This window comes from Siphateles boraxobius, unplaced genomic scaffold (assembly GCF_051911475.1).
Source record: "Siphateles boraxobius isolate OS27281-9 unplaced genomic scaffold, OSU_SipBor_1 1, whole genome shotgun sequence".
NCBI lineage: Eukaryota > Metazoa > Chordata > Actinopteri > Cypriniformes > Leuciscidae > Siphateles > Siphateles boraxobius.
In genome coordinates, this window is record NW_027508699.1 from 12,676,626 (window position 1) to 12,778,394 (window position 101,769).

A 101,769-nucleotide genomic window follows, 5' to 3' on the forward strand; every position below is an offset into this window, starting at 1 on the left:
TCGCCCTCATGTCGTTTCAAAACCTGCAGGACTTTCATTCATCTTCGGAAAACAAATAAAGATATTTTTAATGCAATTTTAGACCTTTTTGTACCTTGCTTCGACACTTCACATATAAACATTCATCAACTGGCACATCAATTATGATAAACGGAAGCTCAAGCATGTTCGCTTGACGGGCAACCAGTGAGGTTCATTCTGGTGTTACGCAGCACGTTTGAGTTTCTGCAAGAGCCAATGAGGTTCATTCTCACATCAAGCAGGTTCAGTTAAGCTTCTGTTTGTTTGCTGATCAATGTTTACATATGAATAAAAGTTTAAATTCAATCTGTTGTTCATGCGATCGAGTCTCTTCTGATAATTTGGACTAAAGCAGTCAATTCATATAGATAGGTTTTACGATCTCTTTATGAACTTTTTGAGGCGTCAAAGTGGTAGTTGCGTAGCTGTCAATGGAGGGACAGAAAGCTCTCAGATTTCCTCAAATATATTAATTTGTGTTCTGAAGATGAACAAAACTCTTACGGGTTTGGAACGACGTGGGCGAGTTTTCATTTTTAGGTAAACTATCCTTTAATCTACTTTTACATAGATAGTACTTTATATTAACAATATTATTTTTAAAAAATGTTGTTCATTAATTATAAAAACTATGTTTAATATTATTTATGCTCCAGAATTTTTAAATGCTTAGAGGATAAACGAGCGAGGTATTATTTGCACTTCACACACGCACATGAGATTGAATGAGTGACGTCGCACAGGAAACACCTCTCCTATAAAGGGGGCAGAGTCGAGTCTGACTGCAAATGGAGCGACTGCGCACAGCAGACTCCTCCAAACGCTCAACTTATACAGAGAGACACAACTGTTACCCGTTTACCTTTCGCGTAAAGACTCAATTCGACAGCAGACACCAGTGAGAAAGTCTTTCTTAACACTAGCCGCTCCGCGAAAGAAGAAACTCACAAGTGCGCGTGAACACTCGGCGACCAGCCTCTTCCGTCTCCCGCAGCTCTGGACTCTTTTACACGAATAAACCATGACTTACTGCACGCAATTCCCACTCAAAACACCAGAGACTTTCTCCCCCGTGCTTACACGGCATGTTTGTGCTATCTGATATGAAGGAAGATGATTAAATCCTCTCATACATGCCTGGAATTATCTGCTGGGAACAGAAAGTGGGCGTTTTTCTACACCGAAGCACTGGAGGAGGATTTGCGCGAGTGCTGCAACTTGCAGTCTCAAGTGAGGCAACATGCAGTAAGTTCACCGTTTGAAGGATTTGCAGTTATCTAAAAATCAGTTACTGCATTGCATTGCTGTTATGAAGATGAGGATCATGATGAAGATGCGCCTGGATTAATAAACTCACATTGATTCTGAGGTTTAGCTATATATACAGGTCGATATGGCACAGGAGGTCGTTTATGATAACCGCTGTATAGTGGTGAAGTACATCCACCATAAGCTCTGGAAGAAGGGATTCGTGTGGGAAGTGAATGGACACGATGACAGTGTCTCGAATGGACTGATGATGGAGAGGCAGGAGGAGAACAGCGGCGTCTCTCCCAGCCCGCGTCACGACCCGTTCAGCGCTCTTAACAAGGTGCTACGGGAGGCTGGGGATGAACTGGAACGGCTATATCAGTCGGACTTTGCGGAGATGTCCAAACAGCTGCATCTCACGTCCATCACGGCGCATCAGCGCTTCACCGCGGTCATAGACGAGCTGTTCAGGGACGGCGTGAACTGGGGCAGAATCATCGCTTTTTTCGAGTTTGGAGGGACTGTTTGTGTCGAATGCGTGAACAAGGAGATGACGGCGCAGGTGGATAATATTGCGGGCTGGATGACGGAATATCTGAACGGGCCGCTGCATGGCTGGATCCAGGAGAACGGTGGCTGGGTATGTAATTAACTCGATATATACCTCACGTCCGAAGACGCATCGTCTCATGCTCCGCCTCTGCGCATGGCGTCATGCGTTCGAAGCGTTGCGCTTGATCTCTGATTAGCCGGTAGCGCTGTTCGTTAAAATGCTCCAGCCAATCAGCTGAGGCGATTTGTCACACCCCTCTCACGCCTCCGTGGCGAGTCTGTTACGTGAAGCCATCAATGACAGCTGCGGTCTGTTGAGCTGAAGGTGTGGTTCCCTGTGCGGAACTTTCAGGAACTGCTGTTGATTCATGCAAACAGGAGGATGTTTGGCCTTACCAGTTATATGGGATATGCTATATCCGATATTTACTCACCAAATCATGTGTTTAAATTACCCTGGGCTATCCTTGTGCTAAGTGCAATGGTTCAGCTTGTGATGATATTGTTTAAACATCACTGAAATTCAAATTGATTCATTTTCTTCCCAGGTGAACCTGGAGTAACAGGTTAGCACAACAGGGTGACCGTAGTCTTCAGAAAAGAGGGGGGAGGGGGGTTCAAACTATAAAGAAGCCTAATACATAATTTCCATTCGATTTTTGGTCCGCAACAATAGAATAATGACAACAACAACAACAACAAAAATGTGCACACCGCCTCCCACTTTTCCCGACCGGGACGGTACGTGGTAATTATTTTGCAGTTCAACTGAGAAGCTGCACCTACGCTTCGGCATTTTGTGTGCAATGCTGCTCCGCTGTCTGCTCTGCTCTCTGTGTATGTGCGCGTCGCAGAGCCGCCCATAAGGCAGCCTCTCCGGAATTACGTCACGCAACAAAGTACCGTATTGTGTGCAAAGGCAAGCGCCAGGCAATTTAGGCAAAGTAGGTACACGGTTAATGGTCCAATGAAAAACATGAAAACCGGACATTTTCATGAATTTATAAACCCCCACCCCGGACGCCCCGGACAGTACGTGAAAAGTGGACATGTCCGGGCAAAAGAGGACTTTTGGTCACCCTAGCACAACAAGAATTCTAAAATGAGAATTCGAGTTTAGCACTTAACGTTATACAGTTAATGTTTTTTGAGACTTGAAGGGACTGGATGTGACACTTTTCATTTTCTGTAAATCTCTGGTTGAACAGACAATAACGTAAACGCAAATGAATGATTTAGTTGTTCAGTAAAAAAACAGAACAAATTAAATCTTACAAAATATTTCCTACATTTTGTCATGACTTGTGTAATCATTCCAACCAACTTCAGCACAGTTATGGTTGACACAGAGGGTTTGGATAGGCAACAAAATAGAAGATTATTAATATGATCATTTTTTAAAATATTTTTATTAACTCATAAATAATTTTTGTATGGATGTAAATAACCAGTAGAATGCCACTTAAAGTTGGCATTAAATCAAAACTCAACTTTTTTCTAAATGCATGTTGCTTAAACAATTAATCCGTGCATGTTTTAGTTTTTATCTATTTTGTCATAAATCTTATTCAAACTGTCATAACTGATCTTCCAGTGAAGTAAAAGGCTTCTCTCTGGTGACATATATGCTGGACTTTTCCAATAACCATAATAGTCCTACTATTTCTGTATCATATAGTAGGTATACTGTGTACTATAAGCAAATTTTCCGCATGCATAGAATACCCAGATGACTTACTGTATGCATTATACCACCAAGATCTCACTGCACTGGATACTGCATCCCACAATGCAATGCGCATGACCTTTTATTTCCAGAGTGATGAAAAAACCAATAGCAGAGTGTGGGAGTCTTCAGTAATTGTTTTAGAAAACAATTCCATTTATTGGAAATTACACACTTTTTGTTGTTGATATTTCTGAATATAATTACACAAAATACGCAAAAACATGATGTAAAAGACAAAGCTACTCAGCAAATTAAACATGCAACTAATGAGATGACAATCGATTGTAGTTTTGAGTTTTCTTCCGCAAACGTATACGTCATAAAATTCCTCGTTCACATAATTCCCGCTCAAGGCATATGCAAGTAAAGAGGGCGAGACCTGGTTGAGTAGTGTTGCAGTTATTGTAAGGGGCGTGTCATTTCCCAATTACGTTCAAATCGGTTGACCAATCATGATCCAGCCAACCAATCAGAGCACATTGTGCTTTTCAGAAGGAGGGGCTTCACAGAGAAAGGAACTAAACAGGGCTACCTTTCCATTGTAAGCCTAAGTTGATCTTAGACACCATCGGTGGCAATTGTTCTACGATCAACTTAGGCTTACGATGCTTTTGGGAAACACAGCCCAGAGTGTTACTGACAGACCGGGAAGAGAGGTGCTGCAACAATGGCAAATATGTAAAAAAAAATATACTGATGATTTTGTCAGTAAGCTGTAAACTAATAATGCCATTCAGGAGGAACTCAAGAGACATGCTGCTTTTTTGGATGGCCATTCAGGTTATGACCTTTCAATAATGAACTCGCTTTGAACTGTAAGCTGACAATCATAAATGAGCGGGAACTTGTGGTCTGGTGCAGGACTTAAACATCAGATCAGTAAGGTCATCCAGGACTTCCTCATCCATTCACTCTGGTTGCACATTCTCCACATTATTATTTTATTTAATACTAGTTAGGGTGTTAGAACAAAGACTTAATGTGGATGTGCATAATTCAAAGCACCGTGTCCACAGGGGATTCATCAATAATTCAAAGGCTGCATTTTAACTTTAAGGAAGGAAAGTTTAACATTCCCCTCGAGTCCTGACCTTTTGAAAGTGGTAACTTTCGACACATATCAAAGGATTACACGTTCGCTGACCTGAACATCAGGAAAGAGTTCCTCTATTTACTAATTTCTTTCCAATTATGGTTTTGAAATAGACCAGAACACCTGAGTCACAGTGACAACTTTGTGGCTGCAGTATCCAACAGTAAAAATACTTCAGATTTAAGAAACCTTTCTAACTATTGAGATTTTTTTAAATTTTATTTGTATTACTATTATCAGTTGTTTTATTTATAATTATTACTAAACCAATGTATCCCTAGGATGATTCATCAGCCAATATTTGGCCATTATAAGATCATTAGAATCAGTTGATAAATTTGCCCACTTGGCTGATCAACAGAAGTGTTAGTTCCCCATATATATAGATCCTTCTTAGTTCATAAAATTTTCAATTTAAATTTCATAGGCTATATATGAGATTATTAGTATGCCATCTAATGTGTTATCATTAAATAATTGTATATCAGAATTATGTCAGTCATCTACTACCCGACTCTCCAGATTTCAATTTAGAAACCCAAAATGAACTCTAAATTCATAATTTATTATTTATAATAACAGAAGCTGTGTGACATCATTTCCTGGCTGTTGCCCATATTAATGCAGTTGACAAAAACAAACAAAAGTGTTACAGCTAAATTGACTAGCAAATGCATTTACTAAAGTGGCACAGTGAAAAAACACAAAATTAGCACTGTATGACAAGGCAGCTGCCTGTGGTGAATTAAAGGTTATCATACACTGTAAACATGTTGTTCTGTAATTATTTGTAGGAATAGAGGTATTGAGATCACAGTGTCTGAGACCGCTATTGTGGTTTTCAATAAAAGAATCAAGTTTACTAGATTGCTGTGACGTGGGCAACTTGATACTATAAATCCAGCCATGCTGGGCTTATATTTTCCGCCCTGCTCTAAAAGCAGTGACCGAGGTGTCAGGCTCATTAACCTTAATGGTGACATTTGGACAGGCGAGAGCAACGCATGTGCTCTCAAATCAGCCTACCTTCTGTTTCCTGTTTAACTCCAGGCATAAAAATAGGTGTCATTTGTGGGTTTATGTTGTTGAGTCTACTGTCCTGCCCCAAACACTACATTTTTCATCAAGCTGCATCATAAGACTGTGTTTGTCTGCCTCGCTGTCTGGATCTCAACAACACTCTACTGTCTTACCTTGTCCTCTAATTCACTGTGTAACCATAGACAGCATAAGCTTGCATTCAGAAAATAACTCCTTGAGTCATATTCTATATATTTTTCAGTCTGTTTCAATTATACATTGGCCAGTGGGCTTCAATCGTCCAACGCAGAGCGATTGTTCTCATGTAGGCCCAGAAGGAATCCGTGGACTATTTTTTGCGCTGATTCTGAGGATCTTTAAGATTCAATGAAATGGAACTGAATACTAGAGTTTAATCTGAAAGTACAACTCTGATCGATGGCTGAAAGTAGGGTTTTTCCCAAACTTTTTGATGCCAAGGACCACCAAATATAATAATCACCTTGTGATTAATCAAAAAATATTGACTTTGTAGTGTATTTTTTCATCTACCCAGTATTCGTGTGATGTTATATGTACAAACCTAAAGAGAATTTTTTTTGTAAAATTCTTTTTTTTTTGAGAGAGCTTTTCATAAGAAATATTTTTCAAGAACACGTATGCTTTTAATTTTGACAGCTGTATAAAATATTTCAAACAATATACCAAAATGGCACTTTTTATATTTCTTTATTTCAAAAGAAGTCAAAAGCTCGCATGCGGCCACATATTTATAGTGGACATAGGCCATAAGTATTTATTTATTTTGTGTTTTTTGGCTAACCTGATCTAAGTGGGTGTTTCAAACAGGGATCCACAGAATGTTGTTCAGATGTTTGGGGTGAGTGCGAATGTTTTTTTTTTTTGTTTTTTTTTTTAAAGACACTGATCCTTTTATAAAGCAAAAACGGATTAAAATGATAAAAAGTGACAGAAAAGGCATTTATAATTTTACAAAAGATTTGGATTCAAAATAACCGATGTTCTTTTGAACTTTCTTTTGAAATTTTTCTAAATGTTTGGTCAAACATTGAGGTTAGATGGCTTAAACCTCTGAAAATGAATGCTTAGCCCATTTGATCCAGGGTTTAACTAGCCTATTCTCCTCTAATTTCATGTTGGACACCATTGCACTTCTGTGAACTCTGTGCCGAATGGGCTAGACATGCCTCCTGCAGACTGACAAGGTAATGCGCCTGAATCCCACGTGGGCAGCACCTGTGTTTATTTGTGCGACGTGACAGTAAATGCTGCATGACGTACTGTGTTGGCAGCTGCTGGGCTCTTAAATTATACACTTCAGCCTGTTGATCCAGGTTCAGCCCAGGGCTGTAGTGGGAGTATGCATGCCAGCGGGCCATGCACACGCCACAGATCTGCAGTCTGCTAATAACATGACTTAGCAAAAGAGCCCTGACATTTAGTTGAGGACAGGTGATTGGAATTTGCTTGTGTGTCTTTAAAAGGGGGATTTTGGGACTGCTCTTACAAGTTATTACATTTACTAATAGTTTCAATGAAGACTTTGGGTGAGCACACATGGAGAGGTGATGAGGGCAATGGAGGATTTACAGAGAGGTGTTTTGATACTTAACACACAAACGGCCCTTTGTATGCTCTTTCCAGTTTCAAGCCTGAAATATTTTAGGATCGGTTTTATTTTTTGCCATTAGCAAACCATTTGATGTGTCAGCATGCCAATGCCTAAGACTTTCCTTTTTAAGAAGGAGATGGCAACCTCTGCGTATTTGTCACTTGAATAAGTAAGCCAATCATATGATGGCCCTGATGTCACTGAAACAGGTTTAACAAAAGCACCATTGGCCAAATTATTATTATTTTCTTTGGACAATATGAAGTTGTTGCTATGAAGGGCTTGGGACTGTGTTCTTGTGGTGCCATCAGCTTGTCAGCATTGTCATTTGTATCATTCGAATCCTCCTAGGAAGTTATTTATGAGTTGGGAAGTTGGGACATCAGGTGCATCACTTAAGATGCCGATGTACTTTTTCTTTTTTTTACAAAGAATTCAGCAATATTTAACTTTACTTCTACAAAAGGATGAATAAGGAATGCACATCAGTTGTGCTTTTGTTTTTTATGCTTTTAATTCAATTCAATTCATAATTTTATAGCACTTTTCACAGTACACATTGTTTCAAAGCAGCTTTAAAGAAAATTATTGTTTCAATGTTACAATTTAGGAAGTATTCTGTTATCAGTAAGACAGGCTGCTGCTGTACAATATAGCATACATGAATTGCATGTAGCAGCTCTATACAGGTGGAGCTGGGGAAGGTGGAGGGTTTCTGAAAGCTCGCTGCAACTGCTACAGCAAACGCTGCCCAAGTATTTGAAGGATGAGCAGTGAACTCATTGGCTACTGATACGGCAGAAACCAGTCAGCTGTGCCCTATAGAGATAATTTTATCACCAACACGCTCCCCAATTCGGAAACTTAAAGAAAGTTCTTAATTTCACACTTGTAATTATGACTTTGTGGGATCGTTTATGCGCCAGTTGTCCTGAGACTCCAGAGTATTCAGGATCACATGGAATATATGACATACTATGCTAAAGTTGTCAGTATGCAGGTGCCATCCGTCAGCAACTGAGATGAATGGGAATGCTGACGGATACCTCTATCCAGGTATTCGTGACTCCTATTGTTTCCGTTGTGTGGTTGTATGTTTCACTCTTTGTTATCAGTCAGAACAATCAGAATTATTACACGAGAACTTCCTGCAGTTTTCATTTCAGATGCTTCTGTGAAAGATTATCATTCTGATTTATTGGCTAAGGGGGATACGAGAGTGGAACAAAAGCCACGTTCAGGAAGTGGAGAAGCCACTAATGAAAGAGTGGAAGAAGTCCTTGGGCTGCCTTTCACATCACATGTTTCACGTCATGTCCTTCCAAACACTGGAAGCGAACCGTATATGGACTGTTCTTAGAAAAACTGGAAGTTTTGTGGAAAATAAGAAATTGGCATCGTGTGTTTAACTTTTGGTTAACTTTTTTTTTTTTGCTCAGATGGTTCTCTTTTGTAACTCAGGATAATTATATTTGATTTATAGGGATAGTTCCCCCAAAAATGAAAATTGTAACCATTCACTCACCCTCATGTTGTTTTAAACCTGTATGTTCTTTTTTTCTACTGGGGAACACAAGAGAAGATATTTTGAAGAATGTCCCTGCAATGAAAGTCAATGGGGTCCAGTGTCATTCAAAATATCTTCTTTTCCAAGTTGGTCTTGTAACAATTTGATGTGAAATGTTGGAATTTAATCTGATAATCAGAAGAAATCTGAGAAGCAAGAGATTTAAGCATTACACCTCATAAGTTTAAAGTAAGCATGAAATGAAAAATCACTTTATCTATTTTGTAAATGCATGTTATTTATATTATTGTGAACAATTCATCCATGTATATGATTCCTTTTTTTTATGATTCCACGTAATTTTTAATCAAAAGTCATAACTTCAGATGAAAACAACAGACTTTCCTATGGTTAGCAAATCAAAAATGGTCCATAAATCGTGTTTAAAGAAACCTTTTCTGTATAGTATAGAGTAAATAAATGGTAGCGTACATTCTTTCCTCATGAGTAAATGTATACTTTACTCCTGTGTGAATGTTTTCACACTCTCAGACTAGCCAGAGCTCAGTTCATTAAAGTTAAAAATCCGCCCAAGTTTCCCCCTCACAGGGTCCTCTTACCGGAGCTGCAGTCACTTACCATCTGCCCCTGTGTTTACACTCATCAGCAGAGTGCTGGTAATCTCAGAAACATTTCCTACTAGCTTAGCCAAAGGGAATAAGGCAGGCGTTCAGTGTAATGTCTGTCGCAAGACAAACAAGAATATGCGTCTCTCTTACAGAGAGATGCGTCTCTCTATGTCGCTCGCACAGATAATACCGGCACGAAATGAACAGCACTTCAGATGCTTCAGATTCACAACTGACAATTTGGGGCAGAACTGTTGTTGTCCTTCATGAGTAAATACTCCGGCTAACTCTACAAGGACAGATATTTCTCCACAAATATTTCAAACATTCCACCTTAATCGTAAACATGTTTTCCCCTGTTGCTCTTCATGTCCCTTTTAGCAAGCCTTGTCCTAATATTGACCTATGTCTCTAATTATCCACTGTTTCTATTGAACAGTCTTATGATGGAATATGCTATACATGCTCTAATGCCCAAAACATGCTCTTGTGCAAGTACACAAATGCAGATATGAATGTGTTGCAAGCATGCAGCACCAATGTTTAGCCTATATTTAGTTGTTGTTGTTTTTCTCCGTTCTTTCAACTGATGGAGTTTGGGTTTCTCGCCACTGTCGCCTCTGTCTTGCCTTGTTGGGGACACTTAATATTCAACAATATTGTTGATTTGAGCACTGACACAATTGGATGAGAACTGAAATGAGCTTGCTGATGACATCACTGTTGTCTGCAGGTCTGCTTTATAGATGAAATGAACTTATTTAATAATTGATGATCTGTACATCAGAACTGAATCAACACTTCAGCTAAACAATGACAATTTTTACAGCTGCTTTACAGCCCAAATTAACTCTGTTTGCATCATTGAATCATTTACCTGTTATCACTGTAAAGCTGCTTTGAAACCATCTGTATCATATAAAGCTATATAAATAAAGGTGACTTGACCCTCATGTTGTTCCAAGCCTGTATGACTTTATTTTTTCTGCAGAACATAAAAATAGATATTTTGAAGAATGTTTTTGTTCATGCAATAAAAGTCAATGGGGTCCAAAACAGCCCTTCTTTCATTGAATGAGCAAAACCTTTCTCTAAAATGTCTGTTAAGATGTCAACAACTTTCTCTGCAAAATTCTCTTCACACTGTTACTCTGCCGTGCCATTAGTTAACCATAAAACTGACCATAGAAAAAAGGCAGATTATGTGATGCTGTTCTTGCTAGTGCAGCTTGTGTGGCTACACTGATAAGGCAATTAATATCTGTAATATGTTAAATTGCATTCCGTGTGATATGTATTGTCAACAAAAATATGACAGTTGTAGTTTAAATGACGTGAGTGTAGTTTTTCTCCTTTATGTTAAGCGTTATCACACATGCATTTTCCCTGAATAGTGCTGTTTTTCCCGAACATCAGCACGGTTACAGACGCGATATTAAAATTATTCAACAGTACAATAAGCAAGAAGTTAATATTGTGAGTTACATTTCAGACAATATTTTGTTTGTTTTTGCTCTTTTTTGCTGATACTGATTTAATTTGATTCGTAACAGCCATAATCTCTTATCATTCTACTTAAATGTATTGTTTATGTAAGAAATTGTCCAAAAATATGCATACATCTAATAAGGTTAGAAAAAATGCTCTTGGAAATCAATTTAGGTGGGCAAATACGAAGAGTATGAAGCTTCGGGAGTCAGCTGTCCACGACAAGCCTAAACCAGCACAAAAACACACTCAGCAAAATACTGTCATATTATCATTACCGACAGAATCCCAGAAAATATTGAAATACGATTTTTGTCAATATCACTCACCTCTAGTTATGACACATCTACTTTCATATGCAGGGCATATGGACAGAGAACAGAGTCTATTAATAAGGTTTAGTAGTAACCTCTCACACAGTAATCTTGTGAACGTGGCTACTGTAATGTATTGTTCTCATATACAGTGTGCTTCTCTGAAAGCACAATGGTGTGAGTGTGTGGTAATAACCTTATGTTTGGTGGAGGTGCTGTCCTGTGTTGTCCCAGAGGTGCTCCACACCCATCCACAGCACATTTTTGTGCCCTGTCTCCGGGGGATCCTCCCGATCTGAGGAATGTAAATAAATAGAGCGGATGACCTGGGTGTTGCTTTCCTGAGAGGCCTTCCACGGGTGGGGATGTGCGTGGACAATCACTCCAGCCAAGTCAACGGGCTGGACATTTAGTTTTAGCTCTGTGTGAAACTGGGTGTGCGCCATTCAAATGAATTAGAGCATGTGAATACGTGCAGTTAACACCCTTAAAATAAAGGTTTCAGAAAGGTGTTATGGCTTAAAAACATCTATATATTAGCTCTTTAAATAACCCAGGATGATCCCATAATGGATGATTCCTAGAACTAACACGCTGATCTGACACATCTGGAACAAGTACTTTTCTAATGTCCAATAAATCATATAGCACAGGGGGTTTTCAGATTTTTGATGCCAACGACTCCCAAAACGGATCCCGTTCTGAGGGACTCCCTTCCTAAAATATAAAGTCAGACGTATATTCTAATGCCCCAATGCCCACGTATATCCATCTTATTTTTCACATAACAGTGCGTGCTTCCAATTGTTTGTAGCTGTAAAAAACAGCTTTTTATGCTGCTTGATATTGCAAACTGGAAATTCTTACCGTATTATTTTAATTAATTGTTGTAATTATAAACACACTGGTTTGTAGCACAAATACTTTTACCATTGACTGCACTTTATTATTGTTCTAGTTATTTTCCTATAGCGGCTAATGAATCGCACATTCACGAAAAAAATTAATTTTACTGAATTTACGATTTAATATAAATTTGTTATCAGAAACGGTTGTATCAAAATGAAGACATAAAACATTAACAATTTAACCTATTCTTTAAAATGTAATCAAATGAAAATATAGTAATTCCTTCTTTTAAAAAAATAAAAACACAGAGGTTTACTATTACAATTTAAACATGAAATAAATAAATTGTGATATTCCTAAAATAAATAATAATGTTTTAATTATTGAATTATTATTATCACTATTAATACTTTGAAAAGAATATTCTATTGTACAAAAGTAATATATATATCTGTCAAAATTTTTGAGTATGTGTAGTAATAAAAACTGAGCCGCATTTACGTCTGTTTTCTGTATCATGAAAATAATAGAATCCTACCATGTATAGTGTGTGAGAAAAATATTAAAAGTGATGTTATAAAGAACATGTTAAAATGAAATATTGTCACTGTACTGTAACCAAAACAAAATAATGGATTATTTTGGATAATTAAAATTATTGTGTTAAAGATATTTAATAAATAAAACTACATTATGTAAAACATTGTATATTTTTTTGTGGATCCCCCAGCACACCCTTGCACTTGGGGCGTCATGGACCCCAGTTTAAAAACCAGACTTCAAAAAATATTGTAATAATCCTGCAAGATTTTTGTATGAGCAAAAAGTCCTACAACAGATGGCCCACACAGAGATCAGTTTGGAACTCTAAAATTGAAAATTCCTACTGGCACACTTAAGCAAAATATATAAATAACCATCTTAAAACAAACATTTCTTGCACAGTACTCTATATTTTAAACCACTCTCCATAACCTCATACTCTTTGCAACATAGAGAGCAGTTGGACTGGACTGGCTCCTCAAATGCATAACACTCAATAATCGATATTTAAGCATTCCCAAAATTGTGAAATCCATTTAGGCCACCTCTGTGCGTCAATAAAAAGTCTATGTTGAAGTCTGTGCAAACAGACTATTTGTAATTGATGCTTTGATTCAACTTCTATGCTGAGTACAATCACTCTAGAAAGGCTGATTTAACCAGAAAACAGTTGGCTCATAGCTAGAGATACACTGAAATTTCGAGACCAAGATAGCTGCAGGTCGGAGTAAGGGGGGTGCCGGAAGGAGGTTTGCCGAAAGATGAATTGCTACTACAGAAACTAACCCTTAACCCTACCCCACACCCTGACAGACAGCTTTCACGACCAATGATAAAGACCTTTCTCCACGCCCCAACCTTTCCTCACACCCATTACTCCAACCTGAGGAGACCAACAATTGGAAATTTCAGGAACCAAAAATATTGCGCATTTTGCCTGAGTCAGCGTTTATTACATGCACACAACATGGGATAAGCTACATCACGAAAACATGTCAGCAGTGTGGACGCACTTCAACATGAGCTAAAAGTATGAGTATATAGTAGCAATTTGTAAAATTTGTTCGGCTGAAATATCGCAAGGCATACAGCTCTTTGCCGAAGAACTGTACTCTGACTGGTTTAACGACCAGGAGTGCGTTTCCCGTACAACGATGTAACTTGCTGCTTAACTACCACAATGCAATGCATCATAGAAGAAATCGACTAGCGACTGTTTCCCGCAAATTATTGTCGCAAATTTGTTGTTCAACCACGACGGTTAATAATGTCATGCAGGTGCTGGATAATAACTTATTTTAATTAATTAGTTTGAGATCAAATTAATGTTAGATGTTTGTGCTATAAATTACGGACATGGCATCTGAGGACTAATTCTCTTTTTTCTCTTTTTTTCACAAAATTTTGCTGTTTGGGAATGTTCGTTGGAACGATGGTTTCGAAACACAGACTTGTTGAACTACTCTGATAACAACGGAACTTGCGACCATTATTGTCTAACGATGATTTTGTGAAAACGCACTCAAGTTTGATTTCAATTGCTTCAATAACCCAATGACTCAAATTTATTTCCTGAAACTTTACTTTTGGTTTCAGGTTTTGACTAAATTCTGGTTCTGGAATTATTATTATTTTTTTATTATTAATTTATTTCAGTGCATCACTATAGCCTACTGTGAGAGGCAAGGCACTATATGCAAGAGTCTAAAGGTGCAGTCCCATTTACTGTTGCTCAGCAAAATTTGGCCGGCAAAATCCAGTCATTTCATTAGGAATTCGTACGATCAGGTTCGAGTCAGGGCAAAAAGTTGGTCAAGGAAATTTGCCGTGTTCACCAAAAGAAAGCTGCTCGGTTTGAAAGTGACTTCTGAAATCTTGCTGAAATTGCGTGAATGTGTCCACATGAGCATGAAGATGATGACATCCTTGTATCATCTGTCTAAAAGTAGCTGCATGGTGAGGCATTTGGTCATTATGTGTCACATTTTCACTTGTTCAAATCCATCTGTTCTACCCCACACTTACATGCACGTGTTCTTGCATCCAATGACGCCAATCTGACAAATAAAACTCCTTTCCCTGTGGCCGCAACCAGGCCTGAACACATGTTGCTGAAAGATGCATGAGCTGGCTAATCTCTGACACTAAATGACCATCCCTCAAACAAGATGCATCATGCTGTCTGTTTCTGTCTCCTCATCGCACACTACCTTACCCACTGGCTCCGCGTATCAGGTGACTATACAGGCCTTGAAATATTCAGAGCTATGTGAGAGCATCTAAATATAGATGTGTTGCTGCTCCCAGGACGCTGTCTAAATGTCATAGTGAGAAAAACGGGGATTAGTGCACATTTTCAATCCCGTATCCTGCATGGTGAATAAGTGGAACCGTCGAAAACCCTGAGCGTTGAGATTAGTATCTGTTCCTCACTACCTTATCATGTTGTGAACTGTTTGGTCTGACACAGTAACGCCCAGCATGACCCAGAATATGTAGAGAACAATTCAGTAAGGCAAAGGTCATTTTGAGTCCAGCTACTGTTGTTGCAACTTTGTGTGGTTGATAAGGCTCACTGAACGGTTACTTGATGTGAAGATAAGCTACAAAAATATCTATGATTTAGAAATATAAGAGAATAATCAAGAGCAACGCTGATGATTATTGAACTGAGAATAACCAGAGAAAGCAAGAGAGTAGAAAACATAGACTTAGGGCTGCATGAATAATTGAAATTGAAATTAAATTTAAAATGTGTATATATATCATGTATGTACATGTTTCAGAGTGAAGTGTGACAGTGTTTATTTACACTATTACAGCTCATGATCTTCAGTTCAAAGGAAATGCTGCTTCACACTAACATCTCTGCATCTGCTCTGAGTTTGGATCGTGTTTAATGTGCATTTGGGATTGCAACATGATGTCCCAACCATCTTCCCATACTTGTAATGAGAAGCGTTGTCAAAACTTCATCTTAAGAGAAGTTTTAACGGCTCCCTGTGGTTTTTCCGACCAAAATAAAAGCTTGATGATCAAACATTTGAAAATGAAGAAATTAAGACAGCCATAAATATTTCATAAATATTACTCATTTTATTAATTTGGCAGTGAAAGATTACAATAGCAGTATTTCTTATTTTGTTTAGTATTTTTATAGGCTATTATCACATAATACATATAATCACAAAATTTTACTTAAAAAAAATTAGGAAAAAATTATTTTATTTCCCTCCCAAATGTACAGACTTTACCAGTAATTTTTTGTCTGACTTGCGAAGCAACTCTTTTGATTTTTTTTTAAATAAAGTCTGATCCGTTTTTTAGGGCAATACCAGAGCTCAACAATAACAATTGAGAAAGACCACAGTTTGATTTCTTTTAAGTGGAACTGATGGCAAGATTGACAGGCTGTGTGAAATCAATGATGCTCTGTTGTCGCTAGATGACATGCAAGCTGTGGGAGCAAATGACCTGCAGGACATTAGTCTCCTGTCAGACATCTGATGGCCTGGCAAGCATCACCCTAGGGATCACCTCAACACATCCACAGACTGATAGCCGCATGATAGAAAGACAATTGCTGGGGTTTTTTTCTGTCTGTTTGGAAAATGCCCAACTGTTCTTAGGCTCCGATAATTAGAACGATGAGTCTAATCAGGTGACTTATAGATTAATATTTGGCTTTATCATCAAAACATGGCATTACATTGGAAGAGTTTGGCCTTCAGCATTAATATATATTGTTATAGTCAAAAATAATCTCAATTTAAAATAACTGATTTCTAATGTAATGTATCCCACAAGACTGACTCCAGCTCCTTTTTTGCCAGCTTCTTATTCGTCGAACTGTTTGTTCCGCCTTAAAAATGTTGGATGGTTGTTAACCCCTCCCCCTCTGTGCTTTTGGCCTTATTCCTTAATGGATTTCATGCTTTGTCGGCACATAAAGTTTCAATGGTGGGGCATTTTCTGGGTACCATATTTCAACAATTACACATCAGAAAATGTTGTAATGCAAGATTTCGTTTAAGAATGAATTTACCTATACCTCTATGTGCTTATTTCTTTGAGAACTTGTGAAATACTAAAGTAATGGCACCTCCAGTATGCTTTGTCGGCACATAAAGTTTCAATGGTGGGGCATTTTCTGGGTACCATATTTCAACAATAACATATCAGAAAATGTTATAATGCAAGAATTCGTTTAAGAATGAATTTACCTATACCTCTATGTGCTCATTTCTTTGAGAACTTGTGAAATACTAAAGTAGTGATACCTCCAGTATGCTTCGTCAGCACATACAGTTGGAATGGCGGGCATGTTCTGGGTACCATATTTTAACAATAACACATCAGAAAATGTTGTAATGCAAGATTTCGTTTAAGAATGAATTTATCTATACCTCTACGCTCCCCTTTTTTGAGAACTTGTGAAATAATAAAGAAATGACTAATCCAGTATGCTCTGTCGGCACATAAAGTTGCATGGAGTTGCATATTCTGGGTACGATATTTCAACAATAACACATCAGAAAATGTTGTAATGCAAGATTTCGTTTAAGAATGAATTTATCTATACCTCTACTTTCCCCTTTTTTTGAGAACTTGTGAAATAATAAAGAAATGACTAATCCAGTGTGCTATGTCGGCACATAAAGTTGCATGTAATGGTATATTCTGGGTACCATATTTCAACAATAACACATCAGAAAATGTTGTAATGCAAAAATTTGTTTAAGAATGAATTTATCTATACCTCTACGTACACGTTTTTTTTGAGAACTTGTGAAATACTAAATTAATGACACCTCCAGTGTGCTTTGTCGGGGCATAAAGTTGCAATGGTGGGGCATGTTCTGGGTACCATATTTCAACAAGAACACATCAGAAAATGTTGTAATGCAAGAATTCATTTAAAAATGAATTTATCTATACGTCAACGTTCCCGTTTTTTTGAGAACTTGTGAAATACTAAAGTAATGACACCTCCAGTATGCTTTGTCGGCACATAAAGTTGCAATGGTGCGGCATGTTCTGGGTACCATATTTCAACAATAACACATCAGAAAATATTGTAATGCAAGATTTCGTTTAAGAATGAAATATCTATACGTCTACGTGCTCGTTTTATTGAGAACTTGTGAAATAATAAAGTAATGACACCTCAAGTATTGTTTGTCGTCACATAAAGTTGCATGGTGGGGCATGATCTGGGTACCATATTTCAACAATAACACATCAGAAAATGTTGTAATGCAGGATTTCGTTTAAGAATGAATATATCTATACGTGCTCGTTTTATTGAGAACTTGTGAAATAATAAAGTAATGACACCTCCAGTATGCTTTGTCGTCACATAAAGTTGCAATGGTGGGGCATGTTCTGGGTACCATATTTCAGCAATAACACATCTGAAAATGTTGTAATGCAGGATTTTGTTTAAGAATTAATTTATTTATGCCTCTACGTGCTCATTTTTCTGAGAACTTCTGAAATAATAAAGTAATGACACCTCAAGTATGCTTTGTCGTCACATAAAGTTGCATGGTGGGGCATGATCTGGGTACCATAATTTAACAATAACACATCAGAAAATGTTGTAATGCAGGATTTCGTTTAAGAATGAATATATCTATACGTGCTCGTTTTATTGAGAACTTGTGAAATAATAAAGTAATGACACCTCCATTATGCTTTGTCGTCACATAAAGTTGCAATGGTGCGGCATGATCTGGGTACCATAATTTAACAATAACACATCAGAAAATGTGGTAATGCAGGATTTCGTTTAAGAACGAATTTATCTATACCTCTACATTCCCGTTTTTTAAATTATGTTTGCAACTGAGATTTAATGTTATGTAATTTCTAGTCTTTATCAGAAGTTATCCATTACTCCAGTCTAACATACATACACACATATATATATATATATATATATATATATATATATATATATATATATATGTTAGACTGGAGTAATGGATGACTTCTAATAAAGAACAGAAATGACATAACATTAAATCTCAGTTGCAAACATAATATCACTTTTCTCCATACCTTTAAAAAGACATTTAATAAGAAATGAAACTTAAATACAAAATAAGTACTCTGGTTGAATTCACCAGGTAGCTTACACCATTTATAGAGGCAGACAAGATAATTTTAACAGGAGTATATATTTACACTGTTAAGTGAAAAATGCTGCCCGATTCACGGGCTCATAATTCCCGTACAACTGTTCCTTTAAGGAATACGGCCAAAGGCACAGAGGGGGGGGGGGTTAACAACCATCCAACATTTTTAAGGTGGTACGAATAGTTTGAGGAATAAGGAGCTGGAGTCAGCCTCGTATTTATCCCTGTGATGGTAAAGCTGAATTTTCAGCGTCATTAGTCGTCAGTGTCACACAATCCTTTAGAAATCAATATGCTGATTTGGGACTCAAGAAAAGCTGAATAGCATTATCTAGATTTTGTTTGTATGACTTTGTGATGGTTCTGGAAGCTTGTAGACTCAGCTTGGCTTGTTTCAGTGCCACCAAACTTTCTGCAGCTTTTCTTCTTTCCTTCAGTCATTACTTGAAACTGTCAGATCGGTTTTGAAGTGGTGACGATGAGGTGATAAAAACTTCAAGTTAGCATTTCCATATCATGCTGGCGGCTCTCAATTCGTCTTTGCCTCAAACTCCAAAAGCAGCCCTTCTCCAACTCGAATGTCTCTCGTCAGCTACAGCATGAGATCGCTCTCCTGTAAAGAGTATCTGCAGTTACAAGCTCCCTTTACAACATTGTCGAAGCTTGTTTGTAAGCAACTTGGAATTAACTTAATAAAGGAGCAGTTCAGATCATAGTGCGGCATAGAGATTGAAGTTGAAGTTCATCTTCGAGGCCTGAGATTCAGTTTTTAATGGTTTTAATGTAAGGTTAGGCTACACATGTTGAATTATTTATAATCTCAGCACAGGGAAGTGTTATTACAATGGACAGTTTCAGGCTGCAATAATTTGGGTGGTTCAGCTTGTGGTTTGCACTAGTGGAATATGTTCTTCCGTTTGAGCCTCCGCATTTTGGATTCGCTCAATGCAACGTCTAGACATGGTTTTTCTGTAAATATCAGCAATGTATGCTGATTGTCAATAAAATTTATTTTAATATAACAAAACACTTTTTTAATTTGACTTTGTCCTTTTTAACCTTAATTTAATGGTCGCAAAATACTTTGAAAAAAAGTTTGTTGGAAGGCAGCAGCTAATAAGGTGAACCGCAGCCATAGTGGCGATTAGCCCCTTTTGATCTTTAGGTGATGTTAACAGGCGAAGGGTGGGGTGGTTTTGGAGGGGAACCTTCATCAAACTACAAACGCCCCATTTAATAAAATTCAGAGCGAGAAGTGTGCACAATACGCTTGCCAGACCACATTAAACGGACAGAAACCCAGGGAGCGGCTGCCTGTGCTGAGAGACATCTAAAGCATCATGGTTTCGCTGTAACTTTAGAGTTGGAGTCTAAGCTTCTGTTAGTCCTGTGATGTTCAGTGTTTGATGCAGCAGCTAAATTAGCTGTCAAGCCATCAACTGTTGAGTTCACTTCAATTCCCAGTGCATGCTAAGCAAGCCAGTCCAGTTGGCATGCTAAATGCTTCTTTGGAAACACTTCAGCCTCAAGTTTTTGAGCTGTCTGAAATTTCAAATAACCTTGACTACACAAGTATTAACCAGACCTTCTTACGTATAGCAGAATTTTTTTCTAATAATTTATTTGTTTTTCTAATAATTAAGATTTTTCTTTATTTATATTTTCTACATAGCTCTTGGGAATACTTGATTCTGAAAACAGTGTCCATGATAAAAAGAAAATATAATAAAAGAAAAAATTATTTTAAAGCTGATGTGCCATTTTGGTTAAAAAAACAAAACACGTTTGATTTCAAGTAAAGTAAAAATTTTACTACTTTAAAACGTCATGTGGTGTAACCATCAATTAAAGGAAATAAAAATAAAAATTGTACACCTTGAATACATGTATGTACATACCTAAATGATTATCTTTAAGATAAAATATATATTTTTAATAATATAATGGATTAATAATACTTAAAATTCATTTTTTTCCAACATGATATTCTGCATCCTGATTTGCCCTCCTTTGTCTGCAGTGGTCCTCTCCATGTCATTTTCTGTTTTATTCAGTAAAAATTTGAAATGCGTTTTTGCCTTCAAAACATATCAAAATAACTTTTAATTTAGAAACTTGTTCATCAAAGAGGTGTATTTAAGTCATATGTATGCATTGCATTTCATGTATTTTTTAAATAAATTAATAGATCCCAGCACATATACATCGTTTAATAATGCCATGCAATGCACATTAGCTCACTAGGCAGTGAGCTTCCTTTGATAGTGGCTAGAGGAATCTTTCTCTGTTGGCCGAATGGAAGCCTCTTGTACCAGGGAACAAAGTGCAATTGTTTGTTTCTACACTCCAATGCATTCCTCTCATTCTTTCTGCAGAGCTCTGGATGGGAATCGACTGGGTGCTGGTGAGGTCATTGAACTCGTTCTTGCTTTCTTTTTTTTATCTGCCCATAAAGAATGCAATGGGCAGACTATAAAATGTGCAGTTGGATTGTGTGGACAATCTTATGTCCCAGAGTTGTCTACACATTGAGGGAGCACAGAGAGGCATCGTTATGTTTTAAATGGGGAAATGTTCTATTTGGCAAGATAGAGTTTACTTGCTTGTGTCATGTGACAATGACAAAGTGATCACTAACTGATCTCTCAAGATACACTATTAAAGGATTGTGCAAAAAATTTACCTTTAGCTTGTCATTGGACCAGTACCCTCAAACATACCCCTTTTTTCCCCCAAATGACGAATATTACTACCTTAAAGGATAGTTTGTTCATAAACGAGTGTCATTCCAAATCTTTAACTTTCTTATTCCACAAAAGAAGATAAAAAATTTTAAAAAAATTGGGGTCCAATGTTGTTTCAAATGATCTACTTGTGTTTTATCATTAAGGTTTTTACAGTGGCGGAGAGAGCTCAACGTGCAGCAACTGAAGAAAACACAGCAAATTAATAAAACATCTTCATCAGTTTGACAACACATGTGCTGCAAATACTCACAATTTGTATTTGCAGCGTGTTTCTGTATTTGGTTGCGTTGAGTATTTTAGGTGTTATTCTGTATTTGGTTGCATTGTCAGTATTTGGTTGCGTTGTGAGTATTTGCAGCCTGTTTCTGTATTTGGTTGCGCTGTCAGCATTTGAAGCGTGTTTCTGTATTTGGATGCGTTGTGAGTATTTTAGGTGTGATTCTGTATTTGGTTGCTTTGTCAGTATTTGTTTGCGTTGTGTGTATTTGCAACGTGTTTCTGTAGCCTATTTGGTTGCGTTGTGAGTATTTGTAACGCATTTCTGTATTTGGTAGCATTGTGAGTACTTGTAGCGCATTTCTGTATTTGGTAGCATTGTGAGTATTTGCAGTGCATTTTTGTATTTGGTAGCATTGTGAGTATTTGCAGCGAGTTTCTCTATTTGGTAGCATTGTGAGTATTTGCAGCAAGTTTCTCTATTTGGTTGTGTTGTGAGTATTTGTAGCGCATTTCTGTATTTGGTAGCATTGTGAGTATTTGTAGCGCTTTTCTGTATTTGGTAGCATTGTGAGTATTTGTAGCGCATTTCTGTATTTGGTAGCATTGTGAGTATTTGCAGTCCATTTCTGTATTTGGTAGCATTGTGAGTATTTGTAGCGCATTTCTGTATTTGGTAGCATTGTGAGTATTTGCAGTCCATTTCTGTATTTGGTTGCATTGTGAGTATTTGCAGCGAGTTTCTCTATTTGGTTGTGTTGTGAGTATTTGCAGCGCGTTTCTGTATTTGGTTGCATTGTGAGTTGCATTTTGTGAGTACATATGATAGTGCTATAAAAAATGCCTCATTCATTCATTCATTCATTCATTCATTCATTCATCCAAATGGAATAACAAAAATAATCACTTTTACCAACACATTTACTGTCGCTTCAGCCAACAAGTAGTAATGCCCCAAATGGCATTGGTTGAGCCTGACGTTGACAAGCTTGACCACAACAACATTGCTAGAACTAACTCAGCAATGTTAAAAATGTCAATGATTATACTTTTCAGGAAGTTGGCCTACTACTAGATGAATGGTTTACTTATACTGTAGTTTTCTCTGCACATTAAACTGGCCTTGGACAAAGTATTTTAACATGGGAAAAAATAACACTTTCCCTTTTAACGTTAATATTCTGTTTACTATGAATTTATGAAACTGTCAGTATGTAAAAAAAACTCTCTCAAACTCATACCTGATACTTGATGAAACAGAACCATATTGTAAGTGCTAGAAAACTGCAAAGATGTCAAGGCAGGTCAAGTTCCTTCAAGTAGATTACTGTTTGCAACTGTTTAACTGGTGATCTAATATCTTTAGTCACCGCTTTACCCAGCAAAATCTTTGGTTCATTCCATGTTGTTCAAGGTTTAAAAGTGGAGTTTGAGATTTTTTTCATTAGCAATTAACTTTTGAACATCTGTTGCCAAAACTATCAAGACTTTATTAGTGGGTTGAGCTCCAGAAGAGACTAGATTATGGGGTGTGCTCTGTGGAGCATGGGGGAGTTTCATTATTTTTTTAATTTGATGGATTCAATATGGCTTCATACTCTGTATTGTTTGGCTTCTTTTACATTAAAAACTCAAACCACAAAGATGATGGATGAGAACACTGAGTCTTTAAATAAGACTCATTTGAGTGCTGTGAAACAAAGGAATCCACAAAATGATTAGATCACACCTTTGCTTTAAAAGTTGGCATGAAACTAAAGTTATGATAGTCTTTTCTTCCCTACTTTGAAGTATATCTGTGTAAAACGGCTTTTTGAGCAAGAAACAATTAAGGACGCCGGTACTTTATTTTTTCACTGGGAATTGATTGGATCATTAGATGGTTGTGGTTTGCATTTTTTTTAATTACAAAAATTATGTGCACAGATAAATTATTTGTAATAAATACTACAATAATCCATAAAAAAACAAGGACTGTCCACTTTGTTTAAAAAATTTTCATAGAACTTCAGATTGTTATGTTGCACGTCAGTATAACAACAACATTAGTACTCCAGCTCTGCCTACTCCAGCATCACCTTTTCCACCGACATGGTTCCTGGCCTGTGTCCATTCTCTAACCATTCCATATGCATTTTCACTGCAGAAAAGGGGGTTTCCGGCCTGGAAAGATTGGTTCAAGTCCGGCCCTAAAAACTTGCTGGTCCCGAACGGAGTCGGGGACAGGACAAATGCTGATGCTATCTTGTTGAGCAATGTAATAATGTTGCACTATATTTCTTTCTATTATATGGAAATATATAAAACTTGTGGGTTAGTAAAGGGCCTAAACATCTAGCAATACCCTAGCAACCATAGAAACCATCGCTATACGTTTTGTTTGCACAAGTTCCTCTCAAATATTTTCCAGGAAATGTAAAAATCTTAGTTACTTAGTGCACCTTCAAAATCTAACATATTATGTGTGCCGATTATTTATTATTACCAAGTGTGCTACACAAGACCTGAAAAGTGAAGCCAAAGCATTTTGATCGCCCCCTGGTGGCTGGCTGCAGTATATGTCTTTAGCCCTATCCTCTTCATGTAATCAAATGGGACGCAATCAAACTTTACGTAATCAAACAAAAAAATCCAATTACATTTCAAATATTTTTTTCCAAAGATGGTTTCTGTCATTTTAGGTAGTTCTCATCATGCAGACGTATGTTCAAGTGTTTGTTTTCTCAATAAGTTTGGTTTGAGTTCTTATTTGATGCTATAAAAATGGGGTGTAACATCATGACTGACAGCTGTGCTAGTGATTGAGTCTGCGGGAGCCGTATTGTGTGCGGGGCCTTGATGCCGCAGCTCTAACTCAGGATCATTACAGCGCAGACTCTGGGCTCCAAATGACGGAATCGGCAACAATTCATTTTTCTACAGTGGAATGAAGCAGAGACGCGCTATCCATATGTTTATAACAAAAAGTAGCTTCCTCTCCAAAACCAATAAATCCTAAAGCTTTTATGTCTGTGTATTTCGATTTCCCCGACTAACCACGCCTCACTAAACCGACTTTGAACCTCAAGATGTTTCAACAAGCTGGCATCTAGCCATCATAGTGCAACCAGGCGTTTGGCTTTGCAGTAGACATCTCCCTGGTTACTGGCTTGGCATCTGTATAATGCTAGCATCACCATGGAAAAGTTAGCAGCAACACAGTGTGGTCACACAACTTGTTTACGGGAACATACTGGATCTCTGTATGTGAAAGCGTTGTCCCTATCAATATCCTGAAAGTGATACTGTCCATGCTAAGTTTCAATGCCCAACATTTTTCTAAGTTTACCCATAAAGAATAATCCGAAATCCCAGACATTATTGTTTCGATCTGTTTGCAGTCTGTTTATAATTTCAAAGAAATAGACAGAGATCGTAATAGGAGATCGTAATAACCTTGAAAACAATAGGACACTCTTTTCTTCTTTGTCATACTGTTAGAATAGGATTAACATGTATAATTAATGTGTATAAATGTATTAATTTTTTAGGAGCACTTGTGCTTCTAATTAAAACATTTTAGAAGCACAGTCAAAAAATTAGGAGCACCTTCTGGTCATTATTTAAAGTTAAGAAATTAACTTTCCCATTACTGAGCAATGTTTGCCTCCTTAAAATTATTTCCAGGGGCACTTTTATCTTATTGAGTGCATATTTTTTTCTAACCTTATAAAAATTATGTAAACTTTCGTGTTAAGTTCTTACATTTAAATTAAATTAATAAATTCAGTTAATAAGACACACTCAAACTATTGCCAATTAAATTAAATCAGCATCAACAAAATCAATCTTTGCACTGCAGATGTGGCACAGAAGCTGCATATTAAGTGCCATTTATTATATTTACAGACAGTTTAGTGCGTCTCAGAAGAGACATGAATGCATTTACATTCATATTAACAATGTAATGATATTAATGTTTTAAATATAACATTTTGAATACAGAAATATTAAATGATTAAAATTATAAAAAATAATTGTCACTGAATCATACATTCAATAGATTCATTCAAAACAGCTGATTCATTCAGGAACAAAGCAAGGGACTAGGTGTGTTCGCAGACCGACCGGTGTGTGACATCAAAGCACCACGAGAGCAGATTAGAGGAGCAGGCGGCTGCGATTGCTTCCGAATCGGCCTCACTGTACTTTAATGTCAGACACTGATCGGTCTGCACAGCACCACTTCAAGTCGAACACACCAACTTCTTTATGAATTGTTCATTGAATCTTTGAATCACCAGATTTATTCAAAATGCAGATTCATTCATCACAGAGGAAAAAAAAACACTGCTATGTTTGCGCAGTGGCTCAGGTGTGGCTTTGTTTGGAACTAGTTTCGTTGGTGAAATAGAGCAAGAACAGAAAATATTGTGTCTAAAATGTCACTTACAGGAAATCAACCATCTTACTCATGTGATTATTGCTTAATTATATCATTTTGTACGCATCAAAAACTCATACAAGGCATATCTTGAATTTTTGGAACAATTTTTATTAATTTTGGTGGAATTTTTGCCCCAAACCCAGTTAATTTCCGACCCTGCTTCTGATAATCCAAATTTAATTTCACAGGCTGCTAAGAAACAGCAGCTCATATTAACTGAGGTTTCGCCTTGTAAACATAAATACACAGAAACACAATGTTTAATCTCTGAAGTATATTCCGTAGCTTTGTTGATTGAAGGCATGAAGTCACAATGTGAAACATAACTGTTGCTCAGTGAACAACTATTCAAGAGCGTTGGTAATTTTAAATTGCAAATGTGTCTGAAATGGTCAATCTGTAGACTTCTAGTTCTTTGGTTTCAGTAAATAAACTCCTCCACTGAACCTGTTTGTCCTTCAGGACCCAGCAGACCACAGGAGTATGTTATATTTCTCATGGTTAATGTGTCGTTATCTCAGTGTCAATTCTGGAAGCATTTGAGCGTGTAAGTGAAGAATTCTTCCTCTCCCTCACTTAATGTTGCTGTTCAAAAGTAAAGGCACACTGTGAAGAGGTACATATTAGGTTCATATTAGTAAAGCCATGTCTATATTTATGAAGTGAACTGGTTACTGTTCGGATCTCTTTGTGAAGTGTAGTTCATAGATTGATGGGTGTAGACCTAAAGACTTTCAGGTAGATGTACATCATTATATGCACATTTCTCCATTAGCATCTGAACCTGCTTAAATCTCATGCCTGCTGAACTGATGCTCTTGATATATGAAACAAAAGATCCTCACATTAAAGGTCTTTGATGTTTTGGTTTGATCTTTGGTGTAACGGTTATGGTCACTGGATATGAAGCATCCACAGTCATGTCATTTTCACACATGGAAGGTTTGAACTGAATTTGAACCAATTGCGTCCACATCAATCACAACGCTTGATTCAGTTTGCTTGAACCAAACCCCAGAGGATTTGAAGGGGTTCTTTGATGCACAACTCTTTTTAGAAGGAGGCTTTTATGCTAATCAAATAAACCAAACGTTTAAGGTTAGTTTGACTAAAAGTTTAACAGTTTTAAGCAAAACTCAGTGACACAAAACTCAATGTTTTGACCAGTAATTCATTCTGTGGCCAGATTCACAAAACATTATTTATAATGAAATTCATCTTAACTGCTAATTTCTTCTTATTTTCTAACTTAAGAATAAAGTTAAGAATATTCTGTTTTCCAAAAAACATTTCTTAAAAATGTTCTAATCTTTTAGTCTTTTTTTTGGTAATCCGCAGGCAGTGCAAAAAGACAGCCTTTAAAGGTGTTTTTCATTGAGTCTTCTGCTATAACTGCCATACAATCAGATAACATTACTAATGCCTGTCACATTCTTCTTAAAAAAATGTGTTCTCAAGAAAATATTTGAAAACTTCTTGAGAATTTTTCAATGTTTGCACTTATGGGCATTCTTACAAACGTGTAATTTATCTTAAAATCTCCCTGTAGTCAATAATTTTATCCCTCAAAACTGATGATGACATATGACAAACCAAAATGACATATTTAAAGTTTTTTCCATGAAAAAATGTCTTCATGCTTAGATGATATAGAGTAGATGAAAATAGATGAATGTAACTCTACACCCTTGATTTATTTAGTATGCTCTGTTCTATGCATATGCAAATTAGCCCCGCCTCCATTCACCAGCTCAAAGATCCACTCGTGGACGATCACACCTTGACGTGATTGGTTACAAGGTAATTTGTGACGTCAGAAACACCAGCGATTTCAAACCGCGTTTTTGAGATTGTGTCTTTGGTTCACTGCAGTTTTAAAGAGAAAATACTGTTGACTGTTGAATTTGCACATGGTTTGTATTAAAGCATATTAAAAACACCACATAGACATAAAACAACATTAAACGCTTTATAATCACCACAGGGGGACTTTAAGAAACATGAATCTGGCTCCTCTCTAATTTGAATTGATCCAGTATTCGGCTGATAAGAAACTTACTTCATGCTTCCTCTCACTAGTTAGTGAGCGCTTGGATGCAGACACTTATTTTTTACCACAGTTCAAATATTCAGTTGAGCTGGTGGAGATACTCAAAAAGTTTTTGGGGCAGGACTACCTGTTGGTCTGACTAATGATAGGTGGGTGACTGTTAGGGAAAAAGATTTATTATTTTTGCATTTCTGTTTGGTGGCACAGTAATTTCACTTCACTTTAAGTCTGCAGCCTTCGATCAGTTGAATGAAAATGGATGCCTTTGTCATTAGGAATTGTGGCTCAATACTGATTAGCTTGATTATTGCTGAGTGCCTGTAGAAAGAGGATAGATCGGCATCCAACTCCATACGCCCTTCCACCAGGTGATGACTCAGCGATCTTTTGCCAATATCTGCGACCTCCACATGCACCACGCCTGCCCTTTCGGACTGCCGGCTCTTGGCAGATACAATAAGGACATTTTTATTAGATTAGTTGCCAGGCCTGACCTGTTTATTTATAGCAGGGCTGGCTGCTTTCTTCCCTTCTCCTCAGGGAAAGCGCAGCACACCCACACACAGACCACCGCTAACAATGCATTAACCTCCGTCATCACTGTTCAAGGTGGAGCGGTTGAAAGTTTTTTCGACACAACAATGTCTGCCTTTGTAATTGTGCATTTCCTAAGTTCTTATTAAAAGTATTCAAAATGGTCATGAAGCACATGTGAGTTGTGTAAATATAAATATCAGTTACTTTTCACACAATGAACATGGTGTGGGATTGACATGGCTTGGTGTGCAGCTCTATTGTTATCTGATTTTCTGCTGTTCATGTCAGGAATTCTGTGGAGGACCACCCAGATGCAGAATAAACAAGGGATGTAATTTATTGACAACAAGTAACTGTACAGGATAGGTGAAGTAGGAATACAGTCCAAACAATAGGGCAGGCCACACAACTGGAGAACCGGTAGGTCGAGGGCACAACTGGAGAACAGGTAGGTCGAAGATGAGACAGCAAAGACGTGATGACCAAAGATGGAGACAAGGCTTGACAGTTGGTGATGAGACTGTATGTAGCACCAGGCTAGCTGCCAGACTAGGAGAGTCAACGACCAGGGTGCAACAGGATGCGGGGCAGGAACCAACACGAGACAAGACTGTACACAGTGTTGTGCCTGAACGCGTTCATTGAACGACAGTTCATGAACTCGTTCATATTTTGGGCGAACGTGAACTGAACGTACTGTATTATTGCCTGATGAACATTACTGTCAACTCGCTTATTCTGGTGTCTGTGAATGGCACACTCTCTTTAACTTCATTCAATAGAGTGCCAGATTTCTATAGAGCTTTCCAAGCAAAAACCCAGCTAAAACACACCGTAAACAGGCCTTAATATGTAGCGGAAAAACACCCAATCTGGCAACCCCAGCCACCAGTGTCCCACCACCGCATGCGTCATAAAAACAAAAAGCAACAAGGAGGTGTCGTATGATCATTTAAACGAGTTTTATGACAAGGTTGATGAGGATGGGAAAAATCTTACATTTCTGTGCAAACTTTGCCCGCCGATCAAATAATTACTATCTGTGGTTCTATATGGGCTGTGGCAATAATTTTGAATAATAATAGCTCGCAGAAACATATGGGAAAAAAGAACTATGAACTAGTTCAGAATTTTGAAGTATGAACTATGAACTGAACTAGTTCATTTAAAAATTTGTGAACTGAACTTTGAACTAGTTCATGTAGAAAGGGAACTTTCCCAACACTGACTGGACAGGCCAAGACAACAAGTAATACAAGCAAAATAAAACTGCTAATGAGACTAGAGAAAAATAAAGAAATAAAACAGGATCTTAAAAAAAACATCAATATATAAATAACTGAAACTTACAAAAAGAAATAAAACAAGACAGCTACCTTGTAGGGAACTAAAAAGAAAAGATTAGATAATAATCAAATAAAAAACAAGTGAGAAACCAAAAATAAAACTTGGAAGAACTAGATCAAGATAAAGACTAGACTTAAAATCAGGAACAAAGGGAAAAAACTGGATAAAAAAAATCAAAACAAACACAAAACTAGAACTGACAGAGAAACTAAAACTAGCACTGCCACTGACTGACAAGAAGCAAGAATGCATGCACACAATGAATGCAGACAACACATAAAACAAACCAGCAAAGACATGAGGGAAAGAGGCACAATATAAAGAGACCAGAGCACATGAGGATCAGGTGAGCACAATTAGTGAAAGGAGGACTAGCTGTGGACTAAACAAGGGGGCGTGGTAGTGGGAAACAAGGAGGTGGGATAAGAGGAGCAAATGGCCAACACAAACAAAGACAAAGCCATGTGCTCAGGCACAAAACAAACAAAGAAACATTGAACAGAGACAAGATTGACAAGACTGTCAGGACAGAACCCTGACAGTTCAGAGATGGCCCAATGATTTTTGGCTCCAGGCTGTCACCAGAAATTCTTCTCAGTTTTAGTCCCAGGTGGACACTGTTTTAAAACAGTTAAGATCGTTTAGCCAGACTTTTGACCTGCGGCACAAAGTCTGGTCCTCATCGCAGACTATTATGGCCAAGAACCGCCACATGACAGGTAGAAAAACGTCCAAACAACTACTTATTTTTTCTGTACCATTTGGGGTGGGTTTATTTCAAATAGATTATACCTCAATAATACATCTGTATGGAAGAAATTGGGTGCAGGAATCTCAGTGAATGCTTGAAATCAAAGCAGAATATAGATTTTAGTTCTGGTTAAATTATGAAATACCTACACGTCTTGATTCCTTAAAGTTGTATTGCTGTCAGGGATGAGCTACTGAGGCTGAGACTAGCTTGTGTCTGGTTCATGCAATTTGTGTAGTTCAATTTCATTTTGAAACGTATTAGAAGGCAATTGATTATTTGTTGCAATTTCATTTATATGGTACATAGTAGATTTCATGGCGGAGCAACAGTTTGAAGAGAATCTTGCTATGGTGGTCTAAAAAACAGTGGCACAGACATTTGCCCATTAAGTGCTAAGAGCATGCTTTCTGTTCATAGCATGACTTGTTATCTTCGTGGATGAAAAGATACCTTAGCACCAATGGCTATATTCCCTTAAAAACTCCTCTACTCGCTTCAAGAGGTCCATCAAGTTTGATCTAAATTAATATTTTTCAGACAATAGCCTCCTCATGAATTAAATCATTGTTTCAGCGAAGGTCATATTGGATTGATGTTCTGAGGAAAATAAGCTGGGTATGATATTCAATTATAACGTCATTCGGCTTTCCATTGTTCATTGTCCTTTGTCTTCCTTGCTGGCTTCCCATCCAAAAATTAAAAAGACCGTCACTCAATGCTCAGTCCCCAAACTTTGATTTACATGCAGCTAGTTTGGATGAGAAATGTCTATTGTGAAAATTTCTGGCAAAATGCTTCCCCACAATCTATTAGAAATCACTTTTTTTTTTTTCTCAGTGAAGCATGAATGCCCCAATGAGATATTCTGTGTATGTGCACACACTAGCACTGACACTTATTTGAATATTTATGTGGAGGAACAGGTCAGATTGCAGATAATTTAGGAGACTGCATGCGGCTCGATCTCTTATGCCAAGTCAGCTCGGCTCTCAGGTGCCTCAGGTGTTTTCCCATGAATACTAACAGCGTTCTTCTGGAAACCTGCCAGCCACAGGAAAACACAATGAAATTACAATGTGTGCAGGATGCACAGAGCGTCATACAGATGAAATTTGATAACACAGGACAATATTGTGTGCTATCCTACAGTACCTAGACTAAAACTTCATGTCTTCATGTCAACTCACTTATTTTCTGAATGTCATAACTCCTAAGTTGCAGGTTTTTATTTAAAAAAAATTTGTACCACTGTTGTTTTGTCTGCTGTCTTTGTCCACTGACTTTACTGTTGCTTGTCTATTGTAAAGCGTCCTTGAGCTCTGGAAAGGCGCTATATAAATAAAACTTATTATTATTATTATTATGTCCAATGCTTTGGGATGATTTAAAATGGGACATGCAATCTCGTTTATTCTTTGAGACCTCCTCGTTCTGCTGAAGAATACGCAGGTGCATGTGATATGGCAGCTGCGATTACTGTGGTATGCTTGTCATCTTTAATTAACTGTAAGGCAGGAGCACTGTTGCTCATTTTTTTTTCTCTGTAGCCATGTCGAATCAATAGACACAGCACCCCAACCCCCCCCACACCTTTTGAGTTTATCCAATGTCCTTCACTACCAGTTTGCTGACATGTGGCTATCTTGGTAGCGAAGGCAGAATTAAGTCCTCTGTCATCAGTTTGCCACTCAGCCAGGTCAGTGGACAAACACCCCTGAGACTGAGGCTTGCTGACCTTATTGTGTGAAGCGAGTTGGCTGTTTCTCTTTCTCTGTGGAAACTAGTCCACAAATTGCCCAACACTGTGTCCTAACACTGTGTCTTAACCAGGCGCGATGAGACAAGCTTCAAATTAGTAAAGTAATTTTTCTATCCTGACTGAAAGAGAAATACTGCCCAAAGCAATAGACGTGGCCAATTAGGGCATGTTTGACAATTAAAAGTAGCAATTAAAATTTGCCATGTAGACCAACTTGACAAAAATAGGCTTCACGGTGGGAGGTTTTGCAGGGTACTTTCATGAAATCAGAAGTGCATTTTTGTGTTTTAGTCCATGTGTGTTTGCTTTGAGATTATCCAAATGCTAGTGTATTACTACAAGGTGACACAATTAACTTATCATATAAGTTAGCGTTTACACATTTAAGTTTTGGAATTCTCTTTCAGGAAAATAGGATAATTGCACAGACTTCTGTCAAGCTAAATATTCTCTAGATCAGTGGTTTCAATCAGAGGGCAAACAAACTTCCAAGGGGGCCTCAAGATAACTTAAAATTATTTAAAACAAGACAAAACAAGCATTAAAATAAGTGAAAACAACTTAAAATCAAGATATTTCTATTTAAATATTTCTAAGATATTTAAATATAAATCTTTCTAGTTGTGGGCAATTTGTGGGCCTTGAAGTCCAAAAGGTTGAGATCCACTGCTTTAGATGACTTAATATGATACTGAAATAGAAACAGATCTTTTCTTCTGTTTTGTGACATACAGCAGAGTGAAATTTGTCGATTGTCGAAAAAATAATTGTGGCGCGTATTCTTAGTTCAATCAATTAGTTGTTGATTGGATGGTGACAAATATGAAAAAATAGATGGGTGAATTTCCATTTCATGATGACTTGAACATCTTTCCAATCCGAAGGAGCCACTGTTGCTGTCATACAATGAATGATGCTGAGATACAGAGTAAAGAATATTGCGATATTACCTGTCCATTGGAGCCTACTATTTGTTTGATGGGAACCTCTGAAGCAATCATTTCTTCTTGGATTTCAACATGGCTGCCATGTTGTTTGGTCCGGACACTTCCCTTTCAAGCTTATTTCTTTCTTGTTCCATGATGCAGGACAAAACTCGAAAAAACAAAATATGTGATATGCCGTGTGATGTGCCGTGCCTGTGTAAGCTGAAAAGTACATTGCCTTATCATGTAAAGATAATTTAGGATTAGGGCACACCTTATCACCACCTGCTTTGTCAACTGTGTTATGTCTAGAGGCGTGCACTGTTGAGTCTATTTACATTATTTATTTTAAAACCATTGGTTGAGTTCAAAGATTGCTGTGTAGTCCTGCTTTAGATCTCCACCGCATCATGGCCATTTATCTGCAGGATTTGACAGATTATTTGGCTGTTGGTTCTTTATATGTACCATCTCAAACTCTCGCTAATATCTCCGAACTCTGCCCCATTCTCAGAGGGGCAAACAGAGTTCAGGAGTTAATAATAATTCTGCACATTATTTCATATTGCTCTCTATAAGGATAAAGAAATGGTGTAGACACAATGAAATTATGAAAAAGCTAGATTGTGTCAACTTTTTTGCTCTCTGATTTACAGTATAGTATCTGAAATATACCATATACTGTGTTTTTTTGCTTAGCTAATTTGGCCAGATGATGTAAATGCCAAATCATTTCAGCATGTTATCAAGGAAAGGCTGCACTCTGTCAGTTTTAATGTGTTTTAAATCAGGATGACCTCTTACTGTTGTTAGAATAGTGACACATTGCTGTAATTTGATAAATACCAGAATTGTATTGTTTTTTGGAAAACATTTTGACGCGATGACAGGGAAGGTTTTCTTTCTGTAACTTGCCTCACATCCATTAGTTCTCTGTTTAAAAAAAAATAATTAAACACAAGTCTAGCAAATAACGTGAGTTTGTAGCCGCAGAACTGCGACATGAGGACATGGAGTTTTCATTAGTCTGAGTTTTCCATGGCAGAAGGAGGCTGAAGAAGATTTCCACCAAAATGTTCCCGATTTCATATGACATGCACTGAAAGAAGAGTGTGGAGAGGGAGTCTTAAGCCTCTGTGCAGTCCTATTGACCTTAAGAACCACTTCTGCTGATGAAAGCATTACTCCTTCACTCCAGTGAATACCAGCCATCACATCACAAGATGGGGAAGATCAGCTTCCAAATGGGATAACGAAGAATAATTCATTTAGCCCATTACTTCCTTGACCTATAAAACATGTAGAGGACATCCCAAAATCTATTATAAAGAAAAGATGAAATTGACCCAAATTTTTTACTGCACTTTTTTTTTTAACGTAAAACGAGCAATTGCATTTTATGTTCATAACAATTAAGATCATAAGGATTATAATCATCATCTTGAATAACAGCCTTTCAGTATAAAAAAAGGACATTGATGATATCAGTTGGTAATTTGATACACTATATGATTTATATGATATGACCTTCTAATTAACAAGTTGAGCCATTGCAGTCATTTCTGTGAGGAAGAAACTTTAAGGTAATCTTAATGGTTCACCCAAAAATCTGATATTTTTAATGAAACCAGAAGGATTTATGTACCTCTATACATTACAATACATTACACCAAAACTTATTACACTTCAAAAAGTTCATAAGAAGATGGTAAATGTAATCCATGAATCAAGTCGTTTAATCCATGTCTTAGACGATCATGAATGGATTTAAATAAGGCTTTTATTCACATACTGTATTTAAACATTGATCAACCTGCATACAGAGTGCTCATTGTTTGACCAGCTCCATTCACATGGATTAATTTTATGATGACTTTAAGTTTATGTTCCGCCTTCTTGATGATATCACACGTCGGTAAAGACGCAAACAATCCTTTGTGGTGAAGCAATGTGTAGTCTGGCATTTTTTTTTGTCCACGACACTATAAGAATTTAGGAGTCAAAATCGCATAATCTGACACAGTGACTATCACAACAGACAAAAATATTGGAATGACATGAGGGTGAGTATGACACCCTAAATTATGACAATTTTCATTTTGGACTATGTTACGACATACAGTGCAATTGAAGAGAATTTAGTCCATTGGGCTTTTCTGTTCCATCATGTCCAATGTCGAAGAACTTGACTTTCCTGCATGAAATGTGAAATCTAAAATGTAAATGTAGCATAAACAATATAATAACTTTTAAAACCACTTTCTGTAACGTTTATTAATGCTTACCAGGTATGCTTGACCATTTTGTCCTCTTTAGGGTCGCATCTTGTGACATCATGTCCTCTCTTTGGTTCATTTAGATGTCTTTGGTCCATGTTATGTTCATATTTCAGTTAAACCGCACCAGAGTTCGTTTGAAAGTGGACAGAGACCCGTCTTTTTAGGGGTCTTGGTCCACTTTTTAGGTGCGCACCAGAGTTCAGATGGCAGCATTCACATTTATTTAAATTACTTTCTGAATAAAAATTTGCAATACTGTACACTGCCTAAAAATAGTAAACAAAATAGAACGTCATGTGCTGTCACATGACCTCCCTTCGTTTGTACATGACCTGATCATGTTTAATTTTTCAAGAGTGTCCAGAATATCATCTGCATGGGCGGCGCTAGGGAGGGGCTAGCAGATGCTTCAGCAAGAAAGACCAAAGCATCCCAATAGCACCCCCAAAAATAATTTCTGGATGCAATTATATTCAGGCTGTATTCTATGGAAGCCCTTGAACCGCATGGTGAAGAAGAAAAAAAGAAAACATATCTTGTTATTTTGAGATATTAAGTTGTTATTTCAACATAATATCTCGTAATTTTGACATATTAAGTCTTTATTTCGACATAAGTTGTTATTTCGACATAATATATATTATTTCGACATAAGTCGTTATTTCGACATATCTCGTTATTTCGACATATCTCGTTATTTCGACATAATATCTGTTATTTCGACATAATATCTGTTATTTCGACATAATAAGGGGACATTCTTCTAATCTAATTCATATTCTGGGCTCATCTGATTTTTTGTACATAGTATAGCCTACTTTATTATGATTTTATTATCATAATGATTAATAAATGCACACAATTATCCGTGAACTTGATAAATGTTGCAGATATGTTTTATTATGCACAAACAAATGCCTGTCAACTTATATGTGCAAAATTCAGAATTAAATGAATGTGCAGCAATTTATACAAATAGAGTCTGTAGGCCTACTATGCGTGTTGTAGCCATTAAATAAGCGCATTTAGTTTCATATTTGTTAAAATATTATAATGCTATTTTTATTTCCATCTATGTTGATTATGAAAAGTGAACAGCATGAGTAAGATAGAATGCGCAATATACATGGAGTGGGTCAGACCACTTCATTAAGTTTTGTTTTGTAGAAAGACTTTCTTTAAAGTGAATTTCTTTTTGTAAAAAAATTGTTTCTTAATTTTAATCAATTTTTCATCAACCAATTAACTGGATTTAATAAATAAGAAGCTAATATAGCAGACAATATAATCATGACATGTAGGCGCCGGTGCGGTCACTTGCATTTTCACGTGAACTGGAGCGGGTCTCATCATAAATTAACCGAAACTCAGCTTATGCCTCACAGATATAAGAAATATATCTATAGAAAGCTTGAAATCTCTTTAAGTGAAAGAATTCGAAACGAAAAGAAATAGGCTACTCTCTGATTATGTAATCCATTATGTGCAGTTCTCTCTATAGGCGCGTTCACTACGTAGATGGCGATCGTCAACTTCATCTTTGCAGCCGAGACTGACACAGAAAACACTAGTTTATTAATAAAAATCAATGCACACGTGTCACCGGATTTATAAATGCTTGCTTGTTGCATGCACACATATTATGTCGAAATAATGAGTTATGTTGAAATAACATTATTAATAATAATACATCTTTAAGAATATTTGATTGAATGCTGAATGTTGTGCTTGATCAATTTAATAAAATTAAAACTTTAATTGTGATAATTAAAATAATTGAATATTAAACGGTGAGTGGCGAAGTTTTGCTCATTTATTAATAGTATTTATATATAATATACTGTATATATATTATTGCGCAGCTCCCCCTGTCAATGATCTAGCACCCCTCAGCACCTGCGGTAAAAATTATCTGGCGCCGCCCCTGATCATCTGTATGTAAATTCATGTAAATTACCGGGATATTACTTAGGAATATATACGGGATATATTCCTATATACTGTAACAACCTTGAATTAATAACACTCATGAATAAAAGTATAAAGCAAGAAACATACAGGGAAGAAATTTTTGTTAAGTAGTTCACTGCACCTTTTTTAAATGACTGGGTGAAAGTGTTGCAAAAAATTCCAAAGTGTCGTTGGAATATCTTGTGACAGCCATCAGTTTCTGGAAGTGTATTTATCTATCAACATGAGGGTAATGGAAAATATACGCTACTCTCCAGAAGAGAAGTCACATGTGATGTGTGTGTGTGAGTGTATTAAGGCCTGACGGAGTGAATGATGAGAGTGTGACGCTTGATCCTGCGCTCTTGTCCCATGATGCACACCTGACTCTCTCCCATCACAGAGATCTTGTGATTTCCAACACACTCATGGAGTCAAGAAAGCTCTCAAAATCATTTAGAAATGCTCTATTCTGCAGTGACGCATAGATTGTTAGATGTATATGTATACTAGCATATTACTTTCTGAAAATAAAATGCGCATAACTGTATACTGTATGTATATAGCAAGAGTGTCCAGTTATCATCTGTATTTTGCAGTTATGATACAATTTTAAGTTGATCTCTTTTTTTTGCCGTTCTGATCATATCATGAGTCAAGAAAGATATGTTAAAAATTATGTCAGATATTGCTTTCATGCGTTTAATACATTGATTAGTCTCACTGGAAATTTTCAGTTAAATAATATATATATAATTTAAATGAAAATTTCCAGTATATATAAATTAGTGCTGGCAAGTCGATTAATCACGTTCCAACATATAAGTTTGCATTTACATAATATATATGTGTGTATATATATTATTACATTTATACAAATTTATTGTACTTATATAAAACTATATATATAGTGAAATATGGTAAAGTTTTTCATCTAGTATTTGTTATATTTCTGCTTTATTTGAATTGCTGAAAATAATTTTTTATAGTTTTTATTTAACAATAATAAATACTGATATGTAGTCATACATTTCATCCAGGTCAAGCTCTTTCTTTAGATTAGTGATGCCTTTAGGTTTCTATGGATCAATGAAGTATCTTCCATATCTCCTGCTTGTATTCTCACTCATGTGACCCCAAGCCCTTGCCCGAGCACTTCTAGAACTCTTTAGATCTGTAATCATATGAAAACAAGCCTCCAGGATTTTGTGGCCTCTTAACATTGAACTGTCTCCACCATTTGGGCAACCTTTGGAAAATATCTTCACTTTCTCTTTTAAGTTTTACTTCTCCAAAGTAACGTTTCCTGCTGTTCTCTCAGAGGGACTTTCCATCGATTGTGGGCATATCGTACAATAGTAGGGACTGGAATGTATGTGTGGGCGAACATATAAAAAGTTTTTTACGCAAAAGCACACTCAACGAGCTGTCACTGCAGTGACTCCCTTCACATTGTTTTCAGTGTGAAGTTTAACAAGGGCGGCTTGAAAAAAACCCTCATAAAACACTGTTTGCGCGGAGTGTGGCATGCGGTGTTTACTCATTTATACCTGAAATGTGCCTAGGTCTCATCAGGGGAGTACACAAAGGGACGAGGGAGTACAACACAAAAACGGCCTGGCTTGCATGCCTGTTAAATAAGAACTTGATGAGATGATGATTTTCCCTTGTGGTTTTGGCTCACATAGAAAACAACCAGAGGTTAATAGAGATACACAAATGTTATCCTTCCGAAAGGCTTGAGCAGTTTAAATGTAAGGAAGTCAGAGTTTTATTCTCAGCTGTGCTGTGTCTCTCACAGACTACATGGAAGGGAGGATGAGAGGAAATAGTTTTCTGGTGTTTTGGACTGAATAAAAGGAAATACTTCCTGTATATCAATTTAAAGTGATAGTTTACCCCGAAATGAACCTCCAACCTGGACGATTTTATTCCATGGAATACAAAAGGAGCTTAACAGAATGACCTGTCTCTGATTTTCATACTATGACAGTTAATAACAGCAAGGACTCTCCAGCTCCAAAAATTACAACAACAAAAAACACTAATGAAGTATCATAGGAACTGTCCAGAACTATTATGGTACGTTTACACGACAAACAGTGTACTAAAAGCGGAAAAGTTTTTCCTTTGCGTTTTTTACGTACAGACGACAATGTTGTCAAAACGGTCCCTGTTCACACGGGTCCACAAAAACAACTACAACCGCTGTATTCTGCTGCCAGGCCAGTAGTTGGCGTTGTCACTTTGTAAAGAAACACTACGCACCTATAAACTGAACACCTAATATGCATGTACATGATGTTACAGTTTTCACAAATATGCATTTTTGTAGTTTGCATGGAGACAATAATGGTTTCATATTCAAAAATGTGAACTTGTTACCTGTTTTCAAGGTTTAGATTTTCAGACTCCCAAAACACCATTTTGGTGTAAATGAACAACCAAAACGCATAAAAAGTTTTCAGTTTCTAATTGAAAACTGTTGTGTAAACGGCCCCTTTGTCTTAAGAAGCTGTCTGACCAAAATTGAACTCATCATTCACAAATAATCTCTTAAATCGCATTTGCATATATTTGTGACCAAATGTGTTATGTCAGACTCAGTTTTCATGTAAATTTTGAGACATACTAGAAAAGAAACTTTGATTCCACTGACAAAATCTAGTTTGAAGCATCTTGACATAAATGAGATTTCAGTTATATACTGTTCCTCACATGGCTTTGTCTTTTGGAAATCATGCTCTTTTTTCCTTTATGGAGCTTTTTGTAACAAGTAATAAGTAGCATGAACATTCTTTTTTTAACTTTTGTTCCACATAAGTAAAAGTCATATGGCACACCTGTATGAATCACTTTTTTTATTGAACATTTTCTAATATTCCTTTTTGCCAAAACCTGATAAATGTCTATTAAGCCCATCATAATGTTACTTTTCTACTTCTTTCTACTTCTAGAATACTTACGCTAGATATGAGGTATCTATGTAGTAATAGTCTCCAACACGCTGAGTTTTGTCCTCTGGAGAGGAACTACAGGAGGAACTCTCCCCCAGTTCAGCTGTATTGACTTCCTGTTAAACACAAAGATTCTGGTTCGGGATGTCTCTTCCCCTGTCCGCCCTGGTTGCCCACAGTCGTCATATTAGCGGACATCCTCTCTGCTCTGTGTTTAAAGACACTACACAGTCTGAGACTACAGACTAACATATGTGAGGAAATCACTAATGTGTCCTAAATGTTGGACAGATTCATGAGGTGAAGTGACCGTATGAGATTATATTTGACATATTTTGTTGGTGTGTGGCAGTATGGGTTAAAAATATGTATATGTAGACTCTGGAAGGCTCTGGAGCTCTTGAATTAAGTATGTTTATCTCTCCATCCCTATGGACTGCAGAGACCGCATTCTTACCACTAGGGGGCGGAAAGTGCAACACTTTAAACGGGCTTCCCTAAGACTTTACATACAGCATAAACTCTTATCAAGCCAGAGAACGTTGCTAACATTTCAAGAGAATACTTGCACTTCATACAGATCTCACTTTAAGATCATATACAAAAGATTTGACTACTTATTATTATTTGCAGCCTTGTAAGTGTGTGGAAATGTTGTAGACTTAGACATCGTAGAACTAAATGTTGGCGGTTTTCGTTTGATATTTAAAGTATTAATTTTGTATTCATGCAATTACTGTGGCTATAGTTGCATAAACTTTGCCTCTATGTTAAATGAATAGTTCACATAAAAAAGTTGTTTCAAACCTGTATGAATATCTTCTGCTGAACACAAAGGAAGATATTTTTAAGAATATCAGTAACCAAACAGTTGGCTTCCATAGTATTTTGTTTTCCTACTATGGAGGAAAAATGGAGTCCATCAACTGTTTGGTTACTGATATTCTTAAAAATATCTTTCTTTGTGTTCAGCAGAGGAAAGAAATTCATACAGGTTTGAAACAACTTGAGCGTGAGTAAATAATGACAGAATTTTCATTTTGAAGGGAACTTCCTTTAAGACTTTGGGCCCTATCTTGCACCCGGCGCAAATGACTTTGTACGCTGACGCATGTATCATTCCTATTTTGCACCCGCGCAAAGCGGACTTTTCCCTCCACAGACACACGTCGGTTAACTAAGAAATACACTTGCGCTCCCCGGGGCGGTTCAGCGCAAAGAGGAGGCGTGTTCCGGCGCAAACTTTCCCTCATGCTATTTTGCTGTTCTATAAAACAATTGCGCCACTGACCAGAAAAAAACTAGTCTAAAGTCTGTGGCGCGTTGCGCGTACATTCAGATGCTATTTTAAGCGCGCATGCTTGGCCATAATACAGAGTGTGAACAACGCATAAACTGTAGATGATTCTCTCATCTACACAAATGCATTTAACTTTTTGCAAATGATACATTATTATAAGGAAAAATATTAAAACACGAGGGAAATCATTGTTGTGTCCATGACGATGGGGAAAATAGGCATAAAGCTTACACATTTACCCAAATTATTATATGCATGTTTAACCGAAGCTAATTTGGGTGGGTTTGTCCCATCCCCAATGTCACTTCTCTTTCTTTTACTTCTGAAGCGCGCCTGGTAAATGCGCCGTTATAATAGTATTGCGCCATGGAACAAGCGCACCTCGTCCATCATGCTCTTAAAGGGAATGTGATATAAAGCTCTTATTGGTTTGTTTCCCGTTACTCCCAAACCACACCTATGAACAATGAAGCTACTTCAGACCAACCCCTTTTAGATTTGCGCCAGGCGCAAGAGGTATTTATCCCGCCGGGAAAATAGCAACAGCGCCGGGATCCGCCCACAAAGTTACTTGCGCTGTGCGCTTTGACACTTGCGTTTCAGATCGTTAAAATAGGGCCCTATGTCTTAAGAACTAGTCTGAGCAATAGCAGTTAGACAAGAGGTAATCAGGCCTACTTTTCTGATTCAAATTAGACCAAATCTACCTTTTATGTAACTGACTTGAAGATTTTTTTTTTGATGACTAACTTTTCAGACTAGTCTTCGCTGTCAATGCAACCGGCTAATGGTTTCATTTGATTGGTATCAGCCCTACCCATAGTGTCATATGTAAGGCTTTCTTTCAAATGTAAGGACCTGGCATAAAAAAATTGACACATACAATAATAGTAGTTTTACTACATTTGAGTAAAAAGGATTGAATAATAACCCCAAGAATTGAATCGAATTGTGAGATTCTAAATAATCCCACCCTTAATTACATTAACAGCTATGTTTTCTGCATGTGATTAGGCTATTTTGTTTAGGCTAAGTGTATCAGACGTTTTTGTAGAAACTATAATTACTTTTGATCTATTCACGAGGAGCCATTTAAGAAAGGTAAATTGATATCAAATGTGATTTTAAAAGTCTAGAGTCGACATTTTCTGCAGTAAAAGAAATGGTAATAGTGATGGATTAGCAAGCACCATGAATTATATGTTGTTCTAATTAAATTTCTCTCTCTCTCTCTCTCTCTCTCTCTCTCTCTCTCTCTCTCTCTCTCTCTCTCTCTCTCTCTCTCTCTCTCTCTCTCTCTCTCTCTCTCTCTCTCTCTCTCTCTCACCAGGAGGCATTTGTGGAGCTCTACAGCAGGCAGAGGGAATCAGTGTTTCGCAGCTCTTGGTCGTCAATAGTAACGGTCTTTGGTCTAGCCGCTCTCGGGGCCGTTGGCTTGACCATAGGAGCCTACCTTGCCCAGAAATGAGGAACCTTCCCCTCCTTCACTCGCTTGCCCTTTATCCCTTCAGTCAACCCCCTCCTCTTCTTTCCCCAGAAGACATCCATGTCCCAGGACTGCTCCTCTTCAAAGCTTTTCTCCCACTCTCTACAAGTCTTTCTTCTCTGCCTTCAAACACAAAGACAGAAAAGACAGGAAATGAATGCGCTGCCGACACATCATGAGAGGATGGCAGAGAAGATGAATAATGAGGTGAAACAGACATTGGCAGATGTGTCATTGGCAGAATTAGTTCAGATCTCAAAGTGAGTTTTAAGTGTAGCACATTAGATATTAGTGTATTTATACATAAAAATGATGGGAAAATGCAAAGGACAAGAAACGTCTGGAGGTTTTGAAGATCTGTGGTGATTGAAAGTATCTTTTGATGACACCAGCACTCTCCAAATGTCCTTTAACAGTCAGGTTGATCATAAGAGACAATCTGCACTAAACTACCATTGTTTGTCTTAGTTGTTTTTGTAGGATTAATTGTAGCTTCTCTTTTACTAATTTCAAGCTGACGTCTCTTGTGATATTGCCGCCACCCTAGTATCATAGAGTGTAAGAAAGAACCAGAAGAACTGTGAGGTGGAAAAGAGAGTAATGGCATGAGCGTTAAGACAGTGTCCCTCTAGACACTGGATTTTGATGAAATCTCCTGCTCACTGATTTCAAGAGGGAACAGCTGAAAAATGGATAGTGGGATGCCATCTTCTCTTTGTAGCAATAGCAACTTAAAGAGCTTTATTGAGGACTTAAAGGGGTCATCGGAAGGCCATATTCCACAATTTGGTATGACTCTTTATGGTCTTCATGTAAAGTTTGTAACATACTTTGGTTAAAATTCCTCAATGATTGTGTAAAACAACACCCTTTTTACCTCCTCAAAAACAGCTCTGTTCACAGCGACTTGTTTCGGTGCATGTCTCTTTAAATGATAATGAGAAACTGCTCACCCCACCCCTCTCTTCCATGGGGAGTGTCGAATGGCTGAGGGCAGAAATATGCTAATACAGGACAGTCGGTCAGTGTACGGATTCAGAGAATCCAAACGGCTTGATTATTAAGAGTGTTTAGACTCTTTGAGGGTAAAAAAAATCCAAAATTCAATTTTTTTCATTGTATGATGCTTGTGTCCACACACTGCAAAGACACATTTATATGCAAACACCATATAAAAGTGAAGTGCATCCGATGACCCCTTTAAGAAGGGTGTCCTTGAAGTGCTTGGGGGTCAGAAAGTAGTTTTCAGACTTTGAGAGAGCCTAGGTAAGATGCATTATTGACATGTTCGACAGATGCTTATGAGCTGGTCAAAAGACCTCTAGCTGTACAGTATGTGCATTGATGCTTTATTCTTCTTTAACACTCGTAACACTTTGTTAACACTCTAACTCCACTGTTGTCCACCAGTGTTCATTCATACACTGCAAGAAGCAGTTGGGTGGATCTGAAAACTATCAAGAGCAAGGCCAGGTCATATTTCACCCCCAAATCAAAAGAAAACATTTTTCAAATGTTTGGGGTCAGTGCAATTTTCTTTTTTCTAAAGAAATTAATACATTTATTCAGCAAGGATGCTTTAAATTGATCAAGTGACAGTAAAGACATTTATAACATGACAAAAGCTTTTTTTATTTCAAATAAATGCTGTTCTTTTGAACTTTCTATTCATCAGAAAATACTGAATAAATACACACACATATATGTATGTACAGGGCCTAAAATGAACTCTCGGCAAGCGCCGAATGAGAGTAAAAATCTGCGTTGGAGAGTATATGAAATGTCAATCGTCAATTGGCCGAAAACGTTTTTATGAATTCTAACAATGCAATGTTGTACGAACATGAACGTTAACAAACGTGAATGATGCTCGGGACAGTTGACAACCACTGCTGCATCATCACGAAAGTATAAGCCTTGCCTAGTTAAATATTCAAGCGTAAGAAGATGCGAAAGGGAACTCAATTCGATACTTGCATGGGACATTTAAATATTTAGAAATCCACATCTCAGACAGTGCACGAATACTAAATTGAGCTTTCTTTCACATCATCTTGCACTTGAATGGACAAACTCACACCAAATTATGTCAAAAATGCCTGTCTCCTTAAGTATCCTAGTAAACATAGTCGTTTATGGCTTAAGTGAACTTAAACAGTTGAGAAATAAAACTTATGTATAACAGTATATTGGATCCATGCATTCAGTCTTAAAGTGACAGCAGCCTAATATTCCTGCTGCTGTCTGCATTTTTTATGTTCATCCAACAACAAAGGACAAGAGTAGAAGTAAAAACACACACTGCTTTTGACTAAATAACTTTTGTTATTGTTAATAAGGATTAATCTAGGTTTAATTTATGAAGACTTTAAAGTGAAGACAGCCAAGACTATGCAGACTATATTTACATTTATAGCCTATTATAGCCTATTAGTTAGGCTAGTTGTTTTAGCTGTGGTATCAAAATTGGAAAAGATAATTGTGAGTATTCACTAGCATCTAAAATTTGGTGTCATTACTGTTTCTTGGCCAGTAAAAAAAAAGTTCTTATTACTGTAATGTAATTGTTTCAGTAAAGTTCATTTGTTATATTGCACACAAACATGAATTATTTGGGGTGAAATGTGACTGGGACATGTTTTCATGAAATTCTCCCAGTGGTCCAGACTTTTCATCACTATTATTATTATTTAATTTCATAAGCATCAGTCCAGGGATCAGTTGGGTCCAGTATAAACAAATGGAAATCTGCAGTTGAATTGCATTCTTTGTTCCTTGGATTTGGTGTTTACAGTTATATGTGCAATCATCCTGATGTTTGTTCCCAAAAACAGCATGCTCAAACACAATCCTGCTGCATGTTTAAAGGATTGCCATGCAGGAAATTAAAAGTTTAAGTGCAAAAACTGTGGACAAGATCAACTGTATACAGTGTGCGCAATGGAGCCAGCTTTGGTGCTTTTGCTTTGGGTTCACATGGAACCAAAATGAAACTTTGGAACAACAAAGGGACAAAACATACCAGGAAGGCGACGGTTATTCAATGTTTGCTTGCATTGATGTAGTATCGGAGGTCATGTGCTGCATCATTAACTATGATCTCCTCTACAGACAGTGGCACTGTATGGGGTGCTAATGTACTTTTGAGAAATGGGTGCCCTCTCCAGTAGATCTTACATCCTGAACCAGTCAATGTTACTTGTTATCTGCCTTTATGGATGTATGTTCATTTTACAATGTGATACTGTCTAAAATATACAGTATTTAATAGGTGGTTTATAGATAAATTTGGAAATCAACCATGTCCAGCAAAGCAGATGAACAGGCTACGTGTGTAAGAGGAACTTCTACTGACATGTCTAATGTATGGTCAACAACAACAAAACGTGTCTGAAAGGATAGAAGGTTTATATGTAAATCAAGTTAGCTTTCAAAAGGAACAGTTTATCTTAGTGTCATAAATTGATGCTGTTTGTCTCTAGTTTACAGCTGTGATTTTCCCTGACACTAACATTTGTTCCAATGTTTCTAACAGATAGATTTCATTCTTATTTCACCTTTATTTATTTTTAGGTACCTTAAAACAATCGTCCAACTGTAACTTCAAAAGATTATTTAGAGTTTATTTCATTTTTAGGCTTTAGATTCTCTGAGATATGGAGAGCATAAGTTTGATCCTAATTTGCTGAATTAATGCTGCTTAATGTAAAGATGATAAATTCTATAAATTATAATGTAATTTCCTGTTCTGTGTGACGATGTCATGAATATTAATACTTAATTTAATGTAGTCACTGTTTCTGTAGCGATATGGAAACTCATATTGAAGCTTTATTTTCCGTCTTACATCCTACCTAGAGGACATTAAAATGTATTCTGCTATTGTATCTTTATCAGCGAGAAGTCAATTTTAACATGTCAACATAACATCTTTGGAGAAAATTCATGAAACTTGGGTTGGAAATGTTACTAGAGAAGCAAATGTAAGATATTAAAATGATTTTTTCTTACAGTCGCACATAGGTTTTCTTGTAAACTTTTAACAATTTAATGAGCGTTGTTTAAAACAAGAAACAATTATGTGCTTCAGTATGCAAAGAGGTTTCAAATGTCTAATTTCAGATCATGGTTAAATTTTTTCATTATTTCATTAACTAAATCTGTTTATGCCTCATAAAGTAAATTCAGCTTTGTTTATCTTCACTAAAGATTTTATTAAAAGCGTCATGTTAAAATTGAGCTTTTGCTTGAGAAAATACTTCATGTCTTTGGAACATGCCTTTTAGTTGGATGTTTGGAAAGCTATGTAATTTATATAAATATAAATATATATAATATGTATAGTGTAAACTGACTTTTCTTTGCACTATTATATTTGAGTGCGCTGAAGAAATTTATATTAATCTATTAACGAAAGCATCATTCACTTGACCAAGGGTTCTCAAGCCTGGCCCTCGAGGTCCACTTTCCTGCAGAGTTTTGCTCCAACCCTAATCAAGCATACCTGAAGAAGCTAATCAATGTCTTCAGGATGAAGTGAATTTAAACCAGGGTGGATATAAAATCTGCAGGAAAGTGAATCTCGAGGATCAGACTTGAGAACCTATAGCACTAGACTGTACTGAACGTTAGGTGACATCTTTCATGAGCTCTCTCTGAGCAACACATACTTATAAACATTCATAAATAAAGGTGAAAAAGATCACAATGTGCAGTAGACACAAACTATATGTCTGTTTCTGATTGATCCTGTGTTGTGTTGTTGTTAACTTACACCTGGAGCAATTTCACTTTGAAGAAAAGCTGCTAAAGGCTACTTTATGTGATAGTGATGCACACACAAAGTCACCGTGTTGTTATGTATGATCATGTGTCACTGCTTGAATAAGCTACTAGAGTCTAGAGTCCTTCTGTTCCTGCCAAACAAATTAAGATTAAAATAAAACAAATTTAAGACGCCATTGCCTCCGTGAAATGACTGATTAATGTTGATATTTCTGTGAGGTGATTCAAACAAACATCAGAAGGCAGTGTGTTGCAGTCGGTTATTTACACGCAAATACCATTGGTACGATGTCCACGAGCACAGGGGGTGTTATTTGTTCACCGTGTCCCCTAAACTTCAAAGACACATCTCCAATCCCTCATCCCACTAAATGCCATGCGTGTAAAAATGACTCCCGCAGGCCAGTTTTCACTTCGCACTCAATCTCTCTCCTCACACGCTCTTTCTTTTTCGTCAGCTCATGGCGTTCTTCAAAAAGACACCACTGAACCTGTGAAAAGCATGAACGAATGGTGACTGAGAGTGTGCGCGAGAGAGAGTTCCCTGAGGACTGAATGAGTTCATCCCGCTTGAACCGCCCTCCGTCCCCATCTCTCTCTTTCTCTCCGTCTTCATGCATATGGAATTCACAACATGATTGGACTGGAAAAAGAATTGAAAATCAACGGCAGATGAGGGTGTGAGCGACATGCTATAGTTGTGTGCTAGTTTTTGGACTAGACTGTTCTGAAAAAATGTCAGAGAGCAGGGAATATGCTAAATGTAAAGAACAGAATGCGAATAAATGCTGACTATGCAATATTACGTTTAAAGGTAAAACATTATCTAATATTAATTTATTAATGTTAATTATTATTTGATGTTAATATTACAGTTTTTATTGATTGCTTATATACTATAACCAGCCAAAAATTTAAAAACCATAACAACATTTATCAAAAAGCACAATCATGTCCATAAACACTATTCCCCTTTTTTGACACATAAGGAGGTGGAGAAGGAGGAGGAGGAGGCAGAGGTGGTTGAGGAGATGGAGGAGGTGGTTGAGGTGGTGGAGGAGGAGGTGGAGGCGGAGGAGGTGGGATGGAGGATGTGGTTGAGGAGGCGGAGGAGGTGGTGGTTAAGGAGGCGGAGGAGGTGGTTGAGGAGGTGGAGGAGTAGGTGGAGGCGGAGGAGGTGGTGGTTGAGGAGGAGGAGAAGGTGGAGGTTGAGGAGGCGGAGGTGGTTGAGGAGGTGGAGGCGTAGGTGGTTGAGGAGGTGGAGGCGGAGGAGGTGGAGGAGGAGGTGGTGGTTGAGGAGGTGGAGGAGGAGGAGGAGGTGGTTTAGGAGGTGGAGGCGGAGGTGGTTGAGGAGGTGGAGGCGGAGGAGGTGTTTGAGGAGGAGGTGGTTGAGGAGTTGGAGGAGGAGCGGGAGGAGAAGGAGGTGGTTGAGGAGGAGGCGGAGGAGGTGGTGGTTGAGGAGGTGGTGGAGGAGGAAGGTGAAGGGCAAGGCCAAAGAGACAACCACTGCCACTATAGTTGCCCATGTCTTTGTCCATGGTATGACTATGAGGGAGGCTGGAAACGATACTCGGTTACTAACGTAACCTCGGTTCTCTCTAGAGAGGGAACGAGTATTGCGTAACTTTAGCTTACGCTACGGGAAAGATTCATCTTCTCGAGATATTGAAGCCAAAAAATTATCCTTAATTTTGTATTCATTGTCAACGCAGTGCAGCAGCTAGCAGATCTAGACCAGGCCATCTCGCGTGCTCATTGGCTGCCCTGCGGGCAACTGCTGCAGCCTACCAGTGAGCCCGGCGTGACGTCACCCCCAATGAAGGGCGCTCGCGCCTTCATAGCGTCACAGCCCGCCAGAATGAGTATGGCTTAGCGTATAAAAGTAGGGGCTGTAGGCTGACTTCCCTGGTTTTTCGTCGACTGAAGCGAAGTCGCTCGTGACGCGAGCACGGCCGGTTACGCAATATTCGTTGCCTCTCTAGAGAGAACCGAGGTTACGTTAGTAACCGAGTATCGTTCTCTTACGAGAGGTTCTCTCGTATTGCGTAAGTTTAGCTTACGCTACGGGAGCACTTTTTCAACACCGTGCGCGCCAAGCATCCACCATGAGACCCCGAACTTTCAGGGGAACCCCATAAGTGGAAAAAATAAGGTGGCCAGCCACGCGGGCTATCACTTGTACATAAGCACACATGGGGAATACAGAGCAGCGCGCTGGTCTGTATAGGCACATGGCACATACCCTACTAGTGCAGCTCAACCAGGAGAGTCACGTGAGAGTGATCTGAGCAGGAAGATCTGGGCAGAATACACCTCTCCTTCAAACTGACAAAAGTTTAGCCTGCAAGGCAGGAATTTCTAGGTTATAAAACCTGACAAAGGTAGACGGAGAGCTCCAGCCCGCCGCTACACATATGTCATGGATAGAAATCCCACTGGACCACGCCCACGACGAGGCCACGCCTCTCGTGGAATGAGCCCTGATGCCCAGAGGGCATTGCAGACCTTTTGACGCGTAAGCAGCTGCTATAGCGCCCACTATCCATCTGGACAGGCTCTGTTTCGAGGAGGCGAGACCCTTGGTGCGCCCACCAAACGAAACAAAAAGCTGTTCTGAACGCCTGAAGGAGGCGGAGCGCGTAATGTAAAATCTCAGCACCCTGACAGGGCAGAGGAGATTCACCTCACTTTCGCTGTCAGATGCTGGCAGAGCTGACGGCGAAATAACTTGCGCTCTGAATGGAGTGCCCATCACTTTAAGAACATAGCCATGTCTAGGTCTGGGGATGACTTTAGAGTCATTCGGCCCGAACTCAAGACACGACGCGCTGACAGACAGCGCATGCAGGTCCCCCACACGTTTTACTGACGACAGAAAGACGGTTTCCAGTGATAGATATTTCAACCCCACGGAATCTAGTGGTTCAAATGGAAAGGCTTTCAGGGCCTCGAGGACCAATGAAAGATCCCACATAGGAACCGACGGGGGGCGCGGCGGGTTCATCCTTCTAGCTCCTCTAAGGAAGCGGATGACCAACTCATCTCTTCCCAGTGACTGGCCGTGCGTTGATTATGCGAACGCTGCCACGGCCGCCACGTATACTTTGAGCGTGGATGGGGACCTCCCCTTATCCAACAGCTCTTGTAGAGAGGTGAGCAGATGCGCCACCCCGCATGTCCGTGGGTCGAGACCTCTGTCGGTGCACCATCTGGAGAACACCGACCATTTAGACACGTAGAGCCTTCTCGTGGAAGGACCTCTAGGCTGCGTGATCGTGTTCATCACTCCTTCTGGCAGGGCAACGAGTACCCGTTGATCAACCATGCGTGCAGAGACCAGCGCTCTGGATGGGGATGCCAGATCGCGCCGCGAGCCTGAGAGAGGAGATCTGCCCTCACCGGAATCGGCCACGGAGCTGTAAGTGACAGCCGTGCTAGTTCCGGGAACCAAATCTGGTTCTCCCAACGCGGGTCTATGAGGAGCACCGAGTGGCGCGTTTCCCTGATTCTCTTGATCACCTGGGGTAACAGAGAGACCGGAGGGAAAGCATATAGCGGGAGGCTGGGCCAAACCTGGGCCAGGGCGTCCTCGTCCTTCGAGAAGAATGTCGGGCATTGAGCGTTGTCTTTTGACGCAAATAGGTCGACTTCGCCTTGCCGAATAGGCGCCACAGCTTCTGGACCGTTTGGGGGTGCAGGGACCATTCCCCTGGGGGAACATTGTCCCTGGACAGTTTGTCTAGGCCGTCGTTCAAATGGCCAGGCACATGCGCCGCCCTCAGCGAACGCAGGTGCATCTGAGACCAAATAAGGAGGTGTTCCGTCAGATTGCAGAGATTTCTGGATCTGACACCAGCCTGACGGTTTACATAGGATACCACAGACATGTTTTCCGAGCGGACAAGAACATGTTGGTCCTGTATGAACGGGAGGAAGCTCTTCAGCGCGTTCTCGACCGCTATCATTTCCAGACAGTTTATGTGAAAACACTTCTCTTGGTCTGACCACTGGCCGAAGACCGGTCTGCCCTCGAAAAGCGCGCCCCAACCCGAGTTGGACGCGTGTGTCGAATGAATTTCCGATAAGAGATGGTTCCCATCATCACTCCCTGCTGGTACCAGTCGGCTACTAACCAGGGCTGCAGAGCCGCTATGCAGGTCTGAGTCACTCTGATTTTCTGGCCGCCAGAAACCCAGGCTCGGCGGGACGCGCGAGCATTCAACCAGCGTTGGAGTGGGCGCATGCGCAGTAGGTCCAGGTGAAGCACCGCTGCAGCTGATGCCATACAGCCCAACATCCTTTGAAATGTTTTCAAAGAGAGAAAGCTGCCCTTCTGGAAAGATGCGGCTGGGTGGCGAACACGGCGCGCGCGCTGTGTCGATAAACGAGCCGTCATGGTCACCGAGTCCAGTTCTATTCCTAAAAACGAAATTGACTGGCTGGGCAGTAATGAGCTCTTGGTCCAGTTTACCGTGAGACCCAAGCTCTCCAGGTGACTGAGAAGCACTGTTCTTTGAGATAGCAGTTCTGTCTCTGACTGTGCCAATATCAGCCAATCGTCCAGATAGTACATTATTCGCAGCCCCTGACTTCTCAGGGGGGCGAGCGCCACGTCCATGCACTTCGTAAATGTACGGGGTGCTAGGGACAGGCCGAACGTCAGGACAGTGTATTGATATACCTGACCGTCGAAGGCAAATCTCAAAAATTGGCTGTGACGGGGTATTGTCTGAATCTGAAAATAGGCATCCTTCAGATCTAGAGAAATAAACCAGTCCCTCGGGCGAACGTGCGCGAGGATTTTCCTGGTCGTAAGCATTTTGAACGTCTTTTCGCAAGCACTTTGTTCAAATGTCTCAGATCTAGGATAGGTCTGAAGGCTCCGTCCATCTTGGGTACGAGAAAATATCGTCTGTAAAAACCTGACTCGCTCAGAGAAGGCGGTACCTTTTCTATAGCCCCTTTGCACAGCAGCCTTGCTATTTCTGCGTGAAGTAGGGGTGCTACTTCCGCATTCACTATCGTCGCGGTCCGGGCTTGAAAGCGCGGGGGACGGCGAATGAATTGAAGTGTATAGCCCTGCTTTGATGTGCTCAGCACCCATTCTGAAATCCCTGGGATAGTTTCCCACGCAGCTATGCGAGCCGCTTTAGGGGGCGAATGGCCTCCGGGTTCAGATCGCCGCCATTTGCGGGCTTGTGAAACTGAACCGAAGCCAAAAGTGCGGCGCGCGCGCTCTCGGTTCTGGGCAATGGCTGCTCGGTGAAAGCCGAAACCGGCTGATTTATGTGAGATGTCCCAATCATAAGGGATGGAGAACATTTTTTTTTCACTTTTTGACGCGCGAGCAGCGCTCCGGGCGGAAAAGCTTCCTGTAAGCGTGAGCGCGTGTGCTTAAGTGTATTTGACGCCCCGATCATAATGGACGGGGAGCGTCTTATTAATGCCCTGCGTTTTGTGATAACACTTAAACGCGCGGGCGGAGCCCGGGTGGAGGTTTGTGTTAGCAAGTGTGAACGCTCTCTGGCGGGCACGAGACTTATTCATAACCTGCTTTTATGATCGTGTAACAGAGCGGGCAGATAGTGGGCACAGACCTGTGGACACATTTCTTACATTCAACACTCGAGCGGCTTTTCTGCGCTTTATGAGAGTGTGCTCTGTGAGTGACACGAGATTCGAAGTGCTTGTGTGTAGGGGTGAACACTGGGGCGTGGGCACTTCCACTACACTTAAAACACCGACGGCGTGAGCCGGACCAGACATTATACTCTTATTGAGATTTCTCTGGGTCGCCGTGAAAACGGCATTTGTGTGCAGGCGAGAGGGTGAACAAACCGGCTCGTTGGCTGCTAATAAATGAACCACTGCAGTAGCCTGTTTGAAGGGGACTGACAGGGAAATAAACTTTGACGGCGGCCTGGCCGCTGCGGGACACGCGCGTCTTTTCGGAGGCGATGTGTCTGTTAGTAAGCATGAGCGCTCGTGAGCGGGCACGTAACTTACATTCTTAACCTGACATGTATGAGGCTGTTCTGGCCGTGTGATAGAGCGGGCAGAAAATAGGCGTGAGCACAGAGTTGTGGGCACGTTTCCAACATCTAGCACTCGAGCGGCCTTTGCCAGCTTTATGAGAGTGGGCTCTACGGGAGACACGGGGGGTATCGTGTTTCTGTGTAAGGGTGAACACTGAGATTTGGGCACCTTTTCTACACTCAAGGCACCAACGGCGTGAGCCGGATAACCAGACATTATACTCACTTGAGATTTCTCTGGGCGCGCACAAGTAGTGGGCACGGGACCTACATGTGACACAGATGATGCCCATCCGGGTCATGCAGAGAGCTCGAGACGTAAAGAGAGCTGGCCGCACGGCGCTGTGGTTAAAGACTTCGATTTGAGCCCGCAGGGTCGACATCGGAAGTTCCTCGCAGTGCTCGCATCCTCCATCGAGAGGGCGAGGCTGCGTGTTCCTGGCCCAGGCAGAGAGCGCAGATGGGCGGACTCCAGCGCTGAGCGGCTCTGCACGAGCCATAGGAAGTGCGAGACATCTTGAAATACCTTGACGTCTCGCTGCTCTTTTAGGAAGTGTAGAACACAGAATACAGAGATAAAAGGATATGTCGTCGGATAGCGTAGCTCGCACGAATGGGTGAAGGTGGCGAAGACGGCCTGTTTCCTCAGCGCTGTCCTAAGCTGGCTGTTTCGCTTGTTCGACGGCGGCGGTGGCTTCTCTCAGATCCAGCGTTGCGAAGAGCTCGCTGAAGAGACAAAAAATCAGGGAAGTCAGCCTACTTTTATACGCTAAGCCACGACCATTCTGGCGGGCTGTGACACTATGAAGGCGCGGGCGCCCTTCATTGGGCGTGACGTCACGCCGGGCTCACTGGTAGGCTGCAGCAGTTGCCCGCAGGGCAGCCAATGAGCACGCGAGATGGCCTGCTCTAGGTCTGCTAGCTGCTACACTGCGTTGACAATGAATACAAAATTGAGGAAAAATTTTTGGCTTCAATATCTCGAGAAGATGAATCTTTCCCGTAGCGTAAGCTAAACTTACGCAATACGAGAGAACCTCTCGTAAGAGAACTTGAGTCGCTTCACCGTCGCCTCGATCATAAGAACCTTCATGGAGAAAAACAGGTACAGTAGATGTACTTCAGACTGCTCTCTACTGTAACTTTTGAGTGCAGTTCACTGTGCTGTTACAACACATACATGTACTGTAGCTGCTGCCCTACTACTGTAATAAAAATAAATGCATCAAATTGCCTCACATACAGATAGGGTTCTCTGAATAATTCCATTTTGTAAAAAGAATATGTTACAGTTACTAATCAGTACTTCTATTTTTCTAGGACACAGAGACGTTGAAATGGAATAAGCCTGTCAAATATTTCAGTTGATGCGTGCCAGCGGGGAACAGGCATGCAAGAAGTTTTTACCCCCGCTGCCTGGCTAGGGCCAATATAGCCTGTGATGTGGACGAGATTCTCTGGCCTGACCCAGACCAAAGACAGGATGCTGGGGCAGAGTATTTTTTTTTTTTTGGTGTATTATACTGGACAGTACATTAAGGAATGCCAATGTATCCATTGGTTGTGTCTTTTGTGTTAATAATGTGAAAAGGTTTGTGAAGGGGGGGAACCACAAGCAACATGACTTACCAGTTTTGGAAATGTTGTTTTGAATTTATTGCACCAGTGTGTAAGACTATGTTGTAGTGTGTGTGTTTGTGGGGGCTTGTGCGTGATGTCTGAGGGCAAAGTTTGGTTTTTCAGCAAGAGTGAATGGTTTTGAGTGTAGAGCTTCATTTTGACCTGAAAATAGGATGTTTGGGGAATTGGGTGAGACGTTATGGATTTGTGTTTACTGTTTTGAGAATACGAGGCATAGTTTCAAGAAATGTTTTTAAAGGAGGGGTATGTGATTCTCTTTTTTGTCCATTTTTTCAAAATAACTTGAAATCCTATTCCTAACCCACTTACAGCCAATGAGTTAGAAGCACTGAAATGAAAATGGCAGGACTTGAAAAACTCCAGCCAATCATTTCCAAGAGCACCTAGAATCATTAAACAGTAAGTTCGTCAATCAAACGGTAGTCCCCCAGCGCGCGTGACCCCCTTTGTGCGCATACTCAAAGCTCGTGACCCATGCGCATCTCGTCAGTAAAGCCGGTTCCATGATTAGTAGTGAATCTTCATTACAATCTCTCGCGCATCTGAATTTCGCTCGTGCATGAATGCGCGTCCATGTTATTCGAATGGGTGGAGTCAGGGCCAGCGTTGGAGGAAAGAAGGTAGGACCATTTGAATTGTGTATTTTCAAAATCTGCCGGTCGATTTCCAAATCACATACCCCACCTTTAAGCAATCGAGAAAAACTGTAATACAACTGACTAAGACTGCCTGACTTGGTGATATGGTGAACAAGTGATAACTGTAACTATCATGGAATATAAGATTTGGACCCCAGTATTCCTGTGTTCCAGTGTTCCTTCAGCTCAAACAGTATAGGTCAAGGTCATGGGTTTGATTCCCAGGGAGTGCATTTAAAAGAAAAAAAACAAATACATAAATATTAATGTCTTGACCAATTAACATCCAGGAAGGGAATTTAAATAATGACGTTGTAGCCGACAGCCTCATGGGCAGTGCTCCGACATTTAGCGCAATTGCGCTTTGGGCGACCCAAGTTTGAATACCGGCATGTGGTCTTCCTGATTTTTCATCCTCCACACTGAATCTGTATCTGAATAAAGGCAAAAAAAAAAAATTCTTTAAACAAAAAAAAGAGTCTGGAATCTGTTTTAAAAATTATAGAAGAGTAAAATTATTTGGTGAGAAATGGAATGGAAGAGAAATTCTGCACATACAAAGTTCTGTCATGAAAGTCTATATGGCTCAGAGTCAGACTAAGAGGTGCTTAACTCAATCTGCTTGCAATCACATCATCTCTATATGGCACAGCTGATTGGTTCCTGCTGTATCAGTAGCCAATGAGCTCACTGCTCATCCTTCAAATACTTGGGCAGCGTTTGCTGTAGCAGTTGCAGTGCGCTTTCAGAAACCCTCCACCTTCCCCAGCTCCACCTGTATAGATCTGCAATGGTTTAATAACATATTGCACAGCAGCAGCATGTCTTACTTTCTCACAACAGTGTATCGTGTATGTATTAGGATGAGCAAGTCCCGTAATGGTTCTACAGCAGCAGCAGCATAGCAGATCTATTCCGCCAAGACCAAACATATAACAAATAACATATCCATTACCATGCCAAACACTCAAGTTGTCATGACAAAAATAGTTTGTTGTTGTTGTTGTTATTGCGTGATCTGAAACAATGAAAACCTAAACAATTTAAGGTAAAAATAAAAAGACAACCCAGACACATACAGGTTGACTTGGAGCAGGGATAAACATGGTTTGTGCTGAATGTACTGTGTTTTGCAAAATCAAAATGAATTAAGGGCTGCTAAAAGCCTAGAACCAGTGAAATTCAAGAGACACTGACATCCATATTAATAATCCTGCGTATTGATGGGCATGTAGTCCCATGTCCCATGTTTGCGGTCATATAGTCAAACATTGAAATTTACTAATATGGACATTTTGCTTATTTTTGTGCAATTTATGGTACTGTGTTTGATTCTAGGTCACTCACTATTTAATGTGCAAAGCACAGCTGAGAAGAAATAGTCAAGATCTGCAAAAAAAACTGAAAACCTGAAAGTGCTAAAATATTTAAATTATATGAAAATCTAAAGAAAGAAAGTATATATTTATAATTCTCTAAGAAGTACTTTACAAAGTGAGGCACTGCACCATGAGCATGTCAAACAGGAGAGGAGAGCGTCCCCTAGTGGACATCCCAAATAAAACCCATACATGGCCATTTCAAAAGAACAGTGGTTCTTTTGCAGAGAAGAATATTTTCAAGCCCGTCACACCTGAATATACAAATTTTATTTTACTATCTTTACTGCTGTTGTCTCTGTGTACTGGAAGCTTCTTCTGTCACCAAAACAAATTTCTTTGTGTGTGCAAAATAAAGCTCTTTCTGATTCTAAAGATAGTTGTTTATCATATGTTCCCCTTATTTATTTTAGACTCTGTGGTCTATAAACTTTATACGTGGCCTGTTTTTAAAAAATCATTTAAAAACTTAATAATCTTGAATGAAAAATGGTATTCAATCATCTAGACATTCATCATTTAGTTAGCTATTTTGAATTCAGTTTAGGTCAACAATACATGGATTTTTTTTTTCAGGCAATTTCTGTCAACAATTTCTATGGCAGAAGGTAGGGCCAGTGTCAGGCAGTAGTTTTTCCACCTTTTTTTCCAATGAAGTTACGGGCCCTCCAACTTAAAAAAACAAAACATATATATACAGTGCTGGTCAAAATTATTAGAACGGTAAGATTTTTTAACATTTTAAAATAAGTCTCTTCTGCTCACCAAGGCTTCATTTGTTACAAAACACAGCAAAAACAGTAACATTGTGAAATATTTTTACAATTTAAATAACCGTTTTCTATTTGAATATATTTTAAAGTGTAATTGATTCATGTGATGCACAGCTGGATTTTCAGAATCATTACTTTAGAAATCATTCTAATATGTTGATTTGCTGCTCAAGAAACATTATTATTATCATCAATGTTGAAAGCAGTTATGTACAATCTCTTTTCAGGATTCTTTGATGAATAGAGAGTTCAAAAGAACAGCATTTCTATACTGTCACTTTTGATCAATTTAATGCATTCTTGCTGAATAAAATTATTAATTTCTTTAACCCCCACCCAAAAAAAAAAACTCTCACTGACCCCAAACTTTTGAATGGTAGTGATAATGTTACGAAAGCTTTCTATTTCAGCTTTACCATCAAAGAAATAAATTGCATTTTAAAATATATTTAAATGGGAAACAGCTATTTTAAATTGTAAAAAATATTCCACAATATTACTGTTTTTGCTGTATTTTGGAAATGAAGCCTTGGTGAACAGAAGAGACTTATTTTAAAACATTAAAAAAATCTTACCTTTCTAATAGTTTTGGCCACCACTGTATAATATATATATATATATATATATATATATATATATATATATATATATATATATATATATATATATATATATATATATATATAATATATATATATATATTATATATACAGTATATATATATATATATATGTGTGTGTGTGTGTGTGTGTGTGTGTGTGTGTGTTTTGTATCATACTCGCAGCGTGATGTGTGGGTCTTGAATCCAGGTCTCTGGCGGGGGAGGTGGGCGCTCTTAACAAGGAAGCTAAAGACCACAGTCTCTCAACGGTCCCCAAATTAATAAATCATTTTTACTGTAACGACTGACGCCTGAACAACGATCAGATAAGACGGCTTTATTGCTATGAAAAATGTGTTCATGAGCCCATAACAAAGACAGAAACAGACCTTAAACATACTTTCCTGCATTCATTTATAGACAAACTGATCTATAAATGAGCATGCATCCCAGGACACTGTGTGAATGATTTACTGTCTTGTGTAGTGTCTTTTCATACTATTATTTCTTTGATATATGTATTTTATTATAGAACCAATGGTCAATGTAACCTCAACTATACCATGTTAAGTCTCTATAAACTCCAATCTTCGTTCCCCACTTGTTAATTTACATGACATTTTGCTAACTTTGTGACGCATGGGTATTATAAGAATCTTGAAGATCCTTTTTCTTAAACACCCAATGAAATTACACATTCAAATGCCCTGCTCGAACACAAAGGGTCGTAAAATCTCCCTCCAAAGGGACAACTTCTTATTGGCTCACACACCTCCAGAGGGTGTGACATCTTCACACAAGATCAGCTCTGTAACCCTCTTAGTCCCTGTCAGAAATCTTAATGTGAAGATGATGCTGAACGAGAAGTTTTCTAAGGACCCCCAAGCTTGTGCCAGGCTGCGACCTCTTGTCTTTCCATTCACCAAAGATCCTCTGACTCACACTGGATCTCTCTCATCAAGACGACATCAGCAAAGATCAACTGGGGCCTCAACAAATTGCATCAGGACAGTTTAATTCAAATGGGCGAGACATGCAAGTATCAAACTTAGTCTCATTATTTGATACATTAAGTATCCTTACACCTTTTAACAGAATGACCTAGAACTAAACTGATGGTTTGCTCAAGGCTGTTGATCTGCAGAATTTCAAGCAATGCTATAACTTCTTGCTTTCCTGTATTCTTCTTCAGCTCTCTTTCCCTTGGTAAACTATGCATGTATGTATGTGTATGTTAGAGTAGTTTAAGTGTTAAGTCTAGTAAATAAAGTCTTGTTCATGTCACACGTAAAGTTGTCCGTGTGTCAAGCTCATACTGGAGTCTCTAATCCTAAGTAAGAAAGACATTTCCCATCTCCCAGAAATGTACATTTCTTAGAATTAATAAACAATTAACACAGTGTTCACGGGACAAACAGGTTAATTGATTGCAATATTTATTAATAATTATATTAACTGATCCAAATATTCACAATTATATGAGTTATGATTGATTATTAATATTTATTTAGAGCTAATTTGCTACATTACAACGGACATTAATCAACATTGAACTTACTTAAACCGGAAGTTGAAATTACTTTTCTTCTAGAGTTATATAATTATATTTCCTTTTATCAGGGTAAAACTGAAACAATCTGCATTGTAAAAGCGCTATATAAATGAAGGTGACTTGACCCGCAGAAACTGATGTTGGCTATTTTTCCCAAAACCATCGTAAGCATAAGTAGAGCTATTGGCACCAATGGCCTCTACAATCAACTTAGCTCATGATGCTTTTGAGAAACGCAGCCGTGACCACGGAAAAATACTACTCGTGCACAGATGGACTCCCTGTAATGCTAGAAAACAGAGCATTAACCAAAATATAATAAAATAAAAAATGTGTATATAAAAAGTGTTCCAGTTATTCCCCCAAGTACCGTAATGTAAAGTGATCATTCTTCTGTGTTCTGACCGTACACAAGTCAGTGACAAAAAAAAACAAGCCACAAAATGTATGTATATGGTGGCATCAAACATTAGTGACTTGACATACATAAATAAATCTCAGACAAATATTAATGCATCATCAATATATTTTAGCTCAACCACATAAAAAATAAATTTCAAAAATGTACATTTCTTTCTTTCCGGACAGAACAGTCTTACATTTTGACAGCAGTAATAATAATGAAAAAATGCAATCAAATAATACATGATTTATCAGCTTTGAACCCATTACATGGCATGTTGTATTTACAGTAGCTCAGCATATCACTGGGGTGCAAAGGCTTTGACATTCATGCTCTTTTAGTGCATAAGACAGGTAGTGCACAGTTTTCCCACACCAACCAAACCATATGTAAATATAGATATATTTCACCCCAAAATTTAAAGAAAAAAAAAAAAAAAAAAAAAGTACTATTTTTTTAGGACCAAAGTTGTTGTTTTTTTGCTTTTTACAAATTTAAGTGCATTTCCCTGTTATCTTATTTATTATCATATTCTCATTACTGTATACTTTAAATAATATATTTTTTAAATAAACATGTATGTATTATAGTATTTGTTCTATTGCCTGTTATTTATACAGAATTTAAAAAGACGAGAACTTACTGCTTTTTGACTAATTAATGAGAATTCTGAAAATTATAACTGATTTAATAAGGTAATATTACATAATTGTTATGAAAAATTATTTCATATCTCACACACACACACACACACACAGTCTACATTTGCACCATTTGCACCATTTTGCCTATTGCTCAAGAATCATGAACCTGCTTTTACGCTACATGAACATCTATAGGTCTCTGCAAACCAATCAACTCTCACTGAGGTCTTCATTTAAGACAAATTTCCACGTCAAACAGCCAGGAGTGGATTTCAGTGCCTTATGATATAACGCAGACCCAGCGAGAACACAATGCCTGATAATAGCACTGTCAGTGAAGGCCTCTAAAACCAGCATTTAAAGCAGTGTACAGTACAGCGGCACATTCTCACGACTGGCTAACCATAATCACCTCCAGCTCCAGATTCAAACGCTTTCATTTAGCCCAGCACAATTTCCAGCCCTTCAATGAGGATGTAAAATGCTTTCAGCTGTCCTCTTCTCTGTATCCAAGAATGCAGGCTGGATCTTTTTTTGGTTCTCTGAATTTCTTGAATTTCTCGTTCACCTCCAAAATGTTGTATGTCTTGTCATTCAGTCACACTGTCCATTCTGCATCTACCTGTGGAGCAAATAATATGAAATTCAGTTAATGAAACTTAAGTCTGTCAATCAGTGGTCTTTTAAAATCACACTTGTCGGAAACTCAAGTTTTTAAAAAAAGATGAGCATATTTTGAACCCTCAGCAACAAATCTGGAAGTGCAAACACAAACAACTAAGCAGAACGCAAACAAACTCAAAACTATCAATGGGTTATAATGATTTCTGCACAAAACATTTAGGTGACAGGTCCAATAACCAATGGAATTTTCATTTTTATTGATTACTGAATTTTAATGCTAGCCAATTAAAATATTTTATAAGAAACATGTAAATTCAATAAATACATTTCCATGACCGATCTCTGACTCAAGATTTCAGTGAATTATGATTTAAAATTTTCAGAACTTTCCTACAACTTTAAGATTTTATTAATGACCTTTACTTACCTTACTTTTAACAACTTTCTAAATTTCCATACATTTCGGTGGCATTTTATGTTAGTACGGTTTACCACAACCCCCCCCCCCCCCTTTTTTTTTTTTTTTACAATTTTAATAAATATCCTTCAGTTGTCTGTGACTTTTTATGATCGTATTGATTTCCAAGACTTATTACAATTTTATAAATTCCCATTCATTGTCAGTAAACGTTTACGTTAGTATCATTACTTTTTCCATGACCTGTTACAATTGTATTTGACTTTTTATGACTTTAAGGTTTTTAGTTTCTATGATTTTCTATGGCTTTAAAAGTTTTTGTTAGGATTTGTATTGCCATGGCTTATGATTTCCATAACATTTCCTGGCCTGGAAATCACAATTTTTAAATTTGCTCTCACATTTCTTATTTTTTTGCTTTCAAAGGAGTGTTGCTTCCAGCAGCTCAAGACATTAAAGACATCATGCTGAGGAGCATGTGAGTGTTTCATGCACAGTTTTCCCAGCAGGCTTCACAAGGGGCGCTGAGGGTGCTGTTCCACATGCTCTATTCCAAATCACTATTGAACCAGACAGCTATTTCTGTCTCATATTGATTTGTTTGCCATTGACAGAGTCTGTCAGGTCAACTTGCAGTCATATACAAGCGGTCTGCATTATAAAAGAAAACCAGTGCCAGACAAATGCTTGTAACGATGCCGTCACAATGTGTATTATATTATATTAAAATACACACCTACATCCAGCATCATTCAGCACAATCAAACAAGCCAATCAGAACCCAGCCTGTGTGACTGTACCTGTGGTCAGGGGTTAAGAGAGGGACACTCGAGTGGTAGATGTCCGAGGAGAGGAGATTGTGTCCGGGGAAGAGTGGAGAGGAGAAAAGGAAAGTGAAATGGAGGGTTGGATTAGGAATTCTGTGCGTCTATACCTGCGGGGGTGAGTACCAGCGCCTGCAGGATGTCAGACAGAGAGATGATGCCCTCGATGCTGGAGTTCTCATCCACCACTACCAGCCTGTGCACCTGCAGATTACAAACACAATCAGGGGCCGTTCAACTTGAGCGCCGGGATTTTACAACGCTGTCATGTGCGGCAGTAACACTCAAAGATGTTCACAGAAAAACAACGGATTATAAAAATGTGTTCTTTGCGAACGGCACCAAAGTAGTTAAAATAACTCAGCTGAAATATCTAAATGAAATGGTTTTGAGCTTGGCATTTCGGGTGGAAGTTGCAATAGTCTTTTCTGCCCTATTGCTTTGCTATTGCTGTGATGTCATGTGAGTGACAGGTTGTCCCGCCCTCACGCCAGTAAACACGTCATCGGAGAAGAGAAGAGATGTTGCGAGAGGGAGGCGAAGTTATTTTGATTAAAGATTATGAGGATACGTAAAAAAAATAAAAAATAAAAATAAATAATAAAAAAAGATGATGTGCACGGATAAAACATTTATACTGCAATATTCCATAAGAAAAAAAGAATGGTCAATTCAATTTCGTGATGACGTTAATGGAGTATTTAAATGGATTCTTTTCAATGTAGTGAATCTGTGGCATGCTGTCGTTTACCACGTAAAATACTTTTGAATTGTGCCATACGTAGACTGCAAAAAAAAAACACATTTAAAGTAATGCATCTATAATGGAAGCAGACTAGAGGGTTTAAAAGCACAAATGTTATTTCTTTATCATTAAAATATGTTACTTGAAGCGTAAAGAATCTAATTCAGGTGGTGACGTAATTCCTGTGGCTAGCGTTTGCTCTATGTAAACAGAGTTTTTCTTCCCATGGGTGATGTGTGCATCGAGTAGATCTCACCTCAGCTTTGACAATCCTGTCCACTATAGTGTTCAGGGTCTCGTGCCGATGACACTTCATAACCCCCTCGAAGTACTGTGAGCGATGCAGCAGAGCCTGAGTCACGGTGATGTCCAGATTATTGTAGGTCTTCTCAGCAGCCAGATTCTACACACACACACACACACACACACACACACACACACACACACACACACACACACACACACACACACACACACACACACACACACAGACACACACAACACCAATGAACAGAGCGATGCTATAGGAACCTCCACATACAGCTGAATTATACACTACACAACTACACATCACTAGTCATTACTAATCAATCCTAATGAGTAAACATGCATGTGATGCACCATCACATATTTATTGTATGAAAATACTAGAGGTGGGCATAGATTAATTTTTTTAATCTAGATTAATCTCACTGGAATCTTGGGATTAATCTCACTGGAATCTTGGAATTAATCTAGATTAAAATGGCTCATTTGAATTCTGCCGAAGGCATTCAGAATATGTGTGCTACCCAAATAATGTCTAAAAGTAAGTCTTTGAGAATAGTTCGCCTCGCGTAGGGATGTGAATTTCTGCCAAAAATGCCATTCGACAATAGAGGAGCAAAAGTCGAATATAGTTCAAAGAAAATTATAAAATAAAATAAATAAATAAAACGCACAATTACAATGACAGAAAGGGAGGCCAATTTCATCTTTAGCGATTTGTCATCAAACAAACTGTTTATTAATTGAACAAGTAACATGTTTTCGTTGTTTTTTTTTTAAACATAGTAAAGTCTAATTGGAAGAAGAAAAAAACAATAAGCACGACGTAGCTACAGTCCTTTTTTCGCATCGCCAAACCAGATGCTAGTTAGATCAAAAAATAATGTCATATGTCATAATGATTTTATGTGAACCTGCCTTTACAGGCAAAAGCCTCATCCTTTTTAAACAAACTAGTTTCAATCAATGTAAACTGTTCTTGTGACTATGCCCCTGCGCAATACACACACATTACCGCGGGATGGCGGGTGTTCATTTCATAAACTGTACACAATGGTAGCTTATTTATTTTGTAGCCTATAAATTAATGTATATGTCCAACGGATAATGTCATACTTTTTAGTAGTGCTATCGTGGCGTAATACTCTGTTTGGTTGTAAAATGTATTACCTGAATGAAATGAAATCGAATGTATCGTCCTGTGGAATCATTCATTCACAGACAGCTTACGAAGATGTTCAACTAATAAAGATCTTCATCGCTGGCAAAAAATATGATGCATTTGCAGATTTGCTTTCACTAGACTAAACTGTCCCTCTTGGTGTTCTTAAATCTTCCTGTTACGACTCCATGTCGAGTGTGATTGAACGCGCTTCAGTGATTCAGTGCGTGAGGAACTGAACAGAACTAATTCGCGAACCGATTTAGACTGATCTGCCAACTTGCTTGATGAAGTCTTTGAACAGAATCGACCCAAAAGAGTGATTCATTTGTAAATTGAGCATCGCTCATGCCCATAAAATACAGCAAGCTTGGAATAAACTCATTTAACAACATGTAAAGTAACGAGAGGAACGATCGCCCAACGTAACATGTAAAAGTATACTTGTGTCCCTGACAGGAAAATACCCTGCTGCGCAATTTGCGCGAAAATATAACGATATTCGAAAAAGCTATTTTATGATCCCCCAACCCAACTTTGAGAATAGATTAACGGCGATATTTTTTTTTATCGCACGATAAGATTCTCACGTTAACGCAGCACGTTAACAACGATAACGGCCCACCACTAGAAAATACATATTTGACACAGTTTGTTTAAACATAGCTTCAGGTGACTTTTACATTAACTTTTTTTGTACCCAATTGACCTTATTCATGACAAGCAGAATGCATTTCAATGTAAACTAGATTCGATGGGTACAAATGGATTTGAAGGGACATATGAATAGATACAGTATATTAAAGAAATGAATACATTTATTCAGCAAGGATGCATTAAATTCATCAAAGTGACCGACAGTAAATACATTTACTGTTACATAAGATTTATATTACAAATAAATGCTGTTCTTTTTAACTTTCTATTCATCAAAGAATCCAGAAAAAAAATCTACCGGTATTATGGTTTCATTGAAGTATTAAGCTGCACAAATGTTTTGAACACTGTTTGAAGACTGGAGTAATGATGCTGAAAATTCACCTTTGCATCACAGGAATAAAATACATTTTAGAATATAGTAAAATAGGGAACAGTTCTTTTAAATTATCGCTTTTACTTTATTTAATCAAATCAAAGCAGCTTAAACCTTTGAACGGTAGTGTTTTTATGTAGAGATTTCTCCCATAAATATCTCAATCGTCAGACACAAGAAATCCAAGTGCTCAATCTAGCTTATAAAATATTTTAGAATTGAGAACTAGAAAAAAATATATATTCAATTTAGAAATATCCATGACTTTGCAGACACGGAAAACACAATTTAAATTTTCTAAGGGATCCTTGTATATTTACAACTCACGAAAAGTCTTTCATAATGAAAGTGTGGTAAAAAGCTGCTGTATTATTCTTTAAGTAGTTATTCTTCAACTTTAAGTAGTATATTAAAAGCACAACTTACAATGACATCAAATTTGGAGTAAATGTCCACAACCTTTCCTTTGGGAGGAAAAAGATGGAAAGCAAATATGAGACATTCAAAAGATGTGTACCATGAAAATGTGTTTCTAAGAAAGGCTTGACCGAAGAATGATTACAGAACATGAACTGTTAGAAAAGCAGTGTGTGTTATTACCTGTAACATCCACCACTGGCAGGGCAGACACTCTTCTGTCCACAAACATGCCCAGCGCTTTAATAATGGGTGTATCTGGATGAATGAAAGCAATGTTGCTGTACGTGCCAATGCCCAGCTCCTCCAGAGTCTGCCTCATGAAGGCTGCTTTAGGCATCTCACACACCTACAACAACACACACAAGCTTGTTTTGTTCACAATAACTACCATTTATAAAAAGTATGATAATTGTATGCATAAAATATCAGTAAGCCAAAAGGAAATGGTATACTCACAAAAAGCTGCAGAAACTTGAGGATTCTTTTGTGTGTGAGGATATACAGGGCGTTTCCTGTGACTGGATCGATCACTGGCAAGCGATGGATCTTATTTTTGATGAGTGAGTAAACAGCATCAAATACACTGACGGGGACAGTAAAAAAACTATTGTCTTTAGATGGTTTGGTCACTTGTGAGGCTTTGTGTATGATTAACACCTTTAAGGACTGACTCCTGAATGCATAAAAAAATATGTACATAAAATATGTAGAACTGCAGCACCAAACAGCATGTTCTCAATAAAGAATCCTTCTGAAGGTACACCCGAGTCTACTGGTCTTCGCTTCAGAGTTTCCTACAGGTTCATGCATCATGCAATGAAAATGATAAAACAAGGTCTACAAAAATATGACCCAGTGTCTCACCTTGCATCTGGAGATATGTTGACTAAGGGTTTAAAAGTTTCTTGCAAGTAAAGCTCTGTTGATGTAGGCAGAAATGAAAAAGAATCAAAGCACTTTAAAGTTAACCAAAAATGAAAGTAAAAAATAGAAATTGTGTGTTATTTACAAAAAGAGAAACTTCAAAACATGGGTGAGAGTAAATAACATGATTTTCAGTTTCGGGTGTACTATCCCTTCAGTGAATAATAAAAAAAAAAATCAATATAAATGCCTATTGTGTGACAGTTACATAACAAATGAGTGTAAGCAGTGGTGAACTGAAAACATATTTACCTCTCCAAGTCTCAATTTTATGCTCCTCCAGCTCATATATTTGTACCTGAGGCATGTATTACAGAATATGACTTAACATTAAATGGACAAACATTCCTCCTTTCAGGTGAGCATTCATTAAGTGAATACATGCAGGAGAAATGGCATGGCAAAAATGTTTTTCTTTAGATATGGCACTTGCATTTGTAGATCTGAACAAACAGCCATTAAACCAGCACTGTTTCTGTGATGTCTGAAGCCTTACCAGCGGGGATTTGTAGTATCTGTGCAGTATAATGATGAAGTCTGTGATGGTTAACATTCCTATTGAGAAAACACACCATCATTAGAGTAAAACCTTCTGTTAGCATGCTGACTTATGTGCCTGAAGAGTTCACCCATTATTTACAAAGTTCTATACAATCAATGTCCTTTATGATTCCATTTATTTATTTAAAAAATTTGGATAACTTAATGTTTTCAGCTTCTAACAAGAGTGTAGTACTCAAACTCATTTGACCATGTTTAAATCCACTTTCTCCTAAAATATCAGCACAGAAAATGTGAAAAAAAAAATCCATCTGTGCTGGCTTATATCTAACTGCAATTCAAAACAATCCAGACAGGAAGGAGAGAGCAATGCATTTCAACCAATTTACATATTATTGTTAGCTTGCTAATCTAAGCATGTCCAATTATGTTACAGGTGAGTAAAAAATGTCCTGAAGCAATGTTTTTATTTGATTATTAATTACTACGTTTTTTTTTTACAATAATTCCAAGACAGGAGGTGTAAAGCCAGTTAAATGGACTAGCAGGTTAAACAAGTTAAACATTTTCTGTTTGTATGGCTGAAAAAAAAAGAAGACGACATAGCTCCAGTGAAAAGAACGACAAAAATGAAGGTGAGATCATGAGCGTGAGAGCGTGAGCGTGAGTGTGTGTGCATGTGTCATTGCTCACCCACAAAGCTTTGCTTTTTGGTTTCCCATAATGGGGCAGCTCGAACTCCATTAGCAACCAAGGCAAAGAAAGCTTTCTTTACCTAGCAGAGAACAAAGGATTCACAAAACAGAAACTGGTCATGTGAGCCAAAAAATCACAGGAAACACAATGAGTTGAGTGCAACCAGGGCTCCAAAACATTTCCACACCTGACAATAACATTTGGCCTTAAACAATTCTTACCGGTTATATTCTGTGTTCATCAAAACATATATTTCTCCCTATAACAACAGGATTATTAAGCCGTTTCCCTGCATAGCAACAAACAGCACAAGTCTCTTGCAGTCATACAAGATGAACCAGGGACTCAATCTGTCTGAACTGCAAAAGTAGTTTTTTTCCTCCTTTGTAACTTTTTTTTAACCACAGTATTGCTTCTTTATTGAAAAGTGACCTTGGCCTTGGGAAAGGAGCTTTATGAATAAAAACTTTTATTAATTATACTTTTATTTAATGGTTTAATGCAAACAATATTCAATGTATTAGGCATCATAGATCAAGATTACGAAGATGTTAGGAGTCTATAAAAATGTCCTTTAGTAGACTTCCGTTTCTATATTTCATTTACATCAGCAAAGCAAGTGGTTCATTCTTCATTTAACCAATAAAGCCATCGGTCCACTAGTGTGTAATGTTTTATTTACTCACCAATGCCATTATTTACTCACATTTGCCACATTTTGGGCCCTTGGCGCAACATTTCTAACATAAATAGCCTAGTCTCCGGCTCAAATTTAGACCAGCTCAACTATCCATTAACAATTAACTTGGAATTCATTATAAAGGCTTTTTCAAAATATGGCCCATAAACACAACATTTTTACATGTTCACAATGCAAACAGGCATAACACTTCCTCATTTCTTAAACTTCAGAAAGAAGTACAACAAGTACATCATGTCACTCCTCCAATATAAAGTCCAGGCATTAAATTGCACTGATCTTCTCTTCCCTAAGCCTTTAATATTTCAAACTGGCCCTCGGCCAGCGGAAAGCCAACAGGTCAATGGGTTATATGGATGTGTTAGCCCAAAATCTAATAACAGCACATACCTGCACATGATTACTGATTAACCATAACAAACTAGCTTTATGACCGCTTCCCATACACTTCAAAGAGACCCTGTCCATTTCAGTCACCACCTCAAGATTGATTTACTTATGAAACATTAACCACAATGTCTTAAACAATATCGTTTAAACTGTGAATCAAAACTGAAAGACAATAACTACGACTCATATTAAAGCTTGTATATTCAGAAAAGCATAATAAAATAAGGCACTTTCTATTTATTCAGTGGTTAGTATGTACAATATGCAACTTTCTGCATTTATAGAATACCAGTATGGCCAATAAAATCAAGCAAACTGCATGGAATATTATATCCCACAATGCAATGTGCCCACCTTGACCATTTGCAGTGCGATGAATGGACCAGGTGCAATTACAGCTGAGATTTTTAACATCTATATTTTAACAAATCTTTGTGACTGGACTGTCAAAAGTTAAGAAATGTAGATAATCCAAGATGATGATAACTAGATAACACACAGAATGAAGAGGACATGTGACAACAATATAACATACTACTGTTTGAAATGTGTATCATATAATTCCCACGTTTCATGTACTATTTTTGAAATAGAAGGCAGCAAAAAGTGTAAATGAATATGCAGGAAGTAATAAGATCTATCCTATTCTGAACCCAAAAGCACCATAACCAAATCTTCTCTCTTTCTGTTCTTGTACTGGACAACAGAAGACATTCAAGATGTAGTAGTTACCTCTAGTGTAGTGTCAAAAACCACAAGTTTGGAACTAGTGGGGACGAGGTCATAGCACTTGTGGGATTTCATAAAGCGCATGTAAATATCACTGTCTGGCTCTTCAGCAGCTGAAAAAAAGAGAATCAGAATCATTAGCAGTTACTTAACTCTAATACTTAAAGAGATAGTTCATCCAAAAATGAAATTTCTGTTATAAATTTACTCACCCTCAAGTTGTTCCAAACCTGTATGAATTTTTCTTCTGCTGATTAATTATTCTTAAGATATCTTATTTTCTGTTCAGCAGAAGAAAGAAACTCCTACAGGCTTGAAACAACAGAATTTTCATTTTTGTGTCAACTATCCTATAGTTTTAACTCTAATACAGGGATCTCCAACCCAGCTCCTGGAGAGCTACTGTCCTGCAGACTTCAGTTCCACCCTATTCCAACACACACACATGCCTGTAATTATCAAGTAACGTTAACCCTGAACAGCTTGATTAGCTGGTCCAGGTGTGTTTGTTGGAGCTAAAATCTGCAGGACAGTAGCTCTCCGGGAGCAGGGTTGGAGACCCCTGCTCTAAAACAATTATATTCTTAAATCAAAATACAATGCAATTACGTTATGAATAAAAAGCTCGTCCCCACAAAACCAAACAAAAACACTACATCCAACAAACATAAGAACTAATGAAAATTGAATGTCTAGACCATAAACTTGCATTTGAAAAAGCATATTAGATAAAATTAGCAAACAATACAGAAAATAAGTGTAATCCTTTACCTTCATCGTCAAGTTCAAGTTTTTCCAGCATGCCTTCCGCAAGTACGCCGCTCTAAAACACAAAGACACGGGCTGATGATTTCATCAATACTTACTTCAAGTTAGCAAGATCATATTAGAAACTATGGAATGGTAGCGTCCATTATTAAAAATAAAAATAAAATAACACACAACACAAGCAGTCTGCAGTCTGTTCACCACATTGAAGGCAGAGTGAACTTAAGTGTATAATGTTCTCCAGGCACAGGATTCAGTTAGAGATTCATTGCGCGCAGTGGTGAAATGACGGTCTTCCCCGCAGAGGTGACAGTGGAACAGTCCGATTCTATTGTCTTCTTTTACGTCTGTATTCTTCAGACCACACGAGTCGGCACAGGTAGAGTAGCCTACTTCATTTTGAGCGTATAATGTCAACTCTGCATCTGAAGCGATAATTTCGCCCTATAGTTAAAGCACTGTCGCTCTCTATTGGACGACAAACGAAGCGAACGCACCCAAACAATGCGAATTCATTGATCATACATACATTTAAATTACCCACTGTGGCTTTGTCTTAAACCCTAGCGAGCCGCCTACATAAACAACATGTTTCCATCCTTAGAGCGTAATCCAATACTCATCTCGGAAGTCGCTGCAAAAAGTACACGATGGATCAGTTTAAGCTGCAGGAAATAAGGTACATAGCCTACTTTAAGATATTAGACCAGTGAATCTTCCAAAAATCTTATGGAAGCCTGGCTGCTCCAGCCACAAAAACTAATAAATAGCGTACTCAAAATTTCATCAACAATGCCACGATAGAAAATCTCTTACGACCGTTTTTTATACCTAGACCTTTATTTATTTTTGTTTTCTTTGCACATCACGTTTTACATTTCATCTCAGGTTCTTCACTGACACAGTTGTCTCCTTGGTAAACACACAAACTTTTGATAAATCTTTATTAGGGAGTACAAAATTGTTGGTCATTATGCAAAATGACAACACCACAACTGGTGGACAATCGTATTTGTGTAAATCATTTAAAATAAAAAATAAAATGGTTTTTGTTTATTCACAGTTTGATTAGGTTATCATAGATTTAAAAATGCAATAATGATATATAACGGATTTCCATAATTTAATAAATTTACCATCGGGTCTGCAACAGGTGTAAAACAATTATATAAAGGGCACATAAAAAATAGCAACAATAAATGAAGGGAGCATGGTAAAAAAAAAAGTTTTAAGTTTTTATGTGATATTTGTTTTTTTCTCCTCAACAAAACGAAAAAGTGTCCTTATAAATATTTATTTAAAGGTGCTCTAAGCGATGTCAGATTTTTTAGGCCGAAACATTTTTTTGTCACATACAGCAAACATCTCCTTACTATCCGCTAGCTGCCTGTCCCCTGAACACACTGTGAAAAAACGCGGTCTCTGTAGACAGCCCAGGCTTCACAAATGGAAACAAAAACAAACTGGTCCAACCTGGACCACGAAACATAACAAACAGTGTTCCAGCCAGTAACCGAAAAGAATGATTTGCAACGGAAGGGAAGGGACGGAATGAGGAGGAGGGAGGGTCTAGCTAGCCTCCGTTTTGTTTGACAATACTTCGAACGTCAACAAGAAGTGATGTCACCCAACATCGCTTAGAGCAGCTTTAATATTTTTTAATAATAATAGTTTAAAAAAAAAATCAACCCATGCCATTAGTGTGTGCAGTAGAAGAAACCCAATAAAAGTAAAACTTTTGTATAATTGTGAATAGTGCCTAACTTTTCAATTTCATAAAATGTGAATTTGCCAATTTTAAAATCACGTTCATATGGTTCGTGGTTCAGGGTAAAAAACACAAACATTAAAAGTGTTACTCACTAATATTTTCTCATGTTGGTGTAATAAATTCATTATCTTAATTAATTAGGACTATATCCCACAGTTGCATAGCTGTACAATTTTAACTTTCAACTCAATAATAAATGCTTTGCAGTGAACTTCCATAACACTCTGTCCAGCACATACTTTACAAGTAATATTCCAAATATTTTCACAGATTATAGTAATTATAGATATGCAAGTGAAGCAGACTATGTGCAGTGGATGACCTTCTAATATGAAATAGTCAGTTACAGGCAAGCATCATCAAAGTGTCAAGAATGCCTGTACTTGAGCTCAGCTGCACCAGATGGAGCACAAACACATTGCTGACACAAATATATATCCCTATGAAATTAACTGTCCATAAATATTTGATGCTTGAGCTACTAACATTTCTAAACAAGAAAAAGCATTTGCCCAACAATCTGTTGTTATTGAAAGATACATCCAACTTTATGTTGATTTATATTTATATTGATTATATTTATATTGTCGATTAGCAGACTCTTTTTTCTTTTTAATAAATATATGCCATTAGTTGGTTGAAGGTCCCTGCTCAAATTGATCAAGCCAATGTTGTTATGGCCCACTCGGGCCATTCAAACATACAGATTGCAATTCCACCTGGTGCCACCAGTGGTGCACAAATGACTTGCTTTACTACGGGGCAAGGGTAAACTACAGTAAAGCCCAGAAAGCACATGTGAAGATGTTCACTCACCTGGCGTGAGGTAGAGTTAAAGGTGTGCAAGGCGATAGGGGGTTTGGTGGTGGAGGTGCTCAGGCTGAAGCGCTGACCTGTGTCAGGGGGAGACGAGAGAGAGCGGGCGCGTCGTTCCTCCACACGCTCCGTGGGACTGGGGGTCTCCATAGGAAAGACCGGGGGAACTGGACTCTGTGTCGGGGTGGTGGGGGGAGTCGAAAGTCCAGAGCCTGTGAGACGCATCAATATAGAAGAAAAGGTCAATCTAAATCTAAAATTTAGCAAATCTAAATCTGTGGCATCAGAGGAAATGCCACATGTTCCTACAACAACTATAGGCAGTAAAAATAAAATAAAAAAACAGGGTATAAGTTTGGGTTGGTATGAATTTTTTAAAAGAAGTCTCATCAAGGCTGCATTTATTTAGTATGTAAAAAGTAAAAACAGTAATACTGCAGTAAAAATAGGAATATTGGGAAATATTATTACATTGTCAAAGCTGAATTTTCAGCATCATTACTCCAGTCTTCAGTGCCACATTATCCTTCAGAAATAATTCTAATATGCTAATATGGAGCTCAAAAATAATTTATTGATGATTATTGATGCTGTTTTGCATTTCCTCCAGAAACTTTCTGTTTGTTCGCAAAATGTTTCCCTGAGAAACTTTGCATTCACTTGCAAAGAACACAACATTTTTGCGAGCGAATGGAAACGTTTTAGCAAGGGAACGCAAAGGTTTTGCAAGCGAATGCAAAGTTTATTTTTAAAACATTTGTGAGAGAACACATAAGCATTGACACTATTTTTCCTATTATTTTTTTCCACCACCATGGCATGTGGCACTGTAAGTTTCAAAGTAGAAGTAGGCTAGAAGCTTATCTTTTTATTAAAATTTAGCCTTCAAAGTTTGTCCAAGTATTTCATTTTTAGGGGAAATCCATTCCATTTGAATTAAACTCTGGTTTTGCTTTACCAGTATCAAACTGTCCTTTTCTGGTAACCTTGCATGTATCAAGCAAAAGTTACAGGGCTTATTAATCTGTATTGTTTCTTTTGTATGGTTCTTAGACAATGACCTCTTTCTTTCCAAGGTGTGTGTCTTAATGTAAATGCTATTCTAAATTATTTTCTGTGGTAATCAAAATTATGCCACAAATGTGGTTGACAGAGCTTCACTTGTATTTAACCCAGAACATTCCTTTGATTGAATGTTACTATAGAGATAATCCCTTGTGTTTAGAGCTGGATTTATCAGAGATACCACAGCTAACATTGTCTCATATGACAGTCCTGACATAACCCCTCATATACTGCATGCACTGATATATTACTGTACCAGCCTCTACTAATACTGCCATATCATGATCTTCTGATTCTGGCAAGCCTCCTTGTTGTGCACGAAGGAAAGGGTCCATGTGAGACGTGGGGTCAGGCTGATATTAATTAATGCTGGCATTCCATTAGCCAATTTTTAGCTGTTTGTCATTAACGTCATTTACATAGTCGCTCAAGAATCAAATTGAGTCTGTGCATGGTCACACCTCTCAGCGTTTGGTTTTGATGGAACAGACTCTCATGACTTTTCACATATGAAATAGTAAACACTGGATAAACAGAATCCTGGGTTATCTTGATTCAAGTTTCACATTGCTCATAATTAACCCAGGGTTAACAATTAATCCTGGGAATTTATAATATGATGTTTCACACTGCACATTCCTAAACACTGGGTTAACATTTTTTTATTGGCATATTGCGGTATCAGTGTCATTGACTGGATGAATGGAGCATGCGATCTGTTTACATAAAGACCCTAGCATTGCACATCCTCATTTAATATGTTGCTCTGTACTATTAAACTTTTCCTGAATGGATTTTTTGGACTATAAAGGTATGAAAAAACAGTCTCTGCTTGACTTCTTGACACATGTTTTCTGTCACCATTAGACATTGTTACCCTCAAATGCAGTAACGACTGTTCATACAATGTGCTGTATTTCTGTGACTGTCCAAATCAGGTGAATATGAAGCACATCATTATGTGTCTGTTGCTAAGCATGTAATTGTAACATTCTATAACTGCATCGTTTTCCACTGCGTACGTTTGGGTACCAGGTTAGGCTTACCCTAACCGCTGTCATAACTGGTTTCATCGTCCCGGGTCAAAAGCGATCCTAACCCCGCTTCTAAAGTGTAAAACGGGGTTTAGTACAACTATAGCCCAGAGTTAAGCGCAGTTTGAAAAGGACCACGTTGACTTTCAATGTTTCTGAAAAACTGTTATTGCCTACACATTTTTCAAAATATTATCTTATGTGTTCCATAGAAGAAAGAAAGTCCTTTTTGGGTGAACTATCCCTTTAAGATTGCCTGTTCCTAGACCTCCAGGGTAGCATCACTTCTGCCTCTAAACCAGAGGATGTAAAATCCTGCTCTTGGAGGGCAATCTTCTGTGGAGTTTAGCTCCAATTTTGAAGTCTAAATACAACGCTAAATGTAGACTGTAAACAAACTTCATCAGGGTTGTATGACTTCAACATGACCACCGTTAAGCGGACCTGATTTTACCAAGTGCAACATGTTCCTGGATCAACATCTTTGTTGATCCTGGAACAACATTCAAATCAACCAATCAGATTTGAGGGACAAGTTTACAATTTATGTCAAGCTTCTACATCAGTGTTATTCACATATTATTTCCCTCTGATTTTTAGGATAACTTCTGGGTAGGGTTAGGTTTAGGGGTAGGGATATGGTTATGAAAAAATTTTTGGACGGGAAAGTTGTTCCAGGATCAACAAAATATGGTGACCCAGGAACACATCTAACTCTGCAAAATCAGGAGGTGCAACCATTAAGTTTCCAAAAACTTTTTGGCCCTGTCCCTAAATTGACTTGTGGACTTACAATTACTGTCGCATACGCATTTCTGTTAAGTCCATGAGACCATAGGGTTTCCCATATGTCATTTTTAGGTTTCAGAAGGGTGCTCGAGAGTGCCCTTTGTGGCCCTCAATGTGCACTTTTGTGCACAAAAGTGCGGATTTGTAGAAAGACTGCAAGTCTTTAGGGTGCCATTTGAGACGGGGCTTTTCAGTATTTATTTTCAGTCTTTATTTATTTCGTTTAATGTCCATCTGTAGTCCCATTTACCCACTTGTAAGCAACTGCCTTTTTCAAGACAAGTAAAAGCTTTAAAAAAATCACAAGTGGGTATTACTGATGTATCTATGGCAAAAGAAAAACAAAAAAAGCTTGTGTTAACCACAGACCATATTTATGTAATTTAACCAAAACCACTTCAAAATACCCACTGACTTTAGGTTGATGGAACTGGAAGTAAAAAAAAAAAAAATGCTAACTTGTTTTTGGGTTTTGGGCTACGAATTATTATTTTTTTTTTATCCCTGCAGCACACATTGACAATGGACCTTTCTGCCTGACCAACGCATTCTCATCCTTTGGCGGCATATGTGACGCCATATGACAAAACGGCGAAATACTACGCACATGGCACCCTTTATCGTCAATATAACACGCACTGTGATGGGTAGGTTTAGGTGTGGGGTAGGGTCTGCGTCTCATATTCACGCTAAAGGATGCCAGTCAACTTTATGACGCCTTGGGTTCGCGTGTTATATTCACGCTAAAGGGTGCCATGTGCGTAGTATTTCGCCGTTTTGTCATATGGCGTCACATATGCCGCCAAAGGATGAGAACGGGCTCGCCTGACCACATCAGAAGTCCTCTCCATCCCTCCAGGCCTATTCCTCCAGCATACTGGATAGGTGGTTGCATGAAATACACTACAAGCTTTCTCTGTCACCCCTTGATTTATGTCGGTAAATGTGAGGAGCTTATAAGAAAAGTTTTACTGAGATCCGTACTGTATCACTGATGCTACACTAGTAGCAATGCACACTGAAGGATGCTTGTTGGATGAAGGTACACTACAGTAAATCCCCAATATCAATCTCAATTGAGCTTGGACCCAAACTACACTTCTTATAAAGCATATGTGGGCAGTAAGCATGAAAAGCCATTATGTGTGCACATGAACATGAGTTTGGGTTCCTATCTATCTCCTGACATTTAGCCACATTCTCCCAGCTGGCTTAGACCTGTTTGGTGTGTTGCTGCGTTAGCTTCTTATTTTAGCCTTGCCACTGCTACACATTCCACAAGGGCAGATAACACTCACTCACAGCAAAGGGTCAGACCTCTAGTGTGTATGCTGGCATGCTGATCTCAGACCAGTTTGACTTCTTTCCATGGTAATGTTATGAATTTTTTAAGTGAGGGATTCTGGTTTTAGACTATTTGATGGCACCATTTACCGTGAGACCTGAAAGATGACTGCATGTCTTAATTCAGTTCAATAATAATGATGCAATGATATAGTTTGAAATATGGCCACAAAGCCTTTGACCCATTTGAAGAAATTAGAGTCATTTAATCTAATTGTGTGCATGCTGTTTTACATTATGTTTTCATCCTTGTCAGTTATTTGAGTAACTGTCATGGTACATTGATATCAACAAATTCCTGCATGCTATTCCACACAGCACATTCTAATAACTTCACCACAATAACAATATTGAGCAAGAAGACTATTTCTCATGCTTTCAACTGCTGGAACTTGAGAAATGGAGGCTAACACTTTCAGACACTTCAATGGCTCTTATTCAGCAAATAATCAATGTCAGAGTCAGTCAGGAAACATGCTGCAATACAAGCATACAAGTCTAAACATAAACCTAATTCAAACTTTGGATTCAACTGAAAGTGTGGTGAGGCAACCTGAGCCTGTTTGGTTAGCGTCAGGAACACAATTTCAAGTGACACACAGTGAAGCCCCTTAGGACACCACTATGACTCTAATACAACTCTCCAGTCAGGTTGATATAATGTGACCCATCATATGATTCAGTGCATGTGTACACGTATCCAGACATACTGGACATGTAGTAGATCCTTACAAACTGACTGCCGTAATACATCGGGAGAAAGTAATTAAAAGGTGTTCTTTAAGCGTTTAGTGTTTAATTTTCTACACTACTAGCAGTGTCATACAGTATTCCAAAAATGTTGGCTTTCCAAACAGATTTACCAAACACTACCCTTGTCTTCCATTGCTCAGCTAACAGATAGTCCCGCCCCAAACTCATGCCATTGGTTGAGCTAATATCGCTATCGCTATGTTGGGCTGTTCAGGACACCCAAAACAATGTGATAATAAACACCCAAGATAATGTGTTTATACTTTTAGATAAAATTAACTTAACCTCATTGGAACAGCTTACTCTGCATATTGACATGGGATACGAGAAATTATTTTAACATTCAAACAATTACAATAACCTCAAAGTCTGTCCAAGTCAAGTTTTACAGCTTCATGTCACATGACTGCAATACTCAAGATTCTTACATTCTTAATTGAGTATGCATTTCAAAACATATGAGTTTTATTTCCCAGTTCAATTTAAGTTTAGTAATCGATTAAAAAAAAAACGCATCAAGGAAACACATTAAAACCTTACAGGTGAATGAGGTGTCCCTTTGAAGCTTTACTCATAATGTCCTAATGGAACACACAGCCACATTTGTGTTTGAATAACTGTGACGAAGGCATCAACTGACAGTTTCGGGGTCAACCCTGAACCAAATAGTTCTGAAAAGAGTTTCCCTTCCAATTGATTTATAAAGATATACATAATACACAGGCTCAATGTGGACCCTGCCGACCAACTGTAACTGCCTTTACTTCTACAATGGAATGTCTATTTCAATGATCTTGATACAAAAAAATAGTGGCCAAGTCAGCAGATCATGAATGACTGATCACTTTATACAACATACACATATACTGTACATATCTGACCAATTGATAGACTATTTGACAAACAACACAGTCAATGCCTGCCTCATAATAGCACAAGTCAGACTGTAACATTCCACTGCCAGACAAATATCAATACTGTTATGTTTAGCTGAAGGCTCTATACAGAGACATATCCTGATTAGTACCGTACCATACGGACATGCCGACTCTGACTGCCGTCTCCCGGTGAGCAGCTCGTCGTCCTTGCGCCTCTTTGTCCGGCGCAAACTGTCAAATCTCTTCATGGGAACCAGCAGGCCTCTTGTACGACCTGAAGATCAACCATACCCTCCAAAGTGCACAACACAGATCCTGTTAGAATAGCAGAGAACTTAACACAAGTAAAGCCAAAGCAAATGTCCTGGATTCTAGAAGAAGTTCTCGGTCTTAATGAAACCACCAGTTCTAGATGATGGAGCCGAGCTACGGAGAACTGTGCCTTCAGAAGTATCTCTTATAGATGTTTATGCTAGTCTCTTTGTTTTTTCAGTCTGATCTTCACAGTTGCCACATGTCCCAGCAGTCCACTTGTATTGCTTTAGTACCCTTTGTAGAAATGAAATCCCGGCATTGGCTGCATTCCAGTGCCCTGATTTTCTGTCTCCATGGAACATGCACTGTCACTTCAATGTAGTCCGTCACTTTGCTTACTCTGTGTCAGTTGAGCAGACCCTGCTGATGAAAGGCAGACTTGCTTAGGACCCCCAGTGCCGCAGATTGTCTCAGAAGTGATGCCTATCTTCACTCATCTGTCTGCTCTCTCCTCTCGCCTTTTCTCTTCTCCTCCCTCTCTCTCACTCTCTGTTTGCGGAGCGTGCAGCCCTGCCCTCTCTGCAGGAAATTGTCAGGTGCAGCTGTGTGTCTTTAAAATAGCATTCATGGCAGGAAGCTGTAAAAGGAGACCAGGCAACACAAGCTAGCCACACTATTGGTTCAGTCCTCCACACGATGTTGCCCTTTTTGCTTGGCCACTGAATTTGCATACATATACTAAATTTATTTTACTCTGCTAATGTTTTTTTTTTTTTTTGGTCTTTGTGTCGCCCTCCCACTTTCCCTCTGATATTCCTATTTCTAAAATTTTCAGTTATGCTATGCCATTTTACTTCCTCTTAAATAAAATTCTTACATTTAATTACTACAGTAAACATTACTATATATATACGCTATTATTATTAATAATAATAATGATATTTTGACGCTTTAAAAAGTTAATATAGAGACTGTAAAACTAATCCAAAACTAGTCTGAATAATTGATGACAACATTTTTGGGTGAATTAACCCTTTAATATTAACGAGAGCAACTGAACAGCTGTTTGTGATCTTAATCCTATAGTTTTACTTCTGCACTTTAAAATTCCACCTCTTCCTGATTTTTCAGTACTGCCTTCTCTTCCAGGGCAGACAATAATATAGAAACGTTACAGCAGTGATCTTAAAAAAGTGCTGATCCTGAGAGCTCTGTGTCTTTGTGAGCCTGCAACTCAAGTGATTCCTGGTGTTTACACCCTCCCACAGAACGCTTCAGTCCAATAAAGAGAATAAAGCCTTCTAAACATGGTCAGAGTGAAACTGAAAGATTCAGTGGTAAATTAAAACAGAATATATTATTCTATGAGATCAATGTCTGTCTCACTATAATTTAACACAACTGTGTTTAATCAAAGCTGCAATGCTCTCTTACTCGTAAGGAGTGATCTACGTCAGCGGAAACAGCAACTACATAACCTAAGTACTTTGAAGTATGAATTATTATCTAACTCTTCAAACTGTGATATATGATATATGATTAATGTTTGACTCACAGTGCCTCCTGCTGGGAAGTAAAGGAGATAGCTGACACTTTTAAGGCCTTGTTTACACCTGGTATTAAAATGTGTTTTGGTTGATCGGATCACAAGTAGACGAGGGAGACAAATTCCCTGTGTTACAGTCACATGGTCAAGGAAGGGATAAAAAGAAGATTGTAACTGCCACGAACTGCTCTGAGACACAAGAAGGGCGGCCATGACGGGACGGGATGAGACTCTGGAAGGGTGGCCATGACGGGACGGGACGAGACTCTGGAAGGGTGGCCATGACGGGACGAGACTCTGGAAGGGTGGCCATGACGGGAAGAGACTCTGGAAGGGTGGCCATGACGGGACAGACAAGACTCTGGAAGGGCGGCAATGACGAGACGGACGAGACTCTGGAAGGGCGGCCATGACGGGACGGGACGAGACTCTGAAAGGGTAGCCTTGACGGGACGGACGAGCCTCTGGAAGGGCGGCAATGACGGGACGGACGAGACTCTGGAAGGGCGGCCATGACGGGACGAACGAGATTTTGGGTAGGGCGGCCATGATGGGACAGGACAAGACTCTGGAAGGGCGGCCATGACGGGACGGACGGGACTCTGGAAGGGCGGCCATGATGGGACAGGACGAGACTCTGGAAGGGCTGCCATGACAGGACAAGACTCGAGAAGGGCGGCCATGACGGGACGAGATTCGGTATGGGACGGCCATCTTGGCTGAGGGGTCACGGGATGGATTTGATTTGTGTGCTGCCCACACAAACAAAATAGCCGTGGCCATGATGATCAGCACTGTACCATCCGGAGCTGACTCAGGCATGGGGGCCTTGACGTGAAGTTCAGGCTCGGCATGCATCTTCACTGGACATGGTGGTGAACTTGGTGGGCCAAGCTCTGCGGCCACCGGTGCTTGTTGCATACTGCCCCCTCCCAAAAAATGTCAAAGGGGAACGTCCTCCTCAAACTCCCCAACAGTGAAGGAGGAACCAGTCAAATGAAGGACATAATCTAGGAACTCGCTCAGTGATCCTCGAGGACCATCACGGATTAATGTGGATTGTAACGGGTTGTTGATTCGATTACAAAAGAAGTCAATGAGAGCATAGTCTGGGAGTTTAGTGAAATTGGCAATACCTAGGAAGTCCTGAATGCGGTCCTCGAGCGAGCGAGTTCCTTGACGAAGCCGGACGAGACGTACTGCTGGATCCATACTGGCGAAGTCTTTTGTCACAAACTGCTCTGAGACACAAAGGTTGAGGATCCAAATGCAGTTTATTTGAGTAATACAGTATCGTAATCAAACACAGGCAAAGGGTCAAACGTGGAGTGAGTTATGGGAGATATAGTTTGTGAGGCAATGACAATAGTCTGATGTGGAGTGCCCTCTGGGGGCTCTCAAGGGCACTCCAGCTGGTGACCGTTACAGTAACAGTTGCTCGGTCTCTTCTTTTTCCCGGTCTTCTTTTCCTCTGGGTCCCTTTCTTGGGCCACTCTTTCTTTGCCTCCTCTTTTCTTTGTCTCTTTCTCTCTACACTTTCTTTCTCTCTCACTTTCTCTTTCTATCCCTCAGGTAACATTTTACATATATGCTGGATACGATTAATGGTATTAGTTTTTATCATCTCATACAGCTATTTTGTAACTATTTTAAGTGTAACCATAACCATATTATCATTAAACCCTTTTAATTACAAATAATGTGCAAACTAGTTTTGATTTGGTATTGAGTTTGAAGTGCTACCTTTTGCAATACAATATTGTCACACTAAAGCAAAACTCTCCCACATATTTAGCTATTGTAACTACGCTTATTTCCATCGTTGGTATAAGTAGCAGTGGGTGGTAATGTACAGTTTTCTACCATCTTGCTGACAATGTTTCTTTAGTCATTTGGCAGTCCTGCAGCCTGAACCACTGCAGGCAAACCACCCTTACAATATATAAGTGAAGTATGTACTGTTGTATGATTTAACAGAAGAGGAGGAGCTCAAACAGATGAATTGGTATCTCAGTGCATGTAAATGCTCAGGTTTCATATTATTCAAATAAAGTGCACAAAGACATGTATTCATAAAGCATCAATGTGTCATCACAATCATCAGCATGAGCCAATACAAAGGAGCTCTTAAAACTGAACTTGCAATTTGTACATTGCTCTAAAAAGCTTTTTGTCAATGGAGACGTTCCCGTGACCCTGAGGCAAAGTAAACAGGCTTCAGAAGAGTCCTCTTATTGAAGAACAATTTGGACCCAGAATTTTTTAGGTGTATTCATTTAGATTCAGTGTGGGACATAGTAACAGGCACTCAGTCTTCCCACTCCCATCTCTAACGCTGGACACATTTATGGAATATTATCCTCACCGAGATGCAAACAAACCTCTTCATACTATCAGGGTAGAATGACTCACTGCTCTTTTTTTGAGTGCGTAATTTCACTCACCACCATATTTCTTAAGAAAATCTTTTTATGTCTCGAACACATTTCAACTAGAAATTATAGCTGCAGTTTAGAGATAAAGGAGTTTCTCTGAAGATCAGCTGTCTGTTCTTTTTCAGCTGTGATTAACAACTTTTGTGTTCACATTCTCAACTGCTCGCAGTGATTTTGTTTGTGAGAAAACATGCTTCAGACTCTTAAGAGCAGGTGCTTATGTGTAAATGTACCTATTATTATTGGCTCTTGCCATGAAAATATCACATTTATATACTATTGTATTTACCATAACATTTCGGTTGCATACTTCTTCAGTGTTATCATTATATACTGAAAATTAGATGAGATCTGATATTGTACTGCAATATAAAAGCTTTTAAATACTGCTACTGAAAGACAAAGCTACCATTAAAAAAACAATCCAGTCATTCTTCTTCATTATTGGAGCTGTGGGGGAATTCTCAAACTAAAACCTTCAAAAAACAGAGAGGGAGATTTGTCAGTCCTTGGCTCACGAACATATGGCTATCTAATTTAATAAAAGAATAACTAGCTCATGTTTCAAATGTAGAGAAGAGAATGCTAGAGTAGATCAATGGCATGAACCACATCAGGTAATACACACCTATTACAGACCTATTATCAGTGATTTAGTAGGGTATTTTTATTTTTATTAACACGCAGATATCATGGTTAAGCAAATCATTGTGCACATATTCACTGTTAGCAGATTTTTGGAACTAACACTTAAAACCAGACTGAGAAGGTGTTGTGTTTTTTCTGCCACACTATTAATGTAAAAGCATTTGATTTGTTGAATGTTTCTCAGAAATAGCTTACTGCGCCTTTAAGACTAACCACTTGTGTTGTAGATGTACTTAAATTAGTTACGTAAAGCTGCAAGACACTATAAATGTTTGAAACAAGTATGACTCTCAAAGTAATAGCTAGGGTTAAGTTTGGGTTGAAAATTCTGTCATTTACTCCCCCCTCGTGTCCCTCCAAATCTGTCTTTCTTTCTTCTGCTGAACAAAAAAGATATTTTGAAGAATGTTGGGGTTCAAACAACTGATTTTCATTTAGCATTTCCAACAGATTTCCAAAAAAAACTTTTTTTTACAGTATCATCTTTTGTGTTCCACATAAAAAAGAAAGTCAAGTATAGAAAGAAATGAGGGCGGGCAAATTATGACAATTTTCATTTTGGGGTATAGTTCTATACCTATCACTTCAATCCTATCACTTTGTAATGTCTTTCTTTTTGCCATATTAAAAACATAAAAAAACATATTTGTGGCCTACAATTTAAGAAATAGGAAATAATAACTAATAAAGAATGTATATTAAATGAAAAATTCTAAAGAAAGCCAAGGACCAAGTGAATATATATATATATATATTAATTTCCTCTTGATACTGACATGCACTTTACTCCGCGTAACAAGCCCAAAGAAATTGCTTTAAATAAGAATGTTTTTGGAATTGTATATCATTTATTACAATATTGATAACTTGATTCTTCTAAGAATTACCCTAGCATTTCATAGCTAGACTATCAACATGAAGTCAGCAAAGTGACTGTGGCCTTTAAATACTGTAACAACCCCTCACTCAAGTCATTTCCAAGCCACGACATGACTCTGACTTGAGAAACAGTAATCTGGGCCCATGTCTGTATCCATTTATCTAAGAAACTGCTTAATGGGCATATTTGGCCTAATTTTCAGGGTTCTGCGCTGGCAGCATTGTCTGTGTTGTCTTGGTTTCATGTTTCTGTGTTTGTCTTGTTTTTGAGCACATGGCTCTGTCTTGGTCTGTGTTTACCATGTGCTCCTTGTTTCCAGTTTCTTGTTTAGTCCACGTCTTGCCTCTTGTTTAGTCCAATTGTGCTAACCTGTTCCTCATGTGCTCCGGTCCCTTAACACTGTGCTTCTTTCCCTGCTGGTTTGTTTTGTGTATGTACTTTGTGGTGTTTTCCGGTTTGTGCTCTTGAAATGATCCTAGCGCGTACGCTGTTTTCGTGTTGTTTTATCCTATTCTCAGTATCAGATTATCCTTGTTGCTATTTTGTTTTACTTAGCTTTAGCTCTGGTGCTTTATAATCTAGTTTGAGTTCTCTTGTTTTAGAATTTCATTTTTAGTTATTTTCTTCAATTCTTATTTTCCCTGTCAAGTGGAAGTCTTGCTTCTCTTCAGCAACTCCAGGGTTTTATCTTAAATCTTATTTATTTTTAATTTTTTTTTAAACTTTTTTCATTAGTTTGCTATATATTTCTCTACTTTTTGTTTCTCTAGACAGTTGATCTTATCAGTTTAGTTTTGGTTCTCTTTATTGTTGCTATATCTTGTCTATCTTGTCTTGTATGTTCTTCGGTATGTTCCTGCCCTATCCCGAGTTCCCTGGCCACTGACTCTTAACTGCCTGACTGGTGCAGCTATCTAACCCCTGTGTCAGGTTCTGTGAGCCTCTACCTGGTGGCAAGACTGGTGCTACATCTGAGATATACATCAAGCTACGTGTTCCTTGTGTTCCTGCCTGGTCTTTCCTTCAGAGCTGCCTCTATTGCACTCGCGTCATCACCATCTTACTAACGGTCTCAGTGGTCACCCATCCGTCGTGTCGTCTGCCCTGCCCTACTGTTTGAACTGGTTTACGCTTCACTCTCCCTGCTGTCTCAAGTCTTCAGTCTTGTTAATAAAAACGCTTGTCAGCTCATTTGCGTCTGGGTCCTATCTCTTGCATAACTGTGACACTGCAAGAGATAGCGTGCGCTCAAAAATCAAAGGCTAGACAACCCAAATCATGATCTAACCACTTCCTGTTCAGATGATTTAGAAAGCAGGTCAACAGGAAGTCAAACTCTTGTTAAAATTCCCCATTGACACTAATGCACGATCAGCTTTCCCAAAACCATTAACAAAAGAAGAGATGGAAAACGGGTCTGTGATCAGTATATAGAGAAAACCGACTAACTGAGGAAGTTGCTGTTTGAATTCTTAGAGTATTAGTAGACTGTTAGGTTAGGGTTCAGGGGCCTCATTTACAACCATTGCGTACGCACAAAACAGGCCCTGAAAGAGGCGTACACCACTTACGACGCACAAGTTGTGATTTATAAAAACAAACTTGACGGGAAAATTTGCGCTCCTGCACGCAAACTCTGACCCATGCGTACGAACATTTTGGAGATGGAGCAGTTTGGCGACACCGATGGTGAGCTGGAGTTAAATGTCTTTTTGGTCACTTTTAGACAGAAAATCTAAAGAAAATGATAGGCTACATATACAGAAAGATAATACAAATATGATTTCACAAACCAAGCCTATCACATGAAGCAAACATCCATCCCTTCTTAAATGTCCGCGCCAGCGAGCACATTTGGTTGTTTAGTGAAACTGACGCATAGCATAACGCATCTAAAACCGTAAATCTTCATTATAAGTCCTAATCATAAATACAGTTCATGTTCACAATAACAGTTTAAATAAAACAATGATTTAAACTTTGTTTTACTTCTGTTGTAAAGATTTAGATTAAATATGCCATTCTGATTAATGTAGTTAAACACTTAAATTACATTACATTACATCATTACTGAGAAGTTACAACATTTTTTATATTCAATAAATAGAAATATTTGTTGTGGATGCAATGCTTTCGAACACTCTTGCATGCTGTGTTTTAATGTTTTAACTAAAGAGATAATTGCTTATCATGATAATAGCAGATTGTCTGAGAAAATGGTTTTGTGCAAATAATGCACAACAAGGTCTATCTGTTTCCATTAAAAACATAAATTAATTAAAAATACTTTTTGGCCAGTGGAAAAGATTAAGAAAAATTTTCTCCGAAATGTATTCTATACTATTTGGTTTATTTATTCAAAAACAAGGCAAGGATAGGCTACTAGTTTTTATTAATGTAACTAATGTGACAGCACAGCCACATTTCATATTTTCCTAATGTCTTGTACCGTTAAACATGTTATCACGTGGATGAATAATCATATGCAAATGATATGCAGATGAGGATATGCACAGTAAAACTAGGCGTTGTAAGCTCCATATATGGTTGTTTCGGGGAGGAGACGCATGTGCGCACAATCTTCCGCTAACTGGGATTTATAAAGGGAATTCTGCGCAGGTTCTGGCGTACGCACGGTTTTATAAGTCTGAATATTTTTTTGAGTACGCCATTTTTAGCTTTCTGGCGTACGTACACTTTTAGTAAGGATCCTACGCACAGTTTTATAAATGTGGCCCCAGGTTAGTAAAATAAGTTGACATTTAGTTGCAAAGTTACTTATGAGTAGAATGTTTGGAGAGCATCAAAATAACATATTAGCTGATATTAAGCTGATATTAAGTCCACTAATACTCTAATGACTGGCAGTTGACATGGAGTTGCAAAGTTACTAGAACTTGCTATAAGTTAGTAGAATGTCTAAAGTGGACCATCGAAATAAAGTGTAATCTTTTTTGGTCTTGATCTACTACAGTATGCTTTGATATGCTCATAGAGACAGCTGAGACTGCAGTGAGCATCAGATCACTTACATGAATACATTTACTCTCACTTGCGGCCTAAATACTTCATAAAGCGCTTCAACTCCTGATGGCCATAATTTTATATGTTTTATGAGGGTAAAAAGAATATAAATAAAATAGATCATTTGTATTTATAAAATGGATAGTTCTGGTCCTGGAAACTGATTGGTCAATACTAGGGTTGGGAATTGAAAATCGGTCAGGAATCGGATACTTGTTATAAAAATTGAATAATGAAAATTGACAAAGAAAACGCATGTGTAACAGAAGTGCGATTGCTTATTTGTTCTCTTTTAATTACTAAGTGCTTACTGGCCTTTAATAATGCTTGAAATTGATATTAGTTAGGCTAGTTGTTTTTGCTAAGGTATTTTTAAATCCTTGTGTAAGTGTTCTTTAGCCTGTCGATTTTTGTTCATGGTACAGTATTTAGCCACAATGAAATGTTTGCAATAAGACTTAGAATAAATGTAAATGACATCTAAGTTTTTTTTTTGACCTTCTTGGAATCGAAGTTAGGAATAGGAATCGGTAAGCAGATTAGGAATCAGAAACGTTAAAATCCAACCCTACTCAATACAGCATTCTTGTCCTCTTAAAATACACAACGCAAGATGCAAAATTAACAACTAAGACACAAAACCACTGTAAGGTAGCGACTACAGTATATATGACTGTGCAATAATTTTGAATAATATAATATAATATAATATAATATAATTGGCTCAGGTACAGCTAAGTTCATTAGCTAAATAATAACACAACTTAAAAACAGCGCCAGGATATTATACTGCATTAACCATTTCATTAATCACCAAGCCTGGAATATGCAGTATTTTCTATTAATGGAAAAGAATATGGGTTCAAATCAATTGAAAATATTAAATGAGTAGACTTGTGTCTCACTTTTTCTAGATCTGGAGAAGAGCTTGATGCTGGCAGGGGCTGAGCTGGACGAGGAGCGGAAGATGCCACTGAAACTGAGACGGCCGGGAGATTTGGGAGGTGAGTCCAGGTGAGAAGATAGTGGACGTGAGAAGATGGTTTTAGGAGATCCTGGACTGGTCCTGGGAAAAATGGGGGCTGAAACTGAGGTACTGGGCTGACTGGCAGGAGACCTCATACATGGGGTAGCCGAGTCACTTCTGTCACCCTGTGAGACAAAAGAAAATATTTTCAATAAATGAACTTTTAGAGTTATTGAGGTTATAAGAGAAAATAGCTTGTAGTTATGTCCTAAATTATGCAATATACACTATATACTATACTTAGATTATACTTCCCCCTCCCTCTGCTTCTGCTACATAAGGAAATCTGTGACAATTGAAGTGTCCAACATTCCACACTTCATTTTGTATATAACATGGTATCTCCATGGAACAGGAACAGAGAGCTTTGCCATAAATTTGAAGTGAGAATGTGCTTCAATGCATTGATGTGATACCAGGGTGAAACAGGATGAGAATGTCACTACATCAGCACACTACTTGAAAATAGCAAGACAAAGCCAAAACATTGCACAACACATGCTGAAGGAGAAATATTTTCAACAAGAATTGGAGAAGAGATAGTGCAGTTTCCTCAAGGCTTCAAGTCAAATCAAGGCTTCAAAACAATCTTGTAATATTAAGTGTACTGACTTATTATTAACTATAGATTAACGTATTAACTATCCTTTGGCAACTTTATAAAATATTTGTTAAGTTGCCAAAGTATAGCTAATAAATTAACTATTCTATACTTCAGGTTGCCTTTGTGTACTACGATTAGCCACACAGAACAGCTAAACTTTGAAATAGTTTATATACTGATATTTGCATAGTTTTTTTGTTTTGTTTTTACTTTCTTAATTCTCACAAAATGATATATTTGCATTTCAGTATTTATACACATTTACAATTTTGTGAGGATTAAAAAAGTAAAAACAAAACAAAAAACTATGCAAATATCAGTATATTAACTATTTCAAAGTTTAGCTGTTCTGTGTGGCTGATCTAAGACAACCTGAAAGCAAACATGTTTTCTCAAACCTCATTGCACAATGAACAATCAGTTTCAAGTTAAGCCAGCAGTACCTCTAGTGCCCTAAATAGTTAGTATTTCAAAGTACTGACCTTCAACTCTTTGGCAAACACTTAGATTGTTTATTTGCTAATGTGCCCATTCACTAGGCTGCGGTTGCTTCACAGGCTGTTTTCATTGGCCCAGCTTTGCTTGGCCTTTGATTACAAGGGGAAGGGTAGGCGTCACCTTCAAGCTTAGCTCTGAGTGGGTGAGATATAAATATTAGATGCTGTAATTAAAATAATAAAACGTGAAAACGTCCAAAGCGGGGTGAGTCATTTTTATAGACACTATATATTTGGCACAGTTAGTTTACAATTAGACATGTATAAGATAAATAAACAAAAAAGCCATTAGAGTTAGCTGTAATATGGTGCTAAATAATGCAGAACTACTTGTGCATGGCATGACCATTTCACTCTGGGGGGTTGGGTGGGGGGGGGGGGGGGGGGCAGTTCTCCTCTGGCCAACGAACGAAAAGTGTATGATTATGATTCAGGCAGCATTACAGGTCAAAAGTCAGATTGGATTGGAACATTATATTATGCAGTTCATCTGGTTGAAGATCGGAGTCATCACGCGCGTATGGGGACGAGTTTGTTGAGGAGATTTTGTCGTGTCAAAATCTGTGCAAAATCATCATTCATAGCCGTAGACGTAGAGACATCATTTAAACTGTTGAGTATGAAATTGAAAGAACAGCATGTGAAAAGAAAGTTTGCCTCTCCTTTTATTCATGAGCAGGTTTCCCTAACGTTTCAGCCCAACCGTTCTATGCCAATCTAACAACAAAACTAGCATCGGCAACACCATCCATTTGTTGTTGTTGTTTTTTTTAAACCAACAAAGTATATGTTTGAACAAGTCAGTAACATTTCTGTGTAATTTAACTCATCATGTAAGAATCCACATATAATGCCTTCAAATCGCAAATGCAAAGGCTCTGTTCCAAAACCTTGTGACTTTTGCTCTCTTCTCTCTACATGCAGCAGCATTATACAGCAAGGCAGCATGCTGAAATTAATGATTTGGAACGCTCTACATGGACAAAAAGTGGTAAAAGATTCCTATTTTGTGTATTTTACCTTTTGTATTTCATCTTTATCTGATCTGTCAATCTCTCCGTCGATACGAGAGGATGCAAATGTGCTCAAATCCTGTTAAAAGACAAAACATCAGAGTTAACAATAAAAGCCAAACCATATGACTCAAAACGTGGTCTTTTAAAGAGAAAAAAGGTCTTTTAAATCAATGACTTCAGAAAATAGTGAAAGAATGAAGAAACAATCATTGAAGCTTAACAGTATCAATGTGATTTTGCAATCGTTAACCTCAATCTTTTTTAAACAGATGATGTTAAATAATGTACAAAATTAGTATTAAACAGCTATTTAAGATATGATTTATCGCTATGTAAGTGAGACGGTCGGCAAGCATACATTGCTCTGGCAGACATTACTTATACTCATAAAGAAAGACAAAATGGACTCTCTAATCTTTTATCTAATGAAGGCAGACTGGGAACAGGATCAAACATTGGTTGGTTTTGTAGCAAAATGCCTTTTTGTTGGGCTTGAAAAAAAAACCTCAGTGTGGGCGTCATGTCAAAGTTTAGACATGTTTTAGGCAACTGTTCAACATTTATTCAACATTCTTAAAAGAGTAGACTCTGAACAAAGCGTAGCTCAAATACAATTGGTTTTTAGATGTTTCACTTCCACAAAAGAATGACCCAATGCGTTTCAAACAATGTACACAAAGATGCATTATTGCACTACAATATGTGCTGCATTCATACTGAGAATGATTTAGTAAAAGTAAGGTAACTCAGAAAACTGAGAAAAACTAAATGCAAATAGTTTTGCATACAAAAAGCAACAATCATTCAAATTCACAATAGTATAAGTAGGCCTACTAAAGTAACTAAGCTAAGTATTTGTCTGAAATAACCATTGTTGGGGGTAACATATTACAAGTAATGTGAGTAACATCAGATTACTTTTTTAATTTAATTACTTTTTTAATTAATTAGTTACTTTTTCAATTAAGTAACACAACTTACTTTGATTTCCCATTTATTGACTGACAGCTGTCCTGTCTGCATGTTGAGAGAAGTCAGGAGTAAGATGCAGAGGTGTTGTTGTTGTGTTATGTAAACATGTACTTTTAGACTAAATGTAAGAATGCATTTACTCATCTCACTTCCACAAATGTATTCCTCAAAATGAATAAAACAGTGAAATGCAAATTCTGAATATCACGCAAAGCAGCAATGATTAAAGGAGAACTCCGGGCAATTTTTAAGTTAATCTTGATCGTTATACCTTTGTGAGTAGCTACTGTCAATAGAAAAAAAAATGAACCGGATTGGTGCTTGCAACACAGAGCTGCGCCGCAAATGCCCAGAGCTCCCACTCAGCTAAAACGGCAGTTATGGGGGCATATACATAAAGAGTGTCTTTGTGCCTCTTAACAGACACAAAATGCAATTAAAATGTCTGTCCAACATGAACAGGGCCAGTGTATTAGTGTACAGTGTACAGTGTTTTAGACGGCTAGCTGTAGTCTCGCGCTGAAGTCCTGTGGGAACTCAGTTGTAGCCAAAGGTAAATAGTAGTGATTGGAAGTCCGGTTCTTTTCCGCGAACCGGTTCTTTCGGACAGTTCGTTTCAATGAACCGGTTCAAGAAATGGTTCGCGTTTGTGCCGTTCCCAATTATGGCAACAGAATACGAAAATAAAATAACTTATTTTCATCGTCTTCCTTTCCATGACCTCGAGATACTGCAGTTGTGTCTAGTTTTACTACAACTTGATACGCAAACTCCCATACAAGTACTACGCGCTAAAGATTACCGCATTTGCAGCGAACACTTTGACAAGGATGACTACACAGACACAACATAGCGGGGCCGGTTGAAGAAAAAAGTGATTCCATGGACGAAGACGTGTGCAACCACTGTGGAGGTATTATTTATCCTTCCATTTGGGCGCTGTGTTGTGTCTGTGTAGTCATCCTTGTACGACACAAACGCGAACCATTTCTTCTTCACCTACACACTGCTATTTACCTTTGGCTACAACTGAGTTCCCACGGGACTTCAGCGCGAGACTATAGTCGTCTGAAACACTATTTAGGTGAATTTAGACAATGGCTAAGTTGCTAAACGCATCTTGTTCACATGTAAGGGCCCTGTTCATGTTGGACAGACATTTTAATTACATTTTGTGTCTGTTAAGAGGCACAAAGACACTCTTTATGTATATGCCCCCATAACTGCCGTTTTAGCTGAGTGGGAGCTCTGGGCATTTGCGGGAACAGCTCCGTGTTGCAAGCACCAATCCGGTTCATTTTTTTTTCTATAGACAGTACTCACAAAGGTATAACGATCAAGATTAACTTAAAAATTGCCCGGAGTTCTCCTTTAAATATGCTAAATAACACAAATATACTTTATGTATTTAATCTCACTTTATTAACCAATGTCTTTGCTGCTGACCTCTATGATCCAATTCAACCATAATAATAAGCAAAAGTGATGACATTTGTGTTCCATTCTTTTGTTTTTATTACTTGACTTTTTTTTGTTGGACTTTTTTCTCCTGCATCCTATTCTTCTGCGGTCCAGAATGGCAGCACAGCTGAAAGGTTTGTTTGAGCTGTGTCCTCTACTGTACAGGCTCGAATTTGAATCCTTCAGCCTAAGGCTTATTCATTTCAACTTTTGGTGTGAAAAGGCATGTACATTTGCCAAATAGGTTTTTTTTATTAAAAAACAAACAAACAAACAAGCCCAGCCCAGATGAGAAAAAGTATTAATAAAAAGTAACTAAGAAACGCAGTTTGTTTTTTAGGTAGTAACGCAATATTAGATTGCATTAGACCTACTATTAAAAGTAACTTTCCCCAACAATGTTAATAACCTTGACTCAGCAGTGAGTTACACTACACCCTTTGTTTACTTCAGGTCCTTCAACTTGTCAAAAGTTGCCAAGGCTACGTTGAATGAAAGCAGACGATGACGCATTTACATGCTCAATATATTCAATTCATTATCAGTTCACAATACTTGCTACTCCTGTCCAACTAGTTTAAGCAACTAGTGTATAGGACATAAGGTCCAGACCAATCCTCCTAATGCATACTGACATTTTAAAAAGTAAAAATGATAAACTATTGTTACTATATTGTTATGCTAAAGTACCTAAATTTCACTTTCTGACATTGCATTCATAAACTACTTCATTTACTGCAGTGCTTAACATATCATCTATGAAAGATGTGCATTATATTTACATAATGAATATACTGGAATAGCAGAACACTATTAGACCAAATGATGAACTGTTCTACTAATCCATTTTTTGACATGATGCAAAGATGGTTGCTATTGCTTGCCATCCTCAACAAGTTGTATTAACAAGTACCACAAATAAACATAGCAACTGCTGACAAGTAGGAATTTTGTCTTCACAGACAATGACCAGAACCAATCTACCAAACGCTACATACCACTGTAGCAATCATAGTCAAGATACGCCTCTGACAATACCAAAATATTACATTCCAGACTATGTCTGAAGCGTTCTACTCAAGGTTATTTATTAATAAGCACATATTTTTATTCAGGTGCCAGGGATTTTATGGTTTTGTCTTAAGGCCAAGATTTTAGATTTCTTAATTTCCAACCCCGTCCCAAACTGCAGCATTTGAACAGAGAGTCCTTTATGAGCGGAGCCAGGACACACCTCTCATATGGACAGAAATGTTATGAATATAGAGACAGATGAATAAATGGAAATCCCACATTCTAAAGCAGTGGTCATTATTGTAAAAACAAACAAACAAACAAAAGAGCTACAGTTTGTTTTTTTCCAAAGGGACTTTTCATGATATACAAACATGAAGTGATCTTTAGTCTACAGTACAGGTACAGAAATATAATTAAAAAATGTGTTGTTTCTAAAACAAATGATCAGCATGCTAATCTATCGAAAAAGCGTGTTTAAACTATTTTTTTCTAAACTGAAACTAAACATGAAACTGTAGATAAACTGTTAGGTAGAGTAGGCGGCTTTTTTTTGTTCATATCATTTGATAGCTTTGGAAAGCATCAAAAGAAGACCTTTGCTTTATGGACTACAAACAAGACCTACATGATTTGTATTTACAAGAGACAGACTTTAGTCAAGCATTATGGGTGTTTTTCTAATGAGAAACAGAGAACCTTAGCCATTCTGCAGCACTGGAAGAGGAACGTTTTTTTTTCAGCTTTTTACAGTGTTCAGCTTTAAAGAGTAGGTCATTTTAAAGGAACAATTCATTCACAAATCGCCTCCATCAATATTTACACCTGCGCATGTTGTACCAAACCCGTGTGCTGTAATTTATTCTGTGAAACAAAAAAGGATAAGCTTAAAGTTGTCATGAAATGGAATTTCACCCTATATATTTCTTAAATGTATACGTGCACGTTTCATTTTTAAAAATGAGGTTCATCTGCCTCCACTTTTGACAACAACAACCACATCTTAAAATCCACTCAACAATTTTCTGTCTGATATACATCACAACAAGGAAGAAAAGATCTGTCGCTACTTCCGATTCATCACAATTTTAAAGGGAGGAAATTTTACACAGCTCTTTGTCATTATCGAAAGTTCACTGCTATTAGGTCCAATAAAATGCCCATAAAAATAGTCCATAGAACTTCTGTATTATATCCTTAAGCTTCTGTAGCTATACTACAGCTTTGTGCAAGGAACAGAAAGAAAATGACATCAGACACTAACAGTATTCTCTCTGTTGAATCTTTCATTTGTGTTTGAATTCAATTCAAAAATGGTGCGTCAGCGTTACAGGTTTGACATCATTGAAGCCAAAAGGCCATTGATTCTCTCATGCGTCATGACCAAGCATAACATAGCCCTACTTGTTCAAACAGCCCCCCCCCCCCACACACACACACTAATTCCACTAATCACTAAGAAAAATCTTGGAAAAGAGCTGTGTGAATATTCTTTAAAAATTATTTTAATGTTCCACTGGGAAAAATAATATGAGGGGCAGTAAAGATTGAAGCTTCATTTTTATGAACTAATTTCTTAGCAGCATGGTGCCTGAAAATAATATTGTCAGCTATAAGCAATAGACTACTAGATGATGTTGCATCCCTTTGAAAACATGAGAGGGATATATAAAGCATGCTATAAGAAATCACTTAGATAAAGAACGCAAGGTGCCATGGCTTTCAGTTCAGTACTAAACTTACTTAATATCTTCAAGAAATATTTTTTTATCATAATCTGAGAGAGAGAGAGAGAGAGAGAGAGAGAGAGAGAGAGAGAGAGAGAGAGAGAGAGAGAGAGATTTTCTGCATGTAACGCTATGAGTCACGGCTCTCTTACAGCTGTCTCCCTCCTCACTTCCTCTTTCAGCTTTCTAAACAGCCAGGCTCATGGAGCATGACGTACCAAACCACGTACAGTAATATTTCAAGCGTATATTTCGGGCAATAGGCTACTCTTGCAAACATTAGCAATACACTAGCGCGTGCGCTCTGTTTTGTTTTCGTACGCAAACAAACATACATAGGCCTGTTCAAGACACGCGTTCATGTTTGCGACACGCGTTCGCATCGGGGCGGGGTTCCTTGGAACTGATGTTTTGACAGCTCTGAAAAGCTCAAGCAGAACTGATTTCATACTAAAAATATATACTTTTCGCACGATTGTAAGTATATAAATAGCGCAGGAGTAATAAAGCAACTCAAATCTCATCTCAACTCACATCGACTGAAAGTTATCTTAATAATTTGCAATAACTTATTAGACAACAGGTAAGATAAAGACGTTCTGAAAATAGAACATCTGGCATTCCAAAATTGCACCAGAACGTTTAAATGTGAACAATGAGATCACATAGTGTAACAGTTAGCCAACTTTAAAGACAGTGCATGCGCCTACGCAACACTCACGCGGAATTGTCGACACAGATAGGCTACTGCGAAAAAACAACTCACTGGCATGTTTAGGTGCAGAGATCGCTTTTTCTTTGAGAATTTCTTAGTACAATCCTTTTTCTTGGAGTCCATCACTGTACTTCCCATGTTTTTCTGCAGTTATAATTCTTCTCTTAATATGAAGAGGGTAACACTCTTCCCTCGCGGATTTAATTCACTCCAGTTTACCGATTAGCCTAAGTCGTTGTCCGTAATGTGGAGATTTAGCAGAAGCTCGTCTGACTTAAAACGAGCACATCCCGACACTCCAGTTCCTTATCAGTGTCAACGCGCCGTGGAGGACATCCGCATTCAACTCCGCTTCTGTCATGGGTTCGATTCCCGCATTGAGCAGGCGATTCGCCCGGAGCTGCGCACACCCTTCCACTGCATGGTGTGAAGTGCTGTAAAGTCGTAGCAGAATACACTGTTACTAAGAAGAGAGTTTTATTTACCTCAGTTAGACTTAATCTCAGAAGTTCATCTGCCTGAGCGAGTGTAAAAACTGGTTTCAGCTGACGGAGTTCCACTGACAGTCACTTTCCATCCATACACTCAAATAGAAGATAGTCATGTCAAAATCATTAAATCTTTACAAAGACCAACCGTATTAATTCAAGCGTATGTAGCCTATGTAGCCTTTTTATATATATTAGGCCTATAGCCTATAGCCCATTATAAAGAACCAATAAAGGAAATAAAAAATGTCGTTATCGCTCACAATCGTTCTTAAAGAGCTAGTTCACCATCGATTCGAACCAGTATGACTTTATTAGATATTTTGCAGATTGTTGGTATGGTAACCAATAGTTTTGGTGAGCAATAGCTATTCGATGTGCGTGTTTACATCTGGAAGACGTTTTTTTTAGAGTGTTTGCTGCAATCCGTCTATAGGACGTTTCCTGTCAAATAGACGTTTAGAAAATGTCTTTAAGATGTTTTTGATTTAGAATGAATCTAAAACTGACATCTTAAAAATCTCTTAGATGTTAGTAAACAGCATCTATGCTTTCCAGATGAAGTGATCTTTAACAGACATCTTGTTGACATATACATATGCTATCTGTAGGCTTAGTTATGGCAAGCCGTTTTAACATTTAATCCTTAAAACGTAGCCTACTTTATTTTCAAGCTCCAATAAGTACTTATTTTTTTAGATAGGCTAGCTATCTTTTCCATACTAGCCTACTTTTCATTAGTTAGTGATTATTCTTTAACTAGCTACTTATTCTTTGGGTGCTTGTAGGCTACCTTTTTAAAAGATATGACTACTTATTAGTTCTTAATTATTAGATATCTATTAAATAGACACTAGGCAGCAGTACGATATTTAACCGGGAGCCAGTGCAAGTGTTGTAATATGGGACTATGTGTTCAGCTAGGGGAGTTCTGCCGATGATTCGAGCAGCCGAGTTCTGTACTAGCTGGAGTTGTGGAGTAGGCCTACCTTTGAAGGCAGTCCATAAAAAAAGAGCATTGCAATAATCTATACGGCATAGTGAGGAGATGTTTGCTGTATGAGACAAAAAAATGCTTCGGCCTAAAAAACGCATGACATTGCTTTGAGCACCAGATACCAAATCTGGTAAACTTATAAATATTGCATTTGAATAGCTACATAGAGGCTGGACATCTGCTCAGCGCTTCCTCAGATTTATTCATGTTTAGATCAGGCCTTCGGAGGTGTCTGATTTCATCCTGCCATTTGTATTTGTGTAGCAATGTGTGTGAGAAGACAATATCACCCTAGAATACAGGGTCATCATAATGGAACAGTGTTTGAATATTATGGGGTGCAGCTGGTCCTGCAAAATGGACTCAGCTTGGCTGTAATAGGACTCTGTAGAGCAATCAACAGACCTAATGACTCCTGTGTCATTATGGATTCTCTGCCAGGTTTAATACCTGGAAGCAGATACAGTATTGTGAGTTGGAAGGGATTGTTTAGATTTGCAACACAAAAATTGCTTTAAAACATAACATAACATAACACTTTAGGTGCTAAAATCAGTTAGATAATTATTACATTTCTGCATTGTTTTCATGTGTCTGAGCCTGAGGATATGCTAGATTGATCTGTCAATTCGATCTTCATTATGGATCCAAATGTAGAGCAAACTGAATTTAGTGCACTTGGCATTGCGTGTCAACAGGCTCAAGTTTCTACTCTTCCCCTCTCTCTCCTTCAATCCTATTCATAAACGCAAGTCATCTTCTAAATCACAGGGTCCCTACGCAGTGTTCTCTTTCAGAAAAGCCATAAATGAATTTTAAATGAATATAATTTATTTGTCATACCTGAAACCCCTACATTGTGTTCGGGTCATTTTGAACCGGAGAGGATTTTATTTTCCCTGAAAATGCTAGTAAATGTAATTGTATTGGACTAAAACCTACTGGCTTTGCTCACACAGGGTATAACAACTTCCCCAAAAATGTTAATACTATTAAGTAGACACAAGTAATTGTGACAAAAACAGTTAGATATCATACAATCTTATGGACATTTAAAATCAGCTGTTGCAGTTTTCAGGTTTTTTATCGACCACAGTGTTACCATAACTGTATAACTTGGCCCAGTTATGTTTTATATTTTCTTCCCTCCTTCATTGAGTTATTTTCTAATTTCTCAAACTCTCCCAGTTTATTTTCTGTTTACCAGCAGGTGGCGCATTTTATTAATGATTCCACACAGTAACCCAGTGAGGCTTTGTCTTAATTAAGGAAAGCAGAAGTATAATCCTTTATTATTAGCAGGGACGTCAACCTCAAGTTAAACACGAAGAACTTTAACTGAACTAATTGTCTCAGTTTGTAACCTATAGTGTGTTGTAAATGATCCACATGACAAAGGTTACCATAAACGACTGTATAAAAAACAAACAAAAAACAACAACAGGGTTTCCCCTGAAAATCAGCCTGAAACCAAATGGTTCCATCATGACTGACATGCAGCATGATGTTTGGTCAAAGGTTTTAGTTTTCATCATTTTCATACATGATTTCTGACATTGGCCAAACAGTCAGCTCTCAAGGTAGGACAACCTCCTGATTACGAACAAATTGCCTGGGGTTTAAAATTTTTGATAAATTGGAAGAATATTTTTTGGTCACACACACACTTGATTAATTTATGTATAACTGACAAATGTAAATAACATTAAGTTTATTAGATTATTTAAAACTGTGCTATCCAAATGAATGGAAATATTATGCAATTCAAATACATAAATCTTAAATTTAGGCCCAAATATTTGTCTAAATGGGCAGTTCCTTGTCACAATAAGCTGTACATCATGGTAGCAGAAAATAT

General features: G+C 38.2%; 2 protein-coding genes across 12 annotated transcripts; one reads left to right on the forward strand and one right to left on the reverse strand.

The window, feature by feature from the left end:
* Window positions 1-795: 795 nt before the first annotated feature.
* bcl2b (BCL2 apoptosis regulator b) lies at window positions 796-47,742 on the forward strand. The gene is made up of 2 exons (XM_077216151.1): window positions 796-1,912; window positions 43,348-47,742. The coding sequence occupies exons 1-2, from the start codon at window positions 1,415-1,417 to the stop codon at window positions 43,483-43,485; spliced, it is 636 nt and encodes a 211-aa protein (XP_077072266.1). The 5' UTR covers window positions 796-1,414; the 3' UTR covers window positions 43,486-47,742.
* A 13,673-nt stretch (window positions 47,743-61,415) lies between these two features.
* prkag2b (protein kinase, AMP-activated, gamma 2 non-catalytic subunit b) lies at window positions 61,416-99,013 on the reverse strand. Of its 11 annotated transcripts, none has more exons than XR_013196787.1 (16): window positions 98,478-98,859; window positions 92,542-92,613; window positions 90,299-90,545; window positions 74,743-74,954; window positions 72,159-72,210; window positions 71,391-71,500; window positions 69,566-69,647; window positions 68,868-68,926; window positions 68,624-68,669; window positions 68,312-68,366; window positions 67,904-68,030; window positions 67,628-67,793; window positions 67,454-67,491; window positions 64,822-64,968; window positions 63,797-64,024; window positions 61,416-62,576 (listed from the first exon to the last, which is right to left on the reverse strand). XR_013196787.1 is itself a non-coding variant. In XM_077212632.1 (16 exons), exons 1-16 carry the CDS (start codon window positions 98,562-98,564, stop codon window positions 62,545-62,547), a joined length of 1,626 nt encoding a protein of 541 aa, XP_077068747.1. In that variant the 5' UTR covers window positions 98,565-99,013; the 3' UTR covers window positions 61,416-62,544. The 11 variants fall into 11 exon arrangements, 7 of the variants coding, with proteins under 7 accessions (XP_077068747.1, XP_077069224.1, XP_077068877.1 ...); XR_013196840.1 differs by having other exon boundaries at window positions 74,820-74,954; window positions 98,478-98,776; XM_077212632.1 differs by having other exon boundaries at window positions 63,931-64,024; window positions 98,478-99,013.
* Window positions 99,014-101,769: the final 2,756 nt, after the last annotated feature.

Coding starts and splice junctions, on each gene's coding strand:
- bcl2b (XM_077216151.1), top strand. CDS start 1,415: ATGGCACAGGAGGTCGTTTATGATAACCGCTGTATAGTGGTGAAGTAC. Junction 1,913..43,347: donor TCCAGGAGAACGGTGGCTGG/GTATGTAATTAA, acceptor CTCTCTCACCAG/GAGGCATTTGTGGAGCTCTA.
- prkag2b (XM_077212632.1), bottom strand. CDS start 98,564: ATGGGAAGTACAGTGATGGACTCCAAGAAAAAGGATTGTACTAAGAAA. Junction 92,614..98,477: donor CTCTGCACCTAAACATGCCA/GTGAGTTGTTTT, acceptor GTCTTTTAACAG/GATTTGAGCACATTTGCATC. Junction 68,670..68,867: donor GATACTACAAATCCCCGCTG/GTAAGGCTTCAG, acceptor TACATGCCTCAG/GTACAAATATATGAGCTGGA.